Source organism: Danio rerio, chromosome 24 (genome assembly GCF_052040795.2).
Source record: "Danio rerio strain M-AB ecotype USA chromosome 24, GRCz13ab, whole genome shotgun sequence".
Classification (NCBI taxonomy): domain Eukaryota; kingdom Metazoa; phylum Chordata; class Actinopteri; order Cypriniformes; family Danionidae; genus Danio; species Danio rerio.
Window position 1 is genome coordinate 38706230 of NC_141044.1, and position 144179 is coordinate 38850408.

At 37.1% G+C, this 144179-nt stretch overlaps 3 protein-coding genes and 1 long non-coding RNA gene across 25 annotated transcripts in view; 3 read left to right on the forward strand and 1 right to left on the reverse strand.

Moving 5' to 3' along the window:
* The first annotated feature begins 2583 nt into the window (after positions 1–2583).
* Positions 2584–79471, forward strand: ccdc178 (coiled-coil domain containing 178). Of its 15 annotated transcripts, none has more exons than XR_015525311.1 (21): positions 2584–2747; positions 3091–3157; positions 4897–5030; positions 6908–6963; positions 7185–7261; positions 10762–10953; positions 12428–12648; positions 15252–15394; positions 18093–18246; positions 20922–21017; positions 23368–23504; positions 26272–26627; positions 27723–27785; positions 28113–28274; positions 28430–28543; positions 28695–28840; positions 30650–30809; positions 42477–42626; positions 50573–50707; positions 69823–69854; positions 79291–79471. XR_015525311.1 is itself a non-coding variant. In XM_087310094.1 (21 exons), exons 2-21 carry the CDS (start codon positions 3100–3102, stop codon positions 79349–79351), a joined length of 2475 nt encoding a protein of 824 aa, XP_087166220.1. In that variant the 5' UTR covers positions 2584–2747; positions 3091–3099; the 3' UTR covers positions 79352–79464. The 15 variants fall into 15 exon arrangements, 9 of the variants coding, with proteins under 9 accessions (XP_087166220.1, XP_087166222.1, XP_087166219.1 ...); XR_015525306.1 differs by lacking the exons at positions 69823–69854; positions 79291–79471 and adding exons at positions 60839–61026; positions 61130–61353 and having other exon boundaries at positions 26272–26455; XM_087310094.1 differs by having other exon boundaries at positions 26272–26455; positions 79291–79464.
* A 1396-nt stretch (positions 79472–80867) lies between these two features.
* On the forward strand, positions 80868–121241 carry klhl14 (kelch-like family member 14). Of its 2 annotated transcripts, XM_087310119.1 has the most exons (10): positions 80868–81043; positions 96350–96544; positions 97207–98113; positions 101016–101137; positions 114309–114398; positions 114489–114567; positions 114758–114948; positions 117166–117324; positions 117637–117794; positions 120066–121241. In XM_087310119.1, the coding sequence occupies exons 3-10, from the start codon at positions 97230–97232 to the stop codon at positions 120204–120206; spliced, it is 1824 nt and encodes a 607-aa protein (XP_087166245.1). In that variant the 5' UTR covers positions 80868–81043; positions 96350–96544; positions 97207–97229; the 3' UTR covers positions 120207–121241. The 2 variants fall into 2 exon arrangements, with proteins under 2 accessions (XP_087166245.1, XP_087166244.1); XM_087310118.1 differs by lacking the exon at positions 80868–81043 and having other exon boundaries at positions 96327–97008.
* On the reverse strand, positions 95570–105757 carry LOC141380760 (uncharacterized). Of its 3 annotated transcripts, none has more exons than XR_015525352.1 (4): positions 105412–105734; positions 102355–102415; positions 102128–102277; positions 95570–95963 (listed from the first exon to the last, which is right to left on the reverse strand). It is a non-coding gene; the product is annotated as an uncharacterized LOC141380760 (long non-coding RNA). The 3 variants fall into 3 exon arrangements; XR_015525351.1 differs by having other exon boundaries at positions 105450–105713; XR_015525353.1 differs by lacking the exon at positions 102355–102415 and having other exon boundaries at positions 105450–105757.
* A 3579-nt stretch (positions 121242–124820) lies between the features above and the next one.
* abcd4 (ATP binding cassette subfamily D member 4) overlaps positions 124821–144179 on the forward strand; it is a 19460-nt gene continuing 101 nt past the window's right edge. The window contains exons 1-19 of one of the 5 annotated variants that reach the window (XR_015524590.1): positions 124821–125190; positions 127728–127846; positions 128220–128347; positions 132222–132361; positions 132455–132571; positions 136274–136399; positions 136742–136792; positions 136881–136975; positions 138328–138449; positions 138522–138613; positions 138695–138787; positions 139617–139822; positions 139902–139993; positions 140759–140795; positions 140942–140991; positions 141124–141211; positions 143601–143721; positions 143801–143916; positions 144013–144179. The exon at positions 144013–144179 is cut by the window's right edge and continues 101 nt beyond it. Coding sequence is in view for 4 of the 5 variants with exons in the window: in NM_001076717.2 (NP_001070185.2) it covers positions 125159–125190; positions 127728–127846; positions 128220–128347; positions 132222–132361; positions 132455–132571; positions 136274–136399; positions 136742–136792; positions 136881–136975; positions 138328–138449; positions 138522–138613; positions 138695–138787; positions 139617–139822; positions 139902–139993; positions 140759–140795; positions 140942–140991; positions 141124–141176; positions 143645–143721; positions 143801–143916; positions 144013–144081 (1815 nt within the window). In the remaining variant the exon portion in view is untranslated. 5 annotated transcript variants of the gene reach the window in all.

The window sequence follows — 144179 nt, forward strand, 5'->3', positions numbered from 1 at the left end:
AATTACACAAAATTTTCCAAATATTCACTTAAAGTACATAAAACACAAGTAATATGGCATCAATGTGCATGTTTACAATGTAAAGGCCAATTGTAAAATGGCCTAGAAATAGAATTATGAATAAAACACGTGACAGAAGAGTAAACCAACATAAACTGCATATTAAATCATCAACTCAATGCATTTAATTGCATAAACACATTATCCCCGCAATAATAAGCTGAATGTGTGAGTACTTATATTATCAAACATAAATATGAAATGATTTACAAAACAATGTTCCAGTTACACTTTATGAATATGATAGTTTTGTAGAATCTGCATGATGTCTGATAGTGTTGTATTGTATAGCGTTCACAATGAAGCTCTATGAGAGGCGTCTGTGCACTTGCTACTCACCAAAAGCCTGTCATCGCTGAAAGCGCTTTCACTTGTGTTCCTCTGCCTTCACTGAAGCCCATCTGCGCTGAAACGACGCGCTTCATCGACGACAATATTGCGGTTTCTGTACAAAAGTGTGTTTTCATTCGCTTTAGACTCCCAGAGAACAGCGCGGATCTCGGAGCTCTGCTGCTCATTTGCTTTGATGTGACGTAATGCGCCTCTCGCGGTGACGTAATGCGGAATCTCTCCACTCGACACAGCGGTATAACAGTGCTCTGCAGCAGCTGGGTGATTACACGAAAAAATATTTTTAAAAAATAATAAATTGAAATGAAACAAAATCTGTTCTTTAAATTAAATGTATATATAAAAAACATTAAAATAGTCTATTAAAAACATAAAAATTATGTGAATTTAACTGCATAAACAAACAGAAACAATGATAATCAAAAGAATAAGAGTTGGCTCTCTATAAAACTAAAATTATTGGTTTTATTTTATTTAATATTTTCACATTTATGGTGAAAAAGTGTCGTTATGGATGTGGCATCTCTCAGTTATGGATGTGACAAATGTGAAATTGCCTCTTGTGTGATTTTGGTAAATCAAAGATAATAGTTTGAAAACATTAACAGATTTTTGAGTATCTCTAAAGTACTGTAAAATACTTGCACAAAAAACCCAGAAATGGTTTTCGTATTTTGTTGAAAACTTTTTATGGCAAGGTTGACATTTGCACGGAATTGCTCATATATATATATATATATATATATATATATATATATATATATATATATATATATATATATATATATATATATATATATATGTACTGTAGTCAGCATTTTAAGTGTTTTCATGTTATATTTATATCATATATTAAACATTTATTATGATTATATTGGTTTAGATAGTATCAATTTATTACATTTTTTTCTATTTTCTATTTTTTTGTTTGTTTAATCTGGTTCTAAAATGATCTAATACGCACAACCATCTATAGGGTTTACAAAGAATGATCTGAAAAAGAGAGAATATCAAATGAGCTGCAGTTCTGTGGGCGCAAATGCCAGAGGTCAGGGGAGAATGGCCAGACTGGATCTAGCTGATAGAAAGCAACAGTAAATCAAATAAGCACTCACAACTGAGAAAAGCATCTCTGAACACACAACACGTCCAACCTTGAGGCAGATGGGCTATAATAGCAGAAGACCACACTAGGTGCCACTCCTGTCAGCTAAGAACAGGACACTGAGGCTACAATTCACACAGGCTCACCAAAATTGAACAATAGAAGATTGGAAAAACGTTGCCTGCTCTGATGAGTCTCCATTTCTGCTGCAAAATTTATATGGTCGGGTCAGAATTTGGCATTAACAACATGAAAGCATGGATCCAACCTGCCTTGTATCAACAGTTCATGCTGGTGGGGGTGGTGTACTGGTGTGAGGGATCTTTTTTGGCACACTTTGGGCTCATTAGTACCAATTGAGCATCTTGTCAACGCCACAGCCTTCCTGAGTATTGTTGCTGACCATGTCCATCCCTTTATGACCAGAGCGTACCCACCATCTGATGGCTACTTTCAGCAGGAAAACACATGTCACACACCATGTCATAAAGCAAAAGGATTAAAGCAGTTCTGAGTGCAAAAATGGGGTCCAGGGAGTACTAGTAAGGTGTACCTAATAAAGTGGCCGGTAAGTGTATTTTATAATTTTAATGATTAAATGATGAAAATAATAAAATAAAATAAAAATATCACAACGAGCATTATATCTTGTTTGATGTGACTTAAATTATTCATTAATTAATTTTCGAAAATTAATTTAACATCCTATTGTTTGTGCATATGTTCTCTTTTTTATTACAACAACTATATATATTATATATATATAGTATTATATAAGAGAAAATATATGCACAAAAAAAAATATATATATATATATATATATATATTTTTTTTTTGTGCATATATTTTCTCTTAATAGTTTTTATTAATTTTTTTATAACTAGTGCAACGTGTCCTGAAAGTTTACATCAGGCAGACCCAGCATAAACTTAATGCGTGATTGTGTTCGCCATTCAACATCAAACCCTCCTCACCCTGAAAGGCTTTGTTTTTTTTCTTTTCCACTTTCTCAGTTGTGTCTATTGTGTCTGCGGTGAATGAAGGCCTTCCTGTTGCCTAGTAACCGCGCGCGCCCGGTGAAAGCGGAGGTCTGGAAACAAAGTATGAAACAGGCCGCGACGTGACACGATGCCGAGATATGTGTCAACATTCATCATATCGCTCTCGATGGCTCACGTATAACATAAATATCAGTCGTGGCTGAACCTTCTGCGCTTTAGAAGTGAATAATGTAAGTACTGAGAGCGTGAATCACAGTCAAACCTGCTGTGTGACTCTAGTCAGCAGCTCATAGGATGGTTAACCGTTTAAACCTAGCGTTCATTACTAATTAACTTATTTATTTCGTTCAGACTGTAGGTAAAGCTGTTTTGCTTCATGTCATTGGCACAAATATGTTTATTAATACAATATGAAGTTAATGTTTTCCATATTCTTTAAATATTATTGATAATAATATCTAAGTACAACAGCTAAGCATTAGTTGTAATGCTAACACTGATTGGTTGATTGATTACTCATTGATTGTTTACTGATTGATTGATTTATTCAGTCACTGATTTTGATTTTCATAGATTTCTTAAATGATGCCTGATATAAAGTTACTCAAGTTTTCTTCAAGTGAAGCAGCATTCTTACCAGGTAAAGTCCTACATGGTTTATAAATGCTATTTTGTAAACGTGTAAATATATGGAAAGAGTTTGGGATTCATTAAATTATGTATATTTGCAAACAATTATGCGTACTGAGAAGCACATGATTGATGCCATAAAAGTTCTCGTGACCACAAAAAACGGTCATAAGGGTCGATTTTTGTGGAATTGACATTCATATTCATGTTTATATATATAATTTTTTTATTTATAATTTATAATTTAATTATAAATAATTTTTTTATAAATAAAAATCAATTGATGTATGTTTTTTTTTTGGCATAAGACAATTTTTTTCCAAGATGCTTCTGTTTGAAATGATTAAATATGAGGTTTCAAAATCTAAATACTGAACAAAATAAACTTTTAAGTTGTCCAAACTATAAGTAATGTACCAATTACAACTCAGAAATTATTATTTTTTAAAAGTAGTATTTAAAGTATTTAAAGCATGTTGTCATGGAACATGATCTTTACTTAATATGATAATTGTTGACTCACCCAAGCCAAAAATAACCAAGAAATTTTGGTTATTCCTACAAACATACATAATATATTCTTTTAAACTGTGTGTGTGTGTTATTATTAGCCCCCCTGAATTATTAGTCCCCATTTTATTTTTTTCCTCGATTTCTGTTTAATAGTGAGCAGATTTTTCCAACACATTTCTAAACATAATAGTTTTAATAACTTATTTCTAATAACTGATTTTTTTTATCTTTGTCATGATGACAGTAAATAATATTTGACTAGATATTTTTTAAGACACTTCTATACAGCTTAAAGTGACATTTAAAGGCTTATCTAGGTTAACTAGGCAGGTTAGGGTAATTAGCCAAGTTATTGTATAACGATGGTTTGTTTTGTAGACTATCAGCGACACGGTGGCTCAGTGGTTAGCACTGTCACCTCACAGCAAGAACGTCGCTGGTTCAAGTCCCGTCTGGATCAGTTGGCATTTCTATGTGAAGACTAAATTAGCTGTTGTGAAGGTGTGTGAATGAGTGTGCATAGATGTTTGCCAGTACTGGGCTGCAACTGGAAGGGCATCCGCTGTGTAAAACATATGCTGGATAAGTTGGCGGTTCATTACGCTGTGGCGACCCCTGATGAATAAAGGGACTTAGTCGAAGGAAAATAAATGAATGAATGAATGAATGAAATACAGTCTCGTAAATGAATGGGAAAAACAAATAAAACATTTTCTCGTTTTAGTTGATAACAGTGTCATGTTAAATTATGTCATTTATTTTTAATAATTAATGATTACCACTGTAGCAACCACCTAGCAACCACTCAGAACATCCTAACAACTGCATTGGAAATCCTTACCAATTACTCTGAACACCCTAGCAACTATCTAGAGTTTTCCCAACGCGATACTGATGTTCAAGTATTTCAGGTTTGCCATATTTGATGCAAAATTCACAACTGAATCTTTCACAGAGTGAATCATTATATAATCATCACAATATGTAATATCACTATCCACTAAACATATTTTGCCCTAATTCTAATATGAAATCTAATGTTACACCCTTATTCATATTATTTCATCATTCTCCACATGACTAATTAAATGTCCAGTCTTTTTAATCAAATATGCTGTTTCGCATTAAATTAGCTGAGTTTATGGACATGAAAACAGAGATGTCCTGTTGTTTTCAGAATAAAGGGTGTAATATAAGATGATTTGAGTCTGTTTTACAGTCATTTGTGTGTTTCAGAGGGAGAGCAGCAGACGGTTTGCTCCAGTAGGCGTCGCAGCTGCGCTCTGGTTAACACTCCAACACCGTGTGTGAACAAAGTAGTGTTTCACATACAGGAACTGCAGAGCAAACTAGACAGCTGGGGTCAGCAGGTATAGATTCATTTAGATGATCTCTGTTGATGCAATACAAGTAAAGCACATGGATTAAACTCATTGGTCAATTTTGCTCTTAGAGTTAAGACTGTTAGCTGCAATAATAATAATACAAAATTATTTTGCTGTGCAGTAATTATCTACATCCAAAATAGAAGTCAGTTTTTACATATGTAATATGTATGTTATGTATATGTATGATTAAATTAAATGATCAAATATTTATTATATAAATGAACTCACTTTGTTTACTCTTTGGTTTTTAAATGATCTAGTACAATATAATACACTTACCGGCCACTTTATTAGGTACACCTGTCCAACTGCTCGTTAATGCAAATTTTTAGTCAGCCAATTACATGGCAGCAACTCAATGCAATTAGGCATGTAGACATGGTCAAGACGATCTGCTGCAGTTCAAACCGAGCATCAGAATAAGGAAGAAAGGTGATTTAAGTGACTTTGAATGTGGCATGGTTGTTGATGCCAGACAGGCTGGTCAGAGTATTTCAGAAACTGCTGATTTACTAGGATTTACACGCACAACCATATCTAGAGTTTCCAGAGAATGGTCTGAAAAAGAGAAAAAAATCCAGTGAGCGGCAGTTCTGTGGGCGCAAATGACTTGTTGATGCCAGAGAATGGCCTGACTGGTTTGCGCTTATAGAAAGGAAACAGTAACTCAAATAACCACTCGTTGCAGTATATAAATCGTGCACACCCAAACACTAGGAAACAAATTATATAATCAAAAACTCATGACAACATTTTAAAGTTATTTTTATTGTTATTTTAAATATATCGTGACTTTGACTTTTAAGTTAGTTTAATTGATGTTCAGGTTGAAACGGCTTGTAAAGTTAATTTTAAATTTGTATTATTTACATTTTTAATTTAAATTAAACTATAACATTTTATTGTATTAATATATATCTAAAAAAAATAAACACATTCTCAAATTTAGACATAAATGTAAATAGAAATACATGTTTATGTTTAGTATACACAGTACACACATATACTGTACACTGAAAAAATATGATGGAAAATTAATGACAGCATGTTTTCATGTTAACTTACCTTAAGTTCAATTTAATTTTTAAAGTTATTTATACTCAAACTTTGACTTTTAAGTCAGTTTAGTTAATGTAACATGAAGTTGCTTGTTAAGTTAATCTGATTCAACTTAAAATATTAAGGCAGGCTCAATTTTTACATTAAAATAAATATAAACTTTGCTTACACTGTTTTGTAAGGTACATTTCTCTGCTTATTAATAGTTAGCAAAGTAGTAGTAGGATTAGGATATTATGTAGGATTAGGGATGTAGAATAATACTAATAAAGCCAATATCTTATTAATACGCATATAAAAAGCAAGTACTTAATAGTGAGAATTGGTAATAGACAAAAGTGTTTCCAGTACATTTGTTTTAGATGAGATTCATTGAGATTTATCATTGCTCAGCACAAAAAATGCTGAATGAGATGTGTTTTTATCAATTTGATCACACTAAACATTGAAATATTTTTAACTTGTCTACTTTTAACCACTTCCAGAGGTAAGCAAAAGTGCATTTGATGAGTTTGCTTTTGTAGTGTAAAGCTCATTTGGTTGAATGTATGTGAGCTTATTTGGGAGTGTTAGTGTGTAAAATGGGGCAACACGCCTCACAGCAAAAAGTTGCTGGCTTGAGTCCCGAATGGGTCAGTTGGCATTTCAGTTGGTCGAAGGAAAATGACAGAAGAATATGTCAAATCAGAAAAGCACTACTGTAGGTGTAAACAGGTTAATAGTTGCTGTACATACTGTACACTGAATCACATGTTCTTCTCGGCCTTATGAATGAATAATGAATGTCTCTTAACTTGTAGGGTGATAATGCTCAGCATGAAACTGCACATGAAAACAGCCACAGGATCATTTGGAAGTGAGCCATAAAGCATTATAGATTTTCCACATCACATACATCAATAGTAACCATTTTCCTGTAAGATAAATCTTATGGTCAGCAGTCTGTATGGGTTTATGCATTATACAGGATGTGGTCTATATGTAACATATCATTAGAAAATAGTTTTCATTCAATTAATAATACATTACTATTAAAGACTAGCTAAATAAATGCTGTATTTTGCATTTGTGTTTAAGATGTGTTTCTACTGAAGGCGGAAATGCAGAAACAAGCACAGATCTGTGTGTTGAAGGCATGGGGCTTAATGCACGAGGTAATGACAGTCTTGAATTCCCATTTTTATTATTTTGCTGTAATGTGCACTTAAATTGTGTTGCTTTGGGGTTTTAAAGTATTATATTCAGTAATACTAATATTCTGAAACTTGGACTGAATACAGCTAAATAAAAACGCTCCACGTCCACACAACAACGACTGAAAACGGCAACCCGGGCTCATTGTGGAAGCGTAGCCCCGTGGACGTTTCTGCGGACCGCAATTTACGTCCCGGGAGGTACGTATTCGAGCGTTTTTTTGTTTTCGCGGATCTGCGAGAGGCCGCTGTGCGCGCTTTTTCGCGTCTCGGGCGCCTCTCGGGAGCGCGCGGCGTTTGCGCCCGCGCCGTTCTCGCGCGAAAAGCCGCCGGATCGAAAAAAAAAAAAAAAAGCAAAAGCCCTTGTCTTCGATTTCGACCGCTTTTTCGGAACCCGCGTTTTTTCGCCCTTATTTTTCGCATTCCGTTTTTCGTCTTACCTGATTTCCGGAACCTGCTGTTCCCCAGACTCGATCCCGGTCTTCGTCCACCGCGACCGGCTCCGGCTCTTCCTCCGGGGCCTCCGGGAAAGCCCTCCACTTGGAGGCGAGCCGTCGGCCGGCGAGCGCGAAGAGGAGGGGTAGAGCGGCGCCACACCGCCCGCCCCGCAGCGTTCGCTCGAAAAAAACCAAACGCGGCCTTTACGTGCCTCCGGCCACGTAAATCGCGGTCTCCAGAAACGTCCGCGGGGCTACGTTTCCAGAATGAGCTTGGGTTGGAAAATGGTTTTGTTCATGTACTGTGCATTCACACGGACATAACATGCTTTTACCTGTGTCAGCCTGCCGTTTATTTACTTTCCATCTCTTTGAAACGTTGCGGCAGAATATCACAATTTTCGTCGCTGCAACAACAGCTTACCGTACACATTTGGTGTCCTTTGAAGAGAGGCACTACTTTAATAAAGCTGTTAAAATGTAAAGCATACAAAACAATGTCATTCACCATGTTAGCTGAATTGGTCACATGACTGCATCACGTGACTAAAATACATCATTGTTTTGCAAAGCCTCCGTTTTCACAGTCCACACTGCGACACAAAAACCTCATTTTCAAATGTATTCACTTTGGGGAGCATTTTCACATAAACGTCATCTCAGTGTGCACGGAAAGCCAAAACAGAGAGAAAAATAAGTGCTTTCAAACGAAAATAAATTAGTGTGGACACAGGCTAACATTACATCAGCATCAACTGTGTTATTAAAATGAATTGAACCAACTAAAAAAATTACAAAAAGACAAACTATTGCCTTCTGTTGAGCTGCATATAGAAAAGCAGGAAGAATCATGTCTGATTCAAAACATCTTCTCATCTCCACACTTGAATTATTGCCATTGGGATGAAGACTCTGTGCCTCACGTTTTAAAGAACAGGGCAAAGTTGTCCTTTATCGTACAAGCGATATGATTTTCAAGTCAGCTGGTCTGTTGTTGTTGTTGTAGTAGTTTTTTATATAAACCTTCTATGAATGTTGTATTACAGGGTGTCTGCAGGGTCTTAAAAAGTCTCAAAATGTCTTACATTTTAAAAACAAAATTTTTGGCCTTCAAAAGTCTTAAATTCACTAAAATCTCAAATTTAATTTAAACAGGTCTTAATTTTCCTTTGTCCAAGTAAAGCTACCCAATCAGATCGGCATCAATCCAATCACCAACAATCCATCTCAATAAAATCAGGAAAAGAAAACTAAAAACAATTACACAGTTCCTCACGATAATAACGGAGCAGTTTATCCCTTTATGTTATCTTCCATTCATACAAAAATATTTACAGAAGGGAGTAGACATAATAGTTATAAATAGACATAAAACTTAAGGTTTTATAACAGAAATGCATTATGTTGAATAGAAGTTATACTCAATCAATTTGGACCAAATGTCAACAAATATATATTTACGATTATTTATGGAATTGCCTCCACAATAAATATACTTTTAACAATGTTAAACTTAACATAAAAAAAGAAATATTATGTTGAATAAAGTGTATACAACTAGAGTTCTGACACATCACTAAGAAATAATTACTTTTTTTTTTTTTGTGGTTAGCAAAATAAAAAATCGATTGGCGGGCCATTAGAAATAATCATTAGTGTTGAGCCCTGTATAAGTCTAAAATTTCATTCATAAGGGTCTTAAAAGGGTTTTAACAAGTCTTACATTTGACTTGATTAAACCTGCAGAAACCATGTATTATGATGTCCTATGTTTTGTGTTAAACACCTGAAGGTGACAATATTACAAAGAAATTTGCCCATGGGGATTAATAAAGTTAGCTTACATTAACTTACTACATTCAAATAAATTACTTTTGCTGTTTGTTTAGACTACTTATTTAAAATGAGTTGAAACAACACAATTCTTAAGATTTATTTGTGGCCTTTTTTTTAGATAGGACAGCATTGAAACAGGAGGCGAGTTGGGAGAGAAAGAAGGGGGGTGGGGTAGGGAAATGTCGTCGAGCCGGGATTCGAACTCACGACGCCCTGACGTGCTATTGCACCATATGTCAGCACGCTAACCACTAGGCTATTGCGCCGACATTTCTTAAGATTTTTTCAACAACTTAAATCTTTTTGTTCAATCCACTTAAAATTGTAAAAACGAATAAGTTAACTTAATCGATTTGTGTTGGGACAACATGAAGGAATTGTGGAACCCAGCATTTTTTGACAGCGTATAGGTGGATACAGCATAATTAAACATTGAGTGTGTTCCACACCAGTGCAAAATATTATTTGGTTTTGTCATTTGCTGATGTAAATACATTTTTACACTGATTTCAGTATAATTGTCAGTAACATAATATAGTATAAGTATAATAAAAGTTTCAAAAATTCTTTTGATAAAATTTGAATTTCTCTGGGGGCAACACGGTGGCTTAGTGGTTAGAACTGTCGCCTCACCGCAAGAAGGTCACTGGTTCGAGTCCCAGCTGGGTCAGTTGGCAATTCTGTGTGGAGTTTGCATGTTCTCTTCGTGTTGGCGGGGTTTTCTTCCAGGTGCTCTGGTTTTCCGCACAGTCCAAAGACATGCACTATAGGTGAATTGGTAAAACTAAATTGGTCTTGGTGTATGAGTGGGTTTGTATATGTGTGTTTTTTTAGTACTGATTTGCGTCTAGAAGGGCATCCGCTTTGGAAAACATACCCGAATATTTGCTGGTTTATTGCATTGTGGTGACCTCTGAAATAGAGAGTAAGCCGAAGGAAAAATGAATGCATTTCTTTGTGCTGTTACTATTATTATTAGTTTTGCTGAGAACTTCCCTATTTGTTATACTTAAACATGTTTAGAAACATGCTTATATTTAGCATTATTGTTAGTAATGCGCTTTATATTATAAACAGCATTATCTAAATAAATAATGAAATTTGAGCAAACCTCAACATGAATATTTTTTAGCTTGCTAAAGCTCTGGTTGTTGTGTTTTGAATTGTGAGTATTTGTATTGTACACAGAGAGTGGAATGTGGACAGACACTGCAGACGTCCTGATGGATGTGATGAGTTTGGTGGAGCGTCTGGAACAGGACAGGAGAGATGCAGAGAAAGCTATACTGGAAGAAAAGGAGAAAGCCAAGAAACTTTTAGAGAAGCTGAACAGTCTTTGTGTCTGGAAGCAGAACGAGTTTCCTGTTGAAATGAAGAAAGGTCAGACTGGATATCAGTCATAACTTGCAATGGGTCTTGACAGTTTCTGCTTCTACTAACATTTACAGTAATGTGGAAATAAAGGTTGTATTATATTTTACTTTATTATATTCTTATATATTCTTTTCTATCACGAGGACATAAGGTACAAACTCATTCATTTTCATTTTCTTTATTAATCCAGGGTGGCCACAGCGGAATTAACTTTTATTTAGTATACATTTATAAAATAGCTCAATATATATACAGTATATAAATATATAAAGTGTTCAATATAACTGAGTACAAAAAAAATTAAACAATTACAAAATTGAAACTAAATTTTTACATATTTTTGTAATTTAATTTATATTTAATATTTCTCTATAACATAATTATTTGGCTGTACTAGTTTTTGGACCATTATTGTTAGCTATTTTGTTCAATTATCTCCAGATTTGGCTTTAATACTGACTAATCTAATGTATATGGACACATATAATATTGTAGGCGGTTTATTCCGCTGTGGTGACCCCTAATTAATAAAGGGACTAAGCTGAAAAGAAAGTAAATGAATTAATAATATTTTAAAGCTTCTTGTTTAAAATATGAATTTAAAGATTTGTGAGGGGTGTACTTATATGTATTAGGTAGATTTATTTAGTACATTTATTAAAAATGCTTAAAAAACATCATTAAATGGCTTTTAAAATGGTTTTGTCTTAGTTGCAGTGTTGCTATTGTTAATTAAATCTAAAAAAATATTAATAATCAATTACATTAATTGCATTATTGGAAAGAAAAATATAAAAATATCAGCTAAATAAAAAACTTCAATACTTTTAGTTAAAATTAAAATGATTACATATTGTTTGGTTTTTTGTTGTCTTTTTAATTATTTATTTTCATGTTTTAATGTTTTGTAGTGTAAATTACAGTTATAATAATTTTTAGAATTAAAACTTTATGTTAATAAAAGCAGAATATATAATGAAAACAGAATATATAAGACTTATTATTAGCATAGATTAGCATATAGATTAGCATAAACTGTTTTGTTTGAGACAACAAGATTGAAGCTTTCCTATTTATTTATTTTTTAAATAGCCAATTGGCTTCATTTGTTTACAAATTAAATTAGGAAAATTAAACAGTAACAAATGATTAATAAACTATTGATACTATTATGTGGAAGAGATTTTATACCTAGCGTTTTAACTTTATAATTGACAATACAAACAAACAGCATCCTCCTTTTTTGGGGGAATAGCAAAACTGTACATTTCATCATAATGAATTCATTTAAATAATTTAAAAACTATCTTGTTTTAACTTTTAGGAGTGCACAAGCATCTAAATAACTCCTAACAATCTAACAAACATGGACTAAAAGCCTAAAAAAATGGTTATGGAATCTTTAAAAAAGTGCATTCACCAAAAACAGCGGCCCGTCCTTGACTTTTTTCACCTGTCTATGTTCTGTTTGCACCGTCAGAGCGTGAAGCCTGCAGCACAGACCTCGCTGAATTGACACTGCAGCTGAAAATGAGCAGAGATCAGCTGCCGCAGGTGAGAGACAGACTGACCCTGGCGGAGGTGCTGAACCCACGGCTAAAGGAGGAGATCGATTTCATGAGGAAACACGGCCCGCTCGCGCACCACAGACTCCAGCTGGAGAGAGAAATCATCCAGCAGATCCAAACTGCACTGGCCGAGGTGTGTGTGTTTACTCTAATGCTTGTTTGTTGGCTTGTTTAGAGGCCCGGGAATCAATAAGACACAACCCAAAGAAGAAAGAGGAATGTCGGCCTGACTAAAAGAGTTCAGACTGTGCTAGATTGAGTGCAAGGGTGAGCACCCAGTTGCTCTAGGGATGATTTTTCCTCTTTATGTATTTATAATGTTAATGGATTTCTTCGATGTAGAAAGCAAAGTCCTTTTGGATTGTTAATAAGCTTATAATTTTTCTATATTTTTTAGTTTATTATAGTAATTTTGCCATTTTAATAATTTTGTCATTTTATTAACATTTTGGAAATTAATATTTTTATCAAATTCTTATTGAATGATGATCCTATATTTTGGTGCGTTTAAACAAAACAGATTTATTAAACAAATAGATTTAATAAAGTAATATTTTAGTCATCAAACATCTTTAGTCTTTAGGAATAGAAAGAAAATACATTTCAATTCATTCTAAATGTTAGAAAAAAAAACTACAAAATGTCAACAAAATTTTTGATTTAAAAAAAAAAAAGCTAAATAAAAATGAAAACAGAATATATAAGAATTAAAACAAATTAGCATTAACTGTTTTGTTTGAGACAACAGATTGAAGCTTTCCTATTTAGTTTTTTAAATAGCCAATTGGCTTCATTTGTTTCCAAATTAAATTAGGAAAATTAAACAGTAACAAATTATTAATAAACTATGCTTACTATTATGTGGAAGAGATTTTATACCTCTTTAGATTTATTAAACAAATAGATTTGTTAAAGTAATATTGTAGTCATCAAACATCTTTAGAAATAGAAAGAAGATACATTTCAATTCATGCTAAATATTAGGAAAAAAAACTACAAAATGTCACCAAAATGTTGTTTCTCCTGAATTTTGCTCTTTTTACATTTTTTATTTAATATTTTTCCCTAACATATAAATTTCATTCATTCATTTTCTTGTCGGCTTAGTCCCTTTTATTAACCCAGGGTCACCACAGTGGAATGAACCTCCAACTTATCCAGCAAGTTTTTACGCAGTGGATGCCCTTCCAGCTGCAACCATTCTCTGGGTAACATCCACACACATTCACACACACAACGAACAATTTAGCCTACCCAATACACCTGTACCGCATGTCTTTGGACTGTGGGGGAAACCCACGCTAAGGCAGGGAGAACATGCAAACTCCACACAGAAACGGCAACTGAGCCGAGGTTCGAACCAGCGACCTTCTTGCTGTGAGGCGACAGCACTACCTACTGCGCCACTGCCTCGCCCACATATAAATTTGGGTGTACTAATTTTGGATCGTTATCATGAGTTATTTTGTTTGATAAGCTCCAGATTTGGGATTAGTACTGACCAGTCTAATGTATATGCACAAATATAATACTGTTTAGCTTCCTATAGAAATTATTTATTTAAATGAGATATTCGTGAGGGGTGTACTCAAATATGCTGAGCACTGTGTGTATATACAGTATACATATATATGCGGTGCTACGCAGTGGCGCAGTAGGTAGTGCTGTTGCCTCACAGCAAGAAGGTCGTTGGTTCGAGCCTCGGCTGGGTCAGTTGGCATTTCTGTGTGGAGTTTGCATGTTCTCCCTGCGTTTGCGTGGGTTTCCTTCGGGTGCTCCGGTTTCCCCACAAGTTCAAAGACATGCGGTACAGGTGAATTGGTTAAGCTAAAATTGTCCGTAGTGTATGTGTGTGAATGAGAGTGTATAGGTGTTTCCCTGTGATGGGTTTCAGCTAGAAGGGCATCTGCTGCGTAAAACATATGCAGGATAAGCAGGCATTTCATTCCGCTGTGGCGTCCTCAGATTAATAAAGGGACTAAGCCGAAAAAAAAAATGAATGAATATATATGTGTGTGTGTATATACTCAGCATATATTTATATATACATATATATATAACGTCAGAATTATTAGCCCCATTTTGAATTTTTTGTCTTTTTTAAATATTTCCCAAATGATGTTTAACAGTATTTTTTTCACCGTTTTTCTGATAATATTTTTTCTTCCAGAGAAAGTCTTATTTGTTTTATTTCAGCTAAAATAAAAGCAGTTTTTAATTTTTTAAACACAATTTTCAGGTCAAAATTATTAGCCCCTTTAAGCTATATTTTTTTTGAGAGTCTACAGAACAAACCATCATTATACAATAACTAATTACCCTAACCTGCCTTATTAACCTAATAAACCCAGTTAAGCTTTAAAATGTCACTTTAAACTGTATAGAAGTGTCTTGAAAAAAATCTAGTCAAATATTATTTACAGTCATTATCAATTGTGTACTTTTTAGTCATATTGTGGCACCCAGTCAACTCTTTTATTTATTTATTTATTTAAAAATATTTTTTTTCATCATGTTTACAACTCTATATTTTAAGTTGAAATAAGTTATAATTAATAAATTATAATTATAATAATAAGTTAAATTTTAACTTGACCTAATGACCTCTGAAGTTGTCTTCTTTGTTTTTTTACTTTTAAAACTGCACTATTGAGTTCTGTTATGAAATATGATCTTCATTTCAGACCATGCCTGATGTTTAAATTAATAAAATCTGTTTAACAAATGTTTTTCTAGGCCTATGAGACATTTTCAGACATCTCCGAGAAGCTGCAGAGTCTTTATCAGGAGCTTAAAGCAGAGGAAATGAATGCAGACATTGAGAAAGAGCACATGAACAAAGAAATGGAAATCATCCGAAATCATATAAGTGACAAACAGTGAGTCCGTTTTCATCAATTATTTTTCAGTTCACTCATGTTATATCAAACCAGACAGAAGGTGTCACTAAAACGCTGTTCAATCAAATTTTCAGTCTAATTACAATGCATGATTTTTAGGAAGGTTTAATATTAACATCAAAATTATGTTGCACAAAAATAATAATTTTTTTACATGATTTACTCATGTGAGACAGTCTGTAAATCATAGTTCAGGCTATTTTAACATACTTTTGTCCTACATTTACAAACAGAATTGCTTTATATTTCTTAATGCTGCACATGCAGAACAGGCAGATGATGTTTAAAATCACCCTTCTCAATAGAGATTGAAAAGGAAGTTGTTTTAACAATTATTAAATAGCCTTGTTGAAAAAACAACAATACATGACTGTAAAATGTATATATTGTACGTTTATTGGATGTATATGTGTATCTAGAATGTATAAAACGTGTATATTTTATGATATATTGTTTTATTCTAAAACACAAACATAATAGTCAATTTGAATACATGCGTTGCAGATGGCAGCTTACATTTCTTTTCATACTGTATATGTAAAGGCTTTGAATATGAATACAGGTAATGATTTTTGTTATATGTTATTACATCCTAAGATTTGTTTAGTTAAAATAATAATAAAACAATAACAGAATACTGATCTACTTCAAATGAATTTCATTTGAATTGCAGAGTCCATGGTTGTCAGTGAAATTAAAATATCTCTAAATTGATAATTGTAAGTTTGTGTATTGGTATTTATTATCAGAATTAGATATTTACAGTTGAAGTCAGAATTAAAAGCCCCCTTTGATTTTTTTACTTCTTTTTGTAATATTTCCTAAATTATGTTTAAAAGAGCAAGGAAATTTTCACAGCACATCTGATAATATTTTTTCTTCTGGAGAAAGTCTTATTTGTTTTATTTCGGCAGTTTTTATTTTTTAAAAGCCATTTTATGATCAAAATTATTAGCCCTTTCAATCTATTTTTTTTCCGATATTCTACAAAACAAACCATTGTTTTACAATAACTTGCCTAATTACCCTAACCTGCCTAGTTAACTTAATAAACCTAGTTATGCCTTTAAATGTCACTTTAAGCTGTATAGAAGTGTCTTGAAAAATGTCTAGTCAAATATTATTTACTGTCATCATGGCAAAGATTAAATAAATCAGTAATTAGAAACGAGTTAATAAAACTATTATGTTTCAAAATGTGTTGAAAAAGTCTCTCTTTTAAACAGAAATTGGGGGCGAATAATTCAGTGGGGCTAATAATTCTGACTTCAACTGTATATCAGAAAATAATAGATTTTGACTCTAGTGGTCGAAAGTCAAACAATAAAAAAACAAGTTTTATCTCTAAAAATATCCAGCTTTAGATCCATATTTGTTGGATATTCATTTGTTAGATTCATATTTAATCTTTGAAAACAAATTAGGGTATCCTGAAAGTTCTGGTGTTAAAAACTAATTAAACATCCTAAAATATATATATTTTTTATAAATTCACTGCAAATACATCTAAAATTTCTTAAAATAAAGAAGCATTTGATTTACCTTTTTCTTAGAATCCTCTTATTTTCAGAAATAATATGTCAAAATGTAATGAGTTTTCCCTTAAAACAAGCTAAATAATCTGCAGATGGGGTCAAATAATAATTTTTGATTTTCATTCATTCATTTTTTCTTTTCAGCTTAGTCTCTTTATTAATCTGGTGTCGCCACAGCAGAATGAACCGCTAATTTATCCTGCATATGTTTTACACAGCGCATGACCTTCCAGCAGCAACACATCTCTGGGAAAATGTTTTGATTTTGTTTAAAGTTATTTAAATAAGTTCAGATTAATTGAGTCTTTGCTTAAAATAAGCTAAATATTCTGCCAATGGGGTGAAATAATAATTTTAGATTTTGTTTAAAGATACAGTGCAGTTGAAGTCAGAATTATTAACCCCTCTGAATTTTGATGAACATTACAAATTATGTTTAACAGAGCAAGGAAATTTTCACAGTATGTCTGATAATATCTTTTCTTCTAGAGAAAGTCTTATTTGTTTTATTTTGGCTAGAATAAAAGCAGTTTTTTATTTTTTAAACACCATTTTACGGACAACAAACCATCATTATACAATAACTTGCCTAATTACCCTAGCCTGCCTAGTTAACCTAAGTAACCTAGTTAAGCCTTTAAATGTCACTTTAAGCTGTATAGAAGTGTCTTGAAAAATGTCTAGTCACATATTATTTACTGTCATCATGGCAAAGATACAATAAATCAGTTATTAGAAATGAGTTATTAAAACTATTATGTTTAGAAATGTGCTGAGAAGAATCTGCTCTCCGTTAAATATAAATCGGCGGGGGGGGGGGGGGGGGGGTAGGGGGGGGGGGGAAATAAACAGGAGATCTAATAATTCTGACTTCAGCTGTATTGTAATAAATTAAAATGAAGTGAGTTTTTTCCTTAAAAGAATCAAAATAATCTGTCAATGAGTTCAAATAATGTTTTTAGATTTTGTTTAAAAAAAAGAAAACTCAAATCAAATCAGAAGGAAGAAAAGCACATTTTGTAGTGTGTAGATGTTCGTGAAAAACTGACAGAACTGATCAGAGTTTCCTCTCCATCTGTAATCTGAATTGATGTGAATGTGGACTACAGGGAATGACACAGTTTCTGTTTGTGTGTTTACAGGAGTGAGTTACAGCAGCTGCAGTCACAGTGTGAGACGTTTCATATGGAAATGAAAGAGATTGTCGAAAAAATAACACTGAAAGACGAGCAAATCAAACCTTTAGTGAAAGAGATGCGCCAATTTGAGAGGCAGGACAGAGACGTAAATGATCAAGTCAGTATTTATTTTGCTCACACAATATTACATTTATTTTTTATTTTTGGTAGTAAAGAGAATACTATCCTTTTTCGACAGTATTAATATTATTTACAATATTGATGGTTCAGCATATACAGTTTTTTTCATTCATTAATTATTTTTTCGGCTTAGTCGCTTTATCAATCAGGGGCCACTACAGCGGAATGCACCGCCAACTTATCCAGCATTTAAACATTTACATATAAACATCACCTACAGTGGGTAAAATAAGTATTGAACACGGCATCATTTTTCTCAGAAAACATATTTCTAAAGGTGCCGTTGACTTTAAATTTTCCCTGGATGTTTGTAACAACCAAAGAAATGCACATGTGCAAAGAAAAATCTAATTAGTTTACAAATTAAGTTATGCATAATAAAATGAAATGACACAGAGAAAAAGTATTGAACACATGAAGAAAGGAAAGTTTGAAAGGCAGTGAAAGCCCAGACAGCAGCTGAAATCTCTCAGTAGTTCAACAACCTTCTTCAACTCAAGCTCATTCTGGAAACGTAGCCCCGCGGACGTTTCTGGAGACCGCAATTTACGTGGCCGGAGGTACGTAAGGCCGCGTTTAGTTTTTTTCGAGCGAACGCTGCGGGAAGGAGGAGGAGGAAGAGGAGGGCGGCCGAGTCGGCCGATCCGGCGGCTTTTCGCGGCGCGGGTGCGAACAGCGTGCGCTTCCGAGAGGCGCCCGAGACGCGAAAAACGCGCACAGCGGTCCTGGGACGTAAATCGCGGTCCGTAGAAACGTCCGCGGGGCTACGTTTCCACAATGAGCACGGGTTGACCTTCTTCCCTTCCTCATAGTAAATGAATATTAGCTGCTCCAGTTCAACATCTACATTAGCAGGATGATAAAGTTGAAACCAGAATGGACATTCCAGCAAGACAAGGTTTCAAACTCTCAGAGAAAGAAAATTAAGGCGAAGAATGGCCCAGCCAATCACCTGACCTGAATTCAATATAAAATAAAAAATAAAGATCAGATTTGATGGACGAGACCCACAGAACAATCAAGCTTTTTAAGTATTAAATACATTTCAGTGGTTCAGTATTTCCCCTTGTGTCATTCTATTATAATTACACAGAACTCATTATTCAGATTTTTTATTGTTTTGTTTTATTTATATGTTTGTATTGTCATGGTTTTTACCAAAATCTGGTTTAATTCCATGTCAACAGCTCCTTTAGAACTATTATTCCCAGGAAAAAACATGACTTGTTCAATACTTGTTTTCCTCGATGTATGTGCTATAAAACTGCAGGTTAATGTTATATATTTATACACTTGAAGTCAGAAATATTAGTCTCCATGATTATTTTTTCAACACATTTTAAAACATAATAATTTTAATAACTCATTTAATAACTGATTTATTTTGTCTTTGCCATGATAACATTAAATAATATTTGACTAGATATTTTTCAAGACACTTCTGTACAGTTTAAAGTGACATTTAAAGGCTTAACTAGGTTAATAAGGTGAACTAGGCAGGTTAGGGTAATTAGACAAGTTATTGTATAATGATGGTTTGTTCTGTAGACTATCGAAAAAATTTAGCCTAAAGGGGCTAATAATTTTGACCTTAAAATGTTTTTTAAAAAACTAAAAACTGCTTTTATTACAGCTGAAATAAAATAAATAAGACTTTCACCAAAAAATAAATATCACCAGACTTACTTTGAAAATTTCCTTGCTCTGTTAAACAATATTTGGGAAATATCTAAAAAAAGAAAAAAGTTCAAAGGGGGGCTAAAAATTCTGACCTCAACTGTGTATGTGTGTGTGTGTGTGTGTATATATATATATATATATATATATATATATATATATATATATATATATATATATATATATATATATATATATATAGTGGCTAGTGGAAAAGTCTGTCTAACCCGCCAAAGCTGAAATTCACCCGCATTTTGCGGGTTGGCGGGTGTTAATGTTAAGCCCTGTAAGTTAAAGTTACAATTAAATGTACAATAATTTGATTGTAATGCAATAATGTGAACCTTTTATAAGGCTGCTTTGAAACAATAATTAAGCGCTATACAAATAAAGTTACATTTATCTTCTGGAGAAAGTTTTTTTTCTTTCATTTTGGCTGCAATTAATAATGCATATTTAAAAAATAAACAAAACTGCTTGGGTGAAGGTGAATATTATTATCCTTCTTAAGAAAAACTACTGAACAGACAAGTGTGGTATAATGACTTGCCTAATTAACTTAAGCCAATTTGCACTTTAAGCTGAATGCTAGTATCTTACAAAATAACTGGTAAAATATGATTTCATCACGGCAAAGACAAAAGAAATTAGTTATCAAAAATGAGTTATTAAAATTATTACGTTTAAAATTTTGCAGAAAATAAATATCTGTTAAACAGCACTTGGGTACTATTTGAAAAATAATTACAATTTCAACTGAATATACCTTGTGGGTGTATTGTTAAATGCAATTATTTCTATTGTTTGTTTATTCTTATATTCCCTTAATGCTGTTGAATTCTGAGAACTACCTAACAAATTTCATTGTATCTTACTGTATGTAAAAATAACTAGAATGTGTTCACTTTTACTGTAATATTGCCGTTTATCTACAAATACTCCACTGAATGCAAATTTCATTGATCTTTTTTTTAGGTTGGCACATTAAAAGCACAAATGGCTGACAAAGAAGAGATGCTAAAGCTAAAGAACAATGAAGTAGTGCAGCTTCAAAAGCAGATCCAAGCATACGTAAGTAATACAGCAGATATAAATCAGGTGAAATTATGAGCCGTGCTGGTGATGTCAACCCTTGCGTCCTCTGGAGGGCAGGAAAGGCCCACAATTCCTTGCTCTGATCTGCCGTGTTTATTCTCTTAGAGCCTCCATTTTGTCTGAGCCCTGATTTCACAATTACACTACGCTTGAGCGAATGAGCCGCGGAGCGATCACTTGTTTCCTAGCAGTTTGTTTATTCCTTTTTAAATGTGTATTTCTAGCCATTTTGATGGTGTTCTGCAACAACAGAGTTCAGAAAGTTGAGAAAGTTTTACCACTGGAGAGAAACGGGGTTTGACCGTAGGTGGTGCTGTGTGGTGTTTTAGTGTTCATCAATGCGCGACATTATTGAAGTATGAAATAAATTATAGGTAAGAAAAAAATGCTTATGCGCTAGAACAATCAGGAGATTTTTTTATTCCAGTAAATAATTTTATTTTATATACATTTATGGAAAAAAATAATGGACTATTTAAAATCCTCAGTTCATTAGGTATGGCTTTCAGTAAAATGATGTTTGTTTTAGATTTTTATTTTGTTGTGATTGAAAATCAGGTTATTTCAGTGTGTATATATATATATATATATATATATATATATATATATATATATATATATATATATATATATATATATATATATATATATATATATATATATATATATTGTGTTGTCTAGAAATTAAAATAAGCATGATTAATAAAATATTTATTTAAAAAAAATTAAAAAATCAAGTCATTCAAGAAAAGAAAGAAAAAAATATTTATATATACACACACACACACACATATATATATATATATATATATATATATATATATATATATATATATAACTCAAACCTGAGCTCTGCATGTGACTTTATTCTCCACATGAGAGGCGTCTTTCAGCTGCCATCACCAAAAAAGCCTTTTATATATATCATTAAATTAATTTCAGTAGTTCAGTACTTTCTCCTTGCATCATTTCATTACATCATTACACAGAACAATTTTTTTTAATCTTTATATTTGTGTTGATTGAATTTTTACCAAAATCCATGTCAACAGCTCTGTTGGAATATTTTTTTCCCAGAAAAAAAAAAAGAAAAAAGACGCGTTTAATACTTTTTTCCCCAATGTATACACGTATACAGTTGAAGTCAGAATTATTAGCCCCCCTGTTTATTTTTTTCCCCAATTTCTGTTTAACGGAGAGATTTTTTTCAACACATTTCTAAACATAATAGTTTTAATAACTCATTTCTAATAACTGATTTACTTTATATCTGCCATGATGACAGTAAATAATATTGACTAGATATTTTTCAAGACACTTCTAGGCAGGATAGGGCAATTTGGCAATGGTTTGTTCGGCAGAACTTTGGGAAAAAAAATAGCTTAAAGGGGCTAATAATTTTGACCTTAAAATGCATCTTAAAAATTAATAACCGCTTTTATTCTAGCCTAAATAAAATAAATACGATTTTTCCTGAAGAAAAAATACTGTCAGACATGCTGTGAAAATTGTCCTTGCTCTGTTAAACATCATTTGGGAAATATTTAAAAAAGAAAAAAAAATTAAAGGGGGGCTAATAATTCTGACTTAAACAGTATATTCATTTCACAACACATTACCAATGTTTTAATTTCTGAAAAGTTATTTATATGGTCTTAAATGGGATTTTATTATCTTCAATTTATCTAGATAGGCCTGAAATAATTTTTATTGAGTTGATTTTTATAACTTATAGGAACAATGAATGTTAGTAATTCATGTTTTGCTCAGAAAAGAAAAAAAAACCTCAAATATGATGTTCTGACGCACATGCAAAGAATTCCAAATAAAATCAATCTGGTTTTGTTGCTTAAACATATAGAAATTGAAAACTGTACTTTACAGGGAGTCCACAGGGTCTTCTAAACACTTACATTTCCTGAAATATTGTGTTTTAGGTCATTATAAACAGCTATTCATTTTCCTTTGCTGATGTAAAGCTACCCAATCGGGCCAACAGCCATCCAATCACCAACAATTCAGCTCAATAAAACTTGTAACAAAAGTTTTATTCATTAAATTACCAATTTGATTCAATTATCTACCTTAAAATAACATTTGCTTAAAAAGTTCTCCAGGTACTACCTGGTGAGGACACTCTCTATACTTAGAAATAACTATAACTAGGCCATTAGGAAAAATCCTTAGCATTTAGCCCTGCGTAAGTCTGAAATTTCATTCGTAGTGGTCTTAAATTTGACTTGTTGAAACCTGCAGAAACCCTGTTTAAGTATTCACAGCTACTAATGAAGGCAGTGTAAATAATGGGTTTTACTGTGTTCATCAGAAACTTGAAAGTAATGAAAAGATGTCTGAATTGGATGCGGTCTTAAGCCAAAAGAGATTTGACTTATCAGCCCTACGAGACCAGAACAAAGAGCTCGAATTCAAGATTGAAGACTACAAGAGAAAGACCTACCAAAGGTTTGTTTCAAAACTGTTTTCCTGGTGGACATTAAATGTGTTTGCATTCCTTTGCAAAAAAAACTCATGAAAAATGACCAGATTGTATTGAGTAATGCTAACAACAACCAATATACTTTTGCAGAAAATGAAATCCAAATGAAAAACGGTCCATAGTTGTTGCTTCCTCTCTAAATTGTCCATGGTATGGCAACAACAAATGGCATCTCCTCCATACTATCTGTGAAGACCATATGTTTTCAAACACACACAACAGTCGTGTTATTCATGCTGTTTAGACTAGCACATCATGAAAAACTGTGACATGCGATCATATCTACATACACAGTGATTCTTCCCAACCTGACGAAGAACTTATAAATCAGCACTGGATCCCCTGTTGTAGACGGGGACTCCAGTGACAACGGCACTATGAGAAATGTGCTATAAACGTCTTGCGGTTCATTGGTCTGTTGTGTGAGTGTTGGATTCTTTAATTATCAACACTGAATCTGTGTTCCTGCAGATCACGTCATCAAATCAGGCAACAACTCTAATTCCACTTCATTAAAAATGTGTAGGTGTGTGTGTGCGGCTGCTAAAATTAAAATGCTGTGAAGCAGCACCACTGCATGTACTTACAATGATTCTCCACTGGCTTTGCTTCAAATTAAGGTTTTGCATTGGACATCAGTTGACAAACCAATGCAATGTTTAAAACAGACCATTTTCCACATTATTTGGCAAAGCAAAGGCTATTTTCTGTGAATGTGGAAGACTTTACATTCACTCCTTTTCCTTCAGCTTAGAGCGTACTAACACTAAAGGCTGATTTATACTATATCAAGCGCACACGTATGCTACGGCGCAGCCTATGCGTGAACGCATAGCTCCTTGCCGTTGGCGACGTTGACGCGCACCTCTCAAAAAATGTAACACGTACGCGTAGAGCAAGCTCTGTGATTGGTTGGTGAAGGAGCTCCGGGTGGAGACTGCTGTATTGTGTTTACCTCATGATTAAAGTTGTTGCACATCCGCCAGTTCTCACCTCTGAATAATCGAGTTTGAGCCACTTGTACATTAAGGAAGCATTCCGAAAAAAATGAAACACCAGCAAAGAAATTGACACAGAGTAACATAAATACCCATTGCCAGCAAGCGTTTCGGAAGTATATTGCAGAGCAGCAGAAACAGCGCATAAAAGTATAACTGCACGGCTACACACAAGGCTTGCGCCGTGGGTCATGCCGATCACTTGACGCAGAAGTATAAACCAGGCTTAAGGGAATACTCATACTATGTAAAATTGCATTGAACTGGGCCAAAGCACGCTTGTCCCACCTCCCGTCTCTCCCGACGGCCCGCACTCACATTACATTCGAGCCTGAGCACGCTTTTGTCATCGATGATGTGTTGTTCGGTTTAAGAAAAGAAGCGCTCTCGCTCAGCACAGCGAACATTTCTTTATATCATTATATTGTTTTAGTCATTTGGGATGTGGTAACACGCAGTCAAATATTTCGCAGAACAGATCAGCCAGTTTTAACGCTCATAAATAATCATAAAAGTCCTCGTGCTGCAGGTATTAGGAGGTTTGCTGAAGGTGCAGCTGTCGTGCAGTGAGGGGTTTGCGTCTTTAATAAATTACGACAGTTTGCATTTATTAAACAGTAAGAATGATTAATAAATCCGTATAAAACAGTCCCATAAAAGTACCGTCTCCACTTCAATTTCGGGCTTAGGCGCGCTTTGCACTCACACTACTAGCATACTGCGCCACAGCCCAAGTGAAACGCTCTCTGGCACACCTCTTCCAACCGGGCTTGGGCCGGCCAACTGAACCATGCCTGAGCTCGATTCAGAGCACTCACACTTTTCAAACGATCCGGGAAATGGGCCTGGGCACGGTTCGGAAAGCATAGTGCGAGTATTTCCTTAGTTCCTTCATTCATCAGGGGTCGCCACAGCGGAATGAAGTGCCAACTAATTCAGCATATGTTTCACACAGCGGATGCCCTTTTAGCTGCAACCCAGTACTGGGAAACACACATACAGACTCGCATTCACACACATCCAAAGACTACCAATTTAATTCATTCATTTTCTTGTTGGCTTATTCCCTTTATTAATCCGGGGTTGTCACAGCGGAATGAACCGCCAACTTATCCAGCAAGTTTTTACGCAGCAGATGCCCTTCCAGCCGCAACCGATCTCTGGGAAACAGCCACACACACACATTCACACACACACACACTCATACACTACGGACAATTTAGCCTACCCAATTCACCTAAACCGCATGTCTTTGGACTGTGGGGGAAACAGGAGCACCTGGAGGAAACCCACACGATCGCAGGAAGAACATGCAAACTCCACACAGAAACGCCCAAGCGCTAGAAAGACCAAACAAGCAGTGAACCTTCATCCACCAGTAGACACCGTCGTTGGACTACCTGGCTGGACCTTACAGCAGTTCATACTGCTGTGGTGACCCCTAATAAATCAGAGACTAAGCAGAAGAAAAATAAATGAATGAAAATTAATTAACCATGAAAATATAAAAGGGTTTAGCACAATAATCAAATCACAAACACTGCTTTCAAGGTACAGCATGCAAATATCTAATAACTAGTATGACTAACCTTGGTTGTCATATATTCAGGGCATTTTCATTTCCACTTGTGAAATATGCTGAATGCTGAGTAAGAGTTTTTTGTAAGTGGGCTGCTGTTGGTTTGCTCTCTGTACATCTCAAGGGACTGACTGTGCTTTATGACGTTGTTTTTAGCAAGCAGGCTGTAAGAAAGCTAGCGATGGATCATGAGCACATCAAGCTGAAGATCAGTCTGAGCGAGAAGCAGTGGAAACCAGTTAAAGAAGAACTCCAGCAGGTTTCCCATGAACACTCAGACACTAAAGCTGAGCTGGAGCGTCTGGAGCGCCAGACCTTTCTGGAGGAGCTGAGGAACAGGGTATGAGGGCACATGTGCTCTTCAGATCTGTAGAACAGTTCATTAGAGCAGCAGTGTTTCCAACCCTGTTCCTGGAGGCTCACCAACTGTAAATATTTTAGATGTCTCCCTCATCTGACCCATTCACTTCAGGTTTTGGAGTCTCTTTTAATGTTCTGATTAGTTGATTCAGGTGTGTTTGATTAGGGGGAAGTTAAAAATGTGCACTGTTGGTGTGTCTTTAGGAATAGTGTTGGGAAACTGCACTAGAGAGCTCAATTAGTGAAAAAGTAGCATTTTAAGAGCCAGAAAAGTGAATGAATGTATATAATTTATGTGCATGGAATATTTTTCAGCTTTTTGTTAGGAATTTTTTGTACCGTCCCAAGGAAAATAAATCAATAAATTCATGAAAGAGCTGAATCCAAAAATAAAAAAAAGTTTGAATCTTCTCCCTCCATTACATTCGACACTTTTCCCATTGAAAAGTAGAGTTAGTTTCAAAAACCACCAATTAAAACCATCTCAATATCACAACTGTTCATAAAAGCAACGAGTACCCATTTAAATGCTTCTGTAGGTATACAATAGCTTTATTTAAAGGACAGATAAAAATAAAAGTTATTGTTGACCAAAAATGTTAATAAAAGCATCACATGGCCTTTTTAAAGTCATTAATGCAACATAGGTCCATTCTGAAAATGTACTCCTATATACATTTCTGGAGATTGCAAATTATGTAGCCAGAAATACGACCATGCATTTCGTCTTTAAAATGAACGCTACCAGACGGTATGATGCCGTTCCTTTTTGCGCTTAAATTAAATAAGGTCAATCGATGCTTTTGAAAGCACTATCGGTTGGGTTTAGGGAAAGAGGAGGGTGGGTCAGTCCATCGGTCAGTCAGTCAGTTGACAGCGGCCTCTGGTGAATTTACACAATTAGAGCATGCGCGAATTTCACTCTCAAGAGAAATTTAAAATCTAAAAAAGCATACACAATGGCCTCTAATGGATTTGCAGAAACAAAAACTGCAAAAAAAAAATGTACCTCCTGGGATGTATTTGGCGCTCTCCAGAAATGTATATCAAGGTATGTAATCAGAATGAGCCTGGGTTGCATTAATGTTTTTTTTTTTAAATAATTACATTAAAAATATTTGATTTTAAAGATGGATTATATACTATAGAATTATAGTGTAGTATGACATATTCTGACTTGCTTTGTATTTTGTCCTCTTCGCACTGAAATGTTTCTTCATAATACACCTTTTCTTTTCGGTGTGCAGAAAGAAATTGACAAAATGAAGTCTCTGGTGTCAACCGAAAAGGCTGCATTAGATTTCATCAAGGTAAAACCTGTCTTGAAAACATTTTCAGTTTATAATTGCTAAATAAATGAATGATTGATGAATTTGTGTGTCCATTTTATGTATCTGTTAAAGGAATAGTTCACCAAAAATATTGAATCTACTTACCAAACTATTACGAGTTATTTTTTCTGTTGAAGGCAGGTAGGCAGTAGCCATTGACAGTAGGTGTATGTAGTAGGAAAATAATACTATGAAAGTCACTTTCCAACATTCATCACAACATATTTCTTTCATAAACGCAACTCAGACAGTAGAGTTTTAGTTTTAGGTTGAATTATCCTTTACCATTGATATGTTGCTGTTCAGGGTAATCTGGATGTAGAGGCAGCTGAATATATTCGTGAACAAAATAACTGTAAGCGGGTGAAAGATGAACTGCAGAAAAACCACAACGATGCTTTCATTGCAACTGCTGAACTGGTGACTGAATTGGAGAAACTGACACAGATATTAACAGAGAAATCTGAGGTAAATCTGACAGGCTTGGAGGAGAGTTTTTAAAATATTGGATTTCAAGTCACATCACCACTACATTTGCGCAGTCCTAAATATGATGGCCGTAATTTTCATTTGCATAAGCCTGTCTTTTTTATTTATTTGTACCTTTTTAATTTCTTTATCAGACTATTGAAAATTTGAAAGTGAAGCTAAGCGACCTGCAAGCTGCAAACAAAAACCTCTCTGATGATTTTGAGGAGAGAAAAAAGCACCATCAGGAGAGTTTGGATTCTGCAAAGGTAAAAATAAAACCATATTTAATTTATGATACAGTATGAGTTCTACAAATCTAAGTATTATACATACACAGCAGTATTGCTAACTTGTACTCTTAAATTGCTAAAAACATATATGTAATTCTATATTTATTTATTTTATATGTGTTATCAGGAACGTCTTACTCTTCTGTTACTGCGGTACGATGAGAATTCAAACCGTATGAAGGAAATTGACCTGAAGTCTAAGGATTTAAAGCAAGAATCAGAGATGATGGAGCAAACTATCAGCACTATGCCAGATATTATAGAGGACTTACAGTAAGAAAAAATGACTGTGTACATCAAATTTAGGTTACACATTTTTTTAGGGTGCTGTTGTTACAATGTAATTGCACAAATGAGTCACAATAGTTTTTGCTAACACTTTACGGTGTCCCTATTACTTATTTAACTACTGAGTACTGTTAATTAATTACATGTAATCACACTTTATTTTAATGTACAATTCATTAACACACCATTAACAAAGACTTTTAGCTCAATAAATGACTACTTAGCTGTTTATTAATAGTTACTGTGCTAATTTAGTAGTTGGGTTTAGGTATTGGGTAGGATTATGGATGTAAAATAAGATCAACCCAAGCTCATTCTGAAAACGTAGCCCCGCGGACATTTCTGGAGACCACGATTTACGTGGCTGGAGGTACGTATGGCCGGCTGGGTTGACGGCTCGCCTCCTCCGTGTGTAGGGCTTTCCCGCCGCAACCAGTTTGTCCGGTTAGCTCGTCATGTTGCGTTGGCAGAGCGGAGGCCCTGAGCAGGAGGAAGAGCCTGCCGGGTTCGAAGACCGGGTTCGAGTCTGGGGAAGAGCGGTTTCAGAAATCCGGTAAGACAAAAAACAGAATCCAAAAAATAAAGCGAACAAGTTCGTAATGGATCCGAAAATGCGGTCAAAATTGGACAAGGTCTTTTCTTTTTCTGCATGGCTTTCGTAAATCATCACTTGGGTTTAGGGAGAAAGGAGGAGGAGGAGGCCAATTTGCTGGCCGCCCAGTTAATCGTTCAGTCATTCAGCCAGTCGGTCAGTGGGACAGATGGTCGCTCGACAGCGGCCTCCAGCAACTATTTACGTGAGAACAGCGGTCTGTCGCAGATTCGCGAAAGCAAAAATTGCACAAATACGTACCTCCCGGGAGGTATTTCGCAGTCTCCAGAAACGTCCGTGGGGCTAGGTTTCCAGAATGAGCCTGGGTTGGTTATGGCGACTCTTAAACAAGATAAAATGTTACAAAGTTTGTGCAACAAAGGTAGATCAACATCTGTAAGGTGTCAATAAAAATGATACAGTAAACCTCAAACTCTGTCAACAAAACAAATTTTGAAAATCAAATCTGAGCTTTCAAGTAAAGGAACCGACCATCATTATTCAAATACATACTGCAACATTACAAATTGTGAAGTTGAATGACTTTATTACCCCCTATGCTAAAACAAAATCCAACTAGTGGCTGGGATGCACAAGAAACCAAAAAGCCACTCTGGCGACATCCTTTTTTATTTACAGTCTCCTCAGTGCTACTATACGGCACTCATTTTCGCCAGTGTTATTCTGACCTGAAGTAACAAGCACGAGCGCATGGTTTCCTTTACCATTTTCAATGTGCTTTGCACTTGTGCTCCCCTGGCGTCTCTTGGCGCATGCTAAGCAGCCACATTTTAATAAAACTATAGCATACCAGAAACTTCTAACCAAACTTTTTTTTTAATCGTCATTGACAATGGTGTTCGGTCAATCAATACCAATTTTACCACCCAGCCCTAATATTACTACATTAGAATTTTAAGTCACATTTTATTTTAATATATAATTCATGCTACAAACCCATTGATAACCAATTAACTAACACTTTCAGCTCAATAAACTACTAATTAGCTCGTATTTATAGTTAGTAAGGTAGTAGTTAGGTTTAGGTATTGGGTAGGATTAGGCATGTAAAATAAGATCATACTTTCTAACAGTTTCTAACTTAATAAAAGGCAGGTAATAAGCCAGTAGTAAACGGTGTGAATTGTAAATTACAGTACGTGTTACATATTAGACACGCTTGTTTTATTGTTTTTTTTCAGGGCTTTGTCAAACACTATGATGTCCAAACATGGTACAGCCGCAGAAGTGATGGGTAACTTGCACAGAGATATGGCTTCCTGTGAACAAAGGAAGTCTGATCACGCACAGATTCACTTGGCCCTGTTCACTCAACGCCAGGCTGTCATGAAGGACACAGAGGTCAAGAACCCTTCATTCATATTTACATTTTACGTCAAGATGATTTCCTATACGTGCTGATCCTAGACCGGCTTTGCTGTTTAAATATGTATAATCCAGGTTAACAAATGTTTTCTTTACATATCAGAAAAACAGATCAGCTGAAGCCAAACGAGCATGAGTGCATTTGATTGGTTAAGGGATTTGATGTGCTCCAATCACCATTCAAGCCGAAATTACTTTTTATAAATATTTAGATTTCCTTTGTAAGGATGATGCACTGCCTATTATTTCATGGGATGGCCAGACATAGAAAAAAATGCATTTTGGAACACATATTTAACAGAAAACCTTTTATCCAATATAATCTGCATTTAGCTGACAGTCATTTATATTTAGTTAAACATAAAAAGTGTGGTTCTAGCACACATACATTTGCAAACATATAGGGCTTGCAAACATAAATCTGCATTAAACCAATCAGAGTCTCATCTACCATTCACTTTAAGAGTCAGTTGCGTTGCGTCATGTCGCATTTGCTATTTACATGGCAGACTTTGTATGAAAAAACTGAACACTTCACTATTGAAAAAAACTTAAACAAACCATCTGCAGCGCGAGGATAAAGAACGAGCCTCCTCCATTCGGCCTCTTTACATTTTTTTACTTTACTTTTATTCTTTACTCCTTTACTTTCGTAAAGTAAGTAGAAACTAACTCCACTGAAGACATCTATTAGCCTTCATATTTAATTTTGTTTGTTAAGCACAACGATTTTTAAAAACTATTCCTAAATTCAGTTCTAATTTCCAGCAAACGACAACAATAATAACTTAAAGTGGTAAAAAAACACAAGTGAGTTATTTCCCGACACACGTCCTATTGTTATGCCCCATATGGTGATGCAGACGTCTAAAAACCCAACAGGTGGACAAATATTAATTTTATTTTTATTAAAAAATATATAAACATGCACATAAAAATAATACTACTTCTTATAATAACATTATACTAATGCAAATTTGCGCATTGAGGCAGTGATTTTTATATCTGAAGGGGACACTACACTGTCAGTGGGCGCCGTCTCTCAGATGAGACGTTAAACCGAGGTCCTGACTCTCTTTTTAATGATTTTTCATAAAAAATTCTATGGCACTTCTCGTGAAAGAGTAGGGGTGTAACCCTGGTGTCCTGGCCAAAGTCCCTCTATCGGCCCTCATGATCATGGCCTCCCAATCATCCCCATCCACTGAATTGGCTCTATCACTGTCTCTCCACTACACCAATAGCTGGTGTATGGTGAGCGCACTGGTGCCGTTGTCCTGTGGCAGCCGTTGCATAAGTTGGTCAATGGCACAACCTATTTCTGTTCCTTAAACTAGCAACGCACCAACAATGCGCCTTTACACGCCTCCTTTTAAGGCCGGTACGCACATTTTAAATAGCAACAAATTGCGCCAAACTTGTCCTGCACCTTATTGCGCTGGGTTTATGATATGCCCCATAATATTTGGATTAACAATATTATAGATGAAGGTTTAGAGGCCATTGAATTATTGCTATCCATAGGGGTTTTTCGAAATTAATTTACATTTATTCTATTAGTTCCCCTATGGTGTTGTCACTTGAATATTTATCCCTTGTAAATGGTTTGCATAATAAAAAAATAAAAAAAACTTCATATTTGGTCTTTGCAGAAAAGGTTTAAATTTTTTTTCTGTGTCTTCTTATGGCAACTCGGGCTCATTATTGATAGGTACCCCTATATATATTTCTGGAGATCACGAAATTCGTCCCAGGAGGTACATTTTTTGGGCAGTTTTTATTTTCGCGAATCCACCAGAGGCCGCTGTGTACATTTTTTTTAGATCTCAAATTTCTCTCTCCAATGCCATTCGTGCCTGCTGTTCTTGCGTAAATCCACTATAGACTGCTGTCGACTGACTGACTAACCATTCGACTGGTTGAATGACCGACTGACCGACCCCTCCAACAACTCCCTCCCTAAAGCCAACCGACAGTGTTTTCAAAAGCAATCCAGAAAAAGAAAAGACCTCGCCTGATTTTTACCACAATTATTAGCTCTTACCATGTTTTCACACTGCTATTTACTTTGTTTTTGTTTTATCTGCTTTCTGACACTGTTTTTCACTGGACTCAAACCCCGTCGTCACGGTCAACTCCATGCATCTCAAGTCCACTGGCAAACTAATAACAGCGGAATAGACATCCACACGGAGGTAAGCCGTCAGCTAGTTGTGCGAAAAGAAACAGAAGTTGTCGATGTCATAGCACCCCACAGTGTCCATTTTAACGATGAAATGCAGCCATATGTAGCTCTGGCTACATAATTCGTGATCTCCAGAAATGTATACGGGGGTACATTTTCACAATGAACCTGTATTACCTTATGGCCACAGTTTAAACTGCAATTTCGACAATCCCTTATGCCTAAAGATAAGCTGGCAGTTCTTTAATCTCATTGAATCTCCATTCATTTCATGTGTAGGTGTAGGAAACATCCTAATGCACAATTTTTCTGCAATACCCCACACTTAATGGGATAGTTTGACCAATAAAATTAAAGTCATCGTTTACTCAATCGTTTTAAACTGGTTTGGCTTTATTTATTCTGTTGAACACAAAGCAAATATACAAAAAAAATACTGTAGTATTTTTCATGGCTGCTGGTTTCCAACATTGTTCAGACTAACTTACTTAAAATAAGAAAGGAATTATTAAAAGTTAAGAACCAATTGTGTGTAGAGAATTAAAAACTTTTCGGTGTTCTATCTCCTTTGTCTCACCCCTCCACTGACATTGTCTGTAATAATTTGATGAAAGCTCCAATTTTCGGTCAGAGATTATGTTACGTTTGGCATGAAATCCATGTATTATCACTTAATTTTCAGAGGGAAAAGCCATTTTAAAAGGGTCGTTAAGTTTCAGGATTTCAGCATTCTTCAGAATATCTTGTTTTGTTTTCAGCATATGAAAGAAATTCATAAAAGTTTTAAACCACTTGAGTGTTAAGAATTAAAAATAATCTCACATCTCTACTGACATTTTCTCGAATAATTTGATGAAAGCTCCAATTACCTGTTAGAGATTATGTTGTGTTTTGGAACACATATGAAACCCATGTATTATCCCTTCATTTTCAGATGGAAAAGCTATTTTTTGGGGGTCGTAGTTTAGTTCAGCATTCTTCAGAATATCATATTTCGTGTTCAGCAGATGAAAGAAAATCATAAAAGTTTAGAACCACTTGAGCGGGAGGAAACGATTTTTGAATTTTTAGGTGAACTATTTCTTTAATCTCACACATCTACTGACGTTCTCTCTAATAATTTGATGAAAGCTTTAATTTTCCATCAGAGATAATATGTTATGTTTTGCATGAAACCCACGTATTATCACTTCATTTTCGGAGGGAAAAGCTATTTATTGGGGGAGTTGAGTTTCGGGATTATGGCCTCAGTCAGAGCCCGGCGCCTGATGAAAGTCTCACATGGCTTATCTAATGTGAAATCGCCATGTGGTATATAGTTTCATTAAACGGTGATCAAGAATGCATTAGTTCAAAACAAGAAAAGGCAATGGGGCTTAATCCGCCATGCGCGCAGAAGCAGCAAACTCCAAACAAGTTGTTGGTGCGAGACAGGAGCCGAATTAAAAGTCCTCCCTCATAGAGCCAGTCTGCCATTAACTTGCTGCAGGGCAGCAGAGCAGAGAGTCTCTTTAGACTCTCGCAGGAAACAATAAAGCGGCACAAAGATTCATTGCCCAACAGAAACGTTATATATTTGAACACTTCATACAATAAGAGGCAATGTCAGAATGTCTTTGATTGACCTGAGGCGCATCATTCAGACGTCACAGTCAAGATGGCAATAACACTGGAAATACAGATGATGACCACTGTGTGAATGAGAAGCACACACTTATCAAGATTTCTGTGTATACACAGATTTTTTTTTCTTGATTATGGTCATTGAAAGCCTAATTTAAAAAAAATAACCATAATTGTGAACAGAGCTGTGACTTTGGGTCACATTTACTAACAGCTTGCTCAATGCAGATCTTCTGGCATAAGCGCTGAAAACACTTGATACTGTACTGTATTGGCATACTGTAAGCATCTGTATCTGCAGTTTACCTGTACTGCTGGATATGTGTACTTTTATTTACACAATGTGTAAATATTCTCACGAGAACTTGCTTTGTGATTTGTTTAGTAAATCTATCCTAAATTATATGCTAGATTGCAATTGTACACTTAATTTAGAATCTTATTATAATTTCATTTACACTTGCAATCTCACAAATTAAATCCTTGTCATAATTGTGAGTTGTGTTTCTCCTGTTAATGTATCGTTTTCATATAGGGCGCTATCATACATTTGATGCAATGGGGCATGACGCAAGTGTTTTTTTTTTTTTTCAACCCGACACTTACAGTATATTTTCATGGCTTGTGCCATGTTGTTTAAATAACATATTTGCACCTAGTTTTGTGCCCATGGGTGTGCTGGTCTACAAAGGAAGTTTGTTAAGGCGCAATTAGACTAGGGTTGGGCATCTAAGCTATAATGCCGATCCGATACACATCTCGATACAAAGAATACGATCCGATATATTAGCGATACATTTGTGACATATCGCGATGCAACACGATACGATTCACACCCATATCACAATACAATGCGATAATTCAGCACTAACTAATTAGATCAAGTTTATGAGATTATGTGAAAGAGGATGCTGTGCCATTGAATGAGTATGATTATTTATTAACCAAGCAAAACCAAGACTTTTTTTCTCTCAGAGCCAGAGTGTCAGTTTACAGTAGAGGGCCATTTTAGAACATATAGCACATATTATTTGAGTATTTTCAAGATAAACAGAATGTATAAGTGCAATATATATTAATATATATATATATATATATATATATATATATATATATATATATATATATATATATATATATATATATATATATATATATATATATATATATATATATTTGCACTCTTTCAACATAAAGGTTTAGCATTGCACAACAAGAATTGTGATTTAACCTTTCAACTATGAAAACTAGTTTTACAAAGATATTTTGCCACTGAATATTCAAAACTTAAGGTCGTGATCTAGCAGTGTTATGCTGCTTTGAAACATCACTGTCACTGTAAACAACAGGCTAATAAAAATATAATTAAATAAAAATTAACAGGAGGAGGTGTTTAAAACCTTCGTTCTCTGTGACACTAGGCTGAATATCTTTGCAGATGAACAATGCAGTAACATCCGTTATTGGCGTAGAGCGCATAAAACTGTTGCGCATGGAAAAAAACTTTCAATGCTTTTCTCATCACTTTTGGAGCTGGTAGCTACAGTTGAAGCAGTGCAGGAAGCCGGGGATGCAGGAACACTGGAAGATGCTTCCACAACAACAACGTGGCGCCGCTTCAAGTGAGATTTCAGATTAGTCGTGCTGCCCGTGTATTTTACAGGTGCGCGACACATTTTGCAAATTGCATCTGTCCTGTCAAGTCGTCCATCCTTAAATCCATAATGTTGCCATACTTTAGATTTAGAACTCAGTGGGGAATAAAATGTTTGTTTTGCTTCTCGCGCTTTCTGAGGGCGCTCCACTAGCTTCATCCGCACACCTGATACACTGAGTTGTAGTGTAAGTGTACACATCCGCAAGTCCGTTGCTAAGGCATACTTTATGTAGGTCGATTAAATTATGCGCCAAAAACAGGTTGACAACACTTGTTAATAAATAAAAAATACATTCTATATTAAAAATATAAGCTGTATCTTGGAAAAACCGATGCATCTCGCAAAAACCGATGCATCTCGATTTGCTTCCAAAATTTTATTTATCCTCTGCTGCTCTACCGATGCACTCGCATCGTGCACACGCATGACCGCGTATCGATACATATCGGTTAATCTTCCCATCCCTAAATTAGACGCGTTGCTTTTTTAAAGTCAGTCTAAAGTCGATGGCAGTTTTCTTTTGTTGTTGTTATTTAAAGAGTGATATGCCCCTATTGGCGGCTCCACAAAACACATGTTGCTTATTACACACACAGGGATGCGCAGCAGCACAGCATTTATAAATATGAACAATTAAAAGATTGAAACACAAAGGATTATTATTGTCTACATAAATATGGAAAAATGCTACCTACTCCCTCAGGGGGCTTTGGTAGATTCCAGTTTGTTCAGTACATGGCCTGTTGGCTTTAACCTTGCGCACAAGCAGAGCGGTTTCCTCTCTAGTGAAGTGTTCTGATTTTTACCGACAAATCCACTGTGAAAATAGTCAATATGCCATGGGGCGACAGTAACTTATTCCTAAAGATAATGGGAGATAAGACTCTGGTTGGTTTATTATTACGTCAAAAAAAATTTGAAGAATAAGATCTTTTAGACCAGTGATTCTTAAACTTTGGTACATGTAACCACTGTTTTAGACCATGCGTGTCGACCATTTTTCCCATTATTAAAATAGTTAAAGTGGATTCGGACACAACCTTAGTGCACCTGCACCTTGCACTTTAAACCATGCACTTACATGGGCAGTGTAAGAATAACACCACATACTTATTCTGACCTGCACTTAGGTAATCATACAAATTTTTATGCTTTTTGATTCAATGTTTGTAATAAATTTAAATATTAATAAAATGTATCCGATCCCCAGATCATCTGTTCTGTTCCTGCCTGTTCTCCGATCCCTGTTTTAGCGGATTACCGCATATCTTTTGTTTGTTTATTTGTCTTTTTGGACTTTGTTCCTACACTATATTGATGTAGTCAAATTGCAACTGGATCCTTCTAGTACTCAATCCTACCGTTACAGAAGTGTGTTGAAAAAGTCTTCTCTCTGTTAAACAGAAATTGGGGGGAAAAATAAACATGGGGCTAATAATTCTGTCTTCAACTGTATGTATGGCTGCATTTAGTCTTTAAAATGAACGATACGGGGCGATATGGCGCAGCCAGCAGCTTCTATTTCGCACTACCAGCTGACCCAGTACCTCTGTGTGCACGGCTTTCCTGCTATTACCAGTTTGCCCAGTAACTCGCCATGTATGTTGGCGGACTTGAGATGCAGAGCGGAGTTGACTGCGACAACGGGTTTGAGTCGGGTGAAGAATGGTATCAGAAAGAAGGAAAAACAAAAGCCAAAAAAATAAAAGAAGTAAATAACAGGGTGAGAAAAACAAAGGAGCAAATGGCACTCACAAGAAAAAGCGTACACAGTGGCCTCTGATAGATTCGCAAAAACAAAAACTGCAAAAAAACGTACCTCCTGAGACTATTTCTGCGTTCTCCAGAAATGTACATAGGGGTATATATCTACTGTATAATGAGCCTGGGTTGGATATCTTGAAATCTACGCTACAGATGGCATTTTTTGTAAATCGTGACAAAATTAATATCAGTGACAATTTTGTGACAATAATGTCTCGAGATCACAGGTATTACCTATTATTATTTGGTTTTTTTTCACCCATATGTACATCACTATTTCTGGACCATTCTGCCTCTTTATCAGACACTACATTACCAACATGAGCACACAGCATAAAGCACATGTGCAAACCACCAGACCATAGCTCCAACAATTGTGGCCCCTTTTATTAGCAATTATCATTTCAATAAATCCTCAAGACAGATGCTCCTATTCAATGCAACAGTTTCATCTGCATCTGTATTTCCCTGGGAATCGACTTCATGACCTTAGCATTGCCAGCGCTGTTAAGGTCAATGTCGAATTGACGTTTGCAGATGTGTTTACAACCCATTTTATGTCTATAATGTAACATGTTTCTGAGTGAATCAGCAAAAGTTTCGTTTTTCTTTGCAAAAGATAGCAGCAATTAATTAATTTAAATAAGAGCTGTAAATATTCAGTAGATTTTTCTTGTATTCTTGCATTGCAGTTTCTAACCTTGATAATAACGGTGAACTGTTGTGCATTTCCTTACACAATAAGTCGAGATGCGTTAAATGTAACTCGCCCTTATGGACACACTCCACTGTGACTTCCTCACAAGCTGAATTGGGGTTTTTTCCCCCCTCTCCCCTCATCATATTCTCATGTAGCTTGTTTACTTGATGAAGTCAGACGCTCAGTGAGTAGAAAAGCAGTAGGATGCAAAGTGCAGACACCATCAGTTTCTTATGGCCAATGAAGTGTAATTTGTCCCATTTACATTTCAGAGGTGCATCAGACGGGTTTTGTCAGCACTGCATGCAGTAATTAAGCTTTAAATCAATAGCCGGCATTTGTCATGTTTACTGCCACTCTCGGTGCTGGGTTAAACTCATCAGTTTAGCGCTGGGTCGTTTTACTGCCCAGACACACTTCATTATTCCTTATTCCCAGGTAGAGCAGGAAATGTTCTTCTCCATCTCTCTTTCCATTTCTCTCTCTCTCTCGCTGTGTCTGATGCTGACACAGGGTTGTGGAGATTGTGGAGACAAGCAAATCAGAGAGCTATTTATTGTAATTTGTTTACATGCTTCCTCAAGTGCTGTATGATTACTGGAATTACTGCGTTCGGATAGGTTTCGTTGCCGCATTTTGGAGTAAAATGAGTCAGATGCGAAACGAAAAAAAAAGTAGTGCAGAAAATAAACAAGCATGCAAATGATGTAGACTCAATCTCATGAACATAGTCACATAATACATTCATTCATTTTCTTGTCGCCTTAATCCCTTTATTAATCTGGGGTCACCACAGCGGAATGAACCGCCTCACATAATACAGTGACCCCAAAAAAATAATAGGGATATTTTAAAAAAAATCAACATTTCCTCACATTTTAGTTATACCTAAGTGGTTCTAAACTTTTAGGAATTTCTTTGTTCTGTTAAACAAAAAACAAGATATTCTGAAGATTGTGGGAAAAAAGAAACAAAAATATCATGAAAATCAATGGTTGCTTTTTTCTAGCATTCTTCAGTATGTTTTCCTTTGTTTTCAACAGAAGAAAGAAAATCAAACAGGTTTGAATTAAGTGAAGGATGAGTAAATAATGCAGCATTATGAATTCGTAGTCCCTTATACATTTCAGGAGAGTGCAAATTATGTAGCCAGAGGTACATATGGCTGCATTTTGTCTTTAAATCTAATGTAAAGAGTGGTATGATGCCGCTGACGGCTTCTTTTTCTTTTTGCGCTGCCAGCTGACCGCTTGGACTACTTTTCCGCTGTTACCAGTTTGCCCAGTGGCTCACCGCATATGTTGGGGGACTTGAGATGCAGAGAGAAGTTGACTGCAGTGACGGGGTTCGAGTTTGGCTAAGAACGGTTCCAGAAAGCAGATAAAACACAAACAAAAGGCAAAAAAAAAGAGAAGTAAATAACAGGGTGTGAACATGGTAAGATTCGAAAATATGGTAAAAATTAGGCGGCCGCAAGGGCTTTTCTTTTTCTGTACTGCTTTTAAAAACACTGTCGGTTGGGTTTAGGGAAGTGTGTGTGTGGGTCAGTTGGTGCTTTTGAAAACACTGTCGGTTGGGTTTAGGAAAGTGTGTTTGTGGGTCAGTTGGTACTTTTGAATACACTGTCGGTTGGGTTTAGAGAAGTGTGTGTGTGGATCAGTTGGCGCTTTTGAAAACACTGTCAGTTGGGTTTAGGGAAGTGTGTGTGTGGGTCAGTTGGTGCTTTTGAATACACTGTCGGTTGGGTTTAGGTAAGTGGGTGTGTGGGTCAATTGCTGCTTTTGAAAACACTGTGGGTTGGGTTTAGGGAAGTGGGTGTGTGGGTCAATCGGTGCTTTTGAAAACACTGTTGGTTGGGTTTAGGGAAGGAGGTGGGTCAATCGCTACTTTTAAAAACAGTGTCGGTGGGGTTTAGGGATGTGGGTGGGTCAATTGCTGCTTTTGAAAACACTGTTGGTTGGGTTTAGGTAAGTGGGTGTGTGGGTCAATCGGTGCTTTTGAAAACACTGTTGGTTGGGATTAGGTAAGTGGGTGTGTGGGTCAATCGGTGCTTTTGAAAACACTGTTGGTTGGGTTTAGGGAAGGAGGTGGGTCAATCGCTACTTTTAAAAACAGTGTGGGTGGGGTTTAGGGATGTGGGTGGGTCAATTGGTGCTTTTGAAAACACTGTCGGTGGGGTTTAGGGAAGTGGGTGTGTGGATCAATTAGTGCTTTTGAAAACACTGTCGATTGGGTTTAGGGAAATGAGTGGGTCAATCGCTGCTTTTGAAAACACTGTCGGTTGGGTTTAGGGAAGTGGGTGTGTGGGTCAATTAGTGCTTTTAAAAACACTGTCGGTTGGGTTTAGGGAAATGAGTGGGTCAATCGCTGCTTTTGAAAACACTGTTGGTTGGGTTTAGGGAAGTGGTTGGGTCGGTCTGTGCTTTTTAAAACACTGGTGACTGGGTTTAGGAAAGCAGTGGGTGGGTCAATCAGTGTTTTTAAAAACACTCAGTTGGGTTTAGAGAATGCAGTGGGTGGGTCAATCGGTGCTTTTGAAAACACTGTTGGTTGGGTTTCAGGAAGGGGGTGGGTGGGTCAATCTGTGCTTGTCGGACAGTCAATTGGTCAGTAAGTCAGTCAGTCGACAGCAGCCTCTGTGGATTTATGCAAGAAGATAAATCCACAAAAGCGTACACAGCGGCCTCTGGTTGATTCGCTAAAACAAAAACTGAAAAAACGTACCTCCTGAGACCCATTTCACACTGTCCAGAAATGTAAACAGGGTTATGTATCCATAATGAGGCTGGGTTGACATAATGACAGAATTCAAATTTTTGAGTGAACTATCCCTTTAAGTAGTACTTTAAATGTGTGAATGTCATTGCATTTCATTATACTTTTTAATCAATAGTTGGAAAAGCATTGTTTAATGACTTTACACCTCATAAGCCTGTTTTGCTGGTGTTAAAGCACAAGGTGGTGTTGTTGTTTGTATTCCCAGAGATTTCATATACTAATTAAATTAATGACATAATCTTTTAATCTTTTGGTCCTAAATAATTTCTCAACATTGCTGTATTTCTTCTTCTTTTTTAAAGGAGTGGCCACCTAAAATGAAAATGCATCATGTACTCAACCTCTAACAAAAGTTAGATAAAATAAACATCCCACATTCTAGTGTGCCTCAAATACACTTTATGGCATATCATCCTTTATTTTTTTTTATTTTTTATTATTATGCCTAAAAAGCCCTTTTTGCCTCTTCACACATATTCATGGTAAAAGTTGCAATATCTAGTCTTGAACTAATCATTCTTTTGAATCAGATGCTTTTAATGAATCAGTCGATGCAGTTCACAAAACTGAATGACTTGTTGAAGAATCGGACTAATCCAGTTCTTGAGTTCAACTCACTGACTCAATGATCCGGTCATAGAGGTTAACAGCCCACTGGAGGGCAAGATTATCAGTGAATAACTTACATTTTAGTCCATTCCTCGCAGAAAAAGCTATCACATGGCTTCAGAAATCTTGAAATACCATGCGCAAGTCATTTAATCAGCTTTTAAGTCCTGAAGGTTCAGTTCTAATTTATTGTAATAGCATGTGAAAGTGCTTCTTCAAAATCGCTTGTTGAATTAGTCTTAAAGCTATTTAGATATGTGTAAGTGCTTGATTCTATTGTTCATCATAACATGTCATTGAGAGAATCTTGTGCAAATCTGTTACAGGCTAATCTACGGAAAGCCCTAAAAGACAATCTGAAGTTAGCGCAAGAATACCAAGAGCTTCAAAGAGCGCTAATGATGAGCCGACAGGATGTGTTGTGTGTTTTTGATGGAAGAAACCGAGCTGAGGCCTCCATCCTAGATCACAAACAGGTAATGTTTCTTTCTCCGAACAGTCTTTCATCTGTGGGTGTACATCAGGGCTGTTTTCTGATACGTGAATGATGTGCTTGTCTATCTTTGTCATCAGAGATAGACAGCAGGCATGCAAAATAGCGAGGTTAGCGCGGACTAGCCTGTCATAGGTGGTTGGTTTTAGTTGGGCAGTCAGCTAGGAGGCCATTGCAGTAATCTAATCACGATGAGATAAGCTTCGTGACAGCGTTGCTCTGGCGTGTATGTGTTTATTCCATCTCACATGGCAGCGAGAGGAAACAGGCGCGTAGCAGATGCAAACGCTCCCAAGAACGCTTGGGGAAAATGCTAATATGACATGTACGTCCATCACTAAAGGATGGGTGGTTTCGCTGGTATTCATCAAAGCTGCACTGTGTACCTATAGAGCGCAGTGCATTAGTCATTCCCTAACATTATATACTGTAGACTAAATTAAGACGGTGGAGTTTGCATGTTCTCCTCATGTTGGCATTGCTTTTCTTCTGGGTGGTCTGGTTTTCCCCACAGTTCAAACACATGCGTTATAGGTGAATTGAATAAACTAAATTGGCCATAGTGTATAAGTGTGTGTGTATGGGTGTTTCTCAGTATTTGGTTGCAGCCGGAAGGGCATCCGCTGTGTAAAACTGGAATAGTTGGCAATTCATTCTGCTGTGGCGACCTTTGATAAATCAGAGACTAAGCTAGAAAATAGAAAATTAATGAATTAATTACAGGGTTCAACGCTAAGGATTTTTTCTACCGGTCTGATCGGGCCAGTGGTTCAGATTTTTACTTGCCCTGCCAAAATTTTCACTGGCCCCACCAAAAAAAAGGGAAGTTAATAGCTATTTTTAGCGACATATTTTAAATAAAGTCTCAAAAATAAAGTCTGTAAATCTAGAATTTCAATACTTTAAATGTAAAAATGTAAATAAAAGTGTTATGCAAGCAAAAAGAGCAGTATGGAAAATGTGCAGGTATTTTAATGCGGTTTGAAATTATTTAACAAAAGGTGGCTGACTTGTCAAACTGACGGAAAACTGTGCAAAAACAGAAACAGACATTTTCTTTTAGCCTTATAATTTGATGTTGCCACCATGTTGCCGTTTCTTTGCTGTACTAATTTTTACCAGGTTACGGAAAAAAATAGCATGCTCAATCAGAGAAGAGGAACCGGAAAGCAAAATATTGTTTACGACATCACAGAAAAGGTAGTGTTTAAAGACTTAAAAGCACAAACTTAAAATGCACGGAATTGACAAATAGTCAGACAAATTAAATGTAAGTGCCAAGGCAGCACTGTCCCAATCGGGCCAGTAATGATCCGGTCTACTGTCCCAAGTTTCTCTCATGCTGGCCCTGGGCCACCGGGCAGTCCTTATTGTTGAGCCCTGAATTATTAAGAAGGCTATTTACTTTTACAAATTTGACACACTCAAACCCCTTCAGAAATGTTGTAATCTATACTGTATGTCATATACAGTAGATTTAAACAGCTATATTTATACAGCTTTATTTAAGTAGCCTACTATAAATTAAAACCACTTTACTTATTCCTTATTTTTGTTTGCACAAGCTTTGGAGATTTCCACTTTCCCACCATGGCTGTGTTTAAAATGACATACATGAATTCAGAGTGCACTAAGGAGGGAGCCCAACAACAAATCGCTGAACTATAGTTGAAACGATGGAACTTGCAACCCTAGTTGGCTACTGATGGTTTTCGGGAACGCACCCCAGATTGATTAATTTTAAAGAACATTTGTAAATATGTTTAAACACACTTTAGCTTAATCCACTGAGTTATTAGAGCCATAAAAATTTGTTTTTGATTGTTTTGATTAACTTGCGTCATTTTACACTAAGAATGTGAATATTTTATTCTTTAACAATCTGAATTTTTCAACCCAGGTTCATTCTGAAAACGTACCCCTATATACATTTCTGGAAAGCGCCAAATATGTACCAGGAGCTACAATTTTTTTTCAGTTTTTGTTTTCGCAAATGCACCAGAGGCAGCTGTGTTTGCTTTTCCAGATCTCAAATTTGTCTCGCTAGTGCCATTCGTGCCTGCTGTTCTCTCATAAATCCACCAGAGGCTGATGTTGACTGACTGACTGATCGATTGAACCACCTTCCTCCTCGTTTACACCCAACCGATAGTGTTTACAAAGGGACTGTTCGCCCCATCCACTGCCTTTCCTAAACCTAACCGACCGTTTTAATAGCAATCCAGGAAAAGAAAAGCCCTCGCCTGATTTTTACCTTGTTTTCAGATTTTACCACTTTCTCACCCTGTTATTTGCTTGTTTATTTTATTTTTTAGCTACTGTTTTTTTCTTACCTGCTTTCTGGAACTGCTCTTCACCAGACTCGAATCTTGTCATCGTGGTCAACTCTTATCTGCGTCTCAAGTCCGCAGACGCATGTGGCGAGCTACTAGACAAACTGGTAATAGTGGAAAAGCCGTCCATACGGAGGTAAGCGGTTACTAGTAGCACGAACAGGAATGGCGTCATACCACTCTGTAGCGTTTGTTTTTAGCCATACGTACCTCTGGCTACATAATTCGCGATCTCCAGAAAGGGCTACGTTTTCAGAATGAGCCTATGTTGGAATTTTTAAAAACATGAAAAACATTAGCCTTGTTTGTTAACATGCTTTAATGCTTCTCCAAGTTCTGTTCAGACTCGAAACAAACCAAACAACATTAGGTTGTATTTGTTGCAATGTTTTGTTCACATGAAAAAAGATTTGTTTAAAGAGCCCATATTATACATGAAATAGGGTCATATCCTGGTTGTAAGGGTCTCCAACAACAGTCTAATATGCATGCAAGGTCAAAAAACACTTTCATGGTCTTATAATCTGCATTTATTTTTACCTAATTATCCCAGCGACTCCTGTATGAATCGTCCAGTGATTCATTTGTTCCCAAACCCCTCCTTAGCGCGGAGCTAATCTGCGCTGATTGGACCGATGACAGTCTGTCGCGATTGGTCGACTGCCTTCAGTCAGAGAGGGAAATGGCCAATAGCTAATCAGCAATTTAAAAAGTAATCACAGTTCATACACGCTCGATAGTATAGACGTGGATTTTAGCTGCCACACTATGGCGAGTGGATAGTGCCACGGATAACCGAACGAAGGAGACAGTCGTGTACTGGCCATACCACACACACACAAAAACACACACACACCTCCGGATGACAACGCTCCCGCTTCCGCCCGCACCCGCCAGGTTTTAGCCTGAGAACCCGCTCCGTTTTCTGCCCGCCGCGCCCGGTCCCGCTAGAGCGGAGAACACAACCAAAAATCACCCAGTATACAGTCCAGACAGCCAAGCTGTCGTTCGTTCGTTCGCTCTCTCTCTCTCTCTCTCTCTCTCTCTCTCTCTCTCTCTCTCTCTCTCATACGCGCGCGTGCGCACTAACACACACACAAGCACCACGCAGACTCTCTCTTTCTAATTCGCATAGCAATATCCGTGATATTGCTAGACAGCCCGCTCCCGTCCCAAATTAAACCCGTTACCGACAGCTCCCGCGATTTATTCGGAAATTTATTCCCGCGGCTGTCCCCGCGCCAGATTTCTGCGGCGCGGGAATAAATTTCCGAATAAATCGCGGGAGCAGAACTCTAGCACGGAGCTCCATAAACAAACAGCACGCGTCGCGTTTTTAACGTGACTTTGCACGCGATAAGATAAAATATCCAGTTAACCTGATACAGTACACGCGGTTACAAGTAACAAATCACAACTAAATACATTTGCAAGCAAGAGTAAACGAGGCAACAACTTTAACCGCACGTACTTACACTTGAGAAATGGAAGAAACCCATCCTGACGTCCATCAGTTACTCTTTACTGATCCTTCCTTTAACAAACTCAGATGAAGTATTCTTTGTAGCATGTAGCTTCCAGAAGTTTCCAACTGCTTGGTTATAATGCTGATGTTTCATCTCTGGGTAGAGACTCAATATAATATCCATCTGCAGTGTGACTTCAATCGACCGGCATGTTTGTGTGCGTGTGTTTGTGGGTGTGCGTGTGTTTGTGGGTGTGTGTGTGTGTCTGGGTTTCTGCGTCAGAGGGCGGGGCCTCAGGTTTGAAATCTCCCGGGTTTGCGCGTGCACGTGAATAACTTGGTTTCGTTCGTACGTCATGGCGAAACACCTAATGAGTCGGTATCAAGGCGACTCGTTTGAAGCACTATGAGTCGACTCTTTTATAGATGAATCAACCGTTTTAAACACTGTATTCTTACAGATTTAAGCCTTAGCTGGATACTTCACTTCACTTAGAGCTGTGTTACACACTACATGGAGGGGAATTTTCAAAAACCCATAATATGGGCTCTTTAAACTACAGTACCAATTCGTTCACAAACTAAACCACCCGGTGCGATGTCTGATACAAACGTCTTAGCTACTGCAAAATAAATGCATTTAAACAAAAAAGATGACACACTTCAGCTTTAAAGCTTTGTGTCTTTCTTACATGACATTAGTCCACAGATTATTATGACACCATCATTGCTGCTAGAGATCATTACTAGTTATTCTGATCTACACCTAATCTGTCACTTCAAGTATATAGCGTTTTTTTTTTTGTTTTTTTTTTGAGCCGTAGATCATTTTAATATGACTTGTTATTCTCCCGCTGATGGTAAAAGTCTGCTGAAGAGCCAGACACATTGTTTGTTCCCCAAAAGACTAATACTCGTACAACTCCTCATCTAACTACATGAATGTTATCAAGTGAAAAATGCATGCAAAAGGCAAATCCTGTGGACGGGATTCTCCACGCTCATGATCAAAGCCTGATTTTCTTTTACTCAGTATTCAGCCTTTTTACAGTTTGTTGTTTATTTTCAGACTGCTTCGGCTTTCTCTCCTTCAGAGCGAATGCAGTCGCATCTCTTAAAGTTCTATATGTATCTGTAAAGATGTGTATAGGCTTTCAATTTAATATAAATTCTTATAACAGCTTAACCGCTCTGAAAGGTTATGCGTGCAATGTTGAGTACAGGGTCTATTATGAATAGTGTGAATAGACTGTATATTTCTCAGATGTCTCTAACACACCTGCTCTATATGTATAAAACTCTGACTCTAATCTTTATCATGAGAAATACATTCTGAAGGTGCTTTAAAGCACTGTTTGCGTGGCTGTACGTCAGTATAATTTCGCTAAATTTGATTTCACAAGTATGTCATTGATTATCTTATGTATTACAATATAGTTTATTATACCAGTAGTATGACAAAACAAATATCAGGTACACAATATGATAACAATGTTAAATGGTTCAGTAAATGCAATATAAAATAAGTTTTTTTTTATATTATTGCCATTCTTTTTGTATTATTGGCATACTGTTGTATTTTTTTTTTTTTTTGCAACACAGGATCATTGTGAATATGTAGCCCCATATTCATTTCTGGAGAGTGTGAAATACAGTATGTAGCCAGAGCTACATATGGCTGGGTTTCATCTTTAAAATGAACCTTACGTTGCGCTGACGGTTTCTGTTTCTTTTCACGATACCGTATGATCATTCACCTCCATATGGACGGCTATGTACATCTAAGAACCTGAAATGCAGAGCTGAGTCGACGGCGACGTTTGGGTTCAACAAAGAACAGTTCCAGAAAGTAGGATCGGTCCATCTGTGCTTTTAAAAACACTGTCAGCTTGATTTAGGGAAGTGGGTGGGCGTTGGTCAATCGGCGCTTTTGAAAACACTATGGGTTGGGTTTAGGGAAGTGGGTGGGCGTGGTCAATCGACCCCTGATGAATAATGGGACTAAGTCAAAGAAAAATAAATAAATGAAAATTATTTGGTAATTATGAAAACAACTATATGTGGTCATTGCATTGTATACAGTACATTTACTGCTCCAAAAAAAAAATAAAGGGAACACTTAAACAACACAATGTAACTCCAAGTGTTCCCTTTATTTTTTGAGCAGTGTTTTGTAAATGCAGGGATATCATTCATTCATTTTCTTTTCGGCTTAGTCCCTTTATTAATCTGGGGGCGCCACAGAATAAACCGCCAGCTCATCCAGCATATGTTTTACGCAGCAGATGCCCTTCCAGCTGCAACCCATAACTGAGAAACATCCATACACACTCATTCACACACATACACTACGGACAATTTAGCTTACCCAATTCACTTATACCACGTGTTTGCACTGTGGGTGAAACTTTAGCACCCGGAGGAAACCCATGCCAACATTGGGAGAACATGCAAACTACACAGAAATGCCAACTGACCCAGCAATCTTCTTGCTGTGAGACGATTGTGCTACCCACTGCACTGCCGTGCTGCCTTTATGCAGTATATAACTTTAAATAAAATTAGGAGGTCATTTGAAATCTTTCAGTAATTATGATTGGAATTATGAAAATAACTGTATGGTGGCATTGCATTGACCTTCCAGTAGCTATGGAAAATAATAGAAAATCATTTTAAAATTCACTGTAAATTGATAGATGCATGGAGTTACATACAGTGTGTTCTATAGTCAGAAGTGTTAGGAAATTAACATTTGGTGGAAAACCACAGATTTTCAATAGCAACAACTGAAAATATTTGCAATTCTGCCCAGTTATAACATTTTTATTTAAAATTTTCAATAGCTTTTACTCTTTTACTTTTACTAACATTTTACTCAAACACATACCTAATTAATCCAGGTTTCATGGTAAAGTGTCTTTCTATTTATTTTCCAAAGTGCTGTATAAATATTAGTGACAGATGGCATCTAATTATTTTTGTGGTCTTATATGGCATCCTTTGGTTATGCTGACAAATGTTTTAGCTTTGCACTTTTATCATGACTAATGTACACCGCAGCTACATTCTCACCACTTTCATACACAACACAGGTCATCCTATAGAATGACGTGCTGGCGCTGTGCCAGTTTAGTTGGATTTGCCAGTATAGTGTGAATTACAGAGAGCTAGAGCGCCCCCTTGCAGTGATTAACCGCACAAACCCTGGGCCTACCTACAACTTCAACAATCTCCTTAGTACTTGTAAACAAAAGGTTGGTGGCAGGTTTCTGTTGTAGTAACCCTGAAGGCCTAACAGAAATTGTATACATGCAGAGTTGGGTTGTTAGAAGAGAAAAAAACACACTGTAAAAGCACGTATTTTTTTCTGCACAGTATTGTAACTATTGTTATTTTAGGCATTAATAGAATAGTACAGGTTTTGACACAGCTCCATAAAGGACTTTTTTTGTACACTCGTTCAGTTAAAGGCTGAGCTAATTCGCTTTAGTTTTTTCATGCTCCGGAGAACACATTGCCAAGCAATGATAAGCTTAAAGGAAGAGAGAAGAGATGGGGCGAAACAAGGGACGACATCCCTCTGAATTGAAACCCCCTTTTTTTCTGGAAAACTGCACAAATAATAAAGAGAGCAGCATGCTTTCCTTCTTTCTTTCTTGTCTAATCTCTCTCTCTCTCACACACACTCTCATTTTTTTCCAGTGTACTCGGAATAATTTCTTGTTGCGGCAGGGGGTTCATGACTTTTTGTGTATGTGTAAAATATGTCTGGAGGGGATTGGTATAAAGTTAAAGTGAGTGAAGTCGAAATATTTTACTCATCAGCTTTGCAGTCACCGAGTTTGCCTGAGCTAGAACAAAACCGCTGAAGCATTTAGAGAAAATTAACCCCCCATCCTGGCAGCCAGATGTGACTGGTTTCCGCCCAGTGCACATGAGTGGGCAGGGAGAGCAAGAGACTGTGAAATTCCTGTCAGCCCCGTGTACTGCAGAATGGGCTATTGACTGCTTTCTCTATTCCCCTCCATCATTCTTCTTGAACACTGCCATTAATTTCCTCTCCTGCCTTACCAATTCTCCCTCTCTCTCTTTCTCCCTCTCTCTCTCTTTCTTTCTTTCTTTCTTCCCCAGCTTTCTTTGTTGCAGAAGAGGATGCACAAAGCCATGCTAAAATACTTCAAACACCGCAGCGTCTACAGCCAGGCAGAGCTGGCCCGCTTCCAGACCCTCTCCAACCAGAACAACCAGAAAATGAAAGCCCTCCAGGTATGGGCTCTTTAGTACCCCCACGAACACACACACACACACACATACACAGCACTATTTATAAGGATTGCACTGTATACTACAATGGGTTCCATTCAGGTTAATGCTTGATGAGGTTAAGATGGCTAACCTTAAAGCAATAGTTCACCCAGAAGTGAAAAGTCAAATATTATTTACCCATTCCATGAAACACAAATGAGATGTTTGGGTTATTGGGATACAGTCAAAGCGAATGGTGGCAACAGCTATCATGAGCACTTTTTAATAGTTCAAAAGCTGTTTGATGATTTTAGATGAAAAATATTGCATACGTGGCTGCTTTTACGGAACTTGACAGACGATGTTCACAATTAAAAAAAAAAAAAGGACAAAGAAAGGAAGTCATTGTCACGATCACCAGCGATCTAACCACCATAGATCACTGGAGAACATTCACATTCACACAAAACTACAATCCTCCCTCTAAATGAACTACAGATCCTCTTGAATTCACCACCATTCGAGAGATTTATAAATATCTGGCACCCGCCATTCGGGGAATTCAAAAAGGATCTGGCGCCTGCCATTCGCGGGGACTCAAGAGTCTAAAGCGATCTATGGTGGTCTAATGTGAAACATAGTGATGGGCGATGGCGTCGCCATCGTAGGCGGCAGTGAATTAACTATTTACTAATTAATTATTTCATAACAAATTAATTATTCGTAGCCTACTGTTTTAACTACCTGACCTCCATGGGCTTTGTTTTACCCATAACCAAATCATAAATAAATTAAAGATAATTTACACACAAATTACCACCTGTCGTGATAATGGCGTCGACAAACTTGGTTGGTAAAAAAAGGTGCACAACTAAAAGGAACCAACCAACAGTATCTGAAATTTTCAGTAAAATTACAAAGTACAAGCGTAAAAGCGAAAGATTGAACCAGTGTACTGATGCTGTGACACGCTACCTGATAGATTCAAAAGATAGAAGAGTCGTTAAATAGAGACAAGATTAATTAAATATCACCTTTAAACCACTATAGTGAGATGCGATCCAGCGGTACATCCTAGATAAACTCTTTGACGTGCACTGCTCTCTGGGGTTTTCTGCTCAAGACTGCTGGAGCTCACGTACGCTGCAGCGCATGACAGTGTGTGTCTGGTCACATGATGTGCATTTTCAGCAGTATAGTGTAGACGGAGAACTTTTCAGAAATGCTAGGTGAAACGGCAAAGTGGTAGTGAATCATTTTCATTCTAAAAAGCCATTTTAAAACTAAAATGAATTAGTGTAAACGGAGCCTGAGTGTGTTTGTTTCGCGAGTGGGTTGCTGCTGTGACAGGGCAGAGGATTGCGATGCCAGCTCAGCATCGCAATGTCTATTGGCCATATCACAATATTTGAACGGCCACTAAAGCTGCCATCATTTGCAATCTCCAGCAGTTGATCTTTTTTCCGCACAAACATGCTGGATTCAACTGATTCGTTGACAAATGGGTTGCAGATTCATTCCTCGGCAGTGTTTTGGGTTCTTCACTGGGCCTTTCTCCCTACGCAATGATTCTTTCAAAAGAATGTGTCTTACTCATTTTGCTAGCCTGTGGGTTATACTCATTCACACACATACACACTCACTAGCTAAACGCAGCATCATGCTCTCTCATTCACACACATACAAATGCGTGCTCGCTTGCTCAGGCGTCGGGAGCAATATTGAAAGACCGCCCGCACAAAATACACCAGTTTCCGATTTCGGAAATTTATTCCCACGCCACAAGAAATCTGGGTCCCGTGGTACAGCCACGGAAATGCAGACCTCTACCACCAACCATGTCAAACACAGGCTCATTCTCAAAACACAGTCCCGTAGGCATTTCTGGAGACCGCGCATTATGTAGCCGGAGGTACGTACGGCTGCATTTAATTTCTTTTAAGTGAATGCTGCAGGCAGTATGACTCCATTCCTTTTTGCGCTTACCAGCGGACTGATTTCCTGCCGCAACCAGTTTGTCCAGTTAGCTCATCGTGAACATCGGCGGACTTGAGACGCAGAAAGGAGTCGATGATGACGACCGGGTTCGAGTCTGGGGAAGAGCGGTTCCAGAAATCAGGTGAGACAAAAACAGAGTTCAAAAAATAAAACAAACAAGTTCATAACAGGGTGAGAATGTGGTAAAATCCCAAAACATGGTAAAAATCAGATGAGGGCTTTTCTTTTTCTGGATTGCTTTTGTAAATCGCTGGTTGGGCTTAAGGCTGATTTATACTTCTGCGTCAAACGTCGGCGTATGCTACGGCGCTGACGCATAGCCCTTCGCCGTGGCCGTCGGCGTCACTGACGTGCACCTCTCAAAAAATGTAACTACACGTCGCAACAACGCGTAGCGTAAGCTCTGTGATTGGTCGGCTTGGTAGCACTGACGAGTCTGGGCGGGACCGAGAGCCGCGCGATTGTCGCGAGCATTTGTTAACAAGTGTGGAGTCCCGTTAAGGAGCTCCGGATTTATAGTTTGGTTTTGTGTTTACCTCATAGTTAAAGTTGTTGCAAGTCCGCCGGTTCCTGCCTCAAAATGAGCGAGTTTGAGCCACTTGTACATCCCGGAAGTGTTCAGGAAACGCAAAAAAGCAGCGAAGAAACTCGACACAGAGGAAGATTTACACCTCACTGCCAACTAGCGTTTCAGAAGTGTTAATGCAGACCAACAGAGACAGCGCGCAGAAGTATAAATGCACAGCCACGCGCGTTGCATGCGCCGTGGGTTACGCCGGTCACTTGACGCAGAAGTATAAATCAGGCTTTAGGGAAGTAACTGGGTGGGCGGATCAATCAATAAAATTGGCTGGGTTTAGGGAAGGAAGTAGTAGGGTGGGGGAGTGGATTGGCCGGTCGCCCAGTTGGCCATTCAGTCAGTCAGACAGACGGTCAATTGACAGTGCCCTCTGGTGGGTTTACGCGAGAACAGTGCAGGTGCGAACAGCACTCGTGAGAGAAATTTAAGATGCAAAAAAGCACACAGTGGCCTCTCGCGGATTCACGATAACAAAAACTACAAAAATACATACATCCCGGGACGTGTTATAGGTCTCCAGAAACGTCCAAGGGATTACGTTTTCAGAATGAGCCTGTGTTGACACAGTTATTAGGATCTACATTTGCTTAGGTAATGTTTGATTTAATTTAATGAAATTTTGTAGATAATTTGATCACTGTAGTTTACACTACAAGGGGAGCATTTGTTACTTGTCTATGTTTCTTCTTCGCCTTTTTTATATCAGAATATTCCTGAAAGAGTGTAATAGCGCCCCCTATAGCATAGCAGTCGAAACACATTCCATAGATGGCATGAAAGCATCAGGAAATTCTGTCAATGGTTGGGAAAGAGTTAATACTGATTAAAATTAGCATTGTATTTAACATGATTCCGACTATTAGAATAATGCAGCAGCGATGTGCGGATGATCTAACACAAAAGGCATTTGGTCTCTGTGGAAGGTGTGCTATGCGCGCTTATAATGAGGTGAGCGGCGGTGTGTTTGTGGCTCAGTCAGGGGAGGCCAGCTCTGGAAGTCAGGCTGGTGAATGGAGCATGAAGACGAGGAGTTCTTCAAGCTCCTCCGAGTGTGAAGGACAAAAGGAGCAGCCTTACTCCAAACTTTGTCACAGCTCTGCGTTGATCTCCTCCCCAGACACAGACTAGCATTGTGTAGACCAGACTTTACATTGTACAATCAGAGTACAGCAAGGCAGAGCATTAAAGCGATACCATTCACGAGTGACCCAAAACCGTTTGAGGAAGGTGAATAAATAAACATGTAGTTGTAGGAAGTGCCATTTGTTATGCTATCCTCCTATTGTTGTTGTCTTTGTATTGTGAAGCAGACTTCTTTACAATAGACAGACAGACACTGGCATATGGGAAATAGAGGCTGTTAAAGGACCTTCGATCCTAAATGGGGCCCTCGCATGATGTATGCGAATATGCAATTTTACTAAATGACAAGAATTTAGAAAACATTACAGCCAAGAACGGGTTAATAAAGAGAGACATTTATCATTTAATTCAATTTAAAACCCTGCATAGGTTATACTTATCTAAGGAGAAACTACATACGATTTTTCCTCAGGTATCTCCACTCTGTAATAGGTGTAAAACAGCAGAAGGATCCCTAACCCACTTGATATGGTTGTGTCCTAAATTACAAGAATATTGGGAAAATATATTTGAATGTTTTTGTAAAGCCCTCAACAGAAATCTTGAACCATGTCCACTTGGCATATTTAGTAATTTAGAGATGTTTAATGAATATGAAAGACAAGCCATGTTATTTGGTATGGTAATTGCCAAAAGGGTGATTTTGAGAATGTGGAAAACTGAATCTGTACCTAAATTTGGTATGTGGGGTAGAGATATAAACATGCTTGCTTTGGAGAGGTTGAGATATATCAATAATGACAAATTGCGGATGTTTGATAAAACATGGGGACAGATATTAGAACACCTTAATGCATTGGAAGAAACACAAGCTAACCAATAACCCCTTTCGAAAACCCAGTAATTAAAAATTGAGTTTAATTAATATTCACAATTTATAATCTATAATATTCTTAATAATGTGCCCAAACTATTATTTGACAATAACACTGTAGTCAGGTTAATGCATTTTTCTGGTGATACAAAAACGTTACTCTATAATTGCTTTTATTTTTGCATTAACCTGACCAGCTAAATTATATTTTGCTTTCATGTGTATTTGTCTCTCTGTGTTCTGTCGTTCGGTTGTTCTGTCATAGGTTAGGTTTTTTTATTTTTATTATTTTATTTATTATTATTTTTTTATTATTATTATTTTTTAATGTATTGTATTTTATATGTATTATATTATATTGTAGTGTATTGAATTGTTTTTTTTTCTGTATTTTGTTGCAGCAAAAAGCACATAAATACACGTAAATAAACAATAAAGAGGTTATTTTGAAGAAAGCTGAGAACATCCAAACATTGACTTACATAGTAAGAAATACAAAGACTACGGAATTCAATGGTTCGAGTTTTATTCAAAATCTCTTCTTTTTTTTTTTGAACAGAATACAGAAAGTCAAACTGGTTTGGTACAACTGATGGGTCAGTCAATCAAAACAGAACTTTCATTTTTGGGTGAACTATTCCTTTAAGAGATAGCTAACTCTTCCAAAATATCTCTTTCGCACACAATCTACAGTAGTGCAGCATCCAAATTAGCAAACTTCCATCCTATATAGTACGCTAAAAACAGTATGCGAGCCGAGTAGTATGTCCTACTGACTAGTAGGCAGTACGACCTACTACTTCCGACAAGATTCTGATTCTATGCTATCCTATGATGCACCGCGAGGGAATTCATGAATGGGAGTAAAGCGAATGTAGTACGACAGAGTTCCATTCATACTACACGCATTTGTACTGTATAGAGGGTACTTTTCTAATGGTCGAGTAGTAAATTCAAATTCTAATGTAGTACCTACCAAGTAGTAGGCGATTTTGGAGCTTAAGGCCCAATCCAAATTCTACCCGTTAGCACTTCCCCTCACCCCTCGTTTTCACGTCATTCACGTGAAGAGGTAGGGGTGTCCCAATTCTCTTTAGCTCGAAGGCGTATGACTTAGGTGAAGGGGTAGATACCACATTGAAATCAAGGGGTAAGAAAATTTCCCAGAATATACCAGCCACAGTGACAGCATAAGCTGCTCCCGGAAGTCATTTTTTTGTCATTATTATGAATTTTTACAATAACCAAGCATATGTTTTAATACATTCATCACAGCGTTCATGTTTTACTGTCATGCCTTTAAAAAAACTGAAATAAAAACGCTAAATTTAGCTATCTATAATCTAAATAATACAAAAATAGACATGGGATTGGGTATAAGTCTGTTTGGTAGCCATCTTGGTATTGCCTCAAACAGCTGTTTCTGGTTGTAGAAGCTTTAATGTCATGTTCCAGTAATGTGACAATGCTTACTTTTCTATAACCGTCCTAATCACTAATATATTCATGACTGTTGTCAGGGCATCATCAGGGAATGCTGTCCCGGGCCTTGTGTGCATTGAGCTCAGCTAAGAAAATAACTCTGTCCTAATGTCTCAATAGAAATGACAACACAAATTATAATAGCTTTATTTTTGCACACTTCATAACAAAGAAGTCTATAGAGATAAAAACAATATAGATTTATATGGTAAGAAAAGCATTTTTTGCAGTGAACAAGAGCTAAAAGATACCCTAAATAGCACAGAATCATCAAGCAAACAAGCATATTTACTTTTCCCATTCTTCTTGCAGTAGATGTTGTTCTAGACACTATCTATACTCCTTTTAAAAGCTCATCAAGAGTACTCAACTGATAAAAAAAATTACCATCACATAAATTAGCAGTTAGCTAAGCAAACAGAATAGCGTTGTATGTCCTCTAAGTTCTATATCAAAAATGTGTTACAAAATCCAATTTTGGTTTTGTTTCTATAGGTTCAGTCTTTAAAATGACATCATAAACACTGAAATACCCAGGACTAAATGTATAGATACCCTGTTTAGAAGCAAGAAAACTGAGCTACAAGTGTGAATTAACCTAGATTTGCATTTATCAGGTTAGATTACATTTTGCAATGATGCAAACAACCTCATAAAACAACTTCCATAACTTCCATAAATCAAACATTTTTGAAAATTATTGTTACTATACTTTATTATTGTTAATTTTGGAGACATTACCAGTCCTGTAACACAGTCAGAATGAAAAGAACTAATGTATCCCAATGACTTAAAATTTTTCAGATAAAATACAATAACAAAATAGCAGCATGTTGACAATAATTATAGCTTTTTTTGGAAATCCATGTTGTGTATATCTAGGAACAGATTAATGTCATACTCTTATTCAACAGCAATATTGATATAGGCCCTTTAAGTCAAGTCATTTCACTTGTCGACAATCTTTGAAACGCCTATCAGGCATTCTGTCTGAATGGGGAAACATAAAATTTTCCAAAACTGTTAGCCAAGCTTACGATTACAATACATTACATATCACCGATAAAATAAACAACAACTGTCTCATAAATTTCCTTACTAAACATTCGAATCAAACAAAATTTTTAAACATTTTTTTAGGTTGCCCAAGCTAATGCGCATGCACACTCGAAAGGAACGAGATCACGACGCCAACCTCATTTATGGCCATGTTACACATAAAGATCCTCTGAATAATGCTTCGTCAGATTGCGCGACTCTTTGTTTACAAGTTTGTGGGCTTTTGAGTTGTTGCTGTCATGTGATGTGCGTCTGATAGGACGGACTGTACCTCACGTTCGTTTTATAGAGATTACAAAATCAAAAAACATTTGTTTTTAGGTGTACAGATTTCAAGCTTTATGTCGATATATTTCTTATGTCCATGAAGCAAGTATTCACTGAGATTCCAGTGTGTTTGTTGACTACATAAACTGTCATAAAAGCACACGTCTAGTCCGAGCTTCTCCTGCAGAGAAACACCAGTCTATAACGATTGATGATTGGCTGCTGTACTAGTAGGCGGGACTTCATTCACCATGTGGACCGTTACACTTTCCCCATTCCAAAACTATTTAAGTGACATGTCTTATGTATTCTATTCACCTTATTCTTCATGTACGAGCGGGTGCAGCCATTTGAATCTTTTTGACTTGAGACTTCAAGACTTGACTTGACTTTACAGCCAAGACTGTAAAGAATTTCACCATGAGTATATTGGATTATTGAATCTCTTGTATGTTATGTGTGCATGAGTGTGACGTGAGAAAAGTCACGGCTGCAATTCCTTAACTGGCCACCGGTGTCGCTAAAAACAACTTTTCTGATTTCAGATGTCATTTAAACCGATGCAAATATTTTCACTGCTTTGTATGCAGACTTTAATCATGTTGATTCTGTCCCAGTGTTTTCCACATAGCACACCATACTCAAAAGATGTCCACCCATCCAAACACAAGGAATCGTTTAAGGTTACGAAGTGCAAAAACTAGTTCCACTGATGTGTCCCTGTGTCTTCCTGAGGAACAAACGACTGCTTCCAAACAGCTCAACTCAAGTAGAGAGATGGGGGAAGAGTAAAACGGAATAAAGAAAGCGTGCAAGCCTGTCATCTTGTAACGCCGCTGCAAGATTGGGCACTCAGTTCCGGGTTATGCAAGTTTACACCAGGGATAGCATAATTGACAATTGCTAACAACAGAGAGCAGGGTGGAGAGTTGTGAATGGCCAGTAATAATTGGAGCGAACGCCCACCGCGCTGCTCTCAGGGGACCGTAATCCAAGATCTTGTTTCTGATATAATTGTTAGTCAGAAAATTTCTGCATGGCTAGGCCAGCTCAGTTCCCAAGCTGGTTGACAGTGCAAGGCAGTTTAATAGAAAAACTGGTTGCTGAGGTTTTTTAAAACAGGCATACACTGAACCCGCGCGCAGTTCACCAGAAGTGTGGCGCACACCGTCTTTATTGTTCCTTTATTTTGTGTTTCTCAATCTCCTGTCGTATAGCACACCACAAAAGTGTCTCAAAGTGTCAACGTCGCTCTGAGAATTGAACAAGTTTGACCAAAATGCCACGAAGACACTAAGCTTCTTTTTGCGGTCACAAAAGTACATACAGTTGAAGTCAGAATTATTAAACCCCCTAAATTTTCCCCAATTTCTGTTTAACAGAAGATTTTTTTCAACACATTTCTAAACATAATCGTTTTAATAACTAATTTCTAATTTGACTAGATATTTTTCAAGACACTTCTATACAGCTCAAAGTGACATTTGAAGGCTTAACTAGGTTAATTAGGTTAACTAGGCAGTTTAGGGTAATTAGCCAAGTTATTGTATGATGATGGTTTATTCTGTAGACTATCAAAAAAAAAGCTTTAAGAGGCTAATGATATTGAATTTAAAATAGAGTTTTTTTTCTTTCAAAATAAGTTTTATTGATGAAGACACAGATTCAAGATGAAATGAATTCTGTTTACATATTTTGTCCACATATAACATAGGCACAGCAATTAAGAAAAAATAAAAGGAGAAAAAAAAAATAATAAAAGATAAATAAAATAAAAAAAACACCCACCCACAAAACAAGCAAACTTGTTACAAAGACCTGTTTGAACAACAGAGTATGATGACAAAGCATGTTAAAACATTACAGAAATTATGCAATATTATGAGAGTTTTTTTCAAGGTAACAAATAAAAGGATTCCAAATTTTGTCAAATTGGTCAAGTTTTCTTTTCAAATAGTATCTAATTCGCTCCAAATGTAACATAGAGTCAATTTCTCCAAGCCACAGTTTACATGTAGGGGATTCCTTTTTTTTTCCAAAACAGAAGCAATAGCTTCACCTTAAAATATTGTTTAAACTACTTTAATTCTAGCTGAAATATAACATATAAGACTTTCTCCAGAAGAAAAAATATTATCAGACATACTGTGAAAATTTCCTTGCTTTGCTAAACAGCATTTGGGAAATATTTTAAAAAGAAAAAAATCAAAGAGGGTTTAATAATTTTGATTTCAGCTGTATCCATTCTAAGAAAACAAATCATATATGTTGTTATTTTCTATTATGTTTCAGTATGTTACATAAATACACATTAATATTCAAAAGTTCAGTAAGTTTTTTTTTTCTTTGAGATTTTTTTATGCTCACCAAGAGATTTTTATTTGCCCCCTCCACCACTACCACTCAAAAAACAAAACAAAACAGTAATATCCTGGATTATTAATACCATTTAAAATAGGAATGCATGATATGAATATTTTTAGTCGATACTGATAATCGAAATTTCTGTCAATTCTGGTTGATTCTAATATAGAAAGTGATAATCAATAAGTTAATATTTTGATATTATAATGTTGACATAATCTGCAGTTTGTGCACCCAGGAGAATAAAAAAAACTTAACTGATATTTTAGCAGCTCTGGCTAAACAACAGTGAAAATCAATTTTTACCATTCAAAATATATTTTAAAGATATTTGTACTGTTTTATTATTTTATAAAAAGCCTAAGCAGGGACTCAGACTGCAAATTATCCTTTGGAAAGAAGCCTAAATGTATAGCATTGGCTGCTTGAAATTGTATATTTGTAGTTGATCATTTAGAAAGAGGCAGAGGGTGGATTTTTCCAATGAATCATCTGATAAACCTCATCCCAATCATCACAAATACTGCAGAAGCCTTACTGGACCCCGCATGGACCCAAGATTCTCACAGAAATCATTCAGTATGGGGGTGTGTAAGAGATCTGCAGAGTGGATGGCAATATCAACAGCCTGAGGTATCAAGACATTTGTGCTGCCCATTACATTACAAACCACAGGAGAGGGCAAATTCTCCAGCAGGATAGCACTCCTTCTTATACTTGTGCCTCCACATCAAAGCTCCTGAAAGCAAAGAAGGTGCTCCAGGAGTGGCCAGCCCAGTCACCAGAAATGAACATTATTGAGCATGTCTTGGGTAAGATGAAGGAGGAAGCACTGATGATGAATCCAAAGATGATGCAGCATGACTTTACATTCTATACTGGACATTATTTCTGCTAAGTGACAAGACTTTTGTATAAGCAAAGTCAGACCTTACTGTCCTAATTAAATCATTACAAATCAAGGCATGACCATATTTTATGTTGGTAAAATAAGCGTAATCTAGAGGCCTTTGCCTCATATATGCCACTTCTGATACAAAATGATTAACTAGAAGTCAAGTTATTATTTGTTTTCTTCTAAAACTCTTATAGGCGACAAGAATTTTGTCAGATAGTATATATATTTAAGGATTTTATGCATTACAAAACAATGCTTTTTTTTATCTTTATGAGAACTGGAACACTCATACTTTAATAGATATGTTTATCAGATATTATTTTATTTATTGAAGTAATTAAAAAAAATGTGCATCCTTAGTTTAATATAACTTTTTTCTATTGGAATAGATTTTAAAAAGTCGTTTATTTTTGTGATTTAAAGTGAAATGTAATAGTCACATGATCTTTTAGGAATCATTCTGGTAAGCTGATTTTGGTGGCGTGTTTTATTACTAATCGAAACTCATTTGACAATTTTGTCATCAGTTGTATTGTTACATTTTATAACACCCAGCCATCCCAATCCAATGATTTTACACTTATTATAAGCACATAAGCCAAGAAAGCTAGTTTCCACAGCAGATCATGCCTGGCATCAGGCCTTTCCAAGCGGAATAGATTTTTCAGTGTGGCCGAGGCATCAGTGTCAATCCTCTGTAGGCTTCAGATCCACCACAGGTTTTTGTACTGAATTAGCCAACACTCATTGATTCCATTTGCCGTCCCATTTAAACAGGAGGAGTTGTCAAACGCAATCCAGCGCCTCTCTGAGTTCCTGCTCTCACTGACAGATGACTCAACTAGCAGCCATGTCCCGCAGCAAGCAAACAGACCCATCGCAAGCAGATGCCGGCGGATGGAGAAGGAGATGCCTACAGTTCACATAGCGGAGTAATTGGACGCTCACCTGCACCAGACAACTTACTTAAACCCCCCCCCAGCATGCTTCACTCTCTCGCCTGTCCGACGCTCACGGCCCAATCCATAACAATGAAGCAGGTGACTTTCATGCTACTGTCAGGAATGATCTAATTTTAGCGGGGTGAATGATTGCAATTGGCTTTGCCTCATCAGATAATTAATCTATGTCACCATTAATTGGAAAAGAGAATAATTAGGGGGCTGTGTTGACAGAAATTCTACGCTTCTCTAGATTCTTGGATCTAATTACACCTACTTAAACCCCTCTGACCTTAACTAGCAGATAGTATACCCGCGTAACCCTAACCAGGCTCTGGTCGGCCTCGAACCGCCTCTCGCACGGCGTCCTTTGCCGTTTTTTTCCCCTTCTTGTTTATCCTCTCTTTTCCCGTCTCCTCAGAGAGCTGTCTCCCTCAATCACTTTTCAATATTCAATCTTAATTTTGTGGAAGTTTAGCATTTTCAATGAGCTGGAGATGAATGATTAATGAATAAATTTGAATGCTTCATTTTGTCCATGGATCATTAGTCAAGTCCTTTGTGGGAAGGACCTGCGAAGAAAAAAAAAAAAGAGAGAGGGAAAATTATTGAGACATTAGCCTGAAGCAATCCAGGGGTAAATAGTATGCACAGAGGGATGTTGTGTGAACGTTACCCACTGGCGTTCAGCACAACCCCACGGAAACACAAGCCTTCTAATTTACCCCGCTTCACAAGACTGATGTGCTCCATCGACAAATAGGTTTCATTTGCAAAAATGAGTTCTCATTCTCGTGTTTTGGTGTATGCGGCTTTTAACTTTATTTCTATTTTTTTGTCACCCTTGTGGCATGTTGTGTCTTCTCTGGTGAGATATAACATCACGAAATTATTATTGAAACGTCAGCTACAATTGATGGAAACTATCAAAGAATTTAAAAAAGTGACATTCTTGGTGGACATTCTTCTTACCCCTATATACATTTCTGGAGATCGCAAAATATATCATAGGAGGTACGTTTTTTTTTTTTTTCGTTTTTTTTGCAGTTTTTGTTTTCGCTAATCCACCAGAAGCCGCTGTCTACACTTATTCAGATCTAAAATTTCTCTTGCGAGTGCCAATCACACCTGCTGTTAAATCCACCAGAGGTCGCTGTCGCCTGACCGATCGACTGATCCCCCCACCCACTCTCTTCCCTAAACCCAACCAATAGTGTTTTCAAAAACACAGATTGACCCGCTCACCGCCTTCCCTAAACCCAGCCGATAGTGTTTTCAAATGCACCGATTGACCGCCCAATCACCGCCTTCCCTAAACCCAACCGACAGTGTTTTCAAAAGCACCGATTGACCCAATAACTGACTTCCTATACCCAACCGACAGTGTTTTCAAAAGCACCGATTGACCAAATAACTGACTTCCTATACCCAACCGACAGTGTTTTCAAAAGCACAGATTGACCAAATCACTGCCTTCCCTAAACCCAACCGACAGTGTTTTCAAAAGCACAGATTGACCAAATCACTGCCTTCCCTAAACCCAACCGACAGTGTTTTCAAAAGCAACGATTGACTCAATCACCGCCATCCCTAAACCCAACCAACAGTGTTTTCAAAAGCAACGATTGACTCAATCACCGCCATCCCTAAACCCAACCGACAGTGTTTTCAAAAGCAACGATTGACTCAATCACCGCCTTCCCTAAACCCAACCGACAGTGTTTTCAAAAGCAACGATTGACTCAAACACCGCCTTCCCTAAACCCAACCGACAGTGTTTTCAAAAGTACCAATTGACCCAATCACCGCCTTAACCTAAACACAACCTACAGTGTTTTCAAAAGCAATCCAGAAAAAGACAAGCCCTCACCTGCTTTTTACCACACTTTTAGATCTTACCACGTTATCACCCTGTTATTTACTTGTTTGTTTTTCCTGCTTTCTGGAACCGTTCTTTGCCTTATACTGTGTTCACACCAGACGTGGAAAGCACAAATAAACTCCACTATTCATGCGTTAATAGAAGCGTGAACAATTTAAGTTTACTCGCTTCATTTACATGTCAACTTCACCTCACAATAGACGCAGGTTTGCATCATAGGTAGGGCTTCTGTCTGTCCAGTGACACTAGCTTTATTGCTAAATGGCTAAACATTGCGAGAATAGCTGTTTATGTGCTTTAGGAAGGCTGAAAAACAGCATAAATTTGTTCAGAGCCGTGTCTGAGTCAACTAGATCTTTTCAGAGGTGCACCCAGCTCTGTGAGTTCATCAGCTCCTCCAGAAACTGTACCTGGATGATGGAAGCTTTCAGTGGTGCTTCTGACTGAGCCGAGCCCAGTTTGATGAGGTGTTGTCCAGTGTCGACAGGAGAAGTTTCCCTTCAGGACACCAACAACAGGCACTACACCATAACCACTCCCCTACAAGAAAAAGTTCCTGATTGATCGATGAGCGCAAATGTCCGCTAAAGATCAGATTTGTGCAAATGAATCGTGCCGCAGGATGTCTATTCACGTCTTTGCATTGACTTAACATGTAACATCACTCGAGCTTGACGCTTTATCCGCGTCTGGTGTGAACGCAGCATTACTTGAAACTCATTGTTGTGGTCCACTCCACTTTGCATCGACATACGTGGCAAGCTACTGGGCAAACTGGTAACAGAGGAAAAGCCATCCACATGGAAGTAAGCGGTCATCTGGTAGCTCGAAAAGAAACAGAATCCATTGGTGGCATCATACCGCCCCAGAGCAATAGTTTTAAGGATGAAATGCAGCCATACGTACCTCCGGCTACATAATTCGCACCCTCCAGAAATTTAGAGTAATGTCTTATTTGTTATTCATTATTTCTTAATTATTTAGTATACAGCGTTTACTAAACTAGTTAATGCTAATGGTTTTTTGGCATTCACATGCATTTTTGTCAGCTAAATGAACACATGACTGTTTTGATCTGGTTTTAAGGTTTTGAATGCATCTCTTCAGATTTCATTAAAGCCTTTCCTCTTATTTCATCACGTTCACAGGAGAGTGCTTAGTGTGATGCACAAAAACTATTGACTGAATGAACCCAAGTCAGGGCTATTTCACACCGAATTCAGATATGCGAGACTCAACGCTTAATTTATTCTTAATTCATTAATTTTCCTTCAAAAATTTTTCCTTTATTCATCAGGGGTTGCCACAGCGGGATGTACCGCCAACCTACGCCCTTCCAGATGCAACCCAATACTGGGAAACATCCATACATACTCATTCACGCACATACACTTCAGCCAATTTAGTTTCTTCAATTCACCTATAGAGCATGTGTTTGGACTGTGGGGGAAACCGGAGCACCCGGACGAAACCCACGCCAATACAGGTAGAACATGCAAACTCCTCACAGAATTGTCAAATGGCCAAGCCAGGATTTGAATCAGTGACCTTCTTACTGTGAGGCCACAGTGCTAAACGCTGAGCCACCCAAATATCATTTATTTTCTTTAAAATAAAGTTCCTGTTAGAAGAAAACAAAACATTAAGCATTTTCAAGAGCACCTTAAAATTATATAGCAACTTACACAACCTATAAATAAAAAAAATATTTGTTATGAACCTCTCAGACTTCACTGTGCCTTTATTTGCGTATTGCGGTGACAGTTTTGGCTTGATTATGTAGATCTGGAAATGACATATATTCCTAGCGAAGTGTTCTAAGATTCATTTGACATGAATGAATGGGCCCAGAAGCACACATGCTCCCATGACAGCAATAAAACTCTCTTTCTGAACAGAGAACACAGACAGAGAGCTTAATGGCTGACTGAAAGACGTATCTTTCTCTTAAACTCGGCGAAAAAGGTCCTCTGGCACCTTGGAGACTGTCAGACTGGATGTGTGTCCTGCCCTTCTGCGTCTGCACTGGGAAATACTGGACTCCACAGATCAACCGCAACTAACCAGTCCTGCTGTACAACACTGTATATCAGTGGCAAACACCAATGTTATACAATGAACAGCTACATTTGATTAGATGAGTCATTAGCCCCTTTCACACAAACAGACCTTTCCGGAAAATTACCGGCAATTTTCTGGAAAGGTTGTATGTGTGAACAGGCCCCTTTTGAAAATACTGGTAAATTCGTTCTGGCTATTTTTCGGAAAGAGAAGTTGTAACATTACCGGTAATTTGCCGGAATGCTGCGCTGTGTGAATGCAGAAGGAAGATTGCCGGAAAGAGCGTGTACACGTCTAGAACGTGCTGACGTGAAACGTCTACTTTAGCTAATCAGAACAGTCAGACGCATTCACGTGCGCGCGGTTTATGAGAATAAAAGCCTTTGAATATTTTTCCAGACACCTTTAGCTGCTAGATGTTAGTCAGATGACGTTTCTATGTTCCTTCTTAATGCTAACTGTGTGAATAATTATCGATAAAATGTTTATGATATTCCGTTGTTTGTTTACCTTCAAGCTTTGCGTCTGCCCGTGAGCGCCCATAGCGCCAGCACACACACATATCATGAACATCTCGACATGTGAAAGTGTTCCTCTATATGTTTTCATTGGAGTTGTACTCAATACTGATCCAACCAAAGAGTTTGTAATGTAGTCAAATGTTTACAAACACAAGCGCAGCCGTTTAGAGGTCATTTCTGGTTAATGATGTCAGAATTTACCGGCATTTTGGGATGGATGTGTGAATGCTCTTTTCCGGAAAAATTCCGTAACGTCCTCGCCTGTGTGAACAGCGCTTTTTTGAACTCCCCAGGAAAGTCGTTCCGGAAATTTTCCGGATATTTACCGGTATCACTGTGTAAAAGGAGCTAAAAACAAGGGCGTCACGGTACAGCGGGTAGCACGATCGCCTCACAGCAAGAAGTTCGCTAGTGTAAGCCTCAGCTGAGCCAGTTGGCATTTCTGTGTTGAGTTTGCATGTTCTCCCTGCCTTCGCGTGGGTTTCCTCCGGGTGCTCCGGTTTCCCCCACAGTCCAAACATATGCGCCATAGGGGAATTGGGTAGGCTAAATTGTTCGTAGTGTATAAGTGTGTATGGATGTTCCCAATGATGGGTTGCAGCTGGAAGGACATCCGTTGCGTAAAACATATGCTGGCTAAGTTGGCGGTTCATTCCACTGTGGCGAACCCAGAATAATAAAGGGACAAAGACGAAAAAAAATTAATGGATGAATGTAAGAACTTGTACAGTCTGTGTTGTTGCTCTGATGGGCTTCACAGCATGTGCTCTGTGTTTGCGAAGTTAACTTTCTGGGCTCCTCGGACACTCAGGTCATGTTTTTTGAAGGATGAATTGTCTCTTTGCCTTCTCTTCCAGGTCAGGCAGCCATATTTTAAATTAGAACACTTCCCAAACACATTTGTCTGCACTTCCAGCCTCCAATCAATCCTGTGAAATAAATGACACCGGGCTAGGAAACACCACTGCCATTAATTTCAACAGAAACATGCATCAAAGCTTACAGTGGGTTACAAACCGTCAGACGACTCTATTACGCACACACACACACACACACACACTGCTGTTTTATACACTATACAGGTTTACAAAAAAACTGTGGTGCCAAAGGAGAACCATTCCGTGATCCTTAAAGAACCTTTCAGTGAACAATTCTTAAAAGATCTGCTTGTTTCTGAGTGTGAAGACTGTTTTCCACTTTAAATGACATTGTGGAATGGAGAAGGTCTTTATAGGAAAATAATACATAAAAGCACCACATCAATCTCAAATGAGTTTATAAAAAAGTATAAATATAAAGGCAGCGGCACCTAAGCTCCAAAATGATGAAGGTTATTTACTAAAACGCTCTCACACTCTTCATCATACAGCCTGCATCACACTAATGTGTCACTCTTCATACTATCCGCAATCACATGATGTCACTATTTTTAATGATAGTGAATTACATAAAATAAAATAGCTCAACATTTTTTTAATGGACCATCTATCACCATAAAAATGTTTTTAAAGTGTAGTGTAGTTTTGCTGTGATTGGACTAATTGGAGGCCATATTAAAGGGGGCCTGTTATGCCCCTTACACAAGATGTAAAATAAGTCTCTGATGTACCTAGAGTGTGTATGTGAAGTTTCAGCTGAAAATAGACTCAAATAATGTTTTATACCTCTCTGAAACTGCCCCTTTTAGGCTTTGATCCAAATTGTGGATTTTTGGTGACTGTCGCTTTAAATATGTAATGAAGTTTACGGCCCTTTGGCCGCCGGGAAGAAGGAGGCGGAGAACAGACGCAGTTTTAAATGATTTATTAATAACAGAGATGGCAGCTCCTCACGGAGACTGCCGTCTAAACCAAAACGAACGGACGGCAGCTCCTCACGGAGACTGCCATCAAACTGAAAGCAAAAGTAAAACAATATGTCCGGGCCTGGTCCTCTCTCTGCCTCCTCTGCCATCGTTCCTCCTTTTATAGTCCAGAGCTCCTTCCGTGGAATTCGAGGCCGGTGTGCACCACAGGTGCATCCACTTATGCGGCGGCCTCATTCCGTTCCCACGGCTCTCGGCCCCGCCCCCTCGCCACAAAATACAAATGAGGGCGGAGCTACGAACGGCTAATCGTCTTTATCTAATTGCAGGTCCAGTGTGAAAACTAACAGCGGATGGCTGATTTTCACTCAGAGCTGTCTATCACTAGTAGGCAAGGCTTTTCTCCTCTGATGACACGTACAAAGGGAGAATGTCAATCAAAGTGTTTCTGCAGGCTGTTTTTATCAAGTGGGATTATAAAAAAATAGAATTTATGGCGTGTCTGTGTAGAGCTAGCATGTTCTCCCTGTGTTGGTGTGGGTTTTGTCCGGGTGCTCCGGTTTCCTAAAGACATGGACTTTAGGTGAATTGGATGTACTAAATGGGCCGTAGTGTTTCCCAGTACTGGGTTGCAGCTGGAAGGGTATTCGCTGTGTAAAACATATGCTGAATAAGTTGGCGGTTTATTCCCTGATAAATAAAGGGACTAAGAAAAATGAAGAAAAATCCCTTTGTTAAAAACCTACAGGCAGTATTGAGGTTATAAAATGGAGGTATAACCTCAACATAAATGTATAATTGCAGACACAAATATATAAAATCACAAAGTAAAGAAAACAAAATTTCAAAATTGACAAGTCAATGATGCTTTTGTTCATAGTGTCTTGTTTTAAAAGAACCATTTGTTTCTCATGTTTTACTTATAAGAGGCTTTAAATTTTAGATAATATTTTGATTCAGACTTATCAAAATATTTAACTCATTTTTTATTACTCTTTCTGTACGGATTCACTTGTTCACATGACAATTCACAGCATTGATATTGATGTATTACATTCTGTATTTTGTGTTAAAGGTGCAGTATGTGAGTTTGACACCCAATGGTTGAACTAGGTATTGCATTGTTGGATCAAAACAAACGCAAGTGCAGGTTGCCAGATTGACATAAGTGTGCCTGACTATCGAGCCTAAAGGTTGATTAAAGGCTGATTTAAGTCGTGTCCTAAATAAAACGCGATAGAAGGAACCTTTTCATATTAAAGAGTTTTGTTCCAACATACACCTGAAATTCATATTTTAGAAACGGCTTCTGTTTCTCACAGGTGAACAACAGGACTGACAGTGACCACCTCAGGTACACCTCATCTGCTTTTATTCAGTGTCAAATGCTAATAATGTGAGTTTAAATGCCATTTTACATGACATTCATTGCCATACTACTGAAAGCAGCAGCAGATAGTTCACCTCAGATCTTGACAAAAAATTTTTAGAGCTGTGACTCAGAGCAAACTAACATATATCAGAGATTCAGCATCTACATTTAATAATGTTAAAGAGGTTTAATATGTATAAATTAGATTATAAGCTTTACCATTTTGTTGGAGTGCAGTGAGTGCACTATTCTGAGCTTCTGTATGCCTGTATTTAAATTTCTGCCGTGTTTCGTCTGGTGCAAACAGCCAAATTGCTTATCACTGCAAATCTCATTACGTAGCGTGTTGTTAGGACACAGGGTTACAATATAATCTGCTTATCTAATGTTTACGCTCGTAATATTTATATTATTTGCTAATTAATAATCACATCATGTGTAATTCTGAATCTGCATCTCATGTCAGGGCTGTCCACCAGAGGTCACATTTCTGTCATGGGCACATACTTTGAGAGCCTTCTAAATTAATGAAATATGTGGTTTTCCACCAAGGTGACTCGGGGTCAACACTACGATCAAACATTTTTGTAAAGTATTGAGGCAATATAACGTAGAGCATACAGTAGGTCTCAAACTCAATTCCTGGAGGGCTGCAGCTTTGCACAGTTTTGCTCCAACCCTGATCAAACACAGCTAATACAACTAATCAAGGTGTTCAAAACAGTCATGAACACCTTTATAAGTTGGATCAGCTGTGTTTGATCAGGGTTGGAGCAAAACTGTGCAAAGCTGCAGCCAGGGACGGCCTAGTACATTTGGGAGCCCTAAGCAGAGTAATTTTGGGGCCGTACCTTGCTCTTAATAGTCAAGTATAGCCATTGCAAACCGACCCACAATTATTCTCCTGCTTGTTAAATACAATCAATGAAACAGAAAAGTAAAGCCTGATTTCTTCTACTAAATAACTGTCTGAATGACTTGGATTGTTTAAAACAGAACTGTTTTTGTCAACTTGCAGCTTCAAAACGAAAGAACTGAACAATTTTTAATAAAGGGACCAGTGATTCCTACTTGGCGTCCTTCTGGCGTGTTTAAAACAATTAATTTAGCAAACAGATTGAAGATTCTATAAAAGATTCTAGGTTGAGTTTTTTTATTTTTATAAATTCCAAAAGCAAAAGTCCTGCAATGAAACGACACTGAACAGTAATTAATTAAATGCATCACTTAGTATATACATAAAATATTCTTTCTGAACAACCAAAACAACAACAAAAGTAACATGAATGCAAAGATTGATCCATAAATAATAAAATCAATAAGCAAATAATATAATATATTAATATAATAACATAATCAGAAAAATATTTAAATGAAAAAAATTGAGGAAGCAACAAATACTGGGTTAATGTTAATACCCAAACACAAACCTTATTATACCCTTCAGTTTCCTTCCCTGTTTCTTTCATTTGATATGCAGGGTCCAGAGCTTATATTAAACTATGATTAATTTAATTAGGACATAACTTTTATAAACATTTCTCAGGAAAAATATTACCAGTGTGAAAATATGTGAGTGAAAGGCATTTCATATGATTGCGTTTAAAAAAACGTGTCTGTAAGACCAGTAAAAAAAAATTTCATATAAGTGGACAATTATTAATCTGTAATTGCCTATTTTCGATCATCATCATTAGCACTTAAAAGCGATACTAAAAATGATTTTGAGCTCATCTCTTCTCTTTGTCATTTTCCCCTCAGTTTTTCTATACCTGAAGAATCACGTTAGTTTCACGCCCCATTCACACAGGGCTTCAGCGTCAACGCATGATTGAAGGGGTGTCTGAAGTTAGGGCTAAAGCAATCGTCATAGCAGCGTCAGCCAATGAAATTCAGTCAGCAGTAGGCCACTGTCTAGCTGGTGTATTTGCATACAGCGATCTGATTGGCTGACGCTTCTGTCGGCGCTTGAAAAGTTGTGCTAGTCTGAACTTCTGCAGTGAGCAATGCCTCTGAAGCGGCGCCGACGGATCCACAATGCAGTTCGGCAACGCCTGACGTCACCCATTCAAAGGGAATGGGAAGCGTCGACGCTGACATGGGGCGTCATTTCATCACACGTTCTAGGTTACCTTAGAAGAACAAACTCGAACCACGAGAAGAGAACACAACTGAGAAATGAGATGTGGCAACCTTCCTGTTGATCACATGACCTTCACATGAAAACAATTTCAACTATAATAAAAGTTATATTTTTTTATTTACTTTCCTTTAAGTGAAAATTTATAAATATTTAAGTACTAAAGCATTGTCAATGCAGATATTTGTAAAATAAAAGCAATTTCAGCAAGGAAATAGTTCGGCTTTACCACTATTGGGTTGTGGGGCTCCCCTAGTGGCGGCAGAGCCCTAAGCAGCCGCTAAGTTCACTTATAGGAAGAGCCAGCCTAATCTCACAAGGAAACATAAGTATTTTACGTTTTGTCAGTTTAGTGGCTTATTCGTACGAATTCATACGAGTTCAGTCGTACGAAAATGTATGATTTCAAAAAGGAGGCGTGGCACCCAACCCCACCCCTAACCCCAACCGTCATTGGGTGATGAGCAAATCGTACTAAATTGTACGAATTAGCCACTAAATCAAAAAGTTACGAATTGCCATGAGATTGCGTTGGAAGAGCCGACTATGGCTGCAGCCTTCCAGGAACGGAGTTTGAGACCTATAATGTAGAGTTTTATGTGAAATAAAGAAGTTCTTTTCTCTTAAAGATGTTAAAATCTCTTGAATTTGACTTTACTCGCGTAATGTTTTCAGAAAAAGTGCTGCATTTTGTATTTTCTTTTTACATTTTTTGCGATAAAAAAATAACCAATAACCAGTTAAATAACAAAGAAATCATAACCACGACACACATATATACTTTTACCTCTGCAGGCTTCGTGCTACTAAACAAGGCGATGACAACCCTTGAAATGTGCAGATGCTGAGTCTGTGTGTATTTAATTGGAAAATAAGACACCTGAAATTGTGCAAAAAGAGAGAGAGAGAAAGAGAGCGAGAAGAAAAAAAGAAGAAGAGCGATAAACAAATTCGTCATGAAAATAATATATGTTCTCTTTGTCTCCACACTTCCCTGCCTCCCCACACATTCATCTTAACAGGATAATAATTTGTGAAAGTCTCTGACATTTGTGGCTAGCTAGCATGGTAATAAACCCCTGGCTCGGAACGTTTTTTAGTTAATTAGAGTCAATCAATCCAAACTTTTGCTCACTTACCGGTGTGAAACAGCAATATAATGAGCAGAAATCAGCACAGTGATTGGAAATACAAATTACAGCTGTTTAAAGGAAACCACACAGTCTACTACGCGGCCAGCGAAGCACGAGCCTGCTGGGGACATCTTGAAGGGTTTGGTGCCAATTCGATGGGTGCAGTAGGGGGAAAGATATGAGACGCAGATGAAGAGAAAGAAAGAAAGAGGGGGAGAGAAGCTCAGCAATGCAGATGCTGAAGGACGAATTCAGTCAAACCGGCCCGACGCCAATTAAACACCAGTTACGTTTGACAAAATCTCTATTAATACTTGCGCCGTGACTATCAATGCGTGCTGCGCTTGAGTTTGGGCCTTGCATCTAGTCTTATATCCCTATCACAGATGTCGTGGGATGGTCATCATTTGTGTGATGAGCTGTTTAGACTGATTTTGATTGGACAGATGAATATGGGTCTGTTTCTCTCGTAAATAATGTAATAAACATCACTGGCGGGACTGTATTCTGTCATATCGCTAAGATTTTGAGTTGATTTAAAATCAATCATTTTGTTAGCATAAAAGTTTCATTAAATCTTGTTATTAGTGATGCGTTAAGAATAATAAAGCTTGCCATTTAGCTCATTAGGGGCGTCGTGTTCAAATGGCAAGATTTGCCATGGTTTCGGATATAAAACCAATCGTTTAACGTCAGAAGAGTCAAGAAATCAATATTTGGTGGAATAACCCAGATTTTCAATGACAACAAATAAAAACTGTTGATATTCTGACCAATGTTCTGGGTTAGAAAAGTTCTCTAGGGGTTCTCAATTGGCTTGGCCATTGGACCCCCATTTTTACATGGTCATCAAGCCGCGACCCAAATGTTTAGGAACTATAATATAATTTTTGGAATTATAATTAATTTGTATTTATTTATTAACATACACAAGTAGTGACAGATAAATCACCAATACTTACAAATAAACAATACTTTATCGCTGTCATTTAACAAAATGCATCAAATTATAGTTATGTTACAGAGTAAAAATGTCAAATACTGTAAACAGTGGTTAGGGTAAGGAAAAGTTCAGTTACCATTAACTAAACTGAACTGTTAATAAATTGTTAACACTGATGCTGTTAATCAGAACAAACCAGCAAATTAAAGTAAAATGATCAAAATAATCACAACCATTTTTATAATAATCACCAGTTATCTGCTCTTCTGCTTTTGTGTGGGCTTTCTTGGCTTTTGCTACACGGTGAGCACAGTAAGATGTGTGGAGTGCCTGTATCTGAACATGAAGATGTTAGGTACATTTGTGAGCGATGCCCTCAGCTATTGGAGTCGTCTTTGAAAATAGTCCACAGGTGCAACTGGGATGCCATATGTAGCGAGAGCACCTCACTACATATGACACACTGAGGTTTTAAGCCTCACTTTACATTTTCAGGGTCGTACTTGCGCTTCAACATATTTGTTGCTATAATTAAATGAAATTTCACATGTCAAACGGTATGGCTGTCACACGCACATTTCAAAATAAAAGTCCGATATATGAAAAATACGTTTTAATTTTTTTTTACTTTTGTTGTTTTTTTTACCACACTCTTTGAACCAACTGAAATGACCCACCAGTTGAGAAAAACTGCTCTAAATAACATTATTTTTATTTGAAATTTAAAGGTAATATTGTCAGATTAGGGCTGCTGGGTATTTGGAAATGCAGATGCTGAAGGACGGATTCAGTCAAACAAGACACCAGTTACATTTGACAAAATCTTTATTAATGCTTGCGCCATGACTACCCTGCTGAAAAATCCAGCTTAAACCAGCCTAGGCTGGTTGGCTGGTTTTAGCTGGTCGACCAGGCTGGTTTTAGAGGGGTTTTGGCCACTTCCAGGCTGGTTCCCAGCCATTTCCAGCCTGGTCTTAGCTGGTCAGGCTGGACTCCCAGCTTGGCTAGGCTGGTCAAGCTGGTTTTAGCTGGTGGTTTAGCCAGGCTGGAAATGGCTGGGAACCAGCCTGGAAGTGGGCAAAACCCCTCTAAAACCAGCCTGGTCAACCAGCTAAAACCAGCCAACCAGCTTAGGCTGGTTTAAGCTGGATTTTTCAGCAGGGTATCAATGCATTTTAGCCTTGCGCCTAGTGTTATATTCCTATTACAGATGTCGTGTGATGGTCATCATTTGTGCGATGAGCTGTTTAGACTGATTTGGATTGGACAGATGAGTATGTTTCTCTTGTAAATACAAGCAAACTGTATAAACCATAGATATATATAATTTTAAGCATCACCTATTTTGCATCATTCACACACATTGTCAGCAAGAGCAATGTTTTTGTGGTGCAGGAGAAAAGCCTTCCGTTAAAAGTACATATTCATCTATATATAGAAACATGTGCATTAATATTCTTCTAAAACTGCACACAGACGTGGCAGAATCCCCGAATCCGACGGTTTTTAGCACTCCATTTCATCTCAAACTTTCTAATATGTGCTAGCTGAGCTTGGCAGCCTCCGCTTGACGTTGTCTTACAGTTATTATTGTTAGACTATCCAAGGAGCGCAGATAATGCAAAATGCTCTGCATGCCCTGCGTTTGTTTCACTTTTCACTGGAGGGAGTAATTGTGTGGCGCTGACCATATTAGACACAAAGCACATTTTCAAAGGGGAACCGCTGGCGTCAGAACAAAAGAGCCCAGAGAAATTAAAGACTTCACGTCTGTGTGTGGCTGTTTTTTTTACTTGTTTTTGAATGTCCCTGTACAGTTTTAACAAATGAAGAAATGATATTATGACTTCTGAAAATTACCGCTGGTACAGTCTGCATTATTAGCCTCCCTGTATATGTTTTCCCCAATTTCTGTTTAAAGGAGAGATTTTTCCATCACATTTCTAAACATAATAGTTTTAATAACTCATTTCTAAGAACTGATTTATTTTATCTTTGAAATGATAACAGTAAATAATATTTGACTAGATATTTTTAAGATACTAGTATTCAACTTAAAGTGACATTTAAAGGCTTAACTATGTTTAAGTTAGGGTACTTAGACTAATCATTGTATAAGAGTGTTTTTTTCAGTAGACAATCGATATAAACTATTGCTTAAGGAGGTTAATAATATTGACTTTAAAATGGCTTTAAAAAAATTAAAAGCTGCAAAAGAAGAATTTCTCCAGAAGAAAAAATATTAAAGGAAATACTGTGAAAAATTCCTCGTTCTGTTAAACATCATTTAGAAAACATCTGAAAAAAAGAAAATGTAAAAAATAAAATAAATCACTGGAGGGCAATTCATTTTGACTTTAACTGTATCCACCTTATTCTTCCTCGACAAGCGCAGCCATTTGAATCAAAACTTCCATTCACTTCCATTCATTATTAGACTTTAAAAACTGCTTGTTTTGCTGTTTGATGTTGCAAACTTGAACTTGCAGCCCAAGACCGGTTACTCACTGAAGCTAAGCAGGGCTAAGCCTGGTCAGTACCTGGATGGGAGACCACTAGGGCAATGGTTCTCAAAGTGGGGGTCGGGCCCCCCCGAGGGGTCACAGGACAATGAAGGGGGGTCGCCTGGTGGTTTCCAAAAATCTATTTATTTTTATTAAACCATAAGAATTACCATATTTTATCCATAACCTTCTGAAGAGAAAATTTATACCATATATAGTTACTATAGTAGCTTATAGTTACTACTTCTATTGGATTGCAACCCCTGGGGTAATTACATTGTATTAAAGACACAGCAATAGCGTCAGATGCAGCAGATTTCATAACACCTGGTTAAACTTTGTGGCCTATTTACAGCTCTCATACATGAAATAAAAATTAAAAGAAGAATAGACTTGGGTCCATTGGTGTGTGTGTGCGCCATTGCATGCAAGGTATCTGTATTTATAACCACCTCTGAGGATATTTTGGGTCACGAGTCACTGGCATTGTCATTTTGGGGGTCGCGGCCTGAAAAGTTTGGGAAAACCTGCACTAGGGTACACTAGGTTGCTGTTGGAAGTGGTGTTAGTGAGGCCAGCAGGGGGCGCTCAACCTGTGGTCTGTGTGAGTCCTAATGCCCCAGTAAAAGTGAAGGGGACACTATATTATCAGTGGGCGCCGTCTTTCGGATGAGATGTTAAAGCGAGGTCCTGACTCTCTGTGGTCATTAAAAATCCCATGGCACTTCTTGTGAAAGAGCAGGGGTGTAGCCCAGGAGTCCTGGCCAAAGTCCTTCTATCAGCCCTTATGATCATGGCCTCCCAATCATCCCTTTCCACCGAGTTGGCTCTATCACTGTCTCTCCACTCCACCAATAGCTGGTGTGTGGTGAGCGCACTGGCGCTGTTGTCCTGTGGCTGCCGTCGCATTATCCAAGTGGATGCTGCACACTGGTGGTGGTGTAGAGAGACCCCCCCCCCCTCATGATTGTGAAGCGCTTTGGGTGTATGGGCATACATGATAAATGCGCTATATAAATACACAATACAATACAAACTGATATTTTCTTATTATATTATTCTACTTGGTCTGTATAGTCATGCAAACATTTGTTTGTAGAGCAAGTAGTTTGACCCATTTCTGCCGTTTATTAGTTCTAGTCATTTCTCCCATAGGCGAACGAATCGAAAGTTCTAAAATAATCGAGAAAACAGGCGCACTTCCGCATTTTAAAATAGGTCAATATGGTGTTTATACAGTATTTGATCCATATGATCCACAATAGACCCTAACAATTTAAGGCAGAAAGTAATTATTTACTTAGGAATTATTTTTTTACTTTAGAAATCATTCCAATATGATGATTTGGAAGTTAAGAGTTTTTTTTATTATCAATGTTAAAAACAAACTACTTCACAAACTACTTTAAATGAATAATATTAATACACGCTCTTAAAATGCTGTTCAAAATTGGGTAAAATATGGACAAACCCAATGTTGGTTTAATATTAAACTAAACTGAATTTACATTTTTCAACCCAACTGTTGGGTTAAAACAACCCAACATCATATAGACTCATTGGCCACTTTATTAGGTATACCTTTTACTAGTACCGGGTTGAACCCATTTCGCTCTCAGAACTGCTTTAATCCTTCGTGGCATAGATTCAACAAGACACTGTAAAAATTCCTCAGAGATTTTGCTCCATATTGACATGTTAGCATCACGCAGTTGCAGCTTTGTCAGCTGCACATCCATGATGCAGGAGACCGTTTGAGTACAGTTAACTCATATTCAAGAAACCAGTCAGAGATGATTCACACTTTATGACATGGCGTGTTATCCTGCTGGAAGTAGCCATCAGAAGATAGAGACACTGTGGTCATAAAGGGATGGACATGGTCAGCAACAATACTCAGGAAGGCTGTGGTGTTGACAGGATGCTCAATTGGTATTAATGGGCCCAAAGTGTGCCAAGAAAATATCCCCAAAACCTTTACACCACCACCACCAGCCTGAACCGTTGATACAAGACAGGATGGATCCATGCTTTTATATTGTTGATGGCAAATTCTGACCCTACCATCCGAATGATTCGCAGCAGAAATTGACTCATCAGACCAGGCAACGTTCTGCAGCAGATTGTCTTGACCAAGTCTACATGCCTAAATGCACTGAGTTGTTGCCATGTGATTGGATATTTGCGTAAACGAGCAGTTGGACAGGTGTACCTAATAAACTGGCTGGTGAGTGTATACTGTATAGCAGAGAAGCCTAAAGTAGGGTCCGCGAGCCAAAGTTGGCCCATGGTAACTTTTGATTTGGCCCGCCATCCTATCTGAGAAGAGATTTAGAATAAAAGTTGTGGCAAATTTACATTTTTCAACCCAACTGTTGGGTTAAAACAACCCAACATTATATAGACTCACTGGCCACTTTATTAGGTATACCTTTTACTAGTACCGGGTTGAACCCATTTCGCTCTCAGAACTGCTTAACTCTTATGGTAACTTTTGATTTGGCCCGCCATCCTATCTGAGAAGAGATTTAGAATAAAAGTTGTGGCAAATGCCTTCAACAGAAATTATCATTTCTAATTTAACCTTTTGTTTGTTTGCTTAATAGTTGAGCTACAAAAAAGTCAACTGAAATGAAGTGTTTCAATTAAATGTTGTGAATAATCAGATTTTAAAAAAAAGTAGATACTGTCACTACAGGATAGTGGACAATACTCAAGACATCGACGAGCAAATCAAGGCAAAGGCATGTTCAGCCTGACTCATGTATTCAGCATTGAACACCATTGTGCTATAAATGTGTTTATGTTTTTTTGTAAGACGTTCATTACAAAATGTACAAATTATAATTATTAATATGATAAAAGTTCATTCGTTCATTAATTTTCTTGTTGGCCTAGTCCCTTTATTAATCCGGGGTCACCCATCTCTGTGAAACGTCCACACTCATACACTACGGAAAATTTTGCCAACCTAATTCACCTGTACCGCATGTCTTTGGACTGTGGGGGAAACCGGAGCACCCGGAGGAAACGCCAACTGAGCCGAAGTTCGAAACAGCGACCCAGCGACCTTCTTGCTGTGAGGCGACAGCACTACCTACAGCGCCACTGCTTCGCCAATATGATTAAAGTATTTTTTCTATTTATTTTTTTATATTAATAAATTAGGAAATTGGCAGCTTTAATGTAATAGTTTGGTATATTACTTTTGCCCCACCCCCTCAATCAAGTTTGGTTTTTGGCCCTTCATAAGAAAAAGTTTAGGCACCCCTGCTGTATTGGAATAAAATGATAATACATTTAAATTCATGTTGCAAACAAATTACAACTACAAAAAAATTTCAAATAAAGTTTATATTTTTTATATTTCTTTCAATTTTTCTTGCTTATTACAATTTAAATGTATATTTTACCCAAACGTTTACATTTTTTTGGACTATGATTTAAAATTGTTTTGTAAGATTAGATCCAGTCTTGGCTTTGGTATTGACTAATGTAATGTATATGGACAAAAATATTATTGTAAAACATTCAATAGAAAATAAAAACTGGAAAAAAAGGTCTGTGAGGTGTGTGTACATGTGTGTGTATATACACATACACACACACTAATATATATATATATATATATATATATATATATATATATATATATATATATATATATATATATATATATATATAAGTTAATATATATACATTATATATATAAGTTAATATATATACATTTTATATATATATATATATATATATATTTTTTTTTTTTTTTTTAATGCAAAAACAATTTCCAAAAAATATATATGATAACTTTTTTTTATTTTGGATGCACTTAATATATGAATATTTTCATGAAACTATTAGGTTTACTATGTTTTTAACTGCAAATCATCAAATAAAGCAGATAAACCCTCACACGTTAATAGTCATTCACAATCAGATTCTTTTCATACTTCCAATTCCCAAGCGGCTTTGCTTTCTTTGTTCGCATTTCTTGATATATATTTGTGAGAGTCTGGAAGTGTTTTGGGCGCCGCTTTAACGAATAAAATCTCTCGGTTCTCCCCAGAAATAAGCATCAGCTCTGCTCCGCTGGCTTTACCTTCCCCAGGTGATCGCGCCACTGCGTCTGCGGCCGCTCCAGCGCACACGGCTCCTCCGCCGCTGCCAACCCTGAGGGTGGCACACACACATACACAAACAACACACACACATGTTCCTCCGCTATCCCATCATGCCTCTGTCCTGGCTGGCCAGCTGCTCCCAAAGGGAAAACGCCACTACTCTGATGCGGCTTTCTCTCTGTTGCTCTGCTGTTTTCTTTGTCATGAATGATCGTCTGCGGGTCTCTAAACACCAGCGCCCACCTGGTCCGGGACTCGCCCATTAGAAACCCATATGTGATGGAGACTCACTTCCACACCGAATCAACACCCCTGTGGGCCGCAAACGCAGTATGTTGCTCATATTGTCCAAATATCACATATTAGCGCTGAAAAATACACCATATCGCTGCAGTTATAGCATTATCTGATAGAACTCGATCAGTTTAAAGCCATGTGGTTTTTATTAGGTTATCTTAAAGTTGAGTTAGTATTTGTTAAATTGGTACAGCAACAAAAATAAAAGTGACCGATGCCAACTAATGGAAATAAATATTTTATAATAAATACATTTTATTTAATCTAATCAAATTTGTTTACTGATAGCTTTAGTTAATAATAAGTGTTCCCAAGAGGTTAGAAGAATATTGTATTTTAAATATGCATTGTTTTTATTAATTGTTTTAATTACATTTATTAAAACATAATTATTTAAGCATTTATTATTATAAATATATTCTGAAAGTATTTCTGTCATTTTATATTGTTTTAAAACTCTTGTTATTCTTAATCTCTATTTAATTTCTGTAATGTGTATATTAAAAGCCAGTTCTGTATTATATTTATATAACAGTTCTGTCTGGTTCTCGAATCTGATTGGCTGATAGCCGTGACATATTTAAGTATTATTAGCACCCGTACAGCCTCTTTACCCTTTGTGTATTACTCCGCCCACATACAGGTGGGGGAACTAAAGCACTCGGGCCAACGCACGCCTTTCACCAATGCCGATATACAGCCATATCACACGGCTACTCGTGTGATATTCCTCATATATATATATATATATATATATATATATATATATATATATATATATATATATATATATATATATATATATATATATATATATATATGTTTATTTATTTATTTATTTATTTATTAAACCCTATAATTTATTTTATTTATTTTTCATGTGCACTATCTGACTTGACAAAAGTCTTTTGTTGATGCCAGTTAAGAGCAACAAATGATAACCTACTTCTACTTGATCATTTGGAAAAGTGGCAGAGGGTCGATTGTTCCTATGAATCATCTGTTGAACTGCATCCCAATCATCATAAATACTGCAGAAGACCTACTGTAACTCACATGGACCCAAGATTCTCACAGAAATAAGTCAAGTTTGGTAAAGGAAATATCATGGTTTGGTGATACATTCAGTATGTGGGTGTGTGAGAGATCTGCAGAGTGGATGGCAACATCAACAGCCTGAGGTATCAAGACATTTGTGCTGCCCATTACATTACAAACCACAGAAGAGGGCAAATTCTTCAGCAGGATAGCGCTCCTTCTCTTACTTCAGCCTCCACATCAAAGCTCCTGAAAGCAAAGAAAGTCAAGGTTCTCCAGTATTGGCCAGCCCAGTCACCAGACATGAACATTATTGAGCATGTCTGGAGTCAGATGAAGGAGGAGGCACTGAATATGAATTCAAAGAATCTTGATGAACTCTGCACTCTCAGAAATAAAGGTACAACAGCTGTCACGGGTGGTACTTTTCGAAAGGTACATATTTGTACTTATATTGGTGCTTCAAAGGTATATATTAGTACCTAACATTTTAAGAGGAACTGTTTTGTACTTCTTATGTACTAATATGTACCCTTGAGGTATTAATAAGGACCCTTTTAGTACAAATATGTACCTTTAAAAAAGGTACCACCCCAGTGACATCTCTTGTACCTTTATTTCTGAGACTGTGGGAGTCCTGCAAGAAAGCTTCCTTTGTCATTCCAGATGACTTTATTAATGAGTGATTTGAGTCATTGCAGAGATGTATGGATGCAGTCCTCCAAGCTCATGATGGAGTCAGACACAATATTCATTCTGTTTCCACTGCACTTTATATTCTATACTGGACATTATTTCTGTTAAGTGACGAGACTTTAGTCTAAGCAGAGTCAGACCTTACTGTCCTAATGAAATCATTATAAAACAAGGCATGATCATATTTTATTTTGGTATAATAAGCGTAATCTAGAGGCCTTTGCCTTTCATATGAGCCAATTCTGATACAAAACAAACAACTAGAAGTCAAGTTATTATTTGCTGTTCCTAAAACTCAGATAGCCGACAAGACTTTTGTCAGGTTGTGTATTATTTTCCTTTTGTACCACTTCTCTCTTTTTCTTGTATCTGTTTTTGTGTATATGTTTGTAAGAACCAATATGTAGGCAACAATTGTGTGTTAATTACTGTAATTTAATGTTTTCTAAAACCAGTATCTCTTTTTCTATTTCTCACAGTGTCAGTAATCAGAAAAACCCACTAGCCCCAAAACAAAAATCCTATTCAAGTTAACGTGGCTGATTTGTCAGTTGGCCTCTCAATTTAATGTCCCTAAATCTAATTTTTTCAGATACTTACAAACTCGAGATTTTGTGCGCAAAAAATTTGTTAACTTTCCAAATGCACCGCCAACTTCAGATCTACTGGGCATAGATCCCTGTGCTAAAGGTTCAATTTCTAAATAATTTAATATAATTGTTAATCTTCAATTTTTCTTCTGATAATTTACGGACCACCTGGTCTCAAGACATGGGAATTGAGATTACCGAGGGGACATGGAAAGCGGTCTTGAACAGGGTTAACTCCTCCTCAATCTGTGCACGTCACAGGCTAATACAATGCAAGGTAGTGCATAGAGCTCATTGGTCCAAAAGCAGGCTAGCTCGCATCAATCCGTCTATAGACCCTGAGTGCGACAGGTGTCATTCTGGTACAGCTACTTTATTTCATATGTTTTGGTGCTGTCCTTCCCTGCTTTCTTTTTGGAGACAAATATTTTTCTCGCTATCAGCTATTACCACTGTTGATATCCCACCATGTCCAATTATTGGTTTATTTGGGGTTCTTCCGCACCACACTTTACCCTCTCATTTTGTAGACTTTGTAGCTTTCTTAACCCTTCTGGCTAGGCGATTAATTCTTCTGAACTGGAAGAGCCCTCACCCTCCTTCTCACTCTTGTTGGATAAGAAATGTTCTTTATTTTATGAAATTAGAAAGAATTAGGTACTCTCTTCACCGAACTAGCAATATTTTTATTAATTTGTGGGAACCCCTTCGCAAATATGTCCAAACTCTTCAGTTTGACCCTGCTCCTTCTGATTGAGTCCCCACCCCCTAATGCCCAGCTTTTATGGGAAACTACTTCTGGTCAACACATTGTAGACTTGTTTTTTATGTATATAAGATTGCACTAGTGTTGTTGTTTTTTATTTTATCTATCTATTTATTTTTATTATTTTTATTTATTATTGTTTATTTATTTTTATTATTACTATTGGCTCAAAATACTCTTAAGTGTATTTGCTTATTGTTACATGTTTATGTCTTTGTAAATTTTTGTAATGTTTCACAATGTATAAATAAAACTTTAAAAAAAGTTAACTTGGCTGATGATTTAGAATAAGAAATCTGTCTAAAGTAGGACTTCTGTTTCTAAAAATATGAAACAAAACAGCTTGGCTGCTCACATTTAAAAAACCCAGAGATCTGACCATACCGAGAGAGAAAAAAGATGTGAAACACAAGAACACAGATGCAGATTTGTTATTGATAGTGGAAGTAATTTGTTAATTGCAGTGATGCAAAACCTCATAAGCACTTCTCCCTGCGCTACTGTACGCTAACGAGATTAGCTTTAATTTATTAACATCAGGATCGGTGTAGTTGTCATCTAATGCACGCTTCCATTAGATCTTCATGCTTTTTCACCTTTAAGCTGTTAACGGAGTTCCTTTGACCTTGCTTTGTGGTTGCACAATACATTACGAGCAGCGTTTCAACAATAAAGACATGTAACATTGCATGCAATTCTACATTAGCTTAACCGTTTTTTTCCATCTAGTGCTGATAACGAAATGCAAAAGCCGTAGTAAATAAATTTGCAGCGTTCCGTTTATTTAAACAAAATAATTCCTGTTCCAGCCACTGGCCTAATATGCAAAAGCCTTTCACGTACGTTGTGCGAGAATTAGATTTAATAAAAAAGAAAAAGTCATAAATAAATAAATAAATAAAAAAGCCACTTGCAGAGGTTGCCGTCCCACCACACTTAGTTAACAAAAATATTTTTACAAACAAGATGATATCACAACACTCCATGATATTAATATGATATGTTCCCTGATCTGTAAAGCAGCTGGTTATCTTGCTTGGCACCGATAAGAAAAAGTGCTGTGGATTTCCAGTTTGTGAGCACATTTGGGCTGAATCTTTCACACGTCACAAATTGCAGATGGGAAGCAGTGATCTCGAACAGCCGATCACCTCAGCGTGACCATCTGACACCTTCCATTTAGGAAAATAATACTTTCTATCTTAGCATACTCTCTCCTCTGCAGCCAGGCAGAGGAAATATGCCTGGAAGAGTTTCAACCTCAAACTTTGCCTTCGCCTGCTCCCATTCAGCCTGCTTTCTTTAGATAGATTGCTTTAGATTAGCTTTCTCTTTGTGTTAGCAACGTGTGTTTGCGGGGAGGGCGGCATTTTTGCTGATGGTACATTGAGAAAATAACATATATTTGTGCATTAGCATTTGTGTTTGTAGCATTTTGATGTTTGTATGTTTATGTGTCTTTGGTTTTGAAAATGCTTATTGTAAATATAATGTGCTTTTGCTGGTTTGGTTTTTTAAATCATGTGCACAGTGTTTATGCACCACGACAAGGGTTGTTTTTATTTAGGATTGGAATAGGATGGCGAGGCAGTGGCGCAGTAGATAGTGCTGTCGCCTCACAGCAAGAAGGTCGCTGGGTCGCTGGTTTGAACCTCAGCTCAGTTGGCGTTTCTGTGTGGAGTTTGCATGTTCTCCCTGCCTTCGCGTGGGTTTCCTCTGGGTGCTCCGGTTCCCCCCAAAGTCCAAAGACATGCGGTACAGGTGTATTGGGTATGCTAAATTGTCCGTAGTGTATGAGTGTGTGTGTGTGTGTGAATGTTTGTGTGGATGTTTCCTAGAGATGGGTTGCGGCTGGAAGGGCATCCGCTGCGTAAAAACTTGCTGGATAAGTTGGCGGTTCATTCCGCTGTAGCGACCCCGGATTAATAAAGGGACTAAGCCGACAAGAAAATAAATGAATGAATGAATAAATATATATATATACACACACACACACACACACACACAGTTGAAGTCAGAATAATTAACCTTCCTGAATTATTAGCCCCCGTTTATTTTTTTCCGCAATTTTTGTTTAACAGAGAGTAGATTTTTTTCCAACACATTTCTAAACACAATATAATAATTTTAATATTTCATTTCTAATAACAGATTTATTTTATCTTTGCCATGACGACAGTAAATAATATTTGACTAGATATTTTTCAAGACACTTCTATAAAGCTTAAAGTGACATTTAAAGGCTTAACTAGGTTAATTAGCTTAACAAGGCAAGTTAGTGTAGTTAGGCAAGTTATTGTATAAAAATAGCTTAAAGGGGCTAATAGTTTTGACCTTAAAATGGCGTTTAAAAATTCAAAACTGCTTTTATTCTTGCCAAAATAAAACAAATAAGATTTTCTCCAGGAGAAAAAGTATTATCAGACATACTGTGAAAATTTCCTTGCTCTGTTAAACATCATTTGGGAAATATAAAAGAAAAAGATGAATTCAAAGGCGGGCTAATTATTGTGACATCAACTGTATATATATATGAGCAATTCCATGCAAATTTCAACCTTGCTATGAAAAAAAAGATAATTTTCAACAAATTACGGAAACTGTTTCTGGGTATTTTGGGTAAGCAAGTATTTTACAGTATTTTAGAAATACTCAAATATGCATCTGTCAATTTTTTCAAACTATTCTATTTGATTTACCAAAGTCAGACAAGTGGCAATTTCACATTCGTCACATCCATAACGGAGAGATGTCACATCCATAACGACAGTTTTTCCTCATAAATGTGAAAATATTAAATTAAATAAAACCAATCATTTTTGTTTTATAGAGAGCCAACTCCTAACCTTTTGATTATCATTATTTATTTTGGGATGTGCAGTTTAATTCACTGAATTTCTGTATACTGCAAACCCGCATACTTTTTTTGTCACATCCATAACGCATGTTTATTTTCTTCATTTAAAGTACAAAACATGTTTACAGATGAATATTTTTCTGGTCCCATAACTCTGTGGTGAGTTGTTTGGAACAATATAAACTGATGTTTCAATATAATGTAACATATGCTTTCACTGTGAATTTATGTGTTGAGTTTATACTGCAAATGTCACATCCATAACGCTGGAATTGCTCATATATATATATATATGTGTGTGTGTAAAATTACAATTACAGCCGCTCTGAATAAAACAAGCAAGGTGTACCTAATAAATTGTATAATTTACATATATTGTGAATTTAAAGGGATAGTTCATACAAAAATGAAAATCTTGGCATCATTTACTCTCTTATCAAACCTATTTGAGTTTCGTTCTTCTGTTGAACACAAAAGAGGATATAAAGAAAGCTGCCCACATAGCAAAATTTCTCTGGCCCAGCTCTGGCCCACACAATCAGGTTTTGCTTGGCCCACATGCCGCAGTGAATTACGGTACATGACTGGACCAAATCTGGCTTCCAGACAAGGGCCAAACACGGACCATATCTGGGCCAAGTCTCAGCCAAGTTAATAACTCATAGCTGGGCCTGAACTGGGCCAGATAGGTTGGTGTGTCACGATTGCAATGAAATTGATAAACCCATGGAGTGATGCGCTTTAGGCACACTATGGGCACGCTTTTTCTCAAAGTGACCTGATTGGTAGAATTTTTTTTCTTTACTCAAAAATGATTTTAGTGTATTTTAAATGTGGGTCAAGACTGGCCAAACTCACATGGCCCACTTATCAAATTTTTAAATCTGGGCCAAATACTACGTTTTTCATCTGGCCCAAATCTTGTGTGCTGCCTTAAAAACGGTGCCACCTCTGCCAAACCCGGGCCATGTTTGGCCCACATGCTGTATGCCAGTGCCGGATGAATGCCTGCTGTGCCAGCTTTTTGCCAAATCTGGTCCAGAATTCTTTGCTACTAGGCTGATAACCTGTAACTATGGATATCCAAAGTATTTGTTTTTCCAATATGGAAGTCAGTCATTACAGGTATTCAGCTTTCCTCAAAATATCTTCTTTTGTGTTCAACAGAAGAAAGAAACTCAAACAGGTTTATAACCAGTTGAGGGTGAGTAAATAGTGAGTAAATGTTCATTTTTGTGGGGATCTATCCATTTAATTTTAAAACCAAGTGACTGGCAAGTACTTCAGCCTTCTCGTCTAAGGAACTAGTCAAGCTTTCAGAGCTGTATCTTGATTAGACTTTTATTTTTCTCTCCCCGACGCCTTGAGCATCACCCATACATGCACCACCATCCTAAATGTGACATAAAATCCAGTTCCACTGACGTCTGGCCTACGGTTCACTCATGGGTGCAGTGTCTGTAATTTGAGCGATAAATAGGAGTTGGTTTAACAGTTGTGGAGAGAGTTGTAAATCTGGTCTGCGTTTTGTGGTCTCGGAGGGTTTAATTAGTCCACGGATTCCACTTCTAACGTGACGAGGCTAGCTCAACACCCCTCCATAACGTGGCACAAGCGCAGTGCCCCTCCGTCTAAAGTCCGCCAGCCCCCGGAGAGCCCTGTAGCAGTACAGAGCTTAAAGACTCAAATACGGCCATCTCAGGCTGTATAACAAGTCAACAGAGAATTAGCTGATGTCATATCAATTCAGCCCCTTGGTCTTTTCAAGTCACGAGTGCAGACTCTTCACTGAGGAAAACTGTCACTGTAATCCCAGGTGCTTCCGATAATCCATGACTGAAATGATGTGCTTTAAAGGTATATTTGAAATCTGAAAACAGGTTTAGGATGAAGCTGTCTTGTAATCTTTGTTGTAAATTTCACATATAACTGAAGTATTTCCCAACTTTACAGCAAATGATGCTCAGGCATGCAGATTGTTTATAGGGATCCACCAATATGGAATTATTGACTAGTACTGATAATAGCAGATAGCTCAGATAACTCAGATAGCCAATGTATTAGTTGATAATAATAATAAAAATAATAATTCCTTTCATTTATATAGCGCTTTTCTGGGCACTCAAAGCGCTTTACACAGTGGGGGGAATCTCCTCATCCACCACCAGTGTGCAGCATCCACCTGGATGACGCGACGACAGCCATTTTGCGCCAGACCGCACACCACACACCAGCTGATTGGTGGAGAGGAGACAGTGATGCAGCCAACTGAATATGGGGATGGTTAGGAGGCCATGATGGACAAAGGCCAGTGGGCAGATTTGGCCAGGATGCCGGGGTTAAACCCCTACTCTTTTCGAAGGACATTCTGGGATTTTTAACGAACACAGAGAGTCGGGACCTCGGTTTAACGTCTCATCCGAAAGACGGCAGCCCTGCTTAGCTTCAGTGGGCGACCATGTGAGAGTTGCAGAGAGCTAGCTGCCGGCTAGTTGATAAATATCAAAGCATTTTTTGATTTAAAAGTTGTCTATTAGCTGTCTATACTTAGCCGAGTTTGGGCTGTCAGTAAAAATCTAATACAGATATACAGATAAAACAGTAGATGTCTAACCATAGCCTTTTTTTAAACTAGTCTTCTATTAAACAGCTACTCAATGACTACATATATCCGTCTAATATTCAGTGAATTTTGGTCTAGGCTAAATCAGGTTTAAATTTGGGCTGTCTGTGAAAACCTAATAGACACTAACCATAGCCCAATATTAGACTAGTCTTCATTTAGATACCTATACAACAACTACATATAGCTGAAACCAGAAGTTTACATACACTCTACAAAAAAAGGAACATAACCATTTAAAATAAAAAAAATCTGGTGGTAAATCATACTGAACGTTCACTATTTTAGGCCTGTTAGGGTTACCTAAATTATTTACATTTGCTAAATGCCACAACAATGAGTGAATTTTATTTTATTTATTTTTTTTTGAGAATTTTTTTTTTATTTCTAGACAGTCAAAAGTTTACACTTATTTCCTTGGTGCTTTTTTAGCTTTGCTTTTAAACTGTATAACTTTGGTCAAATGTTTTGGGTCTCCTTCCACAAGCTTTTCACAATAGTTTAAAAGAATTTTGGCCCATTCCACCTGACAGAATTAGTGTAACTGAGTCAGATTTGTTGGCTTGTCTTGCTCGCACAAGCTTTTTTAACTGTGCCCACAAATCTTCTATAGGATTGAAATCAGGGCTTTGTGATGGCCACTCTAAAACATTCATTCTGTTGTTCTTTCCTCATGAAGCCATCTATGCTGTGAAGTGGACCAGTACCTCCTGCAGCAAAACAGACCCACAACATGATGCTGCCGCCCCCATACTTCACAGTTGGGATGGTGCTGCAAAGATTTCAATGACAAAAAAGCATAAATAAAGCAACAAAGTCACTGAACATTAACCAAAATGAAAATACCAAAAAGAAAATTGAAATGACAAGATGGCCAGCATGTGAAGTGGTCAACACAGGCTCATTGTGAATACGTAGCCCCGAAAACCTTTCTGGAGAGAGCAAATTACGTAGCCAGAAGCACGTCGGGTCAGTCTGAAAACACTATCGGTTGGGTTTAGGGAAGACGGCTGGAAGGTCAATCAGTGCTTTTGAAAACACTATCAGTTGGGTTTAGGGAAGGCAATGGGCTGGTCAATCAGCGCTTTTGAAAACACTGTCGGGTTGGGTTTGGGGAAGGGGTGGGCGGGCCAATTGGTCCTTTTGAAAACACTATCGGTTGGGTTTAGGGAAGGGGTTGGGCGGAGGAAATTTGTCACCTTTCTGTCAGTCAGTCAGTCAGTCAGTCATTCTACAGCGATCTCTGGTGGATTTATGTGAGAACAGTAGGCACAAATGGCATTCATGAGAGAAATTGGAGATCTGAAAAAGAGTTCAGAGCAGACTCTGGTGGATTTGCAGAAAAAAAACTGCAAAAAAAAAAAAAAACGTAGCTCCTGGCACATATTACGCTCTCTCCAGAAACGTAAACCAGGGTATGTTTCCATAATGAGCCTGAGTTGGAAGTGGTTCAACCAGCAGAAATACTACATGATTTATCAGCCTAAAGATATTCGCCTAATTTTGCTATCAGAATGAAAACAATAACATTAAACATTCCATTTATGAGTCGATATTTGGCCGCCAATATATTGTGCACGCCTAATTGTTTGAGTGCTGCAATTCAGCTTTTTTTTTTTTTTTTTTCTTCAGGCATAAATCTGATTCTTCAGTAACTCAACTTGTAGGATGATGCTTTTTTTTGTTTTTCTAAACAATTTATAGACAATAAAACAACAGAAAAGTACCAATAATACAACAGCAACTATTCCACACACAGCCTTCAAATATGGTAAAATGTATGCTTGTGGTTTGTTTACGCTCTTGTTTATTGAAGCTAAACACTAGTTCCACCTTCTCTATGACATCAGACATTATTAAAGACAGGATTAGTCAGGAAGCAGTTTGTAGTCTGACACATTTCTTGTCTACAGATTAATATATGTTAATTTTTAGAAAAAAAAATATTTTTAGAAAAAGCCTAATCTGACACAATTTTAATTTAATAATCATGGGCGGCAACAGTGGCTCAGTGGTTAGTACTGTCGCCTCACAGCAAGAAGGTCGCTGGTTCGAGCTTCAGGTCCTCTGGTTTCCCCCACAAGTCCAAACACATGCGCTATAGGGGAATTAAACAAGCTAAATTGTCCATAGTGCATGTGTGTGAATACAAGAGTTTATGGATGTTTCCCAGTGCTGGGTTGCAGCTCGAAGGGCAAGCGCTGTGTAAAACATATGCTGGATAAGTTGGCGATTCATTCCGCTGTGGCGACCCCTGATTAATAAAGGGACTAAGCTTAAAAAGAAAATGAATGCATTAATTTAATAATCATTCTGGGTAATCCTAATGATAAATTTCATGGACGCACTTTAGACAGTTAGGAAAATGCTAAAATGTCTTGCTGTACAACTACATGGAATTTATCCATCGCATGAAACTAAGAACAAGTCTTTATATTTTCTTGAATGTTGACATTGTGAAACAGATCATTTAGACAGAATGAACTATCAGAGAACGCATGAGGATATACCAGCAGTGAAGCTTTCATTAGGAGCACAGGAAGTGCTGTATCAAGCCATTTATGGTGTCAAAAGAAAAAAAAAACAGAAACAAAAAAGTTTAATCCTTCACTTGATCCATATGCTTTATCTCAAACCTTTTCTTTTAATGGCTTTGTAAGCTCGATGCTGTTTTCCAGATGGCTATGTACCATTATAAATCCGTCTTGCATGTCAAGCAACTATGTTATAATATGAAGACTTATATGAAGCGTTAATCTTACCTGCTAACAAACAGTGCATATGTTTGACTAATTGGGCAAATTCATTGCAATGCTGGATGATTAGATATATTCTCTATATATTTTAAACTCTTCAGCTCATACAGTACTATGTTCTGAACATGACTAATGTGCAAATGCTGCTCACAAAGGCAAATGCTTTAAAGGGAACAGAGCTGTGTGTAAGTATAGTGTGTCCACAATCATATTAAAGTGATATAAACACAAGTCACTTTTTTAATTTCCTGATGTTAAAATAGGATCCAAATCCCTCCCATTTTGAAGCCGGGAGTGCGGTTTCCCCGCCCACCAAATTGATTGACAGCCGCATATTAATATGCCTTTGTAGTAACATGTTTAATCCAGCCTGATCTCACGAGAAAACGTAAGTATTTTACGTTTTGCCAGTTTAGTGGCTAATTCGTACGAATTCGTACGAGTTCAGTCATACTAAATGGTACGATTTTAAAAAGGAGGCGTGGCACCTGACCCCACCCCTAACCCCAACTGTCATTGGGGGATAAGCAAATCGTACTAAATTGTACGAATTAGATTGTACGAATTCATACGAATTAGCCACTAAATGAAAAAGTTACGAATTGCCGTGAGATTGTGTTGGTTTAATCATATCCATAAGACAGGATGTGCACAAAGCAACTGCGATTAAAAGATCTGTTCAGCTTTCTGTGATCATCAATCATCATCAAATGTGATCAAAAATGAGTTTTACAAGTTACCACATTTACAAATAGCGCATGTTACTGAATTAAAGCGATTGACTGTCTCTACTTTATTACCTTTATCAGTACAATTATAAAAGAAGATGCTTCAATTCTGGTTTGTTGACGTTAAATCAGGTTTATTTTGTACATTAACATAACAGAAATCTATACAGCAGTCGATAGTAACATGTAATTGGTCACATTTGCCGTGCCAATTCAGTGCTAAGTTAAACGCGCACTGTGAGTGTCTGTGTGTGGCGTGAACTTTGTAAGGACATTGTGTGTGACTCATCATTGCAGAAAGGCTTGAATTAACTCCACAACAAATACATCAAATAATCATTGGGAAAGTTCTTGCTCTAGCATTTCTCACAAACATTACGCGAGATTGGCTTCCTTCATGTCTGTCACTGTGCTGTTTATCTGACGCAGCCGAGGTGGAGATTGAGACACACTCTGATAGGCACGTGGGAACGGTGGGCGGGGAGAACCAGCATTAAAGGCACAGGCCACAAAAACAGCTACACAGTGTTCAGAGCAGAAAATCCCAATATTCTGAAAGCTCTGATAAATAATCTGATGGTGTTTTGAGTTAAAACTTTACAGACACATTCTGGAGACACAAAAGACTCATCTTAAATCTTGATAAAGGGGTAATACAGGTGCCCTTTAAAATTAAGCATTATGTTATGTTACTCATGCATCTGTTTCTGATTTATGAAGTAGATACTGGAGTCTATGTAGCGTAATGTTATAATTGTTCAAGATATTTGATCTTGATGTAACTGTGTGTTAGATATTTCTGCAGGACTGGATGTAATGTAAATATGCAATGTATGTTTAGACAGCAAATGTAAGAGTGTACCAATCTATCATCATCTGTTGAATTTCGAGCAACAAGCAGTGTCAAAAATGTATCATTAATCACGACCACACTCGTAACATCTTCAGATCTCACTTTATTAGTGAACAGAGACTAAAAACAGTCGGCATAGTGCTTAGGTCTGTATATGGTGGTGAATAATACTAATAAAATACATGCAATATTGTTGCAACTTGCAAAAAGAAATAAAAGCATGCAAAATACAAAAAAAAATCTGACTGTTAGCAATCTATCTTTTATTTGTGGTGCATGTTTGCCATTGTGCTGCATTGTAAATTATTTTATATACAGTTACAGTCAGACTTATTAAACCCCCTTTTAATTTATTTTTCTTTTTTAAATATTTCCCAAATTATGTTTAACAGAGCAAGGAAATTTTCACAGTATGCCTGATAATATTTTTTCTTCTGGAGATAATATATTTGTTTTTTTTCGGCTAGAATAAAAGCAGTTATTAATTTTTTTAAAAACCATTTAAGGTCAAAATTATTGTTTTTTTTTTCAATAGTCTACAGAACAAACCATCGTTATACAATAAGTTGCCTAATTATTAGTCCCCCTTTGAATTTATTTTTCTTTTTTAAATATTTCCCAAAGGATGTTTAACAGAGCAAGGAAATTTTAACAGTATGCCTGATAATATTTTGTCTTCTGGAGAAAGTCTTATTAGTTTTATTTCAGCTATAATTAAAGCAGTTTTAATTTTTAAACACCATTTTAAGGTGAAAATTATTAGTCCCTTTGAGCTAAATTTGTTCGATTACCTATACAGAACAAACCATCGTTATACAATAACTTGCCTAATTAACCTAACCTGCCTAGTGAATCTAATTAACCTGGTTAAGCCTTTAAATGTCACTTTAAGCTGTATAGAAGTGTCTTAAAAATATCTAGTCAAATATTATTTACTGTCATCATGACAAAGATAAAATAAATCAGTTATTAGAGATGAGTTAATAAAAATATTGTGTTTAGAAATGTATTGAACAAATCTCTCTATTAAACAAAAATTGGGGGGAAAATAAACAGGGGGCTAATAATTCTGACTTCAACTACAAATATATATTTTATTATTATTATTATTATATTTCATTTCATCTGCAGATTTTCTCCACCCTTAAATGCAAGAAGAACTATCAGGGAATGACTGAGAAAATTTAAGTAATGCACCAGCAGTAAAACTTTCATTAGGAGAACAGGAAGTGCTATTAGAAAACAAAAACAGAAACGAAAAAGTTTAATCCTTCACTTGATCCATATGCTTTGTCTCAAACCTTTTCTTTTAATGGCTTTGTAAGCTTGATGCCGTTTTCCAGATGGCTATGTAGCCTTATAAATCTGTCTTGCATGTCAAGCAACTATTTTGTTATAATATGGAGATTTAGTTACCTGATGCCTGCTTATTCTGACTGTTTCAGTATGACAAATATTATTTAATTTAAAAATAAAAACAGTATTCCGGTGAGTATTGTTATACTGAAAAGAGATCTATTTTAACGTACTCTAGAATGGCCACACAGTTTGCTTTGTCCAGAAGTTTCTTGTGAATGTGAAGTCTGATTCTTTTTAGTGACTGACTGCCTCTAAGCAATGCATACAGAAAAACGAGACATGTCAAATAAATATACAGTATGTGTGAAATAGTTTTATTTAAAAAGGAGATTAATACATTGGAGAACTAAAGGGGGAAAAAAAACTAATTGCATTGCAAAATTATATCAAATAATTCAGCAACATGCATGGTCGTCTATTTACAAACTGATTTGCATTTGATGCCAAATCCATGAAGCCCACTCAAGACCACCAGACAAGTTTGCCCAAAGTGGCTTGTTCGTTCTTTTGAAGGACTAAGCAAAAGGAGAAAAAAAGATGGGGTTATTTTGGCGATGGAGATTAAGGCAGAGGGGGGCTTTTTGTCATTTGTGCGAGACAAGCCATTCATCCATCCCCCGTTCAGAGCCCAAAAAAAAGGCTGGTCCCAGAAATTAGCAGTTTCAGCTCAGCAGCAGAGGCGTCGGGCTGTGAAGGAACAGAGAAATTGACTAATTAGCAATGCGCACTAAAACTTGACGGTTCTCTCCATAACGCAGAGAGAAAGAGAGGAAAGACTCGCCTTTTCTCCTCTCCTCTTTTTCCATAGATGTTTGAAATCGCAGTCATTTACGCTCGACAGTTTTTACAATAGCCTTGAGCCATAATTTTGCGAGTCTCTCCAGCATCCATACCCCTGCGCGGTCTCTCTCCACCGGCCATGCGCGTCCGTTTCTCTCCCCGACCGTGGATTTCCTATTACTCTCGTTACGACTCACTGAGCCCCAGGCCCAAGGATAATGATGTGTTGTTTCTTGGTAGCATAATTTGTCACACGTATATTTCTTCTTCTTCTTCTTCTTCTTCTCTTGCAGAAAGCACACAGCTCCTCTCACACTCACACACACTTCTTCTTCTTGTTAATTCAGAGGAAACATAAATGATCAATGAGCTTGAATGAGCGGGGATCGATGATTGGGATTCTGATCCATCGATCATAGACTTTTCCAACAGGACTGAACAAAGAAAGTGCACTGAGGGAGCCGCGGCTTTACTTTTCTTTAAGTCAGGTAAGTTTTTGGATACCTACTGCTAGCAATGGGCACGGGTGCGCACTGTGCGTAAACGTGCCTCGGGCTGAAAAGTTGCCGTTTCTTCTGCTGTTCTGCCTCGGATTGCGTGATAAACACCGCGCGTGTTGTTGGACGGAGCGATCGCATTGTGTTGTTGCCGATCAACGCGATGCGCAACCGCACATCTATGGTGGTGATGCTGCTGATGTTGCGGGAGACAAACTAATTGCTTTTGTATCGCATATCAGGGGGAATGTGTGCATGCATTTATGTCTTGTAAGGGGGTGTGTGTGTGCGCGCGCGCGCGCGCGTGTGTGTGTGTGTGTGTGCGTGGCCGGATAACAGATAGCGGGCAGTTTCGAGGCTATATGCTTTCTCAACAACCCAGCTAGTTTGTTCCAGCCCGCAGCGACTGTTGGATTTGACGTGCTCACGAACGCATGCAGGAGACACATAAATGGGTATGCACGATTATGCATGTGGTTTGTAATGCGTATGCTTCTATAAAAGAAACTTAATGCACGATTTAAAAATGCTAACGTAGAGATGCATAAATCAAACGTGCACGCATGCTTGCACGAGATACCACCAGAATGCTTATGCTTTTATAGATGCATTTCCATGCAGTGTAGTGCACCAATGGCATTGTTTACTCGCAGGAGGTGTGCGCAGCCCCGAAGTCATGTCCAGATCGGGTGACCGAACCTCCACGTTTGACCCGACTCACAGCGACACTCTGCTGCACGGGCTCAACCTGCTGTGGAGGAAGCAGCTCTTCTGCGATGTGACTCTGACGGCGCAGGGACAGCAGTTCCACTGCCACAGAGCTGTGCTGGCGTCCTGCTCGCAGTACTTCAGGTCCCTGTTCTCCACACACAGCATGCTAAGCAGAGAAGACGGGCTGGCGGCGAAGGACCAAGGCAGCAGCGGCACCCCGTCCTCCTCCCCCGACGACAAGCTCCTGCCCAGCCCGCACTCCACCATCAACAACCTGGTGCTGCAGGGCTGCTCCTCCATCGGGCTGCGGCTGGTGCTGGAGTACCTCTACACGGCCAACGTCACCCTCTCTCTGGACACGGTGGAGGAGGTGCTCTCCGTCAGCAAGATCCTCAACATCCCCCAGATCACCAAACTCAGCGTGCAGTTCCTCAACGACCAGATTTCAGTGCAAAACTACAAGCAGATCTGCAAGATTGCTGCACTGCACGGGCTGGACGAGACCAAAAAGCTTGCCAACAAGTATCTGGTGGAGGACGTGCTCCTCTTGAACTTTGAGGAGATGTGTGCCATGCTGGACGCCCTGCCACCGCCTGTGGAGTCGGAGCTGGCACTCTTTCAGATGTCCGTGCTGTGGTTGGAGCACGACAGGGAGACCAGGATGCACTACGCTCCTGATCTGATGAAGCGCCTGCGCTTCGCCCTCATCCCTGCCCCGGAGCTGGTGGAGAGGGTGCAGTCGGTGGACTTTATGAGGAGTGATCCGGTGTGCCAGAAACTGCTTCTGGATGCCATGAACTACCACCTGATGCCATTCAGACAGCACTGCAGACAGACCACAGCCAGCAGGTAGAGTCTACCGCATGATCTTAACATATACCTGTAGATTTCACACTTTTCTTTGGTAGTCTGTAGTGTTTATATTGCATAAATACATTTTAAACCACAAATTATCCATAGGGGTGCATGCATGGAAATATTTCAGACTACACACCAACCGTTTTCACAGTTTGCAGACAGAAACTGCTTACAAAATTGGGAAAACCCAAAGCGAAGTATGTCAAATACTTGTACAGCTACATGATCACTCTTCTGACAGGTGTCAGGAAACAGATCAGCCTGTCTTTGGTAAAGATCGCTTCATTTGATACTGTATGTGTTGCACAGTTAAAGTGAATTAAATTAGCAATCCTTTATTGGAAAACCAGATTCATATTTGTTCTCCACACTTTGCCGTATCTAGGAGATCCTCATTCAATTCCTCATAGTGTTGTTTCAGGGTTGATTAATTCCAGCACTGTTGCAAGCTTGCATACTGCAGACATTATTGCAGACTGCAGATGGGATAATTAGCAGGAATAGGTGACCGTGGAATAAACTGGAATCATTTGCTGGAGAATATTAGAGAGAGTTTGCAATCAGACATTCTCATTTTCAGGAATCAGGAATTAAGCTGTCATGAATGCCAAAGCCAGATGCATATAAACATGCATTTGCTAATAGAATTAGCTTGATAAATTGCTTATTGTTATTTAGTTGTGTTCTCACCTGTTCTGTTCAGTCAGTGTTAACATCGTTTGCTGAGCATCATGCTTGAACTTGAATGAGATGAAATCAATGAATGACTCTATTGACGTGTCCTGATGATCATACTAGTGTTGAACACTGTATAGTCGCTCTGTCCAAGCCTGGAGATGTCAGTTTATCTCCCGGGCTTAACTGAGAGCTGAACTGATTGTAATTATTGATCATCTGGACTATTCAAGCTAATATTTTAATCGCGCTAGATCCCTTAACAAACGCAGCTACATTTTTATTATTGATTTGATTTGAGTTGGTTTGTTTAATTAAATTACAGATTGACTAATTGATGGGTGCATATTCACAATGCACCTCATGATACTGAATTAACATCTATGTTGATCCTGCACTGTAAAAGATTTGACCTTAAATTCACAGTAAATTACTGGCTAATAATTGCATTACTTTCACAGTAAAATACTGTATGTGGATTCACAGCAAATTACCATTAGATAGTTCACAGTAATTTACTGTGATTTTGTTACATTAATGTGAAATTACAGCCATATAGTGTAACTTCACACTCACAGTAAATAGCAGTCCATTACTGTTTTTACAGTATTATCTTGTAGAATTAAATATATTTTACTGTGAAGCAGGCTTTCTTCAGCTATTCATTCTGACTCTTACCATGACTTTGAAATCATTTTGGGTGTTTAACAGGGGTTGGTTTTATAAATCAATTACTTTTGTTCCAGTTTATTACGTTTTCGGTTACGTACAAAGTTATATTCATTAAAAATTATTTCATATTTCCATATTAACCTTAAAATAAATGTAGGTGCAGTGCACTCACATATGAAAATTTACTATGACATTCATGCCGTTTCAAAACAGGATGAAGTTATTTTTAAAGACATAAGCAAATTATTTTTCAGGGCAGCAATAACATTCTTTTATTTCTAATTATCAAAGAAGTTCCAATACTAGGATAAAAGTTCACTTGTATTCATGTCTGTTGAAAGAAATAAACAATTTGAATTCCTATAACTAACAAATAGCAAAAGATATCGCCCTTTTTACAGTGATTTGCTGTAATCATGCTACCTGCCTTAATTTCAAAATAAAATGATGTATACAACGCGCTACTGTGAATGTTTACAGTTTATTCCTGTAAAGTAACACTAATGTAATTTACTGTGAAAATTACGGTAACATGTTGTGAAAATCTAGACATTCTTTACAGTGTCGAACATAATTTTTGTTAGAAAAAAATTTCAAATCCATAGCTTTTTCCTACCCCTAAACCCAACCACAACTGTAAATTATTCCCAAAGTAGAGGGGAGTAATAGTTGGATAACAATCATGTAGAAGTGCATAACCCCAACCGTAAGCCTAAACTTAACATAAACTGTAAACCTTTAATTCTGATAGTCTAACTGAAATGTTGTTCCAGAATCAACATAGATGTAAATACAAGAACATGTCCTACTTGGTGAGGTTGGTGTATTCACAATCCTAGTGATCAGCAATGGTTTGGATAAGCTGAAGCATTACTGAACAGATATTGTTGACAGATGTCACATGCACACTTTTGGCCAATAGGATAGGCACATATAGAGAAAGGAGCCTGTCAGTTTGGTTTGTTCCAGTATAGTAAATGTTCCATGACAATGCAAATGATGTCGCATGACAATCCAAAATCAAACAAAAAGTGCTCAGGGGTAGCTTAAATAGTGCATCGGTGTGCTTAGGGTAAGGGATTCATCAGAATAAACAGCAAAAACAGTCCAAGACACTCTAAAAATGTGGAAAAAAATAAAATATTGCATAAAAATATGATTTTTTCCACATTTTTCAAGTGCCTTGGACTGATTTTTAATGTTGCATGCCATATTTGTGCATATGATTTGAAAAACAAAACTTAAATCAGTTTCCAAACAATACTTTCTGCATTAGTGTATCATTCGGAGTGGGCAAAATTGATTCTACAACTTCAAATGAGCAGATCAATAGAAGCCATTTTCATTTTTGTGTTCACTTGAGAGTGTTGATAGAGTCGTTCAGCATTAATATTCTCCCATGTTCTCTGCTCAGCTTGCAGTCTCTCTCCTTGTGTTTGTACATGCTTTTTACCTCGTTGTAGCATCTCATTCAATATGTAATTGCTCTGCACTAATGACGGCTAATGACAGAATTGTTAATGAATCTGGTCCGTCTCTAACGCAGGATTCGCTCAAACAAACGGATGCTCCTGTTGGTTGGAGGCCTGCCTCCGGGTCCCGACCGCCTCCCTAGTAATCTGGTTCAGTACTACGATGACGAAAAGAAGACATGGAAGATCCTTACAAGTGAGTGTCTTGCTAGCATAGATCTTTTCTCTTCCACAGGACGAACCCTGCCTGCGTTGGGTTTTGCTCTACTGCAGAGCAGAATAGAGCGTGAGCTTCCTGAGATGCAGGAGGTAATGATGTATCACTATCACTTTTAATGTAACTTTTTAATCAGAGCGTGACTGCCTTCATACCATTGTGGAGCTGTAACGCCTGGATTCGCTTGTGTGTGTGTGTGTGTGTGTGTTTGCCTGTCTTTTAGCATAAGCATGCCGGCAAGATTAATTTTAATCTAATGATCTCGGGAAGATTCATCATCAGAAGATGACACGTATTCTTATTGAACTGCTTTATTAGGGCAAACGTTCTCGTAAGTGCATTTGTCTTTACGAGCAGCGGGGAAGGAATGGGAACGCTTTGCCAGTAGTTTGTTGTGTGTTTTGGCATGACTAATTAGAATTGGAATTCTTAGAAAGATTTAAGTTACAATAATTGGGATTTAAATGCAGCATAATAATAGAGTACTGTTGTATATGGAAAAATAGAAACCCAGGCTCATTGTGAAAACGTAGTCCCGTGGTTGTTTCTGGAGACTGCGAAATACGTCCCCGGGAGGTGTGTATTTTTGCAGTTTTTGTTTTGGCGAATCCGCGAGAGGCCGCTGTGTGCGATTTTTCGTATATTAAATGTCTTTTACAAGAGCCGTTCGCGCCCACGCTGTTCTCGCGTAAACCCACCGACCGCTGTCGACCAGCTTAATGACTGAATAATTGACTAGGTGACTGGCCAATCGACGGACCCATTATCCTCCTTCCCTAAACTCAACCAATTTTACTGGTTGACCTGCCCGCCCACTTACTTCCCCTAAACCCGAACGAACGGTTTATAAAAGCCGTCCAGAAAAAGAAAAGCCCTCGTCTGATTTTTACTACGTTTTCAGATGTTACCACATTCTCACTCTGTTGTTCACTCATTCGTTTTATTTTTTGGATTCTGTTCTTGTCTTACCTGATTTCTGGAACCGCTCTTTCCTGGACTTAAAGTCGTCATCGTGGTCAACTCCTTCTCTGCATCTCAAGTCCGCCGACGTACTCGACGAGCTAACCCGAACAAACTGGTTGCGACGGGAAAGCCCTCCACGCGGTGGTAAGTGGTCAGCTGGTGAGCGGCAAAAGGAACAGCATCATACCGCCCCGTAGCGTTTGCTTAAAAAAATTAAATGCAGCCATACATACCTCTGGCTACATCATTCGCAGTCTCCAGAAACGTCCACGGGACTATGTTTTCAGAATGAGTCTGGGTTGCAAAATAGTGTTTTAGATTTTTTTAAGTGCTCAAGAGGCTTGAGTTAAATGGAGTTCTCATTTAAACGGCACCTATGATGAAAATCATCCTTTGTAAGCTGTTTGGACGGAACTGTGTGTAGCTATAGTGTGTCCACAGTCATATTGGGCTGATATAAAGACAATATTTTTTTTTTAATTCCCTGACACTAAAATAGGATTCAAATCCCTTCAATTTTGAGGCCAAATGCAACGGGAAGTAGGAGTGTGGTTTCCCCGCCCACCAAATTGATTGACAGCCCTGTATTAACATGCCTCTGTAGTAACATGTTTAATCATATCCACAAGGCAAGACGTGAGCAAAACAACTGCGATTAAAAGATCTGTTGAGCTCGCTGTGATCAATAATCATCTTCAAATGTGATCAAGAATGAGTTTTACAAGTTTAAAATATTTTTTTTTAAACAGTGCATGTTTGTAATAAATTACAGCGATTTTATTGTCTTTACTTTATCACCACAGATGTAACTCCACAATATGCATCAAATAATCATTGGGAAAGTTCTTACTCCAGTATTTCTCACAAACTTTACGTGAGATTTGCTTTCTAGCATAAGGGTTTATACACAATTTTACTACTAAAATTCCACAAATTTTCCGCAACTTTCAAGGAACTTTTCATGACCTAATGTTTCATGAAATGTCTATATATATATATATATATATATATATATATATATATATATATATATATATATATATATATATACATCGTAAATAATAAGAAAAACAATGCACATTCAAATTTATTACAGCATATTATAAAACGCAAAACAAGTCTATTTATTTTGAATTTATTTAATATAGATAGACTAATCCTAAGCAAAATGAATGAATGAATGAATGAATGAATGAATGAAGAAATTAATGAATGAACGAACGAACGAACAAACGCTTTAGCAGCATTCATAATGTGACACCATGTTTTTGGCCAAAAAAGTAAAGACAACTAACCTATATTCAAATTTACAGATATTTGTTAAACTTATTTCCATGACCTTTTCTAAAACTATGTGGGGATTTTTGTTTTTCCAAAACTTTTTCAGGCCTGAAAAATGCCAAGTCAAAATTTCATGACTTTTCCAGGTTTACAACGACCGTATAAACCCTGTATCATTAAAGGCACAGGCCACAAAAAAACAGAAAAATGCTTTTTCAGAGCAGTAAATCTATTATTCTTAAAGATCTAATAAATAATCTGTTGGGTGTTTTGAGCTGAAACTTTACTGACACATTATGGAGACACAAAACCGTCATCTTAAATCTTGAAAAGGGGTTAAATAGGTGCTTTTTAAGACACAAAAATATACACAAAAGGTCAGTGATCGACATGTAAAGTACATTAAATGTGGCATAGTTATGTATTTCATGTGTGTGTAAGTGTACTGGTTTTGGGGGTTTACAAGGACAGTTTTGTCATAGTTGTACTTAATTACGGTGGTTTATGAGGACATGCCTGATGCAGGAGGTAACACACACACACACACACAAAAACATACTTGTGACACTCAAATTTTTCCACAGGAGTTCTGGGATGGTTGGGTTTAGGGGTACTAAAGAAGTCCCCTCAAACCACAAACACTAACGTGTGTACTGTGTGCGCAATTAAAGAGTATTTTAAGTTCATGATGATAGGCAGAAGCAATATCTAACATTACTATTTTTATTTTTATTTTTTAGACAAGCAAAAACTTTCACTTGATTTCATTTTTGTCATGAGTATCTGTTTAAGCTATTATTTTCAATTTACTTTTAGAAATGGTATGTTCACCCCAAAACAAAAATTCTTCAGGAAATGTTCCAAAGCTCCTAAGAAATTTGTTCATCTTTGGAAAATGAATTGACATTTTTTTTAAACAAATCAGACATTTCTGTCCATCCATTGAAAGTCACGATTAAAAAATATTTGTAAAGAGAACAAATAAAAATATGATAAAGTATGATAAATTCATCCGAAATGAATCATTTAATCTAAGTCCTCTGAAGAGATATAATTCCTTTTAGTTTCACCATTTGTTTCCACACAAACCTTAATTAAATTCATTGCAGAAGTTCAAATGTGCCATCTGACAAACAAGAATAAACCTCATTGGTTCTCATACATCAAGCAAGCATGCTAGAGCTTCTGAAATTTGAGTCTATATTAAATTTGTTTATCAATTAAAGCCATCATGCTTCTTTAGTAGTTTGGATTAGGCTACCTAATTAGCAAATATCTTTAATTTTATTAAAAGTAGTGAAAGATAAAATAATGCTACGCTAAAATATACATTTTGATTGAGCAAAACTGTTTAATGTTGTGTGTGTTGTTGCAAATCTGAACAGATGTAATAGTACCAGTGTTTCTACATGTAATTTCACTGCTGTCTAAGAGGAACAACTGAGGCAATACAGAGATAATGGTGACTTTTTTTTTGCTGTGCATTCGCATATTTTCTTCACACAAATTGTTAGCTTTTATAAAGTATGCGACTCAATAGTACAGGCTTTAATATAGCAACTCGTGCTTGTTATTACTTTGGCTGTTAGCCTTAGCGCTAGCTGTTAGTCAGATGAATAAAACAGTGTAAATAAACTTCCAAGAACCTCCTCAATCAAAATCTTTGGTTTCCTCTTATAATACATAGCAGAAGTCAATTTATTTAGCGCCTTTTAAAAATGGAGCACAATCATAAATTGAGTCAACATAACTCAATATAAGATGCAAAGCAATTTTCTGTAGTTTAACAAAGAGCGAGATGCGATGTCTTATGATTTAATTAAAATGATCCTATAGTCCCTGTTCCTTACCAAGGCAAAACAAGGACATAAACGGACGTGCAGTCATTTTGTTTTACGACCGAGATTGCGTTCAGTCATCCACTCACTGCATCGCATACGCTGTATAAGACCTACAAAGACACCTTACACTGGGAAACCTGCTTGTAAGCGTTTGGCAGCATGCATAACATTCATTAATGAATTACATCTGGATCTATATAACTTACACTCATAAGGTCATAGTGTAATGTCCTTTATTTCTGCCTCAGACGTCGAGTCTTAAATGGCCCATGGCCAGGCGGAGCGACCAAACTGCAAAATCATCCTGTGAACACACCAGCAGCCCCTCGATGTCGTTTGGGGTGTGCAGGTTATTAACATTCAATCATAACTTTGCAATGAGCCGAAACCCAAAAGGGGGGGAACGGCGACTGATTAAAACCTTCATCAGCACTATTTAGGATGGTTCTCATGACTGGCTGCACCTCTCTGCTTCCCTGGCTTTCTGCTCTATGGTGACACTGCCACCTAGTGCACAGTGAAGGACATGCTCAAAAAAATGTGCCTTATTTCTGAAAGTTGCAAATATGTTAATCATTCCATACTAGGGCTGCACAAGATATCATTTTAGCATCGATATCGCAATGTGTAAATATGCAATAGTCACATCGCAGGCCGTGCAAGGATTATAGTTGACCAGGTACAACAGTTCAGAACACATGAGAATTCCGTCATTTTCCTTCAGCTTAGTCCCTTATCCATGAGGGGTCACCACAGCGGAATGAACCACCAACTATTCCAGCATATGCTTTATGCAGAGAATGCCCTTCCAGCTGCAACCCAAGACTGGGAAACACATATACACTCTCACATTCACACACACACACACACACTCATACACTATGGTCAATTTAGTTAATTCAATTCACCTATATTTCCCAGAGATGGGTTGCGGCTGGAAGGGCATCCGCAGCGTAAAAACTCGCTGGATAAGTTGGCGGTTCATTCCGCTGTGGCGACCCCAGATTAATAAAGGGACTAAGCTGACAAGAAAATCAATGAATGAATTCATCTATAGCACCTGTGTTTGGACTTGTGGGGTAAACCGAAGCACCTGGAGACAACCCACAACAATACGGGGAGAACATGCAAACTCCACACAGAAATGCCAACTGACCCAGCCGGGACTTGAACCAGCGACCTTCTTGCTGTGAGATGACAGTGTTAACCACTGAGCCATCGTACCGCCCGAGTAATTTCAGTGTAATAAAGTGAAAGTTTCTCAATTGCCTGTATTTTAAAGGCCTGTGTAAACCATTTTAAGTGAGTTTAAAGCACTTAAGGAACATAAATTTAAAAAAAATAAACTACTATGATGCATACATACTGTACACTGTAAAAATGATTTAACAAAAAGTCATGACAACAAATGTTTTTTTATCACTTCAGCTAATATTAATCAGTTAATCAGCTTTCAACTCAATTTTTTTTAGTTAACCAATGTTCAACTTAAAGGTGCAGTATTTTATTGTCTTCAGAAGCATTTGTTGTTGTGCTGGTTGAAAGTCTCTTTACAGTCTAATAGTAATGATTAAAGTAGATGATCTAAATGTATTTATATGTATTTTTATATTTTGGGTAAGGCATAAAACTAAAAAATGTTCATCCAATTAAATAGATTCGGACCGACATCTCACATAATTCCGATAAGTAGCCCAATCTGTCTGTCAGCAAATGCAGATTTAAACAACTGCGCAGCCGTTTGTACGCAGCTCCGCCGACCGCCGCACGTTCATGAGAGAGAGCACGTGTGCGCGATCGGCAAAAACCTGCTGAATCAAAACTTTTTAAAAACCCAAATCAATATTGGAGTTACCTTTGCATGCTGGAGAACGGATGAAACCATCTCTGAAGGATTTCTCTTAGACAGGTAATGTTCTGTTTTAAAACTATTTTAGCTTCACGCAAAGTTGATGTAACGTTAGATGTTTTTGTTACAAATGGGTTATATCTTCACAGAAGTGTTGTTCAGCCACTAAAATCTTCTGATGAAAGATTGATAAGACTATTTTCAGTTTCATAAGGGACCTTTTACACCATCGATAATGTACATTTTAATTAGTTTAACAACAAAACACAAGTAAATAGCAATATTCCGCCTAGTCTCTCCATATATTGTTTACCATGCAAATCTAAATATTTGCTATGAAATAGCATGTCAGTTTGGGTTGCACGCCGCCCGGACAAGCACTAGTTGCTTTTAACACATGAGAGAGGGTTCTTTTGCTGCGCTCATGTTTAAGGAGGCGTGGCTCTAGACGGCAGGGGAGGGACTGTGATTCAGAGATTTATGCTAAGCTGTTAGCATTGTTAAAGATCACCTACTGCACCTTTAATATTTTAGTCAGTTTAATTAATGGAAGTTGAGATGACCAGAAAAGTTCCTTCGATTCAATTAAAATAAATCAGGAGAGAATTTAGTGTATTTTGTTTTTATACTTATTCTCAATAATGTTTTTTTAATTTAATTTAGTTTATTTAATTTAATTTAATAATTTAATTTAATTTAAGTTTAATTTAGAGTCAAAGATGAGACGTCATATTATGGTGTTCACATCAAATTAAATGTACAAAAATAGTCTTATACACACACATAGAACCAAATGTGATTAAACTTAAAATGTTTGCAAATATAATGTTAAATAATATAATATTATTCAGTATAGCAAAAAAACAAAACAAAAGAATATGTGAACAACATAAAAAATATAAGTATATTCTACATAGTCCTAACTTATTTTATGACAACCGAGTGAGACCTATAGTAGTAGTTTAAAGCAATGGTTCTCAAAGTGGGGGTCGGGCCCCCCCGAGGGGTCGCGGGACAATGAAGGGGGGTCGCCTGGTGGTTTCCAAAAATCTATTTATTTTTATTAAACCATAAGAATTACCATATTTTATCCATAACCTTCTGAAGAGAAAAAAATAGTCGTTTATACCATATATAGTTACTATAGTAGCTTATAGTTACTACTTCTATTGGATTGCAACCCCTGGGGTAATTGCATTGTATTAAAGACACAGCAATAGCGTCAGATGCAGCAGATTTCATAACACCTGGTTAAACTTTGTGGCCCATTTACAGCTCTCATACATAAAATAAAAATTAAAAGAAGAATAGACTTGGGTCTATTGGTGTGTGTGTGTGCCATTGCATGCAAGGTATCTGTATTTATAACCACCTCTGAGGATATTGGGGGTCACGAGTCACTGACATTGTCATTTTGGGGGTCGCGGCCTGAAAAGTTTGGGAACCCCAGGTTTAAAGGATAATATATCTGAAGTTTAAAAATTTTAAAATACATTTTGGGGCTCAATTCTTTGCAAATATTGACGGTAATGCTTTACAGTAAGGTTCTATTAGTTAATGTTTGTTCATGCGTTTACTAATATGAACAAACATTGAACAATACATCTACTACAGTATTTGTTTACGTTAGTTCATGAAAATACAGTTGTTCACAGTTAGTTAATAATAACTCACGCTGTATTATCCATAGGTGGTAGTAAGTCACACATGTGCAAGTCGAAAGCAAGTCATAACCTTCAACTCTCAAGCAAGTCAAGTCAATTTTTGTCAGACTCAAGTCAGGTCGAGTCACTGCTTATCTCAAGTCAAGTCAAGTCAAGTCATACAGTAGCTTGTTCTAGCAAGTCACTTTCAAGTCAATCAAATTTTTGTCGATTTTTGAACTTTTGCAATTTATATTTACATATATAGCTTGCGGTTTTGTATGTAGTGCATAATATAAAATAAACAGTAATTTATTTAACAAAAACAATTTATTTCAAGTCATTTAACTCAAGTCCAAGTCAAGTCTCAAGTCATGACAGTCAAGTAGAGTCTTTTTTAAATATTTGTCAAGAAAGTCTCAAGTCCTAAATTTTGGAACTCAAGTCTGACTTGAATCAAGTAATGTGAGTCCCCCATCTCTGGTATAAACTAGTGTTAACAAGCATGAATTTGGATGTTAATATGGCATTAGTAAAGGTTGAATTATGATTTATAAATGAGTATTTTTTATACGTAGTTCATGTTAGTAAATCCATTACCTCATGAACCTTATTGTAAAGTGACCATATTGTCTGTGTCAAATAGTTTGAACTTTCCCAAAAGTATTTATAATTTTGACTATATTTTAGAGTGAAATATGACAGAACAGTTTTTGTGAAATAATCAACACACTGTTATTGAATGCTGTTGAATATTTTTGTTCTAAATGGTTTAAAGCATAACCCTTGTGACCCGTGCCTTTAAAAGTCAATATGACATGCTGATATGAGTCTGTCTGCATCTGCACCTTTGTAGATCAGGCTGTAAGATCAATAACAAAGCCAAGACTGTGACCTCTGGATCATCTCACAGCAAATCACCTTCCACAGCCTGTCGAGTCTATAGGGATGTGTGTTAATGTCTGTGCTAGAAAATGTCAGCATAGGGCTAGGCGATATGACCGAAATCTTTTATTACAATATCAGTCATCTCATATCCTGATAACAATATATGTCAATATATACTGTAGTACCTATTTTGTAAATTCAATCAATTAACTGTAAATACATTTACAATTACAAGTCACAATTATTTGCCCTCCTACAAATTTTTTTTTCTTTCTCAAATATATCCCAAATGATGTTTTACAGAGCAAGGAAATTTTCACAGTATGTCTGATAATATTTTTCCTTCTGAAGAAAGTCTCTTTTTTTTTCGGCTAGCATAAAAGCTCACATAGATAAAATTTCAGATGCATAATGCATTTGCAACCAAAACGGTCGCAATTTCGAGCCCTGCTATTTCACATTTAATCAGGTTCAAGCACAAAATCCAAGCACTTTTCTAACCTTGAAAACACTATATTAAAAATCAAGCATTTTCCAGAATTTTCAGTATCCGTAAGAACACTGCATATAGACCATTTATTGTCGCAGGGGGTGTTCATCTGGGTTAATTAGAACTTTTTTTTCCTTCATCCCTTTCGACCCTAGCAACGCCCCTGCTGTCATCGTAGCAAAGATAAAAGAAATCAGTTATTAGAAATTAGTTATTAAAATAAAAAGAAATCCACAGACAGAAATTAAGGGGAAAATATCAACCCGGGCTCATTGTGGAAACGTAGTCCCGCGGAAGTTTCTGCGGACCGCGATTTACGTCCCCGGAGGTACGTATTCGAGCTTTTTTTGTTTTCGCAGATCCGCGAGAGGCCGCTGTGCGCGCTTTTTCGCGTCTCAGGCGGGCGCCTCTCGGGAGGGTGCGGCATTCGCGCCCGTGCCGTTCTCGCGCGAAAAGCCACCGGATCGAAAAAAAAAAAAAAAAAAAAGCAAAAGCCCTCGTCTTCGATTTCGACCGCGTTTTCAGATCCCGCCGCGTTCTCGCCCTTATTTTCCGGATTCCGTTTTTCGTCTTACCTGATTTTCGGAACCCGCCGTTCCCTGGACTCGATCCCGGTCGTCGTCCACCGCGGCCGGCTCCGGCTCCTCCTCCTCCTCCGGGGCCTCCGCTCCGCCGACGCAACGCTGTGAGCTAGGCGGACAAACTGATTGCGTCGGGAAAGCCCTCCACTCGGAGGCGAGCCGTCGGCCGGCGAGCGCGAAGAGGAGGGGCGAAGCGGCGCCACACCCCCCCGCAGCGTTCGCTCGAAAAAAAACAAACGCGGCCTTTACGTACCTCCGGCCACGTAAATCGCGGTCTCCAGAAACGTCAGCGGGGCTCCGTTTCCAGAATGAGCTTGGGTTGGAAAATATACAGGGGCCTAGGGCGACGCAGTGGCACAGTAGGTAGTGCTGTCACCTCACAGCTAGAAGGTTGCTGGTTCGAGCCTCGGCTGGGTCAGTTGGCATTTCTGTGTGGAGTTTGCATGTTCTCCCTGCGTGGGTTTCCTCCAGGTGCTCTGGTTTCCCCCACAATCCAAAGACATCTGGTACAGGTGAATTGGGTAGGCTAAATTGTCTGTAGTGTATGAGTGTGTATGGATGTTTCCCAGAGATGGGTTGCAGCTGGAAGGGCATCCGCTGCATAAAAACATATGCTGGATAAGTTGGCGGTTCATTCCGCTGTGGCGAACCCAGATTAATAAAGGGACTGAGCCGAAAAGAAAATGAATGAATGAATATGCAGGGGCCTAATAATTTAGACTTCAACTGTTTATGACCATATAGTACCTTTTCTGTAGATTAAATCAATTATCAGTTTATATATATTAACCACTTACTTTTTTTTTGACCATATGATCATATTTTATAAATATAAATATAAAATAAATATAAATAAAATATAAAACTCTTTACAAAAACGGATGATTACAGGTCTAACACACATTTAAAAAAACAAAAACAAAGCTAAATAAAATGCAGAATGTAAACATTGTACTTTCAAAATTGCAATGTTGTTATTCATGTTTCTGTCTCCAACCTCATAATAGTATTATTATTAATAAATCATGAAGGATTACTGTAAAGTACGTATTTTGTAACACCATGATAGAGCATAATAGACCTTTTGATTTGGTCATGCTGCACAGCTCTATGTCAGCAGGCCACAAAAGCCTCAAATGCTGCTCTTGACAACTGAAAATCCAAATAATTCTCTCACTTGTCAGTCAGTCCGGTTTTCAGTCTGGATTTTCAATGGAAAGGCCTTGCGCTAGAAGAGGCCAATCGGAAAAAAAGCTGGATTCAAGGCTGTCTAATTTTACAGCAACTGTGATCCATCAGGCAGCAGAGATGTGACAGTGGAAATGAATGATCGAGGCAGACAGGTGGCTCTTAGCGTACGACTGATTTACGCTGCACAGCCACCGGACGGAGATTTATGGAGTGAACATGATCATGTTCATTATGACTGTCACCCTACGACCATTTCTCTCTATTTCAACTGGGGGTCACTTTTGCAGAAGCTGGAGAATCAGAAGAGATGGAAAAGAGGTGTGAAGAAGCTTGTATATCAGAGATCGTCCTGTGTGCAGATGCAGATCTCAGTAAATACTAACTGTTTGCAACAACAGTTTTATTCTGAACATGAAGTTTTTTTTATTACTTCTTCAGAGTCCAAAATATTATTTTAGTTATCATTACAAGCAGGGCTGAGCCTGGTCAGTACCTGGATGGGAGATCACATGGGAAATCTAGGTTGCTGCTAGAAGGGGTGTTAGTGAGACCAGCAGGGGGCGCCTAACCTGCAGTCTGTGTGGGTCCTAATGCCCCAGTATATTGATGGGACTCTATACTGCTCAGTGAGTGCACTGAGGTCTGAGTAGGGGCGTGTGCGCACGAGACGTACCTGAAGAGGGGTGGGGGACAGTTGCGCACAACACACCTGAAGAGCAGTGGGGGTGAGTTGCAAGCAATGTACCTGAAGAGCGATGGGGGTGAGTTGCGCGCAACGTACCTCTAGAGCGGTGGGGGTGAGTGGGGGGTGGGTGGAATTAGCAACGTATCTGAGTAGGGGCGTGTGCGCACGAGACGTACCTGAAGAGGGGTGGGGGAAAGTTGCGCACAACATACTTGAAGAGCGGTGGGGGTGAGTTGCACGCGATGTACCTGAAGAGCAGTGGGAGTAAGTTGCGCACGGCGCACCAGAAGTGCTGGGAGGGATGCGGTGGAGAGGGGTGTGCGATGTACTTGAGGCCCGAGCAGGAGACGTGCGATTTTTCGGGAGATTATAATTCATTTGCGGGCAATCCGGGAGCTCTATGCATTTGCGGGATACTCCCAGAACTTTTGGGACACTTGGGATGTCTGTAAATGTAAGAAATTATTACTTTTTGATTCTTTTTTAAATAATATTCCACCATTTTCTCATGTTTTTTAAATTTGTTTGTAATATTATACCTTCTAAGAATCTTTTACATATTTGACAAATGTATTAATAATAAAATTGTATATATTGTATATATCTACACTGCAAGTTTTATTTTAAATGTTACCTATTTTTCAGTTAACATCAAATATAAATATATAATAGATTGTATAATTATTGGATGGGTAATTACTTGGTTAGCAACATGGAATGTCAAATGTATTTGATGCTAAGTATTTGAGAAAGAACTGATATAGGGGAATGATATTACAATGATATATATATTTTTCTGATTCATGTATTCTTCTGCTGAATTTCTTTATTGGATTAGTTTGTGGTCCATTGGTTATCTTTAAAGTATTAAACATAAAAACATTAGGTCTCAGAAAACATATGTAAAGGTGCCATTGACTTGGTTGTTGTATGTTGGTAACAACCAAAAAAATTATTATATGCAAAGAAAACAAATCTAGTTAGTTTACAAATTATTATGCATAGTAAAATGAAATGACACAGGAGTATTGAACACATGAAGAAATGAAGGTGTAGAAAGGCAGTGAAAGTCCAGAAAGCAGCTAAAATCTCTCAACCCACTCCCCTTCATCAGGGGGATGATGAAGATGACACCAGGATGGACATTTCAGCAAGACAATGATCTAAAACACAGCCAATGAAACTCTCAAATGCTTTCAGAGAAAGAAAATCAAGCTGTAGAATGGCCCAGCCAATCACCTGACCTGAATCCAATATAAAATACAAACTAAAGATCAGATTTGATAGATGAGACCCACAGAACCATCAAGATTTTAACACACTGTTAAAGTCTAAGAAAATCTCACACTTGAGCTCTGCATGTGACGTCATTCTCCACATGAGAGGCATCTTTAAGATGCTATCAACCAAAAAAGCCTTTTATACAAAGTATTAAATACGTGTCAGTAGTTCAGCACTTTCTGCTTGAGTCATTCAGTTGTTATTACATATAACTCATTTTCCAGAATTTTTTATTTTATATTTGTATTGTTTGGGTTTTTACGAAAATCTGGTTTAATTACTTGTCAACAACTCCTTTCGAAATATTATTCCTGCGAAAAAGCGTGTTCAATACTTATTTCCCCCGCTGTATCTTCGTTAATGTTTTGTTCATTTACTTCTCAAATTTTCATTTAAATCAAGATTTTAATGTTATTCCTAATGAAATATTAACTGCATTACTTTGTGTGTGTTACAGTAATGCCGTATAACAGCGCCCATCACTGTGTAGTTGAGGTGGAAAACTTCTTGCTTTTATTGGGTGGAGAAGACCAGTGGAACCCTAATGGTAAAGCATGAACATAAATGCATATCACTGTTATGAAATCCTTAAAATATGTTATTGTTTTTAAAACAAATATGTGTATTACCTTCCCAGGCAAACACAGCACCAACTTCGTAAGCCGCTATGATCCAAGATTCAATAGCTGGATACAACTACCGCCCATGCAGGAGAGGTATGATGCCTTCTGAAAATGACTTATTATTCATAAAATAATAGGAGCTCTTCATAACAGGAGTGTAATTATTCCTTAAGCCTTTGTGATGAATTTTTCGCTCTTGGCTGCAGCGGAGGTATTCGCTGTAAACAGCCTCCAACGTTGACTGATTTTAAGAGCCGATCTTTTCATCTTGTCTTTGTTTCAGGAGAGCGAGTTTCTTCGCTTGCTGCCTGGATAAGCACTTGTATGTTGTTGGGGGAAGGAACGAGACAGGTTATCTGTCTAGCGTTGAAGCCTATAACCTTGAGACAAACGAATGGAATTACGTTTCGTCTCTTCCACAGCCGCTGGCTGCGCACGCAGGCGCCGTGCACAATGGGAAAATATACATCTCAGGTTTGACGATACACTTCATCCAAACAGTGAATTAATCAAAATGTCTGAGATGTTACTAACAGGTGCCATTGCAGCAGTGAAGCCTACAAGTGTTTGAACCAAAATATTCACTACAAAAATATTACAAACACAGTTTGGGTTTTATTTCTTAGAAATGTTTGGAACAACAAAACCCAAAATAAAGTGTTTTTTGAAAGCCGTTTAAGTACCTTGATGTATTTCCGAATGTTATTGAGTTTAAGAATAACAACAGAATTTTAGAAAGTTTACAACTGAAGTCAAAACCATTAGCCCTGTTGTGAAATATGTTTTCTTTCTCAAATATTTCTCAATTGATATTTAATGGAGCAATGGAATTTTCACAGTATTTCCTATAATATTTTTTTCTTATGGAGTAAGTCTTATTTGTTTTATTTTGGCTTGGGAAAAAGCAGTTTTATGTTGTTTTAAAACCATTTTAAGGTCAATATTATTAGCCCCTTTAAGCAATTTGTTTTCCATTATCTACAGAACAAACTAGAGATCTGCGTGGGACTAAATTTTGAATCCCGCTCCTGCCCGCACCCTCCAGGTTTTAGCCTGAACCCGACCGCTCCCGCTTATATTAAGAATTTGTTGTCCCGCTGCCCGACCCGCCCCGTTTTCTGCCCGCCGCGCCTGATCCCGCTAAAGAGCGGGGGAGAACAAAACCAAAAATCACCCAGCTATACAGTCCAGACAGCCAAGCTGTCTGTATAAACACACACACAAGCACCAAGCACACACACACAGAAAAAAAAGAATAAATATATATTTACACACATTTACTCAAGTAAATAAACAGAATTAATGATGGGCTAAAAATCTGCGGAATTCTGCGCACACAGATTCCTAGTGGGCCTACCAATAAGTTGGGAGTAAATGCTTCTGTATTCATCATATAATTGGACAAAAATATTGATCACAAAATGAAAATTCTGTCATTTATTAAACCCTAAGCCATTCCAAACTCAAACTGTTTTTGTAAATCTTTAGAACATAAATCAGTATATGTATTCTCAGAAATAAAGATACAAATGCTGCCACTGCCATTTTTCAAAAGGTACTCTTTTGTACTTTTTAGGTACTGATATGTAGCCCTAAATTTTAACTTAAAAATACCCTGTTAGTGGGCGCAATAGCCTAGCTGTTAGCGTGCCGACATATGGTGCAGTAGCACGTCAGCGTGTCCCGAGTTCGAATCCCCCCTCGAGGACATTTCCCAACCCTACCCCCCCTTGCTCTCTCCCACTGCGCTTCCTGTCTCTATACTGTGCTATCTAATAAAGGAAAAAAGGCCTAAAATAAATTTTTTTTTTTTTTAAAGAGCCTGTTATACCCTTATTTCTGATTGTTGTTGATTCAGATTTTATAAAAAAATTATTTTAATAAATAATATATTTGTGTTCTGAAAATGAAGACATTTCTAATTAATACATTTGGACTAAATTCTTATTTCAGAGTGAACTAACCCTATAGTGTTTCTAAAATAAACAAATTAAAATTTATTTTAATCAAAAATAAATGTTGAAAATGTTAATTATTTTAACAATTTTAAATAACTATATAATAATAATAACAATAATAATAATAATAGGTGGCACGGTGGCACAGTGGGTAGCGCCTCACCTCACAGCAAAAAGGTCGCTGGTTCGAGCCTCGTTTGGGTCAGTTTGCGTTTCTGTGTGGAGTTTGCATGTTCTCCACGTGTTCGCTTGGGTTTCCTCCAGATGCTCCAGTTTCCCCCACAAGTCCAAAGACATGCGCTATAGGTGAATTGAATGAACTAAATGGCCATAGTGCATGTGTGTGAATGCAAGAGTCTATGGGTGTTTCTGAGTGTTGGGTTGCAGCTGGAAGGACATCCGCTGCGTAAAACATGTGCTGGATAAGTTGGTGATTCATTCCGCTGTGGCAACCCCAGATTAATAAAGGGACTAACCCGAAAAAATATAAATGAATTAATAATAATAATAATAATCCCATCAAGAAATGTCAAACTTACCTAAACAAAATGACATATACTTTTAGCAGGCAACAATTACAAAAATCTCAATTTTTCAATCCCTTTTTTTTATTAAAATATCAGCAAAAAAACAACACCAATAATCAGAAGTGGCCAAATTTGATTCCATGTTGATTTATTTTCTTCTTCATTTCTTTAACCTCATATTAAAACTAGTGTATATTCTGTTTCAGGTGGTGTTCATAATGGTGAATATGTGTCATGGCTGTACTGCTACGACCCCGTGATGGACGTTTGGGCTCGGAAACAGGACATGAACACCAAACGGGCCATACACGCTCTCGCAGGCATGAATGACCGCCTCTACGCTATTGGGGGAAACCACTTAAAGGGTAATTTCTAGAGCCATAACCCAAATCACAGCAGCTCTTGCGTTGTACTACTCTAATCTATAAAGTTTCTTTCAATGATTAGATTTCCAGCTTATTAAAGTAAAAGGCTTAGCATATAAATAAACATCTGGGGTTTCCATTGACCATCTGTGCTGCTTGTTCAAGCTACTCTAAAATGAGCTCGAGCAACACAATACTTGAGCTTTTTTTTGGGACAACTTAATTATGTTTAATCCACTTAAATGTGTTAACTTGAGAAAAAAAATGGAGGTTTGAGGTTTCCATTGAATATCTGTGTGTGTCTGTGTGTAGGATTCTCTCATCTGGATGTGATGCTGGTTGAATGTTACGACCCTAAAGCAGATCAGTGGAGCATCCTGCAAACGCCTATTCTAGAGGGACGCAGCGGGCCTGGATGTGCCGTTCTTGATGACAGTATTTACCTGGTGGGAGGCTACAGCTGGAGCATGGTAAACACAGCTCACATAATAGCTGCATATAGAGTTGAAGTCAGAATTTTTAGCCCTCCTCTTAAATTTTAATTCTTTTATATATTTTCCTCAATTTCTGTTTTTAACAGAATGAAGATTTTTTTCAACACATTTCTAAACATAATAGTTTTAATAACTTATTTCTAATACCTAATTTAGTTTTTCTTTGCCATGATGACAGTAAACAATATTTGACCAGATGTTTTTAAAAACACTAGTATTCAGCTTAAAGTGACATTTAAAAGCTTAACTAGGTTAATTAGGCAAGTTAGGGTAATTAGGTAAGTCATTGTGTAACAGTGGTTTGTTCTGTAGACAATCGAAAAAAATATTTCCTAAGGGGGCTAATAATATTGACTTTAAAATGTTTGAAAAAAATTATAAAAACTGCTTTAATTTTAGCTAAAATAAAACAAATAAGGCTTTCTCCAGAAGAAAGAAATTACAGGAAATTCTGTAAAAAAATCCATATTTGGTTAACAATTAAGAAATAATTGAAAAAGAATAAATATTTCACACGAGGCCTAAAAAATTTTGCCCCCAACTGTATGCACAGCGAGGCCAAGAAACAAATAAATTACTATTAATAATAAATAATAATAATAATAAACTTTATTTGCTTTTCTTAAACACAAAGAATTTTCTTAAACCCCAAAAAATATTTTGCTGCATCTTCAAACTATAAAATGTGCTTTTTTTGTGTTCAATCCACCTAAATTTGTTAGCTGATTTCTTTTGGGTCAACCTAAATGAATTGTCTGCAACCTTGCATTTTATTAATTTTTTTATTGTTAAAAAATACTGGATTCCACGCGATGTTGTCCCAAAACAAATTAATTAAGTTACCCTAATTTCTTCACAAAATTAAGTTGCTACCCCAAAAAAACACCAGTATTGTGTCAATTCAGCACATAAATACGTAGCTTGAATACGTAGTTTTAATAACTCATTTCTAATAACTGATTAATTTTATCTTTGCCATGATAACAGCACATAATATTTGACTAGATATTTTTCAAGACACTTCTATACAGCTTAAAGTGACATTTAAATGCTTAACTAAGTTAATTATGTTAACTAAGCAGGTTAGGGTAATCAGGCAAGTTATTGTATAACGATGGTTTGTTCTGTAGACTATCGAGAGAAAAAAATAGCTTAAAGGAGTTAATAATATTGTCCTTAAAATGGTGTTTAAAAAAACTGCTTTTATTCTAGCCAAAATAAAACAAATAACTTTCTCCAGAAGAAAAAATATTATCGGACATGCTGTGAAAATTTCCTTGCTCTGTTAAACATCATTTGGGAAATTTTTAAAAAAGAAAAAAAATTCAAAGAGGGGCTAATAATTCTGCCTTCAGCTGTATATTCTGTATGTATATGTAGATGTTGGTTGTACACTTATTATCACAGTGCATTGTGGAATTGATTGAGTGCACTTCAGAATGCCCACTGTTTCAGACACCACTACATATGGCTGCTCCATCAAATAGTGCACAATTTAAAGGGACAGTTGACCCGAAATTGAAACTCTGTCATGGTTTATTCACCCTTTACTTGTTTCAAACTAATTTGCCTTTTTATAGTAATTGTTTTTTCTAATATAGAAGTCTTAGCTTACAGGTTTTCAGCATTTTTCCAAAACATCTTCTTTAGTGTTCAAGAATAAAGAGTTAGGATCAACTTGAGAGTGTGTAAATAAAGTGAAAATGAAAATGGGTGAACTATCCCTTTAAGAGTGTGTGCGTATCAGCTGGAAGAGATTATGGGAGATGCCGAGATGGAGTCTATGAGAGTAGCAGAGGTACGCAATTAAGGTGGCTCAGTGGTTGGCACTGTCGCCTCACAGCAAAAAGGTTGCTGGTTCGAGTCCTAGCTGGACCAATTGGCATTTTAGTGTGGAGTTTGCATGTTCTCCCCGTGTTGGCGTGGGTTTCCTCCGGGTGCTTCAGTTTCCCCCGCAGTCCAAAATCAGGCGCTATAGGTGAATTGAATAAACCAAATTGCCCGTAGTGTGTGTGAATGAGTGTATATGGGTGTTTCCCAGTACTGGGTTGCTGCTGGAAGGGTATCCGCTGTGTAAAACAGAGTATGTCAGAATACTCTGAAATAGAGACTAAGACGAAGGAAAATGAATGAATGAACAATGATGGTGGAGTGCCCTCTAGTGGTCTCGCCTGACAGGAGTTCTGATAAATATTACTCAATGTCCACCATGAAATATCGTAATAACTGGTCAATTATCTTTTTCAGGGGGCTTACAAATCATCCACCATTTGCTACAGCCCAGAGAAAGCCACATGGACAGAAATGGAAGGAGAAGTGGCTGAACCTTTAGCCGGGCCAGCCTGCGCCACAGTCATACTGCCAGCCTGTTTACCATTTAACAAATAACTTTACCGAACGTGGCCCAGAAAAGGAACAAATCTCTTGGGATGGAAATCCAACGGTTAAATGAATCAAATAAACACGGAGACTCTCCCTATGAAACGCCGCCAGCTTTTGAACAGGAGGTGATGATGAGGTGTACAGATTATTATTTTTTTACTGGTCTGACAAGAGCACTTTGTTTCTTTCATACCTAAAAAGTTTGAAACTGATCTAATCATCGACTTTGCGTATTTGATGCTCATGTGTGTTGACATTCAGCTGCTCATATTCAATCCTTTTTTGACGGCAAATGATTTTACTTGCCATAGCACGCATCCTTGTTTTTTTTTTTCGGAAACCAAATCGATATTCCTTCCATACGTGCTTTGTATTTTGTGGAAACCGCCGATCAAAGACAATGTTGACGTGGGGAAGACTTTTCACGTTTTTACAAGCAAAACTCACGATTCTGTGTACACCCGTAGAGTAGATATCAGCTATTTAATATATATCACACCATGTCTGCTTGTTAGATATTGTCGCCATGCTTAAGTGGCACATTGTGATTTGTACAGATGAGAGGGGAATAAATGTGAACTATAAAAACTTCAGTGAAACACAAGTTATGATTTACTGTTTGAACAATCAGTATATTATTTATTTAGCCATGTGGTATATATGCATGGCGTGAAGTGAAAAGCTTATTGTGTTATGCTGTGGGTGCATATTTGTTTATGTTTATATTTCTCACAGTGCCTATTTTGTAGCATCAGGCTGCTTCGTTTCATACAATTTTCTCATGATGAAAATCCGTTTTAAAATGAATATCTTGTTAAACTATCGCCCTGATTGGTTTCTCTGAGACGTGATATGAAATCTGAGAATCGTTGCACTGGTGTTTGTTGGCCCTTTTGATGAGAACAAAAGGGGAATGTTTTTCATTGTTGTAAATAATCGCTTGCAGTGGAACATTTTTGTGCTCATAGGATTTATTCTCAAATCCTGTTATGTTCTTTACATTTAGTCTATGAAAATAAAACAGAATTTCTGGATCAATAATCTGTCTCGAGTTCCCTTTAGTAACAAGATTATACACATAATAAAATATTGTAAAGCATCCTATTGAAAATATGAAATTAAAAGAGAGATTTGTGAGGGGTGTACTTATTGTATATATGCTGAGCGCTATATATATATATATATATATATATATATATATATATATATATATATATATATATATATATATATATATATATATATATATATATATATATATATATATAGTAAATAATATTTGACTAGATATTTTTCAAGACACTTCTATACAGCTTAAAGTGACATTTAAAGCTTAACTAGGTTAATTAGGTTAACTAGGCAGGTTAGGGTAATCAGGCAAGTTATTGTATAATGATGGTTTGCTCTGTAGACAATGGAAAAAAATGTATATAGCTTAAAGGGGCTAATAATATTGTCCTTAAAATGGTGTTTAAAAAAACTGCTTTTATTCTAGCCAAAATAAAACAAATAACTTTCTCCAAAAGAAAAAATATTATCAGACATACTGTGAAAATTCCCTTGCTCTGTTAAACATCATTTGGGAAACATTTAAAAAAGAAAATAAATTTCAAAGGGGGGTGATAATTCTGACTTTTACTGTATATTCTGTATGTATATGTAGATGTAGATGTTAATGTAATCATTTTGACCTTAAAGTGGCTTTTAAAGAATTAAAACTGATTTTATTCTAGCTGAAATAAAACAAATAAGACTTTCTCCAGAAGAAAAAAATATTATCATATATACACATATACACAGATAGAGAGATAGATAGATAGATAGATAGATAGATAGATAGATAGATAGATAGATAGATAGATAGATAGATAGATAGATAGATAGATAGATAGATAGATAGATAGATAGATAGATAGATAGATAGATAGGTAGGTAGGTAGGTAGGTAGGTAGGTAGGTAGGTAGGTAGGTAGGTAGGTAGGTAGGTAGGTAGGTAGGTAGGTAGGTAGACAGACAGACAGACAGACAGACAGACAGACAGACAGACAGACAGACAGACAGACAGACAGGTAGGTAGGTAGGTAGGTAGGTAGGTACATAGATAGATAGATAGATAGATAGATAGATAGATAGATAGATAGATAGATAGATAGATAGATAGATAGATAGATAGATAGATAGATAGATAGATAGATAGATAGATAGATAGATAGATAGATAGATAGATAGATAGATAGATAGATAGATAGATAGATAGATAGATAGATAGGTAGGTAGGTAGGTAGGTAGGTAGGTAGGTAGGTAGGTACATAGGTACATAGATGGACATAGATAGATAGATAGATAGATAGATAGATAGATAGATAGATAGATAGATAGATAGATAGATAGATAGATAGATAGATAGATAGATAGATAGATAGATAGATAGATAGATAGATAGATAGATAGATAGATAGATAGATAAAATAAATCAATTATTAGAAATTAGTTATTAAAACTGTTATGTTTAGAAATGTGTTGAAAAAAAACTCTGTTAAACAGAAACTGGGGAGAAAAGGCTGATAATTCTTACTTCAACTGTATATTTATATATACCCCTCACAAATCTCTCTTTTAATTTCATATTTTTAATAGGATGCTTTACAATTTTATATTTGTGCATATACTTTAGATTAGTGGGTACTGAAGCCAAATCTGGAGCTAGAACAAAATAACTTGAGATAACGGTCCAAAAAGTAGTACAACCAAATTTATATGTTATAGAAAAATATTAAATACAATTTAAAAAAAGATGAAAAATCAAAAGCAAAATTTTTTTAAAATTTAGTTTCAATTTTTGTAGGTTGTGATTTTTTGCAATATTTTGCTTGAATTTTATTTTATTTTATTATGTTTCTATTTCTAAAGATGTTTGGTGACTAGAAAAGTATTTTAATAAATATATCTGTTTATTAAATCAGTTTTGTTTAAATGCACCAAAATACATTGCCTATATTCACTGAGAAAAATAGATAAAAATATTCATTTTCAAAATGGGGTGTACTCAGTTATGCTGAGCACTGTACATATAATATATGTTTGCAGTAATACAACAACTGAGACATTACTGTTTTGCTACCATCTTCAATAATGTTTTTGAGCTGATGATTTGATTATCATCGTTTGAATCATATTAAAGAAGTTAAATACATCTAGAGTATTACTGCGAATAGACAGGATATGAATGAATATATATGACAAACTTAAGATACTTTCAAACTTATGTGCTTTAGATTTGTTTGTTTCGATGTGGTATTTGCACATGGACTTTTAATTTTCAGTCAGCCAGTCCAACGGCTTCCAGTGAACTGTCTTTCCATGACAAAAATCGCCTCGTTTAACATCTGCTTTCTTTAAAAATATGCGATCTTCACTGGTTGATTGATATACGATATAAAGTGCGTCTCAAACCGAGAAGGGTCTGGCTGCATGTAATGCTTTTGAATGGGCTCACCTAACCCCACCCCTAACCCTACCGGTCACTGTGATTTATTTATCTCTGAGAGATGCAATTTCAGCTTGCATCAAAAAGTCTGCATCCAGATTCTATTGCTCAGACCGAACAAGAAGTGCTGCATTAAAATCCATTTTTCCCTGCCATATAGATATCTCTTTAAAATATGACCCACACTGTAAAAAAGAATCAACTTTCAACCAAATTACTATATTTGACTCGATTTATGTTGAGTAAAAATGTCCTGAAGTTTGTTGCCTTAATTTTTACTTTTTAAAGTACAGTGCAGTATTTTCAATGGAGTTTCTGCACTATACCCGACTGATCTTGATGGTGCTACAGTTTACATGGTCCATCATCTCATTTTATGCTTGAACAACTAAACAAATGCTTACGTTTATTTAACATATTGTATTTTAATTACATTATGATGTCGATGCTATAAAAGAAACCTTAAAAATTTTAAATAGTCACACAAACCTTTCACTGGAAGTTTACCATTGGCTGAAAAACACTAGCTGTACATATAGCACATTAAATGGTCACACTCTGTATGATTCTACTACTTAAGTCAGGATTATGAGTAATTGTTATTACTATTATTATAATAAAATATTTTTTTAACCAGGCATTGGTAAAAGATAGCATACAGTACAAAAAAAATCTAATTATTGTTTTTGCCAACAGAAATGTGCAGCATAGAAATATATCCAGAACTCGAGAGTAACTGAGAAGATAGTATGTTTAAGTTTGCTAAGGTGTTTTTCCCTATATCATTAAACAATCATTAATTTGGGTGTAAAGAAGACAGTTTAATAATCAAAAATAATATGTTTATAGACCATTTTGAGGGATGTAAACAAAAACGATGGTCCCAATGTATTTCCTGTTTTACATTTTTAATTTTTATGTATAGAGATTGAATTGCCTCTTTTTACAGTTATGAAATAGTTTAATAAGCAGGAAATAATAGTGGGTCAATGACATGACCTCACTGAAATGGTCTATACATTATTATTTAAGTCAGAAAATGTATGTAGCCAATGTCATAATTAATCCTGTACAGCAGATGGCAGCGGAGCTCCAGACGGCGCATGCGTGTCCAAACGCAGATGAAGAAATGTTGTGTACATGTGACCATGCATGTGATAGGAAATAACTGCAGTAATAAACTAACAACTCAGTTTATTGCTTGTTTATTAAAACGCCACCACAGCTTCCATTATAAGTGATTGCGCATGGTTAGATTTACATAAACGTCAGGTCTGCGTGCGCGCGCGCGCTTGTGTGTGTGTGTATCTAGTGTTTCAAGGTTAAAGAAAATCATGTTTCAGACTCTGTCATATGCTGTTTTAGACTTTGAACTCAAAGCTGATATAATAAACTCCTCCAAAAACATGAAATAAGCAAAAAAGGGCGATTTAAGATACAGTGGTACAGGTCTTCATTCATCAAATTTCACTATGACTCCTATGAAGCAGAGCAGTGTTAAAAGGTAAGAAGACAACATCTTTGTATCCTCTGTTATATATATATATATATATATATATATATATATATATATATATATATATATATATATATATATATATATATATATATATATACAGTTAAAGGCAGAATTATTATCCCCCTTTGATTTTTTTTTTCTTTTTAACATTTTCCAAATGATGTTTAACAGAGCAAGATAGGGGTAAAGTTGGTTTTATATTCGCACATTCGTTCCTTTGAAAGTCTCTGTATTGTTTACCATGTCACTTTGAATATTCAATAGGAATTAGCATGCAAGTATGACTTGAAAACAACATTAACACTGTGAACAATGTACTTTGAAAGTCATTGGCTGCTAATATGATTTCGCTCTTTAGAGTTTGCAAAAAATACTTTTATGAAATTATATTATTAAGGGGAAAGTCTAAATGAGCGAACATAAAACCAACTTTACCTCTATCAGAGCAAGGAAGTTTTCACAGTATGTCTGTTAATATTTTTTCTTCTGGTGAAAGTCTTATGTTTTATTTTGGCTAGAATAAAAGCAGTTTTTAATTTTTTATTAAACATTTTAATCAAAATTATTAGCCCCTTTAAGCTATATATTTTATCAATTGTCTACAGAATAAACCATCGTTATACAATAACTTGCATAATTACCCTAACCTGCCTAGTTAACCTAATTAACCTAATTAAGCCTTAAAATGTCCCTTTAAGCTCTATAGAAGTGTCTTAAAAAATGTTTAGTCAAATATTATTCACAGTCATCATGGCAAAGATAAAATAAATCAGTTATTAGAGATGAGTTATTAAAACTATTATGTTTAGAAATATGTAAAAAAAAAATAATAATAATCTGCTCTCTGTTAAACAAAAATTGGGGAAAAAATAAACAGGGGGGCTAATAATTCTGACTTCAACTGTATATAAAAATACACAGTAAACTTAAAATCCAGCTGTTTTGTGTCCAATACAGACACTTTAAGCTTTGTATATGTTAGTTAAACTACTGACGTGCTTTAAAAGGAAAGTTCTCCCAAAAAAAATGTCAATTCTGTCATCGTTTACCCATCCTCATCTTGTTGTAAAACTGTCAGATATTTTGAAGAATTTCGATAGCCATTGACATCCATAGAATACTGTACATACAAATGGAAATTGGGTTAAAGTTGGTTTTATAATCGCACATTAGTTTTCTCTTTATTATTATAAATAAATAATGAGCTTCTCCTTAATACAAAACTGTAATTTCAGAAAAGCATTGTTTGCAAAATCTAAATAGGAAAATCATTTTAGCAGCCAATGACTACCAAAGCACAACGTTGTTCAATTAAATCAGGGGTCACCAATCTCGGTCCAGGAGGGCCGGTGTCCCTGCAGGGTTTAACTCCAACTTGCCTCAACACACTTGCCTGGATGTTTCAAGTATAGCTAGTAAGACCTTGATTAGCTTGTTCAGGTGTGTTTGATTAGGGTTGGAGCTAAAATATGCAGGACACCGGCCCTTTAGGAACAAGTTTGGTGACCACTGAATTAAATAGTGCAATTGTTGTTTTGAAGTCATACGTGCACTCGATTTCACACTGAATATTCAAAGTGTCACAAGTTGTCATTGAGTATGTTTAGATGGACACCAATAATCTGATTTTAATACGACTAAGACAATACTCTGATTAAGAGTCTACCGTGTAAATAGTGATTTTTAATTAATTTAATCTAAGGCAATAATTGAACTAAACAGAAATCTGATTAAGACTTGTAGAGTATGCCGATTTTAGTTGCATTATTGAAGTGCAGTACACACATGTAAGCACCTTAAACAAACTACTACTGTCGTGTAGGATTTTCACTGCATTTTGCGACAGAATATTCAATATACTCACGGCTGTTTGACACTATTCTCTGCACCTACCGACTCGGTAAAGCACCACAGACATATACAACGCGAAATGCGGAGGGTTTTTTTTCCCTTTCGGCATGCAATATCCATTTAAATAACACTCTTCCAGCAGTTCATTCTCACATCCAATATCTCGTTTGTCACTGAGGGCAAGCATGAAATGTTTCCGAATGAAAGTGAAAGTGCCAAACTGCTGTTAGAGTGAACAAATTAAGAAAGAAACACCCAAAATTACATGAAACTCCAGAGGAAATGTGGATAGCGTGGTGACGTAATGACATTTATCAAATTATGCTCTATAACATGTAAAAGGGGGTAATGAAAGGAACATTCGATAAGCAACTCATGTAAACACCTTAAACATATTATTGTCCTATTCAGATTAAGGCAAAAAAACAAATGTGTAAATATAAAACCAACTTTACCTTAATCCAATGGAAATATAAACACAATGGAAGTCAATCGGTTTTCAGCATTCTTCAAAATATCTTCTTTCATGTTCAACAGAAAAAAAAAAGAAAAAAAAACTGAAACAGTTTTGGAAATATCTTAGGGTAGGTAGATGATGACAGAACTTTAATTTTTTGGGTGAATTTTGTTTTAACTAGTTGACCTAAGTATTCTTGTGTTTTTTTCCCAAGACCAAAGCTAGATTGGAAGTTTCTCCAAAGATTTTACAGCATTTTAAAAATCCTTTTCCCATCCTGGTCCAATCAGAACGTCCGAATGTTCATGACCCTTCTTGGCGTCACACTTTCAGGTATAAAACCTTTGTTCATTTGATAGTTCATTGTTCTTAGGATAGTTCACCCTAAAATGAAAATTGTATCGTCATTTAAAGAAATCACTATTTACCGCTTCAAACCTTTATGAGTTTCTTTCTTCTGTTAAACACGATTAGATATTCTGAAGCATTCTGGAAACCTGTATTCATTGATTTCCATAGTATGTGTTTTTCTATCAATCTTTTGTGTTCAACAGAAGAAAGAAACTCATAAGGGTTTAAAAACCACTTGAAAGAGAGGACATTTTCATTTTTGGGTGAACTGTCTCTTTAAAATCGAAACTACTGTAGGTTGCTTGTTTTGTCGGTTTTTGTGTTTATTCCTCAGTGTGTTTTTCTTTTCCCTCAGTCCAGCTTGTGATTTATCAAGTGGGTCTTATTCCAAGTCAGTTCTACAGGGTTCTGTCTGAAAGGAGTTATGGCAAGTTTAAGGATCTGGTGGTGTTTGCAGTTGTACTCATCCTGATTAATTCAACGGTAAGTTTGGTGTTGTAACTTTATAGTTTTCAGTAATTTGCTTTTGGTAACGGCATCTGCTAACTTGGTTAGTCTAGTGCTGGTATTAGTTAAAAATCTAGATACTGGCGACTCTAAGGCCCAATCCCAATTCTGCCTCTTAGCCTTTCCACTTACCCCTCTCTTTTGCGCTTGTTCATGCCAAGGGGTAGGGGTGTCCCAATTCTCTTTAGCTTGAAGGCGTAGGGCTAAGGGGAAAAGGTGAATAGCCTTTCGTACGATAATTTTTCAGGACCACACTCGAAACCAAGGGGTAAGAAAATTTCCCAGAATACACCAGCAACAATGGCAGGATCGCTGAACCCGAATCTAAGGAGATCTACAAATGAGTATTTTTTATCATTACGACTTTTAACGACAAACACATGTTTTAATATATTCATAACCACATCTGTGTTTTACCGTCATGCTTTAAAAATAAACGCAAAAAAAAAACAACAACTGAATTTCGCGACCTATAATCCATAATCATAACTCCTGTAAAGCAGTCCCACAACATTCTGACAAACAAAATGCTATGTTTTAACCATTAACATTTAACATTTACCATTAATGTTTCTCATTCAGGTTAGACTGGAGAAGTTTAGCCCCTTTCATACAGTAATTCCAATAAATTGTCGTAAAAATTACAAAAAAAATTATGGGAAAAGTTTTCTAGTACATTAAAAATTCGCTGTGTCAAATTTTAGGTTCTTACATGATCTCTTCACATCCATTTGCCTGTAATTTTCTGGAAAAGTCTGTGGATGAAAGGGGTTACTGTGTTTTATCCGATACAAATAAAATACATTTGATTTGATAAAAAATCTACACCTTCAATAGGGTGTCAAAATATTTTTTTCGGTGCATCGTGACGCAGATGTGAACAATTCGGTATCGGTCCAATAATAGATCCTAACCAGTTATTAAAACTACTGGCGTCATTTCTCATATGCCTATGTCGCTTTAAAAAACTAATTAAAATGCAGTAACCGCACAATTCACTGCGTGTGTTTGCTGGACAGCCTTTCACTGACACTGAAGTTACAGCAGAAGCCCCTATTCACTGCTAGAAAATTAAACATTTTCTCTCTCTCTCTTACTGTGGCCCGTTTAACCTGCTGGCATGATGTTTGCTCTCCTTTTGGCTGTTACAGCGATAATTGTGGATCCAGACTACACCGTGTCTGTCATGGATCAGCTGTGATCGCCGCTGCAGTTTATCAGTCACTCATCGGTGAACAGTGCCAGAGAGTTAGAGCCAATCGCAGCCCTTTCTGTTGATCGCGTGACCAATCATAGGCGTTTAACAACTCACTTGACAACGTTCTAAAAGCAAGTGGGATTATTTGCTATAAACACCACACTTGTTCTGTGCATGTACTTGAATTTTGTTTGAGCAGGTCAAATGAAAGGTACAGTTCATTTCTGACTGCTTATATTAGAAAACAAGATTCTATTACAAATACATGTAGGTTGTATTTATAAAGGCGACGCAGTACGTAGTGCTGTTGTCTCACAGCAAGAAGGTCGCTGGTTTGAGCCTCGGTTGGGTCGGTTGGCCTTTCTGTGTGGAGTTTGCATGTTCTCTCTGGTTTCCTCTGGGTTTCCCCCACAGTCCAAAGACATCCAGTACAGGTGAATTAAGTAGGCTAAATTGTCCGTAGTGTATGAGTATAAATGAGTGTGTATGGATGTTTCCCAGAGATGGGTTGTGGCTGGAAGGGCATCCGCTGTATAAAACGTGCTGGATAAGTCGGTGGTTCATTCCGCTGTGGCGATCCCAAATTAATAAAGGGACTAAGCCAAAAAGAAAATTAATAAATGAGTATGTGTGTTCATAAGTTATACTTTTTAACACAAGAATTGCTGTGCTGTGAAGTGAAATATAAAATTGTGGATGGAAAGCATCATCAATGCACCGTAATGCATATCAGAGATATCGAATTGAACCAAATCAATAGCATGATGATCGTAACCGAACCCTGAGACCAGGGTTCACACCTCTAACCCTAAATGAACAGGACATTACTTTGGATAAAAACTTCCAAATGTATAAATAGAAATATGCTTGGACAGTAGCTTAGAAAGTGACAAAAACAAAATGCATGGAAAATGCACCTGGTGACATTAAAATCAGAAAACATTTGTATGGACTTTCCATAACACAAGTGATAATGGTGTCAAATTCTGCTAATTTTTTTGCCAAGAGAAAAACGCAATTGGTGTTATAATGAAAGAATCGGACTAACTGAATGATTTTATAACACATGATGTGATCAGATTTGCCAGTAATCATTACCAACACTTGAATACTCAGGTCGAATTGACCTGGAGACATTAAAATCATAAACCATTTCTATAGACTTTCCACAATACATCAAAGTGTTACCGGTGTCCTTTTTTCCTTGTAATATTCCTTTCAGTAGTCCTGAGATTTACCTCCGTTTATTGTAAGGCTTTGTCAGAATAAACTCCTGATGAATGTTTTTTTAGAGCATGCACAGAGAAAAACCCTGGCTGCCTCACGATTATAAAGTTCTCTTTCACATCAACTATAAAAGTCACACAAGTTGTTAAAAGCACAAGCAAAACACAATTGTTATGAATTACTATTATACACAATTATTTGAATAAGTTACTTATATTCTGAATATTATGATGTTCCCAGATGAAAACTGCAACTACAATCAATGTGTTTTTTTGAGTTCCTTAAGCTTTGAAACATTGCAAAATGCTCAAACAGACACTTTACACTTAAAAAAGTGTAAAAAGCATGTTATCCCAGTTTAACCCTTTATATATACAGTTGAAGTCAGAATTATTAGCCCCCCCTGAATTATCAGCCCTCTGTATATTTCACCCAATTTCTGATGACAGCACATAATATCTTACTAAATACTTTCCAAGATGCTAGTATTCAGCTTAAAGGGAAATTTAAAGGCCTAACTGAGTTAATTTGATTAACTAGGCAGGTTGGGGTAATTAGGCAAGTTACTGTATAACTGTTACGATACAGTTCTTTGGAGATCGCTGGTTTCCACTATAATCATGAACTTCACTTCCGCATTTCCCATGACTACATATTCATACATGCACTTATTCCAAACACGCACGCCTGCTTATTCGTCTCGCTTGATTACACTCACCAGCTGAACCTTGTCAAAGACTGATAACACACCATACTTAAGCCACTCATGAACTCATCCAGTTTCCCGAATCTTGTTAGCTGTACCAATAACATTACAACGCGTTTCTCCTTGTCTTGTTTATCCGTGCTTAGAACCTAGCCTTGTGTATCCTGTTATCCTGTTCTGTTAAGCCTGTACCTTGATTACGACTCTGGATTTGCCCGCACATACCTGTTCGCACCTGATTTGACCATTGCTTGCCTGATTGTGAATAAACCTGCATTTGGATCCTACCTTCTGTTGTGGTGTTACTCCCCGTTGTTACAATAACGATAGTTTGTTCTGTAGACAATCGAAAAAATTTACAGCTTAAAGGGGCTAATAATTTTGACCTTGAAATGGCTTTTAAAAAATTTTAAAACTGCTTTTATTCTAGCCGAAATAAAACAAATAAGATTTTCTCCAGAAGAAAAAGTATTATAGAAAATACTGTGAAAATTTCCTTGCTCTGTTAAAAATCATCTGGGAAATATTTGAAAAAGAAAAACCAATTCACAGGAGGGTGAATAATTTTGACGTCAACTGTTTATGTTGACCAGCAAAATAATGTCAAGGCTAGAGTTAATGTGCTGTACTGCAATGTGGATACTGTGGACGTAAGTGACAGCTAAATAAGCTTTCAAAACCATATTAAATAACTTATTAATAATGATTTTGTTCCTCAGTTGAAGAGTCTGGACCAGTATATCTGCAGTTTGCTGTATGTCAGATGGAGAAAGACTTTAACTGAAGATCTCCATCACCTATACTTCAAGGGACGGGTTTACTACACCCTCAACATACTGTGCAAAGACATCGACAACCCGTAACGTATCCGAAAAGCATTTGCTCATGTGGTTACATTTCATTACTTAAGAAGACATGATTTAATGTACTGTTGTGTTTGTGTCACGTACAGAGACCAGCGCATCAGTCAGGACGTGGAGAGGTTATGCAAACAGATGAGCACTATGGCGAGTCGACTTCTCATAACGCCATTCACTGTAACCTACTACACCTATCAGTGCTTCAACAGGTCAGAGATGCTTTCTATTTGAGTTACTAATGGCAGAATCTGAATATCTGAATGATTTTAAAACACCTGATGTGATTGGATTTGCCAGTAATGGACCCTTTTCACAGGACTGTTATGACGCATTTACTGCTATCAGCATTATAAATCCTTAAAAGTTTTTAAAATTTAGATTTTTTTAAAACATTTGCACATTTATATGCATCTATGTATGTATTATATCATCTTTGCATTAAATAAAAAAACAACTAATTACCAATTCTGTGAGGTGTTTCTAATGCAGAGTGTATGGAAAGGACAGTCAATTTGACGTTGTTCTCTCTTCTGGCTGCCGTTATCAGTCTCATGCTGCTTTCACACCAGACACGTCACGCGGGTCAAGCGCGAGTGATTTACATGTTAAGTCAATGCAAACGCGCGAATAGACATCCTGCGGCGCGATACGCGCGAATAGCGCGGAGCGAATGACGCAAATTGCGCGAATGGCGCTGTGTGAATAGCGCGATACGCGCAAGGCGAATTGAGCGTTTTGCGCATTTGACGAGCTTAACGAGCGCTTTCTTTCAAGCGAATCTCTCGAGTTCGAAAATCTGAACTTCAGCAGACATTCGCGCCGCGTTAACCAATCAGAAGCTTGCTCTTGTGAGGGTGTGATTGTGACGTAGAACCTGTTGATGGTGTCCCAGGGGAAATCCTCCAGGCAACACCGACAACAAGTCATTAAACTGGGCTTGGCTTAGTCAGAAGCACCGCTGAAAGCCTCCGTGATCCAGGTTCAGTTTCTGGAGGAGTTTATGATGAACCTCTGAAAGCATGTAGTGGATTCAGACACGGTCCTAAACATATTTACACTGTTTTTCAGCCTTCATAAAGTACATAAACACTGTTATTTTCTTCATAAATTACATGTTAGCCATTTAGCAACGAAGCTAGAGTCCCTGGGCAGACAGAAGCCCTGCCCATCACGCGAATCTGCGTCTGTTCTGAAGTTAATTTGACACACGAATGAAGCGTATTTGACGCGCGAATGAAGCAAGTAACCTCAAATGTTCACGCGGCAATTTACGCACGAATAGCGTGATTTATCTACGCGTTCCGCATCTGGTGTGAACACAGCATTACACAGTTTTTTTATTTATTCATTCATTCATTCATTCATTTTCTACCGCTTATCCTGGGCCGGGTCGCAGGGGCAGCAGGCTCAGGAGAGAATCACAGATTTTCCTCTCCCCTGACACTTTCTCCAGCTCCTCCAGGGTGATCCCGAGGCGTTCCCAGGCCAGCTGAGAGAAATAGTCCCTCCAGCATGTTCTGGGTCTTCCCTGAGGCCTGCTCCTGGTGGGACGTGCCTGGAACACCTCCCTAGGTAGGCGTCCAGGAGGCATACGAAACAGATGCCTGAGCCACCTCAGCTGACTTCTCTACTCCCGAGCTCTTCGCGGGTGACAGAGCTCTTCACCTTATCCATAAGGGTGCACCCTGCCACCCTGCGAAGGAAACTCATTTTGGCTGCTTGTACCCAAAGCTCATGACCATAGATGAGAATAGGAACGTCGATTGTCCGGTAAATTGAGAGCTTTGCCTTACAACTAAGCTCTTTCTTTACCATATCAGACTGGTACATTGACCGCATTACTGCTGCTGTTGCACTGATCCACCTGTCAATCTGTAGTTCCATCCTTCCCTCACTCCTGAACAAAACCCCTAGATACTTGAACTCCACCTTTTTCCGGTGGCCGGCCACGGAATCCGCCCGGGCTTAACCCGAAGGAGCAACGTGGGATCATCCTCCTGCAGGCCTACGACTTGCCGTAAAGGGCTGGTGCATTGTGGAATGGGTGGTTGGTCGAAGGTTAGGACCACGACAACCCGATCGTCAATTTTGATAACACCATCGTGGAGTTTTTCTTTTATTATTTCAGCAAATAGGATGGTAAAAAAAAATATTTGTTGCACTTTCTCATTCACTGCACTCTAAGTTTACCCAACTATGACGACTTCCGCTACTGAGAACACCAGAATTGTGAAAAGGGTCCATCATTATCATCGGTAACAATTAAAAGCCCTTTATGATGCTTTGCAATGACTGTATAATGACTTTAGTATGTAATGTGTCTGTTCATGCATAAGATCTGCAAAGTTACAAAGCCTCACAAAAATAGGATTTATTTGAACAGATTACAACTTCAACCTTAATAATATATATATATTTTTAGAATGCATGAATGTAGTGGTGCTGCAATAATGTACAGTGGGTACTGTATTCACACAGTTTCTGGAATATTGTGGCATTTTAAAAGGTGTAATCCAGACATTCACAGTCTGGAGGGAATTCAAATGTTTATCTAATCATGGAATCAATGTGTAATTTTTCTATACTGTATTTCCACATCTATTATTATGGTTATTCCATCTGTTCACTAAGGCTAACATGGCATGATAATATACATCTCAAAGGTTCATAATTACCACTTCAAAGACTTGCTAAAAAGTAATGTCAAAAAAGCTCATTCTTTCATTTTCTTGTCGGCTTAGTCTCTTTATTAATCCGGGGTTGCCACAGCGGAATGAACCGCCAACTTATCCAGCAAGTTTTTATGCAGCGGATGCCCTTCCAGCCGCAACCCATCTCTGGGAAACATCCACACACACATTCACACACACACTCATACACTACGGACAATTTAGCCTACCCAATTCACCTGTACTGCATGTCTTTGGACTGTGGGGGAAACCGGAGCACCCGGAGGAAACCCATGCAAAGGCAGGGAGAACATGCAAACTCCACACAGAAACGCCAACTGAGCCGAGGTTCGAACCAGCGACCTTCTTGCTGTGAGGCGACAGCACTACCTACTGCGCCACTGCCTCGCCTCAAAAAAGCTCAATATAAAAAAATGTGTTTCAAAATCTGAGGCAAAATATCAATTGTTCTAATAGTGGATGTAAAGTCATGCAAAAATTATTATTTTAACATATTATTTTAGCATTATATTATAAAAATGTAAGCATAACAACAGTTTGTCATGATCAACAGCGATCTAACCACAAGAGGTCGCTGGTAAACACTCACACACACATAGGACTACAAATCTGCTTGAAGTGGACTACATATTCAGTCATGCAACACACACACACACAACCGTTCTGCTCAAGTCCTGATTACACACATATCGACAGCTCACATTGAAACACTCATTGCTGAGTCTTGTTATCTGTTTTAAGTAACACTAAAACGCTTTATCCTTTGATTTGTTTTGCCGTGTTTTGATCCTTGCCTTGTTTATCTGTTTATTCCTGTCGGCCGCCTGCCTTGTGACCATCTGCCTGTTGATTGACTACGACTCTGGATTGCCCTTATACATCTGTTTGCTCCTGTATTGACCACTGATTGCCTAAAACATTCTTATAAACCTGTATGTGGATCTTCAGCTCTGTTGTCAGTGTCACTCCCGTGTTTACACAGTTATTGTTTCCCATTCATGGAAATTCAGCTTTTTAGTTAAAGTCAGGGAATTTGATATTTGGCTTGTACTTTGGCTTTCCTGTTTACAGTATTTTTGAACACGTTAACCTGCTTCTAGTACACTTTATAAATAAAATAATAATATCTTAATGGCAGTGAAACATTATTGCATCTTTTTGTGCAAGTAGTTTTTCATTGAAACTTCATTGTATCTCTTGTCTTACCTGTTGTTGTTTCAGCGCGGGCTGGATTGGATTTGTCAGCATCTTCAGTTACTTTGTGGTGGGAACCATCATCAACAAGATCTTAATAGGACCAATTGTTTCCATGCTGGTGGAGCAGGAAAAGCTGGAGGGCGATTTTAGGTAGAGCTAAACACAGAAAACAAAAATAACATGAATGACATTAAGACATTTATCAATTATCAGACACTTTTTTTTTTTATCCAAAGTGACTTACAAATGATAAAAGAAACAGAGAGCAGCAATATATAGATGGCCATTAAAAAGTCTAAGTAGGTTTAGCATACTATATTATAACTGAGTCCTTGTAATGGAGTGTTTGTGGGGAAGTATATGGTGCACATGGAGAGGAAAGAGTGTGTGCTACAGGTGTTTTTTCCTCAAGCCCATGCAGATGTTAATGGTTGCTATTGCGATCAAATCTTTTTTACATTGAGAAGTTTTGATTTGCTTTTAATGTTGCAGGTTCAAACACATGCAAATTAGAGTGAACGCAGAGTCTGCAGCTTTCTACAGGTTATTGTGCCCTTTCTACATTATTTTAAGACACTATTTTTTTTTTAATTTCTGCATTTTTAAATCACAGAGCATTTATTGTGTTCAGGGCAAGCAATGTGGAACACATGCGGACCGACCGAAAGCTACAGATGCTTTTGTCAACTCAGAGAAGCTTGATGAACAAAGAGCTCTGGCTCTACCGTAAGAGATCCCGAAGAACCACTTAATAGCATTAGCATTCAAAAGACATTTCAAAAGTTTTTAATTGTTGATTAATTTGATTTTTTTGTTTATGCATTTATTTTGTCATCAATATGTCAAATGTTTAGACAGAATGAGACAAAAATACCATGTTTTACATTACATTTATTGTGTTTTATTTTATTTTGCTGATTGTTTAAAAAGGAACATCCTGATATTCATTGTACTTTTGCATCCTACATAATGTTATGTACTAGGGCTGCACAATATATCGTTTCAGCATCAATATCATTTTGAATCATTGTGAATTTCAACCGTAATCTATTTGTGTGAATTGTTTTTACTCTGATTTTTTTTAAGGCCTGTGACTCTAAGATTTAAAGCAAATTTAAACCATTTGGGAACAAGAAATTATAAAGTTTGCTGCTTTAACAAAGATTATTATAATGATTGAGATGATTTATTTATCAAATGAAGACTATACAGTGTTATTTTAGATTTGATAATTACATATCTTTACCTCAATTTTGTAATAGTCTGCCAAAAATCATAAAGCACTGTTTATTTCAGTTTTTATTTGTGCTTAAAGTTTTATATATATAAAAAATGTATATGTAAAAAATTACATGTTTTATATATATATATTTTTGGATATTTTATGTAGATACACTTTTCTACAAAATCACCTCAATCAATGTAAAATTGTGAATTCTTCTTAAATAGTTACTAACGTCATATTGTGAAATTATATTCATATCACTAAACATACTGCAGAAATACAAAATATTGCAAAGTCAGATTTTCCAATATTGTGCAGCCCATTATGTACAGTTAAACTCAGAATTATTCGCCCTCCAGAATTATTAGCCCCCTATACATTTCGCCCCAATTTCTGTTTAATGTAAAAATCTTTTTCAACACAACAGTTAATTACTGATTTCTAATAACTGATTTCTTTTATCTTTGCCATGATGACAGTATTCATCAATATTTCCCTAATGATGACATCATTTGAAAAAAAAAAAAAAAAAAAATATATATATATATATATATATATATATATATATATATATAAATAAATAAATATATATATATTTATATATATATATATATATATATATATATATATATATATATATATATATATATATATATATATATATATATATATATAAAGTAAAAAAAAGGTGCAATATCCCTTAATATTGGTACAGAAAATACAGAGCAGCAGTAGAGAAATATCATTTCATGCATTCAAAATCTGTACTTATTCTGTAATTAGGCTAAATTATAAACCTAGTGTAAAATAATAAATTCCCTGTTCAGTTCTTTTCCAATTTTTCTTCTTTAAGTTGGGGTAAACACCTTTGACTACATGGGCAGTATCCTAAGCTATATAGTCATCGCAATCCCCATCTTTGCTGGCAATTATGACCACCTGACACCTGGAGAACTGAGTGCACTTATCAGCAAGGTGACTATTTAATTTTAGTGGACAAACACATTTCTTCTTCTTAATTGACATTAACAAAATAATCATTTTCAGAATGCTTTCGTCTGCATTTATCTGATCAACTGCTTCACCCAGCTCATAGATCTCTCAACTACAGTGTCTGATGTCGCCGGATACACCCACAGGTAAGATGAGTTTTTTTTATTGCAAAGTATTTTATCAGTGTTATAATTTTTGCTTAACCTAAAAAAATGACTTGCTTTCAGAATTGGCGAACTGCAAGAAGCAATGGCAGATATTGCCAAGAAACAGCGTGATGAGTATCAGTATGATCCAGTGTCTAAGGCTGAATCTAACAGGCAAGTCATTTAGGATGGAAGTACTAGCAAACCTATATTAATTCACCATTTCAAGACTCCAAAAATTTCCTCATAATCCTGAACTAAGCTATGATTTAGATTGTTAGAATTTGTACGTTTACAATAAAATTACTTTTGTGTTTGTATTTTTTTCTGTTTTGATTGTAAATTTAGTTACATTTTAGCACATTGAACACATTTTATAAGTGGTCAGAAACTTGTAAATAACACATGAAAGAATAAAGTTACGCTAAAACCAAGCACACCATTGTTTTTCTGGTGAAATTTCCAATCAGTTTGATGTGTCAAATGACCCTCTTCTTATCGAAAAAAAAAACAAAACTTGGATCCAAGATGGCCGACTTCAAAATGGCCACCATGGTCACCACCCACCTTAAAAAGTTTGCCCCCTTACATATACTAATGTGTCACAAACAGGACGTTAATATCACCAACCATTCCCATTTTATTAAGGTGTATCCATATAAATGGCCCACCCTGTAGTTTGTAGGACAAACATTTTGACCTTTTAATTCCGTTCATTATTCCCAGTCATTTTCCCCCATATGCGACTAAATCGTAAGTTCTAAAACTTTGCAAAATCGCAAAAACGAGCGCACTTCCACATCGCAGAATAAGGTCAATAGAAAAATTACAAATCCTGCAATTGGAACATGCTGACATTATATACTTTTAATACTTTCTATACTTTTGTTTTTATTTAGTTATTTTTAATCTCAATACGGGTTTAAATCCGCTCAATAAATCTTTAATGTAATAAATCTTGCTGCTGCTGGTAATAATTTTAGCAATATTATCTTTTGATCAGTGATCGGGAGCTCCAGAGTGTTCCGGCTGACACAGCATTTGTGCTTGACCGTCTCTGCTATAAATCTCCCCTCTCAGAGGAACTGCTGGTGAAAGATCTGACCCTGAGTATTAGTCAAGGAACACACTTACTCGTGGTGGGAAACACGGGTACAGGGAAAACCTCACTACTGAGGGTCTTGAACAGCCTGTGGGAACCATGCAGAGGTACATAACAGAGAGAAATGAAATTAAGATGCAGATAAACCAATTTGAATGGTTAAGTTATTGCTATCCCTTTTTTCAGGTTCTTTGAGGATGACCACATGTTTTGGACCAAGGGGTTTGATGTTTTTGCCACAGAAAGCTTATCTTACTGATGGCACACTTAGAGATCAGGTAAGAGAAAAAGAAAGCGATTTGATTTCATTAATTTTGCAGTTTTGTTAGTATTAGTGTGAACACAAATGCACATACAGTTGGCAAAATAAAAATAACATTCTGTAGCAAGGAAAGTTTCCCAGTATTTCCTATTTAATTTCTTTTTCTGGAGAAAGTCTTATATCTTTCAGCTGTTGGCTGCAATGTAAAAAAATAACAACTGCTGTGGTCAATATTATTAAATAAATGTTTTTTGATTGGCTACAGAACAGACCACTGTTGTCTAATGACTTGCCTATTTAGCCTATTAAGTAAGTAATGTGTATTTACGTATTGCATTTATCATGTATGGCCGTACACCCAAAGTGCTTCACAATCATGAGAGGGGTTTCTCCAAACCACCACCAGTGTGCAGCATCCATTTAGATGATGCGACGGCATCAACAGGACAGGTCAACAGCTCCAGTGCGCTCACCACACACCAGCTATTGATGGAGTGAAAGAGCCAACCTAACTTAGTTAACCTGGTTGATTGTTAAATCTTTAAACTGCACTTTAAGCTGAATATTTATACCTTGAAAAATATTTAACATCAAATTCAAAAGAAAATATATGTTAAAAAAGGGTTTATTTAAACTAAAATGCGTTGAAAAAATCTCTCCATTAAACAGCACTTGATAAATATTTGAAAAAGGATTAGAATTTCACAATAATTTTGTCTTCAACTGTATATCCCCTTAAATGTACTGTAAGTGACTTTAATTTCCTGACTTTCTCTTGTAGATTATCTACCCATTAAAGGATATATATCCTTCCTCAGGTACAGTTTAACCTACCAGTGCTTTGAAATATTAATTATATATTAATGCAGCTCAACTAAAACTCAACAACAACAAAACTTTTCTGGTGGTGTAATTATAAATGATGAAACATTACATGCCTTCAACAATATAATTGTTATTTTAGGTTCTATAGATGATGAACGAATATTAAAGTACCTGGAACTTGTTGGTTTGGTAAGACCGAGCTGCTTTAGTAGTGTTTTGTTTCATATTTTAAAATATTGCATATGCAAGTGTCCTGTTTATATACTTCTGTAATCTAAACCTGTTTTATAAGCAGCAGAATTTATGTTTTTTGTCTGCCAGTCGAATCTTCTGAGCAGAATTGGAGGACTGGATACAGAAGTTACTTGGAACTGGTATGAGATTAACATCTGGAAATGGAAAAATCAGGGTGTTTTAAGTGTGTGTGTGTGTGTGTGTGTTGATATAATTAATATAATCAGCAAATATGAATTAAATAAATTGATTTACATTTACATTTAGGGCTCTATTTTGACGGTCCATGGGCAGAGCGCAAAAGGCAGGGCGCAAACGCTTTCAGGGTGTGTCAGGACGCATTTTTGCTAATTTAAGGACGGGAAAATCCGCTTTGCGCCATGGCACATGGTCTAAAAGGGTTGAGTTTATTTTCTTAACGAGTTATAGGTGTGTTTTGAGAATAAACCAATTAGAGCCTCATCTCCCATTCCCTTTAAGAGCCAGCTGCGTCGCGCCATAAGCGCATTTTGACGTAAAGTAAGTTCACTTTCGCTTTTGCTCTCGTGGATAGGGAAACCTTTACGCACAGACATCAATTAGCCTATAAATAAATAATTTCGTTTGTTAAGCGCAAAGATTTGTTTCAAAACTATTTCTAACTTCAGTTCTAATTTCTAGCAAACGAATAAATGACCAATAATAATCAAGTGTGCTCAAAATACTAAGTTATATCCAAATACACCTGCCATGCCCTATATGGTCTAAAATTTGACAGGTTGACAAATCTAAGCTTGTTTTTAATAAAACAAATATAAATATGGATATAATAAATAATACTGCTAATAATAATAACATTATACAGAAGCTTATTAAATGAACTGAAAAAGCCTCCCGAGATGAAGAAAGTAAGGCAGTGGTTTTTAAATCTTCATGTAGGCTAGAAATTAATATGTTTTGTAATATTTTTATCATTTATATGCTATATATATATATATATATATATATATATATATATATATATATATATATATATATATATATATATATATATATATATATATATATATATATATATCGTTAAGATATTATATATTTTTCATATGTAAAGATATTTGCGTATTGCTCTGCATCTTGTTTGTAGTGTGTAAGCCAGGCGCACTTTGCGCCAGACAATAGACCGACTTTGTTCTGGTCTAAAGATCAGACTATTTACAGTTTCTCAAAATAGCAACGCGCCAAAACAAGCCTGCTTTTTTAGACCAGAACGCCTATGGGCCTATGGGCGATTTTCAGGTATGTAAAGTGTAAAAAGCAAAACATTAGTAATTATTTTTTTTTTGTAATACAGTTAGCTGTAGAACCAGAGAGGCAATTGCAGATTAGGAAGTGAAGTGGAGACTAAATAGTTGAGTTTTTAGTCGTTTCTTGAAGACAGCGAGTGACTCTGCTGTTCTGATGCAGTTAGGGAGTTCATTCCACCAACTGGGCAGATTGAGCGCGAGAGTTTGGGAAAGTGATTTCTTCCCTTTTTGGGATGGAACCACGAGGCGGCGTTCTTTCACAGAACGGAAGTTTCTGGAGGGCGCATAAATCTGCAGAAGTGAGAGCAGATAAGGAGCAAAGCCAGAAGTCGCTTTGTAAGCAAACATCAGAGCTTTGAATTTGATGTGAGCAGCAACTGGCAGCCAGTGCAAACGGATGAGCAGCGGAGTGACATGTGCTCTTTTAGGTTCATTTAAGACCACTCGTGCTGCTGCGTTCTGAAGCAGCTGAAAAGCTGAACTGAAATTGATGATAAACGTTTGATGTTACAAACAAATATTGTAAATAAATTCCCCTCTTTATATTAACTTTAACCTTATTCTGCAATGTGGAAATGCACTAGTTTTTAATTGTTGATTTAGATCTTCCAATTCAGTCGCCAATGGGAGAAATGACTAGGAAAAATACAGCAAAAAACGGTCAAACTATTTGCTCTACAAACAAGTGTGTTTATGACTATACATAAAAAGTAGAATATATAAGGAAAATAGCAGCGGATTGAGCTGTTTTTAACATCTAAAAATCAATGGAGGTAAATGAGACCGGACGTTTCCAGCCAAAAGGATTCCTATGGCTGCGGCCACTTAAACATCAGAAATGAGGTCAATATTATAACTATTTATTATAGTATATTATGGTATTATCTATACATATATTATCTATATCTAATATAGTATATTTTATATTTATAACCTGCATTTATATTAATGAAAGAATCCTAAAAAAGTGTCAGCAAACTATTAAGCTGTACAAAATGTATTCACAGACGATGATAATAATAAGAATATTTTTGAATAAGCTAGGTGTTACGGTTGCAGGTTTGTGCGCTCTTCCGTAGTGTCTGTTTGATCATGTGAGTTTGTTTGGTTTTGTTTTGGACCCTGTTTCCTGCCTGATTCCTGCCCTGTTTCTCCTAGTCCTAGCACCGCACTCATTCCTTGCTTCTCTTTTGACTGTCAATAAATATTTATTTTGTTCACTCGCACTTGGATTCACCTGAACAGTCTTTTATTTGTGACACTAGGTAATAACTGTAGTAGTACAAGTACTATTATTAATTCTTTTTATAATTCTTTTTTTGCAGGTATGACGTTTTATCCCCAGGAGAAATGCAGAGGCTTTGCTTTGCTAGACTGTTATACCTGCAGCCCAAATTTGCAGGTCTGTCTCATATGGCTATTATCAGTCAGATTATCCCATTCATGTGACATGTCATGAGTAAATCATAATTTTTTTTAAGTTCTGGACGAGGCCACTAGCGCTCTGACAGAGGAAGCTGAAGGCCAGCTCTACAATGCCTGTAAGCAGCAGGGAATGACCCTCATCAGTCTGGGCCACCGAAGCACTCTGGAAAAGGTGATGATTTGTTACCATTATCACCAACATAACACTAAAACATTATAGTGACCTTTTGTTACTAGAATTTGTTTTAAATTGGTGTTCTTTAAACAGCACCATGATGTCATGCTGCGACTGTGTGGAGGTGGCCAATGGGAGCTCAGCAAACTCAAAGCGCCATGAACTGCTCTAATGAGAGAATTTGGGTTCGCTTTGTGGTTCTGAGGGCAGTCATCCTTGAGACTCGAGAGAAATCTTGCCATGTTTACTTCACAGTATAC

Excerpts from the sequence above, each read along its gene's own strand:
- klhl14 (XM_087310118.1), top strand. Across the intron at positions 101,138-114,308 it reads GACATGGAAGATCCTTACAA|TAATGCCGTATAACAGCGCC; the intron begins GTGAGTGTCTTG and ends TGTGTGTTACAG. Across the intron at positions 117,795-120,065 it reads GAGGCTACAGCTGGAGCATG|GGGGCTTACAAATCATCCAC; the intron begins GTAAACACAGCT and ends TATCTTTTTCAG.
- ccdc178 (XM_087310093.1), top strand. The coding sequence starts at position 3,100 with ATGATGCCTGATATAAAGTTACTCAAGTTTTCTTCAAGTGAAGCAGCA. Across the intron at positions 26,456-27,722 it reads TGGAGGAGCTGAGGAACAGG|AAAGAAATTGACAAAATGAA; the intron begins GTATGAGGGCAC and ends TTCGGTGTGCAG. Across the intron at positions 42,627-50,572 it reads CCATCCTAGATCACAAACAG|CTTTCTTTGTTGCAGAAGAG; the intron begins GTAATGTTTCTT and ends TTTCTTCCCCAG.